This window comes from Varanus komodoensis, unplaced genomic scaffold, assembly GCF_004798865.1.
Source record: "Varanus komodoensis strain SLA01 unplaced genomic scaffold, ASM479886v1 scaffold5, whole genome shotgun sequence".
Taxonomy (NCBI): Eukaryota; Metazoa; Chordata; class Lepidosauria; order Squamata; family Varanidae; genus Varanus; species Varanus komodoensis.
In genome coordinates this window covers 49,499,924-49,638,629 of record NW_025336087.1, presented here as the reverse complement: position 1 = coordinate 49,638,629, position 138,706 = coordinate 49,499,924, and the positions used below count along the sequence as shown (strand labels likewise).

Below are 138,706 nucleotides of genomic sequence, written 5' to 3'. Positions count from 1 at the left end.
CTCTGCCCGGTGGGAGAGGACGCTTAGGAGCGATCGTGTCTACAGCCCTGGTCATCTCCCCATTCCACAGTTCAACCAGAGCCTCAACAGGAGCACCCGTCTTGTCAGCCGGAAACCCCCCCAGGGCCTTCAGGAATCCTTCCGGATCCATCCGGCTCCAGGGGCGGACCCACACAATCGGGTCCACACCCTTACAGAGGGAAAGGTCGCTCTCGAGCACAAAACTCACTAGGAAGTGATCTGACCATGACAGGGGAGTCAAGCATAAATTCCTCACCCTTAGACCACCCTCTTCCTGCCCCGTCGAGAAAACCAGGTCCAGAGTGTGTCCACGTTCATGGGTCGGGCCGGTGACATGTTGAGACAGCCCCATGGCTGTCATGGAGGCCATGAAGTCATGAACCGCCCCGGTCAGACTAGCCTCGGCATGGAGATCGAAGTCCCCCAGGACCAACATCCTGGGGGTCCTCAACACCAGGTCCGAGACAGTTTCCGTCAGCTCAGGCAGGGAGACTGTTGGGCAGAAGGGTGCACAATACACCAACAGAATCCCCAATCTGTCTCGGTCGCCCAACACCAAGTAGAGACACTCCAGCCCTGGTCTCGAAGGGACAGGAAGTCCCGTGAGAGAGATGGAGGCTCGGTAAACCAAAGCGACCCCCCCCTCCCCTCCGGCCGTGAACAGTGCTGGACCAGATACCTGGGCGGGCACAATTGGGAGAGGGCAACATCCCCCCTCTCTCCCGCCCAGGTCTCCGTTATACAGGCCAGGTCGGCCCCCTCATCCACAATCAAGTCATGGATGAGGGCAGATTTGTTATTGGCCAACCTGGCATTAAACAACAGCACCGTCAGGCCCGAGGGGTGACTGACAAGACTCCCTGGCACCTTCTGGCTGGGAGCAAAACCAGAAGTAGGGACAGGTGTCAGCCATCTGTCCCTCCTTCTTCTATGCGGACACGTTAAGCTCCCACCGCTGTTACGTCCATTGCCCATCACCACACCAATGGCGGCGCCAGTGCGCTCCCCAGGAAACTCAAGCGGCAACATGGCCAGGGACGACTCCATAAAAACAGATTAAAACGCTTTAAAATTATAAAAACATTTAAAATTTGCCGCGCAACAGGAGGGCCTAACACAACAAAAATGCAAGTCCCCTGGCCAGCCCAGCCCCCCCCAAGCGGCGGCGACCGCCCTTTGGCTGACGCCCTTCGGCCGCCGGCCCCGGCCGGCGCTTTCTAGCCGCCGGCTGCCCGACGCCCCGCCCCGTCCGGGCACGCCTGCCACGTGTGCAGGGGGGTGGCAGGGCAGTCAGGTAGCGGCGGAATCGGCGGCGCGGCACGGTCTTTCGGTGCGGTCTTCTGGCGCGGGCGCGGTCTCTCGCAGCGCTGTCTGCCAGGTGATGTTCCAAATCATTTCCAAGCTAGTTTCTACTGTCAAATTAACAGCTGTTTTCCAGCACTGTGCTAGAACCTGGCTGGCTACAGTCATAAAGATTAGTAACTCTTTAAACAGTGGATCTTTTAAATACTCTAGAAACAAGTTTAGCAATGCTAATTTGGAATCATAGGGTACCATTTGACCTGTGATAACAGATACTTTATAATTAATTCTCCAAAGGATTAGTTCTTGCAGTTCCACCACATATGGAAATAAAACTCTATTTGCAGACATCCACTCCAACTAAGTGGACTAGGTGGAGGATTTATTTTGTGACATTTATAGGCACATAATGCCAGCTATGTATTATTTTTATGAGTTTTTCTTGTATTTTTGCTGATACTGATTTGAATGGCTGTTTTTCCCATATTTTTGCCATGTTTTGTAAAGTTTGTGTGATTCAATTTAGGTCAGTTTCACATACTGATTTTAAAGCATTCTGGTGACTCATCACTGAATCACATGACATCTTATAAATGTTTGACAAGATTTTCTTGGAGAAATATCTTGTATTTAAAATCAGAGGTTGTGTAGGATTTAGGATTTAAGTGACATAAGATAAAACTGTGGAACTAGAAGTAAAATGGATCACCTGATGCATAGTCAGCCAGTCAACTTCAACATTTCTCTTTCAGTTATGTTTCATATCTTTATAAAGCACGTTAAGTACTCTCTGTTTCCAATCCTTGCATTGTTGTTGAGGACAGCAGGTGTGATTCAGCTCTTCCACTTGTCTGGTTAATTTGTGAATCTTTGGTATGGTGTCCTGGGATGATGCAGTTGTTCAAGAAGGCTGTTTAAACCACCTGCTCCTGCTCACACTGCTAAAAATTGCATATAACTACCACAGTTCAACAACAATCCACATTTAGCCCTTGAGTGTGGGTTATGGTATCCAAACCCAGTCAGTAAGACACTGTAAACAAAGCTCTAAAAATAAATGTTTTACTTGTTTTCCAATTGCAAAGTGAGGCTAAAATGAGGTTTGTCTAGTTTACATGCATGCAGTAATTAAAATACTCTAGAAACAAGAATATGTCAGAATATCAGAGCAATAGAAAGAGCTGAAGCACTCTAAATATTGGATAAACTCAATAAAGTATGGAAAAGACCTGGAAAATTGCAGCTACAATTGTATGCAAGTATACCTAGGATGAGAATGGATCCCAATGTGCTCACCCCATATTCACATTGAATAAATATGAATAAGTTTAGTAAAAGTATGCACATTTATGTGAAAATAATTTTTTGAACACAATTGTATTATTAGGTAAATGTGGATAGTATGAGGCTGTAATTGTGGTACGTAAGTGATTAATGGTAGCTCCATTCAAAAAAGACAATTCCTGGAAATCTTTCCCAGTCAGGGCAGGTTACTTCAAGACAAGACCATTTTGCATTGTTGTTGTTAAATTTCTCTTTTTACCATTCTATACTATTCTATTTGGCTCTTCTTTCTTCCAGAAACTCAAAGGTATTACATGAACAGTAAGGAGAGAAAAGATAAAATTCCTGGTATATCACTTTAGGCAAAATAATACTGTCCTACCCTGACAATGAATTAAATGAAAAGACTGACATGTGTGACCACAAAAGTGTGGTAAGATTCAGCATTTCCAAGCATCAAAGTAATTGTGGAAATGTCAAATTAATAGCAACCTCTCATTCTGTTGGTACAATAAGCATTAGCTCCCTGCTTCAAGGATGCACACTAATAAGGATCTCTGTAGTTTGCCGATATGGATTGTTTTTGAACTTCCCTGTCAGCAACACAAATTCTAAAGCCCATTGTCTGGAAACTTCCCCAGTGCCAAGGATGCTCATCAGGAACAGAAGCAGTTCTCTCATGAGCACTCTTTGGCAAATGCTTGTGCCTTTCCAGTGAATATAACCACTGTGGAATCTGAGGGAGTGCTCTTCTTCCTCTAAAAATAGCATAAATCTTCACTGCAGCCAGTGGATCATAATTGTGAGCACTACTGAGGGCAGAACAACCTCAATCTGATATATGAAGCCAGCACCATAATGACACATCATGCCAGATTCATAAACCTCAACAGTTTTAGCGAGGCTTGGAAGTCATGGCTCCCAAATATTTGTTAAGGATTTCCACATAATGTATAGGCACATACATTTGCTATTTTTGCTGTTTTTGATCTTAGCAACAAAAGGCAGTGTCAAACTTTTGAAGTAAAACCCCTATCTGGATTTTCACAATTCCCTTACGACTTTTGTAGCATATTTTGAACTATTTTAGACTTTCTTAGAACTGTACTTTCCTCAATGTATACTTCCTAGAATGTTCTCTGTCAATTGTTTGTGCAGATATGAAAATATGCTTGGGAAGGGGTTGTCAAAGATACTTGTCATTTGGGTGTCATTTCGTCTAGGGCCATGCACCCATGCTTTTCTGAGTCAGCCGAAAAGTACAAAAATAGAGTATAGATAATTGGAGCTAGGGTTACCAATGGAACAACAAAAAGGTTGTGGACTTTTCTTGTATCTTTTACAGGAACATGTGCAGAAATCAGCAGGTGAATTTTTCTCCCCATCTAATAGAGGGTACCCTCCTCTTTGCCTCAGTATTTCACATCAAATGTTAAAGGCACAGCTAGAGTCATCAACATCTGGGAAGTTACAGTGCTTGACTGTTCTGCTTAGGGGCTACATGTTGTGCATGCCTCATGTACAAATGCATGTCCAAATTATAATTTCTCATTTCCTATCTTAAGTTCTGGTGACAGATAGTGTAGAGCCTCTTTAAATAACTCTTACTATTAAGGGTTTTGTGTAAATTTTATTATGCTACAGCTGGAAACACAAGAAAAGCACTACTCTTTTAGAACCAGATCCTGCAATTTGAAGATGGGTGAGCAGGTGCTTAACTAGGAGTCTTAGGAGGCTGGTAGACAGAGCAGGCAAAAGCTGATAAAACATCCAGCAACGGGGCTACGGAAAGTATAGAGTGTGGATTTATATGATGGCACTGGTTTTAATCAGGACAGTATGTTAGTATTATACTAAACAGTCTATAGAGTCTTATTATTGTTTAACCTAAAAGGCTTTGGTGCTTCATCTGTACCATCATTCAGATAATTGTGGTTATGCCACAATTAAGACTTCATTGAGGCTAAGCCAGTCCTTGGGTGGGTTAAAGGTTCCATCACAAGAAGTGGATTTGAAATACAATTTAGGAATGTTAAATTTAATCTTATGCTATGCTTGAAATTATGCATGCATAATAAAACAAATATTTAACTTTTATTTTGATACATTTATTTATTTAAAGTTTTTGTATGCCATCCAACTGCTACTGTCTGTCATTGTTATTTTTATACCCTTAAAAGTAAATATTATTGTACAATAGACAGTACTTTTTCAAAACAGTACCATTGCTCTGCTCACTGTTCACTTAAGTGTAAGGGAAAAATGGACAGCAAAATCCTATACATATCTTCTCAGAAGTCTGTCATTAGGCAAATTGTGATTAATCTTAAATATGCTTTATGAGAACAAGTAACTTCAAACCATGTTTTCTGATCCTGTTTATTTCCATAAACCATAGTTAAGATGAGCCACAATTCTCAGTTCAGCCAACACAACAAACCATGTTGTGCCCTCTGCATATAATAGTAAACCATAGATTAATATTACATCTAAGCCTAGTCATTCTGTCTTTAACTAGTAAATTAGTCTTAAATCTTCCTAAATTGCAGTTTGGGCTTTTTTGCCTTCATCTTCCATTCAGAAAAACTTTACAATTATGTGAACTCATACATAAATCATCAGTTCTTGCATATACTAGCTATGAGCTTTTAACAATACGGAAAATGAAATGAGGTTATCATCGTCTCAGTGTGATAGTATGGCATTTGGTATTAACATGTTAGCACTCTGAAGAGCTTGTCTGGGACATTCAAAATGTGTTAATGCAGGCACATGGAAGTTTCTCAAACATGTCCAATGATTTGTAAAATAAACACTGTTAAATAAAAGAACTGTATATTTACTGAAGTTCAGAATAATGTTAGTGTGGTCCAAAGTTTTCTTCACTCAGTGGTGGAAAAAACCTCAGATGAAGTCTGTTTGGCTCAGAATTACAAAAAATAAAATGTGCTGTGAATCAAGTCCTATAAATCAATCTTACACTGGAATAAGTCCATGAGAAAGGAAATGAACTGGGAATTAATCTGGAGCTTTGAATTTAGTATACAACTTCCACTTCTCCCCAGGGAAGAAAGATATAAGATTACACCATTTGAGCATTAAAATAGCATCTTCATGATCATCAAGCTTCAATTCAGGAAATTCCTCAGAGAATTATTTACTTCTCTGGACTTCTGATTCCTTTTAATCCTGCAGAACAACTCAACTTTCCAAAACTTAGAAAGTCAGCCATCCCAGCTGCACAGAATGCTATCCTAAAAATATTTAATTAAGTCTGAGGTCTTCCTGCTCATATGAGAGTGCAAAAATAGATCTGAGATCATCATAATGGCCTCTCTTAAAATATGCAGACTGATCCTAAGAAAATTTATGCAGAATTTATGCAGATCCTAAGAAAATTTATGCAGTGAGACATCAGGAAGCAAAGTACCCGGAGGAGGGCTTTCTCTGCGGTGGCGCCCCATCTGTGGAATGTGCTCACCAGAGAGGTCCGCCTGGTGCTGTTGTTATTTGTTTTTTGGTGCCAGGCTAAGACCTTTTTATTCAAACAATATTTTAACAATGTTTAATATTTATTGGGTTTTAATTGTGCAGCCAGGGTGTTTTCGGGTTTTTAACTATATTTTTATGATATTTATTTCTGTGAGCCGTCCCGAGGCTATATAGCAAGGGGATGGGATACAAAAACTTTAAACAAATAAACAAACAAACAAATACAGTAAACTGTGTTCAGTGTGGCCTATCCCCTAGTAAATGTACATAGAATTTCAGCCTTAATATTATGATCTTATTAAGGACTGCCCTGTAGAAACAAGCTGCTTATGTAATGGTGTCTGGACCAGCAAGTGAGCATCATCTGAAACTGGGGAGTTTCCAAGGCTTGAGCTTGAAACCTGATTTCTGGATCACTTGTTTGAAAACCACAGATCACCTGGGCCCTAAGCAGCACCTCTGGCTTGCTCCATACCTCCCCATGTGCATTTTCTGCTCTTGCATAGACATTCTCTTCTGGCCTGAATTTATTGATTGATTGATTGATTGATTGCAATGAAGCACCTCTTGTGTGCAGCTGAGTCCAGAACTGTTGCTGCTTTCCTTTCTTTTTCAACTGACATCAGCTTGGCTTTTTGACAAAGCATCTGCTTCATTCCTTTGCTTGGAAAGATACACTCAGGCAATACTAACTCCCCTGCTGCTTGACCAGCAGAAGCCCTTCTCTTGCCCCTCCCAAGTATAACAATACAGTTGTGACAAAGAACATTTGTTTCTTATTTGTCAAATACAACAAAACCTTCCTTGCAGTTGTGTTTTGCTTTAGTACTGCTGAGATTGTACTTTCCTAGCCCAGACTGCAAGATTTTTTTGGTTGTCCCTTAAGTTTTAGAAGAAAAATTATATCTTACTTTTCTTCAAAAAGTGGAGCTCAAGGTGCTTAATAAAATGCTAATTAAAAGCATAATTGTAATTAAAAGCTAACATAAAAACAATACAATTAAAAAACAGACATGAAACTCACAGAGAACAGTTTACCCATATAGTTGCATGGCTGTTGGAAGTATAATGGAAATAGCTTTCGATCAACAAGCACACACAGTGTACTAGGAAATTATCCAATGCAGGATCCACAGAAATGTGATGACAGAACAATCCCCCACTCCCCCGCACACCAGTTTCCTTAATGAACAAAGTATGTCTCAACTTTTCAATTAAGAGAATGCCAATAGTCTGGAGCAAATATCACCAGAATAATTAAACAGAGATATGTAATTGAAATAAATATTGCTGTATTGAATCAGTTTTCTTTTGTTGCCTGCTTGCCAGAGCTGCAATCTTGGCTGCATCCAATTACAGAATATTTAGAATCCCACCAATGATTTCAGTGGGCTTCTCTATTTGGAAGTTAACAGCTCTCCATCTGTTGCTTTGCTGTTTAGGCTTTCATTTGCAACCTATTCAGTTCTGGCATTGTTGCATGTTAGATCATACTTGAATTTATACCAAGGCTACATGGGAGATGAAGTAGCCTGTTTGATTATTTGCGGAAAGGTGCTAGGTTCCAAAGAGCTTTCACTAATTTTGGTCCAGCACATATTTCTGTGGTATTCTGTTGAAGCCTTGTGCAACCTTGAGTGTCTTTATGTAATCTGTGCATGTTTATCCATAGCAGATGGAGAACAGAGCCACACCCCTATAAAAGCCACATAAGATGTGGCCCAACCCAGTTATAGAACACTAGAAAAGAGAACTAGGAGGTAATTCCTGTCTTTTGCAGCATTCTATGCGGTTTGGTGGCTGAAAAGTAAAGCATGAGATAGAGGTTTTCCAAAAGCAGGGCTGTCAGCTTGCTGTGGGCCATTTTGAAAGAATACAAAGGTACTGATTGGCAGGTCACTATTCACACCATTCTGGGTCTAAATTCCTACTACTGTTACTCTGCTACTTACTGCTGCCCATAAAAGTACATAAAGCATTTGACTGAATGATAGTCATCCACTAAAAGAATGCAAATACTAGCAGAACAGATTTCCTCTCCCCCTGCAGTCACTCAAATGGCCTGCAAAGAGTGGGGGAACATTCAGAACAGATTTGGGGCATTTGATATTGGTGGTGCAGTAGGCAGAAGCAGACAAGGAAGTCCCATTGCAACAGAGAAGTTGTGTTGTGCCAGCAGACATTAGCTCCCTTCCAATCCAAAGTTGTTAATTTTTCATTAGCAGCCAATTGCATTTTTCATAATAATTCATCTGAATTATATAAGAATATTCTGCTGTTTTCCTTTCCTGAAAAGTCTGTCACTGGATTTTTCATCTTCTACTAATCTAGACTGAAGTGGGAGGGCTCTCTGATCATCCTTTAGGGAATGACATATGCACATGCTCAAAAAATCCATTTTACAGGCCATCTGGCATCCTATTTGAAAAGTCTGGAAAGTGTTGCTATCTCAGATATATTTGAAACCTGTTAATACAAAGATTTGCTGAGTATGATCTTCCTTTTCTCAGGCAATTTGTGACTCAACAGTTAAACTACAGGTATATTTGCATAGTTTATAGTTCAATCTTTTAGAGACAACTTTATTGCAGAGGAAGATTGATTTAGTTTATCCAAAACAGGAAGAAATGCAGTACTGCAATATTAACTTTTCACTCAGCCTTCACTGAAGTTGCATGTCACTATCAGCACACAGAAGGAAGAGGGAGATCCAGGCACATTTATCAAAAGGCCTGGCACAAGACCTCCTGCTGTGAGCAGGGGGAGCATGAGCCACCATCATGGGCCACTGCCATGTACCATGTCCTGGTGGGGGTGGGGAGCGAGTCACTGAAGTGGCAGGGTTTGCATGAGCTGCCATTGTATTCCATGACTGTATAGCACTGGCAGTATTAGCACTTATGTGAATTTCTGGGGTCCACCACTGTTAGAGGAGGGGCATGTATAATCCACTACCACTGACACGTGCTGCTGAGGCAAGGGGTGAGCTACCACTCCTGTTACCCTCAGTACCTCACTCTGTGGAAACCTTTTTCAGAGTGACGTGTTGGCAGAGAGGTGTCCCCAGCAACTGCCTGAGCCACTGCAGCATACATGATCTCTGGGGTCATCTCCCTGCCGATAACGTGCACTAAGGAAAGACCCATCAGAGCAAGGGATCTGCCCTGAGGAGGCTCTGTGGAGAGCCACACTGGGCATTCTCTCACACCACTGAGCCACCACGCCTTCCTCACAGTGAGGCATAGAGTAGATGACCTTCTGGCTTGTGCCCCACCTTATGCTTCATATGTATGTATTGGACTGATTGATTGATTGATTTGATCTGATTTGTGCCCCAACTTTTTACCAAAATATGGCCCTCAAGGCAGCCTACAGGCACAATTAAAATTAAATCAAATAATAAAACAATACACTAACAGTAACATATAATTGTTAGGCACGACTCTCCAGGCTATAGATTAGCATGACAGGACTAGCGTATCAGAATGTCTATCAGCTGTCTCAAGGCATTCCCTCAGAAAATGGAAAAAGCTTGCCAAAGGTGTAATGGGCAAAAGCTTGTCTAAAAGGTGTAAATTAAAAAGATAGACTTACTGCTAACCAATCTGCTTCTGTATCTCACTTGCTTAACTGCTGCCTACGTGACTTTGTAATTTTCTATTGTTCGCTCACTTGACTGTAAGTTGATTGCAAAGGTATAAAACCACCATTGTTCTTCTGCCAGGGACCGCATTCTTACTAGAATGTTGGTCCCTGCAGGTAATAAACTCCTCTTAAAAATACCAACTGGTCTCCGGTCTCATCTGCAAAACCGCGGGATACAACAATAATAAACTGTAACAATAACAGTTCAAATTAAAAACAGCACTTAACACAACAGACCTACTAAGAGACCAAAGTCTTTCTTAAAGAGAACAATCATTGTTTGGACATAGAAGACCAACTTAGAGGGAGCAAACCTATGGCCTGGAAAAAGGTTCTGTCTCAGGTCATCCCTTTAGTTTATTTAAGATATGCAGATGTTTCAGTGAATTGAACAGTAAATTGAAATAACTCCTAATTAAAATGAAAGTGCAAAACCAGGACTGAAGCTAAACATCAGGAAAACAAAACGCATGACTATTGAAGAATTATATGACTTCACAGTTAACAATGAAGACATTAAACTGAAAAGATTTGGCTCATTCATGAATTCACATAGAGACTACAGCCAAGAAATTAGAATAAGTCTGAAAACTGGAAGGGTAACAATTAAGAAAAAATCAAGGAAAGAAAAATTGTCCAATGAAAGGACATTTCACCAGTGGCCAAGGCCAAGATCATACGATTGTATTCCCACTCACAATGTATGGGTGTGAAAGCTGGACAGTGAAGAAAGCAGAAAGCAGAAAGCTAACACACTGGAAACAGGGTGCTGGAGGAAAGCTTTGGAAATAGCTTGGACCCACAGAAAGATGAACCTAGATCAGATGGAACCTAGATCAAATCAAGTTAGAACTTGAAAGTTAGCCTTGGAAGCTGAAATGACAAAACTGATAGTCAGTATGTTCCCTTGTTTGTCTTTCAACACTCCTACTCAAGGTTTGAATTTCCATTTGATTTCCTGGATCTTCAGGAAGAGGTCTCTTCTTTTCTCTTTTCTGTTGCTTTCCCTTTCTGATCATTGTAATTGTTCTTTTTGTCTGTCTGTGATAATGGCAGAAAAGTTGCATGCAGGATTCTGTCTCTGTTACACTGCTTTTGCTTCTTGCCTGTGCTGTGGAAATTCAGATAAATCCTGGTAGAAAAAGGTTGCTTATATGTGCCTTTGTGTTATAAATTCAAATCTACAACTTCTCTGTACCTCTTTCTCAGAAAGTATCATAATTCCAAGATAGGCTTCTGTTTAGTGTTATTTTCAAGCTGTTTCTTTAAGAGATGGCTGCTACCTTTGGTTGGAAAAGCCTTTGCAGAATGGGACTGCCAAGGAAAGTTAACCCCTGCCTATTCTTGTGCTAACAACTAACAAAACGGATAAGGTGGCCAGACAAGTTTTTCTAGCAGTATTGCAATCACCCTGAGTTTGCATGCCAAGACCCACAATAATCCCTGTGCCTCAGTGGCTATCATGTTACTCTCTTGTAATTAAGGCTATTGTATTAAATCTCCTCTGCAAATCCCTCAGATTCTTTTTCACTGTCTTCCTCTTATTTTGTCATCACCTAATCAGCTGCTATGTCCTGTGTCTCAGAATCTATAACACACTCTGTGTATGTTCTGAAAGCTTGTAGTTGATGGTGAGGACCATTACCAAGTAGCATGCTGTCTTAAGTAAACTGCAGGGGGCTGGATGATCTCCACAATAAAAATGCTGGGGTTCAAGGCAATTTAAATCTTCCCTATGGGTCTGAGGGCTCATGCTTGCCATTGGTAAGGACACTCTGACAAATGCCAATGAGGATGGGATGGCATAGGTTCTTTACACCTTTATCCTGGGTGAGCAGGATGGTGAGATTGAGTCTCCCTTTTTTGGGTGGCACAGACACTGGCCGCCTGGATTGTTTCTCAGGTAGGCAAATGGTAATAGATTTGGGCCTTAGAAAGCCATTGCACATGGCATTATTGCAGACAACCAGAGGCATGGGGGTTTCAGAGTCTCAGGTTCCCCCATGCTCACTGCCACATGAGGTGGCGGGCTGGAATGGACATCCAGGGTCAATGCATAGGGTTGTGTCATGGAAGCGCCTGTTTATGTGAGTTATCCCGCTTGGCCCAGATTAACTGCAGCAGGACCCAATCCTAGGGCCCTCTGATCCAGAATTGACTGCTCCTTTTGTGTAGGAGGCTGGTGGACAGTTTTTCTGGGCATTTGGGTATTTATTAAGCTGGGCTGACCAGGGGAAAAGGATTAGGAACAAAAGCTAGCTAACAAGTTGTACATCTGCATGCAAGATCTTGTAACTGATGCACCAGGAACCACTGTTAGGCCTGAATCCCCAGGTTCCAGATTAACATAACAACTGGCATTAGAATATCTATCAGCTGTTTCAGGGCATTCATAATAGGCATGGCTCCCCTAGGCTCTAGCTCAATCGAAATGTCTAGCAGCTGTCTCAGAGAATTCCCTCAGAAAATGGAAAAAGCTTACCAAAGATGTAATGGGCAAAGATTACCTAAAAGGTGTAAATTAAAAGATAAAACTTACTGCTAACCAAATCTGCTTCTGTATATCGCTTGCTCAACTGCTGCTTATGTGATTCTGTAACTCCCCATTGTCGCCATTGTTCTCACTCTTGTCAAAGACTGATTGTATTGTTCCCCATTTTGCCGAAAGCTGATTGTAAAAGTATAAAAATCTCATTCCAACTCTGTTCAGGGCCGCATTCTTACTAGAATGTTGGTCCCTGCAGGTAATCCTGCAGGTAATAAAACTCCTCTTTAAATTTACCAACTGGTCTCTGGTCTCATCTGCAAAACTGCGGGATACAACAACCACAAAAGGAGGGATTTGTTTAAAGATCTACACATGTGAGTGTAGGACATGTTTGCTCTGGGGATCTATGTAAAGTTTTGTGTTCATTGTTGCTTCTGTGTGTGTTCTGTCTTGTCTGCATTTTAAAGTGTTTCCCTTTCTGGGAGGTAGACATAACCCAGAGTGGAGTTTTTGGGGGAAGGTTCCCCAGGAAATAGAGGCTCCCCATGCAGCTGTCCCAACCTGTCCTGCTAGGTTGATTGCTGATGACCAGGGCAAGGTTGAAAGCACCAGGGTGTTAGATGAGTATTCTTGTCCCTGAGATGGGGATGTGTGATTGATAAACAGATTCATGAGGTCATTTGCCTGAAAAGGGTGGTGACCAGGGCATGTGAATTCTTTCCTTCTCTCATCCCACAAAAATGAGCCAGAGAGGAGAGGAAATGTGTGGCCCTTTAAAACTGGGCTTGCAAACAGGTCCTACCCTGTTCTCTGGACATCCTCAATAAGCCTATCCTGTGTGAGACCCCCTGTTAGCAAGGGGGAGTTATAGAGGAAAAAATTTGATGCAGATCCCTTCCTTCTCAGAAAGTGGGAACAGCAGTTTTCTTTCCTGTTTAATGTCTTGCAAGTTTTTGAGCCACCTCCATCTGCTTAAGTCTTCTCCCCTAGGTAGAAAGCTTTCCTTTTTGTTAGACTAAATGATTGCATTTGCAATTGCAGAAGAGGAGGCAGATGTATAGTGGCTAGAAAAAGAGAAAAAATGCCAAAAGAAAAAAACGTTGAGAATTTTCAGGTTAGGGATTCTGAAAGGAATTCCAGGGAAAAATAATGAAGCGGGGAGAGGCAAAGATACAGAGGGAAAGGTTTTATATTTTTGAGAAACTGGTTGGTAAAGTCCTGGAAATTTGAATTGTTGTGTTAAGCAAATACCTGAGCAGTAGCAGGCTGGAGTTCACAAGGGAAATTGTAAAATCAACGGGAAGACTGATTGTAGTAATCCTTAGATGGCCCAGAGGCAGTGAAGGGTGGGGGTTGCAAGCCCTGTGAACACAGAATAGCTCTGAGCACATATCTTGCCCTCCTTCTCACATGAGGGCTGCTGTTAGAAATCCACCGTATCAGGCAGGTAATAAAAACATTTTTGTTTCCCTGGCTGTTTTTTTCCCTCTGTTGAACATGCAATTGTTTGGGATGTGGGGTAAGACTGAGACGCAATAAGAATGTTGTGTGTGTGGCGGGGGGTAGGGTTCAACAAGAAGTTGGTTTTCCCTTTTTGCAATGTTGCCAAGTATCTCTTATCAGACCCCAAAATTCACAAGGAAAGAAATCTGTAGGGTGTGTTTTACACCAGCATTAGAGGGGGAAAGTGTTTAATGATGACACTAAAAGAAAATTTCCCTTACAGTAGCCTAATGTTTGCTGGGGGCTGAGCCCATTTGCTAGCCCAGGGATGCAGGTGAGCTAGAAGACAAGGGGCAAAACACAACAACCCAGAGATTTGAGACTGCGCTAAAAAGATTTGTGCGGGAGCAAGGCTTAAAAAAAACACACAGACTTTTCACCTTCTTTCCCAGCCTTCTTACTCAACTAACGTGCATCTTTCTGCTCCTGCCTACAACTAGCTTCTGTGAAGTAATGTAAAAGCCTTTTTCTTTAATTCACCTGCTTTTGAGCTGTACTCTTTCATACACCAGATGAACTGTGCCACTTATTACAGCTGAGTGACTGAACCTGTGAAGAGACACGTCAGAGAAAAGACACTATCTCTCAAAGTCCTCCACATCCTGAAAAGTCCTCCACATCCTCAGGCTATGCTCTGGCTCCAGGAACTACAGTGTCTGTGATAGACACTACTGGAATCCATTTCTGTGTTCTGTCTTGCTCCTTGCATCCTCCACAAGGAAACAAAGGACAGCCAAGTCCACAGCAGAAGAAACTGAGTGAAGCATAGACAACAAAATCTCTAAGAATTGCCTCATACACAAGCCAAATAACTGACTTGGGTGCCAGGAAATTGCCTCACCTGATACTGAACCCCATTTGCAATGCAGGGAAACCCAGGTTTGCTGACCAGAACAGATAGTGGCCTCAGACAGAACAGTCATCATTATAAGGGCCTTAGCCCAGATGAGGATGAAATTCTTAAGCCACAATGATCAAGAGAGGCCTAGGAAGTCAGAAACCAGGCCTCAGTAAAGATTGGGTGGCATTACTGTGAGGAAGTAGGGTGGCGGCGGCGGCGGCGGCGGCGGGGGGGGGGGGCAAAAGGGCCAAGGGGCTTCCTAAGAGGGCTAGTAGCATTGGCATTGCATTTTTCTCTTTCCCTGATACTTTTCCATCTGTTTCCCTTTTCTCTGCCCTTTCAACTCTCAGCAAACATGTGCTCCCCATCAAGTGGAATAATTCACACCTTACACCAATTTAGCCTTGGATTAATTATTCCTCCTGGGAATGGGAGTTGCCTTCTGGGAGAAAGGAAGGTATATAACAGGATTTATTTGGATTGACTCACTTGCTTGTATCCTATACCTGTGCTAAGAGGCAAAGGAGGGCTTGTTGTATTAAGCCTCCTCTGCAGCTCCCTCAGATTCTCTTTTACTGTGTTCCTCTTATCTTGTCATCACCTGATCAGCTGCTATGTTCTGTGACTCAGAATCTATAAAGCACTCTGTGTATGTTCTAAAAGTTTGTAGTTGGTGGTGAAGACCACTACCCAGTAGCATCCTGTCTTAAGTAAACTGCAGGGGGCCTGGGTGATCTCACCAATAAAAATGCTGGCAAGTTAAATCTTCCCTATGGATCTGAATGTTCATTCCTGCCATTGGTAAGGAGACTTGGACACCTGTCTTGGCAATTGTATCTTCTCTCATCTAGCTAAGGTTTTTTCTTTTTGCTATATGATAGTTTGCTGACTGCCTGGCAATGGCTCATCCCTAGCTTTGAGATGGATTGGAGAAGGTTTTTATTGATCAGGCACCTGGTGACCTTGAATCCATTGTGTTGCTAAGTGATGCTCTCAGGCAGGTAACCTGTATTGCAACGCTAGTGTCTGGTGACCCAGCTTTTTGTTTAGCAGAAACCTGCAACTGATTGCCTCTTGGCCTGGGTAAGATGGAGACAGTATTGTCTGGCTGATTAGGCCACTCAAGGCTGGCCGTAACAGCACCAGATTAGGGGCTGGGAAAAAGTAGATCTCCATTCATTTGAGAGCTCTGCTTCCAACAATCTTGACCATTAGGCATACTTAGCAAGGGGCTTCTGGGAGTTGAAATCCAAAACACCTAGAGAGCTGATTTCTGCTAACTCTGCACTAAATTGCCACCAGGGACAATAAAATACTGTATTCAGATACTGTATATTACACAGTGCTTTTTTTGTCATAGAATGCACTGGAACGGAGTTCTGGCACCTTTTTTTCGACAGATTTTCCAAGTTTTAAAAGTAACTTTTGAAAATTTGATGATTGGTCCACATGGATTTGAATCGCCCTGTCGAGCATAGCAGGTTGGCGGCAAAATCATTAAAATGGTGCATGCGGGCTGCTTGTGTGTCGAGTCCAATGCATGTGTACTTTGTCTGTGCTGGTTGCGATGGCGCTGCTCAGCTTGTGATTGGTCGTGCACCGAGTGTTTACTGAGGGTGGCGACCATTATGTTTCATTACACAACTGATGTGTGTGGAGGTGTGTAGAGTGACTGACTACGTGCGAAAGGTAAATAATTTCATGAGTTCCAGCACCTTTTTTCTTACAAAAAAAGCACTGTTATTACATGATAGGAAAGTATGAAGTTTCTTTGAAAGGAGGTACAGAGGCATATCATATGACAAACATCTGCAAATTTGCAAAATATTTAATCTCAAAAAGCACTTCTTTCTTATTCATGTATTAACCTAAACCACTGTTAGTTATCTGCATCATCCAGTCATAATGGATGAGAGCAGACTTGCACCAGGGAAACAGAAATTGAACCCAGAAACCCTTACTTACTTTTTAAAAATGGAAGGGAGGGGTATGTGCTCCACCGTTGAAGAGAAGGCAACAAACCAAGAAAATAGTAACGACAGCAGGTTCAAAGTACTACACGACTATTGCATTGGTACCGTTAAGTAACTAAATTGAATAGCGTGTGTGGGGGACAGGGAGGGAGGGAGACAGACATCGTGAGTACAAATCAGTGAGTCAATGATTCTTAAGCCAATCATGTTCCACACTGGAATCACAACAGCAATAACGTTTTTGATGGATGGTGAAGGGAAAATTACACTCACCCACACACCCCTCCCTGCAGAATACTGAGCATTAAGGGAAATGCAATGTATGCATCCTGACAGCAAACGAAAGTCGTCTGGAACTGAGAACTTGTCGCCTTCGTTGGCTTATGTTCAGGCATACAGACCCTTAGAGGTTTTGTCCTCGGCTTCCATCACCACAGGCTGCTTGTCGACTGTCTTAGCAACAACTTCTGCTCTTTGAACAGTGAGAGAAATCCCAGCCCTTCTCTTCTCTCCCCCCCCCCCCCGCCCCGGCAGGAGCAACTATGGGACGACGGATTGTGCAGCTGTTGCCAGTACCGGTTAAAGAGGAAGGGGGAAGAGAAGGAGCCCCGCGTAGAGGTTGCACGGCTCTCCGCACAACTCGCAGAGTGTCCGCTTGGTCAAGCAAGACCTCCGAGCAGTCCCTCTCTCCACCCACCCGAGCCTGAGACCAGCTGGCGGGCGGGCGGGCGCGCTCCCCTCAGCCTATCCAGGCTCAACCCTCCCCCAACCATACCCTGTTTAACTGCTGCTACTGCTGGTCCCTTTTCAGTGTCCTGCCTCTCTAAGTCCTTCATTGGCATGGCAAGCGCGCGCTTCATTTTGTAATTAGCCTTATTTTGGGGCTAGCAGCCTCGTTCAACCGAGGCGGCCGCTCTCCGCCCCCCCCCCCTTGCATTACCTCAGTAGCACCAGAGAGAGCTCCGCTGCTTTTTCCTCCTTGCGAGGGCCACAATGATCCTCCTCTGTCTCCTCAGCGTGCAAGGTAAGGGGAGAGAAAGAGGGAGGGATGGGGCAGAAGCCGAGTTCCCCCGTCTCCTGCAGATGTGGATTGGTGCGGGTTCCCCCAGCCGCCCGCCTACCCACCCACCCTGCTTGGCTTTCAATGCAAGCTGTGGACAGTGCCTTCCTCTCGGCCCTTTCTCAGAAATAGCCAAAGAAGGCAAGTGAATGCAACAGGTTGCATCCTTGTAGCGTTGTGCTTGCACTCGGGCGTTAATCCAAGAGCTGCAGCGCCTGCTTTCCTGAAGAGCAGACTTTCTACGCCGCTGTTTTCATTCCCCGTTCGCCTTGCACTGGAACTGAGCTCGCATTGTCTCTCCAGTTCTGCAGTTAGCTGGGGCCGTTGAACTCTCTGCCGGCTCCTGTGCCTTTGAGGACAGCACTTGCGGCTACCAAGCAGATCCCGCATCCCTCCCGTGGCGTTTGAACGTGGAAGGTGAGGATGATGTTTTTCCTGCATGACAAAGATGGCCTTTGTTTCATGAATTTGACGGTCAAAGTTTAATCTGCTAGTGGGTTAATCTGCAAGTGTTTTCTTAAAACCATGTGTTTCCATGGCAACTAAAATCTTTGCCTTGACTGAGTTTACAAGTAGGAAGCAAGCTGCGAGCCAATTTTTTTTAAACTCGTCAATGGCATTTTGCCCAATCCCATGTGTAGTTACTTGGAATGAAATCCCACAAGAAATTCTGTAAGGTCTGTTCCCAAGTATTTATGTACAGAGGGACTACAGGGGAGATGCTTAAAGAATGGCATTATGCCAGTATTGCAGGCAGATAAGTTGAAGAGGCTCAGAGCACATGCTTTGCACGTAGAAAATCCTTGCTAACTCAAGTTCAAAGGGTGTTGTGACAGGTGATACAAAAGACTTCTGCTGCCTGCGACCTTGGAAAGTGTCTACCAGTGAAAGCATACAGTGCTAGGTTTGATGAACAAATTCTTTGATGTAAGAAATTTGAGAATACTCTTGTTGGATCAGATCAGAGCGTCCTTTCTCCCTCACTGGCCAGTCAAATGCCTCTAAGAAGCCTACAAGCAAAGCATGAAGGCAAGAGCCTGTTATAAAACAACTATTTATGTTCATATGTTTAGAACTCAGATATCAATATATAGTGTTGTTATCACAATGCTTTTATATCCCACTTTTTTCCTCTTGTGAGGAACTCAAAGCAGCTTACAGAGCTCCATTTTATCCTCAAAACAACCCAATGAAGTAGATTAGGCAGAGAGTGAGTGGCTGACCCAAAGTCACACTGAGCTTCATGGCCTAGTGGGGACTTGAACCCAGATCTCTCAGGTCCCCAGTCCATCACTCTAACCAGCACAGCACACTGGCTCTTTATTTAGTTAGTTTACCCTATTTATATTTGGTCTTTTAAAAAGTTATAACAGCATCTGATGTGCGGTCTGGCTTCAGCGAGCCAGTCCCACAAATTTACATGTACACAGTTCACATCCATTTAGTAAGTATGACTTGCACTCAAAGTTGTGCACACTCTCTGTGTCATTGAAAGCTGTCATGCAAAGAAGAGAATAAGAGCCTACAGCTTTTATAGTGGCAAAGTCAATATGCTCTGTTCTGTTTGAGGAGGAGGAAGAAAGGAAAGCATCATAAAGTATCAACATCCCCCTGCAGTCAAGTGATATAGTCCACTTTTCTCCCTCAGTAGCGTGGCCCTCCTGTGAAACAGGATGATGTGCCCACCTCAGACAATAGAGTGGAACAAGCAGTGAACTGTGCCACTTTTCCCACCTCTGCCAGGAGGGCTTGTTGCTGCTGTCCTATTGCCTCCAGTGGGTGCCCTACCTACCACCATGGCATTTTCTGCACACACACAGAGAGAGCATCTAGTGGAGCTCTCCAGAAGAGCCAGTTGTGCCCTCTGTCTGTTGTCATAGCCCTTATTTTTGTTGCTGCTACATCAGCTCTATGAAGAATCACATGGTTGGAAGAAACAGCTGCAGAGATCTCATGAGACAGCTTTCACAGCCACTCATTCCATCCACATGATTTTACATAGCGCTGATGCAGTTGTGGCAAATGGAAGGGGCAGGGGAATGTGCAGTGGGGGGGGGGGGGAAAGCGGGCATGATGTGCAAGCAGAGACAAGGGGACCAGTGTGGCAGCAAAGGGCAAGATGAAGTGGTAGCAGAGAGCATCCACCAGTGCTGTGCTTCGGGACTCTAGCATTCTTATAAATCTGTTGTGTGTGTAGACCAGCACCCAGATGATGTGAAATTGAAGTTAGGCAGCTCTCTGGAGGACAGATGTGTCAGTGACTATTGGTGGCCATGACAAGTAAATGGGAAGGTTCAGGTTAACAGATGACAAAACATGGATCGGAATTCCTCTGGTGCAAGTTTATTAATTTATTTCAAGCCTTTCTAGATTGTTGCAATAGCCACATGACTCTCTGGACAGTTTACAGCAAACAAAATACAATAAAACCAAACATACAAATCTATAAAGATTAAAAACCAAATTCATTAAATAAAACATCAGTTATATCAGGTAAGTAAGTTAACAGTGAGAACAAACTGTGTTTTTTCTGGCAGCATATGGCTGATCTATTTTAGAAATATATATTATAGGGTGCAGGACCCTTGGCCAGTCCCTCTCTCTGCTTTGAGAGAGGCACAGTCTTCAGCATGGAGAAAGTGAAAATGAGCAGAGGTGGGATAATGGTATCAGTGGGCATGGCCATGCCTGTGGGGGGGGGGGAGCAATTTGTCCTGCCACCAAAGATTTGTTCTGTACTCCTATTGAATCAGATGGAGACTTGGTCTGATTGAACAGAACTCTTTTAATGTTATTAAATAGGTTGCATTGAGTGCAAATAAACTTTTATGTTGACCAACCTGTTGATCAATGATGATGATTTCACACCTGGAAAATTGTACTTGATGATGTTAACATATACAAAGGCTGCGTAATTAGTGACCTGCCAAGTCAAGTAAGAAGTAATGTGATATAATAGCCTTAAGTTTGAGATGGTACATCCATGGTTCAAATCTTGCTATGGGCAAAGATTGTGTGATCCTAGGCACTCTGCTTGGTCATCCATTTGCAGTTGGAGGATAATACTACATCATTACCACCAGAAATGTATCAAAGGATAGGTCCAAGGCCAAGGTGAAAAACATTTTCAGCCTGAGGGCTGGATGCCAATCTGGAAAAGGTTCTGTGGCCTGCATTCCATCTTGGGGTGAGACCAAAGACAAACTGACAGAACCAAAGGCAAAATGGATGGGGACAACAAAGCGGATTAGGGCACAATCTTATGTGCCCTTAAGAGATTTGCCTGATGCTGACACATGCTTTTCAGTGCCAAGCCAAAACCTTTTTACTTTCCCAGTGTGTTAAGGTTTAGATTGAGGTTTTCAGTGGGTTTTTATTGGATAGAATGGATGCTGTGCTCCACTTTGTTTTATTGTAAGACCATCCTGAGATCATTTGGTAGTGTATTGTATACAAAAGTTTTAACTCAAAGAAATAAAAATAAATGCGTGTTTAGATAAATTCCTACAATGTCTAAAATTCCTGTCATGAGCTGGGGTCCCTCCTTCATGCATTCATAAGTTACAGTCCTTTTTCCTTGCAAAGCATTCTTTATTGACCATAAAGCACAAAGCACCGAGAATGCATCTCTGAGCATGCACAGAGCAGTTTGTTGAATCCAATCTAGTACACCTCCAGGAACTCTTCATATCAGCATGCCTGGGCCCCATCTTTTTAGGAAGGGCCTTCTGAAAATGAGCATAGCTCCTCTATGCACTCTGATTCTCTAATTGGGTCACCTTCCTCTGCTGATATCACATCAGTGGGTGAAGAGCTGGGGCTGCCTGATCTTTGTCTGAGAAACTCCATTGCTCCAAGTCTCTTCCTGCGAGCTGTACATCTTGGTTATTCCCAGGGACAGCCTGCCCACCTGGGCAGCCTGGCCTTGAGATAAGGAGCTCCTCTTCTCTCATCATAGTGTCTCGGCTTGGCCCACATCACCAGACTTCCCTCGGTTCTGCTTCACATTCCGATTCTGATTCTTCTGAAACACAGCCAGCAGTCCTTGAGAATGAGTGCCAAAGCAGCCATCTTTCTCACTCCCAACAATTCCCTAGTTAACATTCATCTATTTGTAGAATTCGTTTTGTCTAAACATGCATAGGATTGTGCCTGATTGATTTTAAGTAAGTAGGACAAGGCCTTTGCATATCTACCGAGTCACAAATAAGATTTCTCTTCATGTCTACTGTCAAGCAAGACAAACTTTGCTCAGAAAAAGTAGTTTCTTATGATGACTCTGCTCAGAGATGTGCTTTGCCCTGTTAAGCACTGAAAAAAGGAGGGGAAATTGCTGCTTTCAGATCAGCTGCTGATAGGAGACATGATCTTTTCCCTCCATGGCAGAGAGGGAAGGCTCAAGGGAAGAAGCCACTAGAATTAGTGTTGGGGAGAGGGGCTTTTATCAGGTCTTTTACCCAAAGGTTTATCTTCCTGGTCTAAAGGTTGCAGCAAGGACACCACAACTCTGAACCAAAGATCATGAAAAACCTTTCTTGCTTTGACTGCTAATAGTGAGGCCCTTTAGCCAAATGGGGGGAGAATTTGCCTGCCTGGCTGGCATTCAGCCATGGCACTAAAACCAACAGGTGCATTCCTGGCCACCTTTTCCTGCTTTGAAACAGGAAAGGATGGAGGACAAGCTTGCTGGTTTTGTCCTGCATAGGCGATGGAGTCCCAATTGCCTTGGCACTACAGTGTTAGATAGGCAAGACTAATAAAATACATGCCAGAGGTGTCCATAGAAGGAAAACACTTCAGAAAATACAGTAAGTTAGTGATTCAATCTGTACCTTTTTCAAATAAAAATCTTTAGGACATGGTAACAAACTATTATTACCTGTTTGGATTTTTCTCTTGGAAATATTGCATTATGCCTTTAGTTTAGTAACATCTTTGGCTGCCATGCTTGATTCATCTTTTTGAAAAAAAAGTGATTGACATGAAGCCATGTAAACTGAATTAATCCTACACTACCTGTACACCATTGGGTACAGCCTCTATGTGGCCACAAGCAAAATGGTGTATCTAAGTCAACATGATGCAGTATTAGATATATTGATTTCTGCTTGTAGAAAAGAAAGTAATCAATTTTTTTTGCTGTTGATTTTTTTTTGTGTGTGTGCTACAATATTTTGTTTTATCTGGAAACAGATTGCCTTCTAGACTTGGTACAGTTAAGCTTCTGTCATTGCAGCATTTCTTTGGAAACTCTCCCAAGCTAACATTATCTGCATTTTGATAGGACAGTTGGCTGTGAGTATTTCAATTATAACCACTCCAGCACTTACTAATTCACTTAATAGGTAGCACTTTTGTAACCATGAAATAAATTGTTCCTAAGCAAAATATCACTTAAAAAATATTCCATTGTGGGATAATGTTGAATTTGGTCTAACCAGCTTTAGATTTCAGGCATGTGAAATTGATTTGACATGGATGTTAATCTGCTGTTGATTATATAATCAAAATTTTGGGAAATGGTATTTTCCAGGTCAATGAAGGTGTCTTGTTCAGTTGGGACATATACTGGAATTCATTGGCAAAACAAAGCCACTTATGACTTAAATAAAAGAATAAGAAAATGAGGGCTAGGTGGTGTAGTAGTTAGAATATTGGACTGGGACAGGGGAATCCCAGGAAGGTTGGTGTTATAAGATCTGAAGCACAGTGCTATTGGACAAAAAAAGGTATGCGATAATTTACATATGCAGATATGTGCATAATTAGAAATAATTACTAAATTATAAATTAAAGTTTATAGATTCTTAATTCTTGCTTGCTTTCAGGTCAGAACTGTGCAATATCCTAAATTATGCTTGCTTAAAAATTACCATCCATGTACCCAAGTACCCTTGGTCTTTCAGATGTGGGGGATGGAATGCCTTGGAAGAGCAAAGAGCTGTGTTAGCCACAATGATGGGGTTCTTCCTTGGCATGCCAGCCCAATCATACACAACAAGGGAGTAATATATATATGAGGTTCTTTGTACCTCATCGTTGCAGAGAGCCCTGCTTTAAACTTTTCACATCATTTATATGCCTTCCCTCACAAAGGATGTCAGAAGGTATATACTTGGATGTCTATAATTTGCCGTAGTGTAGATCTTCTTAATATGCCTGTTCACATCTGTTACCACCAATTAAAATTTGCTGAAGTGCCTATCTTTATCAGTTAAAACTATGCTTGTTATTTGGAGTTTCTCATTACCTCAGCCCCCCCCCCCCCTTATCGCTTCATACGTGTCTTGAAGGTTATAGCTGCCTAGACCTATCCAGGAATCAACCTGTCTCCTTCTGCAGTGCACCCTTTAAACACGTATTAAGTGCAAACTGTACATGTCAGACAGGCAAGGGAGATTGTGGGAATGTAGTGTAGATTATAATGACCTGTGTTCTTAGATAGGAAATTTATACAATATCTGGGGAATAACTACTATTAAACTTAGTGGGGTTTACTTCTGAGCAATTCCTCATTCATTCGTTCTTCTTCTCCCCCTATCACCAATAAGCACAATAACACTGGGCAAAGACCTCAAGACCAAAAACTGTGTTGACCTACCACCAACACCATTCATTCATTCATTCATTCATTCATTCATTCATTCATGGTAGCTTCTGGGATTCTAGAACATATTTTTTTCAGTTCTTGGATTTTAACTTCCTGAAATCTTCACCTGTTACTTGCAACAACAAATTTATATAACCTTATCATAATAAAGTACCAAAATGCAAAGTTGTGTACATTTATTAGGGCTGGCTGAAAACTGTAATAATGGCATTACCTAGTTTTGGATTTGGGGTTTTTATTTTTCATGAATCAGTTTTTGCTTTTGTCTTTTCCCCTCCTTAAATTACCAGTTAGCAGCCCCAAGTTTTCACTCGAGAAAAGTTTTCACATGTTTAAGATTACATAGTAAATTTGATATAATCCTGACCATTTTCCCCGCCCACAGTTATCTTTCTATACCCAGTTGTTTTCTTAACCCACATAATTTTCTTTACCATCTGAGCCACTATAGCCATGTCCAGGACTGTCCCCAAGACATTTTGCTACCTGTGTCGGAGCAGTAAATAGTACCTGTTTGCCCCAGTCCCAGGGAAGAGCACTGTAGAATTCAAAGCCAGTCAAATTACCTTGGCCTCTGAGACAGAAAATCTACTTCCCTGTGAGTGGCAATGCAACAATTAATAAATTAAATCAATATTTTGCTATTTTTTCATGATGTCTCAAAACAGCTCTCTGTGGCAGCTGCTTTCAGGTTTTAAATGTATTCTCTGTGTGTGGTTTTAAAGGCCCTATCTCTCTATCTTGTAAGGATTCCCTTTTGCTTTTAACAGACACAAAAGGATTATGGACAGGAGAAAAGAGGGCATTACATTTCAGAAAAAAATCCTCAGGCAGAAAGATTCAAGGGAGGCAGTAGGAAAGGGAGAATATATGCCTGCCCGCCCCCTACGATCGGCAGCGGATGCCCTTCTCCGGGAACCCTCCGTGAAGGATATTAGGAGGGTGAATACCTGGAGGAGGGCCTTTTCTGCGGTGGTGCCCCACCTATGGAATGTGCTCCCCAGAGAGGTCCGCCTGGTGCCATCATTATTTGCTTTTCGGCGCCAGGCGAAGACTTTTTATTTAAAAGTTATTTTAACTGTTAATTTATTATTATTGTATTTATAGATTTTAATATATAGCCGAGATGGTACCAGTTTTTAAATTATTGATTGTATTTTTATGTTTTATGGATGTTGTGAGCCGCCTCGAGGCTTTGTTGCAATGGGGGCAGCATAGAAATGTTTTAAATAAATAAATAAATAAATAAATAAATATGTGGGCAAAAGTCCTGTTAGTCCAGGGGGGTTAGAGATCATCAGGAAACCTGCACCTTTATTTCAGCAAGTGCTATTTTGCTTCAGTTATATGAAAAGCAACATCTTTCAAAGTAAATTTCTATACAATGGATTCCACTTCATAAAATATTACTATGCAAGTCTTTAACATACCACAAAGCATTGTTGCCTTTAAGCACAAGAGATCAGGAAACCCCTTTCTTCCTCTCACATCTATTTACCTTTCTCTAACCTAGTATAAACTCCTCATGCTAAGAAGGACCCATGCACACACCAGAATCTGGGCACATGGATCATGGAAAAAGCAGGAGCACTTTAAACAACCAAAGAGTTCAGGCAAGCATTGTTCAGGACAAGGCATGCCTTACCTTGCCCCAAATCCAGACATTGCTGCTCATTTAAACCCCTCTTTGCACACAAGTCCACTATTGTTTCCACATACTGCTATAGTAAGGGGCCTGGGCCATCTTGGAAGAAATAATGAAAAAAGCTTCCAGCAGATGTGTCAGTGGTCAACATGCCTGCTCTTCCTTTTGTCAGGGCATTGCTACCTACTGTAGCCCAGAGCACAAATGTAATGCCTGCTGGCAATTGGTTGGAGAGGTCTCTGCAGAGTCAGATACAGTCTAAGAAAGCTTTGTGACTGTAGTGCTCTTAGTTAATTTTTGGACTCTGGACTTAATGCAAATAAAAAAGAGTTTGTGGAAGGAAAGGTGGCATTCTCTAATTTAGGAGGCTGATGCCTTTATGTTACGCTCCCTATTAGTTTGCCAAGGAAATGAGTCCTAAGGTTTCCTTGAAACTGGAAGTCTACTGTATTCAGAGGAGGAATTGTATTAAGTGGTTAATCCATCAGCTGTGTCCCTACCTGGGGGACGACTGCCTAGCGACAGTGACACATGCATTGGTTACTTTCCTGATTGGACTACTGTAACACGGTCTACGTGGGGCTGCCCTTGAAGACAGTCCGGATACTTCAGATGGTGCAAAATAGAGCAGCCAGGTTACTGATGGGGACGGGGCGTTATGCTCACATAACCCCAGTCCTCTACCAGCTTCACTGGCTTCCCATCAAAGTCCGGGCTCAGTTCAGGGTGCTGGTTATCACCTACAAAGCCCTTAACAGCTTGGGACCTGGATACCTGAAGGAACGCCTGCTTCCTTATTTGCCCTCCGTCCCCTTGGGATCGGCAGCAGAGGCCCTCCTCCGGGAGCCTTCTGTGAGAGACATCAGGAAGCAAAGTACCCAGAGGAGGGCTTTCTCTGCGGTGGCACCCCCTCTGTGGAATGCGCTCCCCAGAGAGGTCCGCCTTGCGCTGTCCTTATTTGTTTTTCGGCGCCAGGCTAAGACCTTTTTATTCAAACAATATTTTAACAACATATAATTATAGGTTTTAATTGTGCAGCCAGGGCGTTTCCGGGTTTTATCTGTATCTGTATTATATTTATTTGTGTGAGCCGTCCCAAGGCTATATAGCAAGGGACGGCATACAAAAACCTTTAAATAAATAACAAATACATAAATGGTGACAGTGAGATAGCTCTGAAGATCTGGGGCTCATCGCAAAGATTCTGGGGCCCATGCCCATGTAAGACATAATGCTGCCTATAAGTCCCAGTTCTACTCCCCACTTGATCACTGGGTGGTCTTGGGCCAGTCACTGACTCACAGCCTAACCTTTACCTCACAGGGTTGTTGCTAGGATAGAATGAAAAAGAAAAGAGGAGGATCATGGCCTGGTCTTCATAGAGGACAGGAGTGATGTGCATCTAGCAAATCAATCACAAGAAAGTCACTCTTGCAAGTTTCTGAAGCATTTCTAGGGCTAATAAATTGATATAGCAGGTTCACTTTCAAATACGAAATCAAAACCTATTGTGGGGCAGAAGCTTGACTTGCATGTTAATAGGATGTTACCAGGATGCTATTATACCAAACTGTATGGAATCTGTACAAGTGCCTCTTATTTTACTATAAACACACCCATACGGGATGCTTTCTACTTATACAGAAAGACCTGGATACAGTCCTCATGACTGACAAATGAATATTGGGCATGTTGGTTTCTTATATAAAATTAGGCAGGAAACTTTCATTGTACATTTAAAGTGGTTATAGAAACCAACAGTTGCCGAAATGTGTTCAGGTACTTGATGGAGATGACATAATCCTCTGGATCATGCTTTAACCTCCATTGCCCTAAATAGATAATTGAAATCACATGGGTGGATAGGTAATTTGGCTCCATTTTTAAAATTAGATTGATTTGGTTTTGTTTCTTTTTTCAATTTGATTGGTGTCTGCTAAAAAAAAAGATCAGCTAAAGGAGCAAGAGCAATTCTATACATGTTTAGACAAAAGAAAGAAAGAAACCCCTTATTATTCCCAGCATGCCCCATGCAGGTTGGGGGATTGCTGGGAGTTATATTTTTCTCTGTCTGAACATGGATAGGATTGCACCCTAAGTCAGCCTTCCCTAACCCGTTGTCCTCAAGATGTTTTAGACTTCAGGACCCATCAGCCCCAGCCTGGCTAATGATTAGGAATTCTGGAAAGTGTAGTCCAAAGCATTGTAAGGGTACTAGAATGGAAAAGGTTGGCCTAAATAATTGTTAAAAACAGAACTTAGGCATTATATCCTACTTATTTCTCAAGAATTTCATGATTACTTTATTGTATTTTTTTATTCCAACCAATAATCAGCATTTTCTGGCTGGATTATGGTTAGAACACTAAAATGCTAGACAGAAACAGCAAATATTTAAAAAGGCTGCAATACCATTATGTATGCAGTATGGGAATTTACAACTTTGAGCCTCTCCTCTCACCACTAATTTACAGCAAAACACTTTATGAAATGTGGAACAATAACTAACATAACCAACACACTAAGAATAAAAAATATTATTTAGAGTTCTAGCTTTTAAGTGTTTCTAAGATAAAAAGATACGTTCAGCTCTGCTAAAATAGATATTAATACTGAGTCAGCATTTATACAGAACTATTTGTGTGGGTCTGACAAATGACCTTGCTGCTTAGTTGTGAGTTATAGATGTTATATCTATAAATGTTTCCAGGCTAAGGGCTGGTCAAGTATCATGTTTGCTGAACCAGTGCTGCCAGTCCATACTCAAGCTGTGACAATCATGACACTAGTAACTTTTAAGCTGGAATATTGTTTTCTCTGCTTTAAAATAGATTTGCATCCTTTAATATTGTTTAACTGAGTTAAAGTCTGTGCTTTTAAACTGATTTTATGTTTCAAAGTAATCCACACTGGGAACTGTATTTGGTTGAAAGGCAAGTAGAAATAAAATAAATGCACAATCCCAGATATTAGACAAAGGATATTTCCAGATGGAGAGCCCCTAGAGCTGGAAATCAAAAGATATTGTACACTTATTCTATCTTTTTCTCCCTAATGCAAAGAAAAAGAATGAAAGAGATGGTGGGTAAACATGGGAAGGTTTCAAATAGAAGGCAACATCAGCAAGGCCTAAAATGATTTGAATTGGACTATGCAATTACACAAGAAAAATATCACCTGGAAGCACTCCAGGAATTGTGGGTCAGTGCATATGGCACACTCTAAAGCAGAAAGAATAGCTCAAACCACCCAGAGGCATCTTTTCCTTAATTTCCAATTGAGTATTGCATCATCAACTCTATTTGGAGTCTGGCAGAAGGAAAGAAAGAAGCCACAGAGCAGCCAGAGAGGCAAATGAGGCTCAGAAATGGCTGTGCCTGTTGCAGTAGGCTGGGATTGCTGGTGGGAAGGAAACCTGACTACCTCAGCTTTACAGATACGTGCCAACTTCCCAAGACAAGCTGCCTCTGCAACATTTTGCTGCTTCTCGTAAGATCTAATGGTGGAAATTTGTGAGACATACCCCAGACAAACCCAATCATACTGTCTCCACAACTGTGAAACCCACTTTGTGGTCAACATGGTTTTTGTCATCTCACTGTAAACTTGCAGTGTGGAACCTCAAAGGAGCTGTTCTTTAGACAAAAACCTCTAACCTAGCTGAAAGGGCAATTTCTCCAACCATCTTAGTTAGAATCAGTGCTTGTATAAAAATATCGCCCCTGGAATTCCCTGTTACTATCTCTTGACTTCTTACTATGTGTGTATATATAATGTAGTATTTTTTAAAAAAAGCTTGTTTTTCTTCTGGAGTATGTTGCTATTTTATGACATGTTTATTTTGGCAAATATGCTTTGACTGAATTCAGCTCAGCTGTTGCCTTACTTTGATTAATATCTGCATTCAAAATGTGATCTTAATCAAGAGAGTCTTTGCCCCCAAAATGAGAGCACTAAGGAATAGGCAAACCTGAATATCAGAAGATCCATGAGCCATAGTAATTAAATTTCCATAGTAATTAAATTTCTAAATAAACAGCTTTAAAGGAACAAGTTCCTCAGCAACTACTTAAAACTATAAAGGCAACTGTCAGAATCCTGGAATCTCAATTTGAGAAGAGGGAATAAAACTCGGGTTCGTGGGAAAGACCAAGCGTCCAGACCATCTGAGGCTTTATTGGATTTACCCCAAGGTTCCCGCGGTACACTCACAATAATGCATGAACTCTGCTGCAAAGCTTCAGTACCATTACAGGGCATTTATAGGTACACAGGTACAGGGCAATTGGTGACAGAATGCAGAGATTACAATAAGATTCTGAGGTCATCACATACAGGACAGATAAAGAAATGTCAGTCAATCACACTGTAGCAATGAGATTAAAATATTTCTAATTGCCTGTATTGACACTTGAACCCATCTCCAGGTCTGCTCAGACAGGCAAATTCAAGCTAGTAGAAACTGTTCATGATAAGCTCAGACCCTTATCTCGGCTCTAAACATTCTGCATGATCAGGGCACATGAGGCCCTCTGGGCTATCAAAAGATTATTGCAAGCTGAATTCCAACAATGACTATTTACAATGGATATTTGGGCTACAATGGCCTGTCTGCTGTAGCCTACAGCTAAAGGTGAGAGAAAGGAGCAGGGGAATGCCATTTTAAACAGTGACAGCTTGGTTTTGAGAAGGAAGGCAGGATTTGATCTCACAATGCAAAGGCACACAGCAGTAATGCTTTTCAGACAGGATTTGTCCAAATTTTCCCAACACAACCCAGAGTTTTCTTCATGGTATCCTCTGGGAAACAACGCCCCAAACAACAACAACTAATAAGAATAATGAAAAATCCTTAATTGTGCCTTCGCATGATTTTCACAAGATGCTTCTGTGGGGGAAGAGATGAGGATACACAAAGACCCAGCTTATTGCTTCTCTTGTTTGAACCCAGACCCCTTTTCTCAGGATGGTTTGTTTTTCCCCTGAACAAACATTGTTGAGAACCCATGGTCTGTAGTAGGACTTGGTGCATCACCCAAACTCAGATGTCTCTCTCCACTGTGGCTTGCGGGCAACAATCAGCAAGCTGCTCAGCAAGAATGACAAAAACCCCTTGCTGTTCTTGCCAAGCTCAGCTGAGTCACAGCCAGTGGTCAATTCAAAGCAAAGATCTGAGTAATCTTTTTTTGTGAAAAGTATGCAGATGAATGTATCTCTCTTTGAACCAGTGACACTCCAGTTTTTTTGATAGGTCCCAGTGCCCCTAACTTCTCCACCCATTTCTGAGACTGAAAATGCTAAGGATGAAGAAAAAGTACAGTCTTCTAGTGATGTGTTTGGCCTTTACTCCAAGTCTTCAGTCAATTCTCAAGTCACTGCAAGAAATTTTTGAGTCACATCTCAAGTCTCAAGATGCAGTTTTAACAGAAAAAAGGGAGGTGGTGGTAGGGTGTGTGTGGGCAGTGGGAGAGTTGTAAACACTCTCCAGTATTTTCATCTGCACTTCTCTCAGTGATGTATTGAAGTCCTTTACTTCAACCATGATTTGTTTAAAGAAATAAGTAAAACTCCTGTCCTGCCCCAGCCCCCTTGAAACTCCCTCCCCCCTACTGCCTCTGCTGTGTTTGTACCTACTGTCCAGGATACCCTGAAGGCTATTTAGAGTTCATACTATTCTGTAATCTCTTAAATTTTAATAAAAGAAATTTACCTCAGAGGATTTTGATGGGTTTTATAGCCAGAAAGAAAGAGGAAAGGGACCAGCTCATGGCACCCAGATTGAAATCTAAATTAAGATTTTTTAATTGATTCAGCCATTTCTTACTTATTTCTAGTAAATATCATTGTGGGATTCTACTGCAAGGTCAGGGCAAGAATGGCAAGTAACATATTTTAAGGAGCAGAACGTTTCCTTGGAAACTCTAGAGTCATTTGAAGAGTGTTTAAAAAAGACAAGCTCATTCTTTGTACAAGCAGTTCAGGATTTTTACAAATACAAAAAAAGCTATTCTGTGTGGAGTTTTGTTCATTCTTCTATGGAGCTAGTGTGCCTCTCCAGAAGAAGTGTGATTAATTTAAACATGGAATCCATCATAGCAACTTTCATGATTTCATTTCTTGAATGGGAGGCATAACTGGCTCTCGTGCTGGATTTTCCTACAGTTGTAACATTGAATTTCCAGGATAACATAAATAACTCTATGACTTCCCCTTTGCTCTTTCTGCATTGGTTTTCACCGCACACATATAGAAGGTGGTTTCAATAGTGCATTAACTTTTAAAGAAACGTTCTGATGTTCTTGTTGTGACTGGAGATTATTAGCTTTTGGTTTGCCTAGAATTACATAATTAACTGTGGAGTATTATTCTTACCAATTTAAGTGATGATATCGGATTGTTCTACGGAATCTCAAACAGATTGAGAATACTGCATTGCCTTATTTATTCCAAATTATTTATTCTAAGTATGTATAAGCTGCACTCTATAACAAAGCGCTTGTGGGATGTTTGGTTCTATAAACTAAAATGATCAGATCCTTGCTAGCATTGTAAGCCCTTCATATAAGACGCCTGTTTTGATGTACTGGTGGAAACTCCTAGTTGGGCAATGAGCTATGGGAACTAGATGTTGGACTGATTTTGATAATGGAACAACAAACACAATTCTAGATCACAGAGGAAGAAACATTATCTTCATTGTTTGTTGAGAGGCTTGATAGAATATATTGGGATAGTTGCTGTTGCCCCTAGCCAAATGTTTGGGAACAAGATAATATTTACAAATATTAAATCATGTTGAAAGATGCTTTTCCCTTTCCAGTACTTAGAGTGCTTACATCTATGACCTTTTGGAATAATGTAGTGGAGTTTTACCAGGAACAAAGCTGGTCAGGCTGGATTAATCATCTGGTTTTTAATGGAATATATATATATATATATATTCAAATTGCCAGCCTGTCCATATAGGTACTGTTACCCAATACTATTAGGTAAGTATGCTCTTTGATATGGTTCACATGTAATAACAACTCAGATTATGAATTGAATATAGTTGTTGTGGAATTTTGGGTTGTCATTAGGTGTGAACCCTGTATTATGGCCTAACTACGATTGTTAACCATGAACAACTCAAACTTCACAACCCAACAGCAAACCATGAGTTTTCTTCCTGAGTTGTTTGTTGTTAATAACCCATAGTTAAGCCACTGTGTAGGGTTTTCATGTAATGAAACAACCCATGATTCACTGAGAACTCATGCTCAGCCCGTATTTCAGGCCTTTCATTTGTAGCCTTTTCGTGGTTGGAAGAGCTGTGCATTACAGAGTTCTCTTCCATGGGCAAGCATTATTTCAGGACATGGTTTTTTAACTGTGAAGATTTGTGAACAAATGAATAGAATTTACCAATATTTTTCATATCCATTGATACACACATGCACATTATAACTGGCTATGCTGACTGACTATACTTATGGAAATCAAAAACATCTGAAGGGCATTAGTTTGTGAAAGGATGTGCTAAAAGAATATGAATTAGCAATTAGAAAATTCAATTTTATTTCTTTCTATTTAGCATGGATAGTATTTCATTATTAATACTGTTATTTGTCTCATTTCATGTATAATTTCTGACTGTTAATACATTGGCTTAGCGATTGTGTGTAAAATCATAAGGAAAATGATTGCAAGAGAAAGCAAGTTTTGACACTGACACTTTTTTTTCTATTTTCAGCCTTCTCTGTCATCATAACTTTCTAAGTAAATTGTAGTGAAAATCCCTTGTTAAAATAGAAGTGACTATTATAACAATCCTGGCTTAACATTTAGTTTAAAATAAGCTCAAAAATAACTATATTTAGGGAACACTCTGTTACTAATTTTTAAAAGACAGCCTCATGTTTCCACTTAGCTGCTTAGGAGAAGCAGTGAACCTGCAATATTATACAAGAATAAACTCCAACATTCCCATTAACTTTGCTGTGACCTGACTATTATTTGCAATCCACATACCTTTTAAATGCCACATGTCAACTGGTTTTGCTGTAGTTAAATAAATAGAACCAACCTGGTTTGCAGAAAAGTGTGCCAAGTTAAGTGGAAAATTCACATGACCATAATTTTGACATGAAATGTTTAGAAAAAACATTTGTACCGTTTTGTCATGAATAGTGTTTCAAAAATGTGAACATTTAATAATGTGAAGCATTTAATAATGATTTTATCTATTCCCTCTATAACCATGTGCAGATAGAAAAATAGTCCTATTCTACAGATGGGACCTGATGAGGATAAACCCAGGGTCATAAACAGATTTGAAACTGCATTTGACATAGAACTATTATGAATGCAGGCCTGCCATTCTACCCCCTACTTCCAGTATATGCATTCAATGAAATTTAAGCAATAAAACAGTCAAATACTGTTGCTGGGTTATACTGATTCACTTAGGACTGGCATATACTTTACAGTGATCATATACAAACCCAATTCTAATGACTCTGTAGTAGGCTTAACATTTTCAGTTTGATTGGTTTCTAGGATTCTTCTTTGCATTTTCAGGCTATATATGGATGTGTGGTGATGTGTCCTACATTAAAGAGGACATTCTTTAAGGTCTGTTAAAGGACAATTCTGTATTCAAAGATACCTTTTATTGGAAGGTTTGCCAGTCCAAATTTGGGTTAAAGATAAACAATCATAAGAAGGAACAACAGGGAGGGGACTTGAAGTTGGCTATTCATAGTTAGCCGCTGGACAGCGGACTGAACAAGGAACACAGGTTAGCTGCCTTCCTCATTATGATCAGATCTGTTGTATTTCTATTTAAATTATAATAATGATTTCTAAATGTGCAGCTATACTTATAAATTTGCATATGAATTTTTTGTTGCACTTCTTGGTACTTTTTTGGCAATGCATGTCATACTATTTGGTCTGTACCTTGTTCCCAAGAAAAAGTGGAAACAATATATAGAAGAATTATACAGAAGAGATGAAATGATGACAGATGCCTTTTAAGAGGACCCCTACGAGGGAAGAGCCTGCCTTAGTAGAAAGTGAATGTTCTGAAAGCACTTGGAAGGAATAAAGGAATAGCTTTTGCCCTAAGAATCTGTCCCAGAAATAGATTGCTACAAACTGCTTTCACTGAAAGACCACACAAACACTGGCATTTAGGAATAAGCTGTAACTTAGTCATGCTTTCATGTGTTTGTGAAATTGGATTTCCAGAATCAGTCAAAATTCTAGTTACTGTTTGAAGCTAACATGCTAGATAATTTGCACAGTTAGAGGGTCACCATGATATTTAAAAAGTATCAGCTCTGTATAGTTACCCTGCTTCCAAAACCAAGCTGTTCATAGGAATGTTGTGAATATATTAAAATCTTTAGCTAAGAAGATTCAAGTACTCTTTTCCCCTCCTGGATGAACAGCTCTGTCACTTTAGGACTGCTTGATACAGCCTTAAAAACCCATATTGTGGCCATAAGATCTGGCAGTTACTGCACAGAGCTGATATTTCTTGCAGTTTCCTTTCATGACTTTTCGAGGCAGCTGCAACCAGAAAGAAGACTCTGGCAGCCAGAAGCACACAATCCTATAATTTCTGGAAAATTCAAGCCACTATTCAAGAAATCAACTGAGGTAATGTGGTGAAATTTGGTAATGCTGAGTCTTTGCACAATATGAAAGGATACATTTCTATAGGCTTCAAGATATGGTATCACATGTATTATTTTTTTCCTAGAGAAATTACTGATATTATATGGTTGGTCATCTTTAGGATCCAATTCTTGCAAATCATACATTTTGTTAAATCATTTCTTCCTTATAGAATTATGTCTGTACCACATACTTATGAAATGTTAAAACTAAAATGGTTTGTACCACATTATAATTTATTTTTTAAAATATCCATAACATATAAAATAGGCTAGAAATGTGGAATCATCTATTGTACAGAAGTTGTATAGATTATCTATACATACTTACCTGGAAATAAGACGCATGAAACAGTGACACTTACTTCTGAGTAAATGTGCACAGAATTCTAGTGTTAGACAATTTTCAGTTTGTTCCAAGTGGCCCAATAGAAGCTTAGTACTGACTCTACAGAGTAGGTACTGTAGGTTAGATGGTTAAAATGTTATTCAGAATGGAGAGGCTTTTTTACCATATATGGTGCTCATCCTCCAGGTCCAAAACTATTTGTAGCACAGGACTTAGGGAATTTCTCAGATGAAAGGTAGTACTGAATGCCTTAATAATTATCTGAAATCATTCACCAATTTATGCTAATAAACAACAGGACTACATCAAGCAACCATTGCTAAATCTATACCTACCTAGAAGACTGACTCTTAAAGGCCCTTGAAGTTTATAAATTCACTTAGTTTATTGAAGAACTGGACAATCAGGGCAATGCAATTATTTCCAGAAACAGCAGCTTTTAATGATTTTTGAGAACTAAATTTATGGCCTTTTGAGAATGAAGTTTTCTTCTCCTTCCCTTGTATTTTTTAACAGTAATTGTATTAGGACATTGCTAGCCACAGCTGTCATTTATTTTATTTTTTGTTTACAAAACACTTTCCTGTTGCATGTTTAGTGATGGGGCCAGCTCAATTTGCTGCTGCTGAAAAGCTGTTAGTTTGTTCCTTTCTCTCACAATATTGTTCCTTCCCAGTGTAGAAGGGAGAATTTGGGTCTTACTAAGGCATGAGAGAGACTTAAGTGCATGAGCTTAATAGTATGCATGATCAAGTGAAAGGATAAAACAGCAGCAGTTGGCTCTTAATTTGCTTTAGCTGAATGACTGGAGAAAGGTAGAATAGTTTTAACTTTTTCTTTTCCTTTCTGTAATACATAAATTGAGGTATTGGAGTTTGAGAAATAAAATAGCAATGCTTTAATGCCACTAAAACCAGTGCATCTTAGAGTGGATTTGGACATGTACTTACTTTCAGCAAAAACTTATATATTGAGTTCTTGCAGAAATATATCTACATGTATATGGTGGGGAAGTGGGCAGCTGTGTACACATGAGAAAAACTGATTTGTGAACTGGCTAGTAACTCCTGTTGATTTCAAAGTTGTTTTGAATCTCTTTCTCACTCCTTTTTATTATTTAAATATTATTTATTTACTTATTAAATTTCTATCCCTCTGTCTTTCCTTCCAAGGAACTGAAAATGGCTTACATAATGCTCCACATCCTTTCAGTCTCATTCTCACAAAACAATCCTGTGAGGTAGGTTGGGCTTAGTCTGTGACTGGTCAATGTCACCTAGTTTGGCTCATGGTGAGAGGAGACTAAAACCTAGATCTCGTGAGTCCCAGTCTCACACTCTTAACCACTACACCACATTGGCTCTCTTTTATTACTCTCCTCCTCGTTTGCTAATAGCATTGCTTTTTGCTGAACAGAACAGCTTGCCTATTCAGGTTACAAAAAATTGGAATATGTTGGTGGTTATAGTTCTAGGAATGTACCTTTGGGAGTTTGCAGGCAATTTTAATTTTCTTACATGATTTGTGTAGTCTTTTTATTTTTGTGACAGCCAATAAACAAAAGCAATGATAGTTAGCACTTTTCTCTTCTTGGTGGTCGTAGATTTGTGGTTTTCTTCTTACTATGATGTTTAAAAATTCAGAGTTGGGGTGCTTCCAAAGGAGGCATTACTACATTATTGCCTTGCCTGATTTATGGAATTTTACAGGTGAGCCAAATGTCATCACCTTCCATTTGTATTCTTTGCATGTTTCCTTCCATTTCTCCCCCACACCTTTTTATTTTCTTACCTCAGAAAAGATGTTCAGGAGAGAATGACAGAATAGCTGCACATTGTCTTTTGACTGGTAGCCTTAGGGGCTGTGTGTCTGAAAGGACTGTGTTTCATGACTGATTGAATTTCTGGATTTTAAAACACTGAGGATAGGAGTGAGATGGACATTGATAGAATGGATGTCTGCATGTTACAGTAATCCATTGGAATATTTGAGCAAATTTAAAAGCTGGGAGGTAAATGTAGGGAAATAGGAACAAAGTAGAAGCTTGGCAAAAAACAGAATTCAAAAAGAAGCTGCAAAAAAGGAGGGTAACCAATAGCTTCACTTTCAGGACTTGCTGGACACTCAGATAAGTATTGAAAGGGGCATTACACTGACAGTGGGTTATTTATTCACCGATGACTGGGCTTGCTGTGAATTGTTCACCTAGCCAGAAGTGCCTGATCCTGGCTAATTTTGGAAGCTAAGCAGGATTGGTCCTGGTTGAAATTTGGATTGGTGGCTTAAATGTTGTGAACTGCCCAGAGAGCATTGCTTAAGGGCAGTATACAAATATAATGTAATAATAATAGTAATTATTATTATTATTATTCCCATTGGCTTCAGACCACATCACAGGTCCTTTTGCTACACAATCCAGCTTGTTTCCTCATCATAGTTCCTTCCTTGCTCTATTTGTGACACTTACTTTGTTCACCACCTTTAAACATAATGTTGCTTTGGGAGTATTTTCCCCTCTTATTCTTTAGCAAATGTGCAGATTTACAACAGTCCAGAGAACTTTGACTATTGCCTAAACAGCCAGTGGTTTGTCCATTCATTAAAAGAATTAATGCATTACTAATGATGGTGGTGGTGGTGAATAATTACCTTTGTATCCCACTCATCCAGCACACAGATTACAGTGGCATATATGGAGGTACTTAGTTTCTCATCCAGGTACTCCAGACAGGTCTGCACCAGCTTTACTTTGACGAATGAACTATGTCTGTGGTACTCAGGCCATTCCATAGACACATTGAATATGTCTGGTTTCAGACAGAGGTGGGGCTGATCAGAATTGGAACTGTGGCATGAAGGGAAAGTCTTTTCTAACTTTTTCCCAAACCAGCACAGCCATTCAAAACATTATCCTCCACTCTCAACTGCTCTTAGTCCCCCAATGGAAGCTTCCCCTGCTGCCACCTATCTTGACATGTGTTTCTATTCTACTACTTTTAGTAAGAGGTCTAGTATTTTGACAAGTTATCACATTTTATTTGATTGTTCTATGAAGACCACACAGATCTACTTTTATCCAGAGCAAAGTATTATAATCCAATGAAACAATTTTTGTTCTGTTAGTTCAGTTACAGTTAGCAAATACACTCAACTCCATTGATGCATGATAATGATCACTCAAGCACTGTAGATCTTACATAGTACAGTGGTACTTCAGCTCATGAACGCCTCAGTTCACGACCAAATCGGATCGCAAACAAAAATTTCATAAAAGTTTTGACTCAGGTCGCGAACTCTGCATTGGGTGGTGACCGCGATCACGGCCATCTCCACCCCCCACCAGCACTATTGCGCCCGTCTCTCCCCGCTCAGCGTGCCCGCATTCATGCCCGTCTCTCCCCCTGCAGCGCACTGGGATGACGGGTACATGCAGGGATGACGGCCTCAATCATGGCCGTGCTGGGGTGGGTTGGGAAGATGACCACACTCGGGGTGGGGTGGGGAGATGGCTGCAATCTTTGTTGTTGCTTGTCACTTTGCTTCACATTTTTTGATAAAAAAAATAGTAACAGAACGGATTAACCTTAATTACATTGAACCTTATGGGGAAATTTAACTTGGCTCATGACCAATTTGTGTCACGACCAGAGTCCTGGAATGGATTAAGTTCGTGAGCCAAGGTACCACTGTATTTGCCAGTATTCCAGCATAAAGATAGGTAAGAGTTAAAGGAGGGCAGTATTCTATGGTGTCATATTGCTAAAACAAATTACATTTTGTGTCAAGGACCTCCTGTGCAATGCCAATAATATTAATCTGTATGACATCTTTTTGCGGAAAACCCAGGGTACAACCTAACTCTACTGAGCCTTTTTGCAAATATGGATTAGCAGGAAGGTACTATAGGATAGGGGATGCGATGGTGCAGTGGATTAAACCGCTGAGCCGCTGGGCTGGTCGATCGAAAGGTTGACAGTTTGAATCCGCAGACGGGGTGAGCTCCCGTACTCTGTCCCAGCTCCTGCCAACCTTGCAGTTCAAAAGCATACAAATGCAAGTAGATAAAAAGGTACCACTTCAGTGGGAAGGTAACAGCGTTCTGTGCACTTCGGTGTTTAGTCATGCTGGCCACATGACCATGGAAACTGTCTGCGGACAAATGCTGGCTCCCTTGGCTAGGAAACGGAGATGAGCATCACCCCCAAGAGTCAGGCATGACTGGACTTTAATGTCATGGGGAAACCTTTATGTTTACCTTTACTATAGGATACAGTGTATGTAGCAACAGAGTTCAACTCTATTGAACAGAGTTCTTGTCTATCTAGCATAAGTATAAAGCATCCAAAATCACTTTTATTCATACTGACTTGGGATTTAGAAGGAATTGCTTGGTTTTTCCGTTGAGAACCAGTACATATTGCATTTTAGGGAGGGAAAGTTAACTCTATAATGGCTTTAATTTTTAGATAGGAGAAAACCTCGGCTGTCATTTTGAAACAAATGGCCTTATATGCAAGGAAAGGAAGAAAGGGAGGGAGAGAGAGGATAGATGGATACTAGGCTGCTCATAATACACAACACATTTAAACCCTCTATTTGCTTATTTGAGGTCTCCGCTTATTTGAGGTTATTATCCAGCCTGTAGTGCTGCTGTGAATGTACCAAAAATGTGGAATGCCAGGGTTTCCATTTAGGGAAGCATTTCTCATACGTCCAAAACAAAAATAGGACTAATTCTAACCTACAGTTGCAGTATGTTCTTTGAAGTACTTTGATAATCATATGTTGATCTTGGGTAAAAGTAAGATTATTTTGGAAGACTCGTTTTGTTTTAAATGTTAACTGATTATACACATAAAGCCATTAGAATGTTCTTTTAAACTTATTTTTATGAATAAAAAAGAACTTTTCCAATTTATCTTTTTCAGTCTTTGGGCCCCGAATCTCACCCTTTAGAAGTAATAACCTGAATATATTCCATAAAAATCGCACTGATTTCAGTGGAGTTTATATACCCAAATTAGTTTCAGGGGTATTTGGAAGTGCATTTCACAAAAACTGTGATATCAAAGATTAATTCTGATGTTATAGTCTTCCACGTGGAAGCTCCTGAAAAATATTTGCACATGATAAGCTCCCCACCAACAGGCAAAGTGAGGTGGCTACTTCAGGTGGCAGGTAGGTGATGACAAGGTCTTGGAAGATACAGCTGTGTATGCCAATTCACCTGCTTTGCCCTCCACAAGTTAGCCAGCTGCCTCAAGGTATGGTGGAAGATGTAGTTGCATTACAAATATCGATTCATCAGCTAGACCAGCTGGCTTTTTTACAAGGAGTTGCAAAGGGAACTGTCCTGTAAATTGCCTCAGGCAGCAAAATGCATTGGGCTGATTGAGTTTGCGGAAAAGCTTTCCTTTTACCAGTCTAACAGTGGACAGTTCCATTCTGACAAACTGCATTCTCAAATACTTATTTTGAGACTGGTCAAATGGAAAATGTTTTGATAGGTAGCTTTCAAAGTTCTGTACTACTAACCAGATTCCTTGTTGTGCTATGTATTAGAGCTAGTATATTGGTTCTTGGATGCTTTGCTTGACTTTGGCAACCTCCACAACAGCCTGGGGGAAGTTCTAAAATGAAGTGTGTTAGCTGGCGGCTGTCTTGAAAAGGGCTTTCTGCCAGCAAATGATATAGCATGTTGCCCTTTGTTGTCGGACATACCTTCTCTTCAGTGATGCACTGCCGTAATTGTATTGGAAAGAGAACACAGTGAGTGCAGAAATCATTTTAGATGTATAGTTTATTTATCAGACTATTGGGCTTCTGCTGGTGTTACTAATGCAGTGTAATCTTTAGTGTGTTTACTTAGAAGGAATACCCAGTAAACTCAGTGGGTCTCAATGCTTACATGGATGCTTAGTATTGCAGTCATAAATATGGTAAATGCATTTGTGTCTTAAGGTGTATATAAGCTTCATGTGTGAAAGGTGTATGCAGCTGTTTCCTGCATTCATTTCTAAAAAATTCCAAACATACAAAATTGCTGTTCGTGTTGTGTTATCATTCTGAATGACACTTTTATTCATCCTTAAAATTTTATATGCGTTCCTTTTCTGAAGTGTGTGTTTGGGGAGTGGGGGGATTGCAGTTCATATTCTAATCCAGGTTTCTCTAGCATGGTGCCCTCTGGATGTCTTATCAGTTGTGGTTCCTCGTTTTTGAATGCTTCCCAGTGGACATATACGTACTTAGTACCTAGTTTTGGTGCAAAGTGAAGGCATTTATTTATTTATTTATTACATGTTTATATTGTCCAATAGCTGAAATTCTCTGGGTAATTCACAACAATTCATTCCAGACATTTTAAATTCTTCCATTTTAAAAATTCAAATTTTATTATATTTTTAGAACTTTACTCTGTGCCTAGTTTTTACCCTGGTTTTATACTGTAATTTTAAACATTTAAGTTTTATATTATGTTTTAACATGCTGTGCATTTTATAATTAGAATTGTAACGGGCCACCCAGAGAGATTTGACATAGAAATGTAATAAATAAATTACAGTTTTCATATCCTTGACCACTGATAATGCTTCCTGGGGCTGATAAGAGTTGTAGACCAAAACAACTGGAGGACACCACATTAGGGCAGGCTATATGGTGAACGCAACGTTGTTTTCTGGTTATCAATCCAATTTTATCTGTGTCTTTTCAGGTCATTATATTTCTGTGGACACCTCACAGGGAACACATGGGGACACAGCTGCATTGCTCAGTCCTGAACTCTATTCAGAGGAGTGGAGCTGTATTAGACTTATATACCAGATTGCAGCCATCTCAGAACCACCAATAAATCCTACTGCTTTAAATCTATACCTAAGGATAGAAGGTGAAAGTTTTGATCAGTTGCTTTGGACAAGCACAGAATACTCAGAGAGCTGGCTCATAGCCAGTCTAGATATAAGAAACAGTACAAACAAATACAGGGTAAGTATAATGTTGGAAGAAGTTCTGCATCCACTTCTGTAGGCTTTCAATCATGTAGACAGGCTTTCCTCCTCCTGGTGCCTTTTGGACTTCATCATCCAAGATTCCTGGCTATTGGCCATGCTGGCTGAGGCTGATTGGAGAAGTCCAAAACATCTGGAGGGCATCAGACTGGGGAAGGCTGATGTAAATTATTCCCAAACCTATCAATAAGATTAAGGTTTGTTAGGCACTTCTTTAGAATGAAATTTTCAGTTACCCTTATAAGAACATGATAATTGTTGACATATAGATAAAGAACTGTAGGGAAACGCATCCATACCTTAACTTTTTGCTTGTGTTTTATTGCTTATCCCATGAAAACATAGAGACTTAAAAGACCCAAAAGAACTGTAGTCATTTCTGGCATTTAGGGCTTTACATACGCATTAGCTCATGTGGGGAGCCACAGTGTACACAGATGTTTTTGGGGGGAATAGCTAGAGGTGCTCTAATTTTGGTGAGTTTATAAGGGTAAAACTTTCCATCCCTGTCCTGCATTCATTATATCCCAATTTTAAAAAATCACTGCATTGCATCTTGTTTTTCTTTGCAAAACCAGTCAGAAAGGTAACCATCAAGGAAAAACTAATGAAAATTCAAAGATTATTCACTGGAATTTAAATAAGGTTCTTTTCCACATGGGTCTTTGTTTACAGAATTCTATATATACTGCAAATGTCTCCATAACTGATTACATATGGAATTCTCTGTAAACAAGATTTCCAATGTTTTTGACCACTTTCAAATCTTCCTGTAACTTCAGCAGGTTGTGATTGCAGGCATGAGATATTAATGTGTGAAACAATGAACACAGAGCTCTACAGTGACCTCTCCCCCCCCGCCCCCCAGACAAATATTCAGGGTAAAGATGGACAATGGGCAGCAAGTACTGCCCCATGGCACCTTCCAAAATTGGGAATGCATACATACATATAAATAAGACACCCATAGTTGCTACCAACTAGCTTATTTGTGAGCTAATTTTTACTCTTAGTGCTTGGAGGTGGCTACAGAGCATCCACTAAGGAATGACCCATAGCCACAATGTATGTTATGTTTTAAAACTGGCAATCACAAAGGGAGAAGCAGTGTGTCCCATGGGTGGGGGGAGTCTGCCCCCATTCAGCCAAGAAGGGGAATCATAACAATCTGTCATAAAACTAAGTTATCCCCCTTCTCAAGTAATTTAGGTATTTTCAGTGTAACAGATCTGTGTAAATATTGGTACTTACATTATCCTGGTTTTGGCTTATTTTGTAGATTGTACTAGAAGGTGTACTGGGAAGAGATATTTTTGCCAGCATAGCAATTTTTGAAATTAAAGTAACTACTGGCTACTGTTTAGGTAGGTGGCTTTTGTAATCATAACCTCTAGTTTGATTTTGAATTGTGGAACTACTTGTAATATGAACAACAGTCCATATCATACTATATTAACATATTACTTAAGTGTTTTGATTGTACTTTGTTGTAGCAAAATCCACAACAAAGTCAAGGTACTAGAACTAACTTTCAATCTGAGGAAGTGATGAATATTACATAGTAGCGAGATTATGGTGTCCTAATTCATAGCACTCTCCATAATTGAAGACAATGACAGTTCAGGCGAGAGCCCAAGTGAGACAGGTAAAAGGGTGATGCATTAGAATGCTGAACAAGCGAGTCAGGACCATCAGGAGCAGTCCAGCAGCAGCCCAAAACAGAAGGAGCATGTTGCTTCAGTGTTGGATTGCTGCGACTGCCAGATCTGTATAGTCTTGCTCAGCTTTTGCAGCAGAACATAGCAGATGCTCCAGGACAGTGGTCAGTTTTATCAGATATCTAAACAAACAACGGCCATGCTGGAGCAGACCCAAAGTATATCTCGTCTAGCATACTGCTCATACAGTGGTCAATCAGCTGCCTGTGGGGAGCCCACAAACAGAACATGTGTGCAGTTGCACACTCCTGCTTGTGACTGAAGCAAGTCAGCTTATTGCTTGACCACACTGTTTTGACATAGTGGAATAGAAGATTCCCAGTGCAGTTTTACACATGTGCATGCATGCATGCACAGACAATGGGGGGCGGGGAGAGTCTCATTTGAGTTCAGTGGAATTAGCTCCCAAGGCTAATTCATTCTAGGCATGTATTATATTGTACTGTCAGAGTCTTATTCCACTTTCTAGAGCACAATTTTATGTATGTTTACACAGAAAGAAGTCCCACAGCTTCCACCATTCTCCAGTCAGCATGGGTGGGATCTGGGAAAGTTTGGGTTCAATCCCTTGGTCTACATACAATATACCAAAGTTCAGAACTTAAATACATGCAGATAACTAAATGTTAACTTCTGTTCATTATTGATGTGATTTGTAGCTGTGTTTAAACTTAAAAATCCAAATCCATTATTGGTAGTCAAACAAACACTGCAGAGCACTAAACCTCTTCTACATAGAGGAATTGGGTTAGAGGAACTCCTGAGAGAGAGGTCTTGGAGCATTTGGTACTTAGCAGCTTAGGAGATGAAATAGTATTAAATGTGATAGCATTTGTGTTGCTTCCTCTTTTCTATTATATATGTTGATTGACAGCTTGGTTGAAAGTTTAATGAAAGAGCCTGTTTGGATTATGATAATAGGTGGGAGGAGGGTGTGGTTGAAACTGTGGAATATCTTTGAATAAAAATAGAGCTGTTTTTAAACCACTACAATGACTTGATGGTAGCTGGTGTACCAGTTGTTTAGGCATTCCATGGAATGAATCCTTGTTTCATGCTGTCAAACTTTCAGTGGTATTTTTTTTTTTTTTGCAACTACAGAATGTAATTTTGAAGAAAATCATCTGTGTGGTTATCTGAACCGTTGGAACCCCAATGTGAACTGGTTTGTTGGTGGAGGAAACACTGGAAATTCACAATCCATCCTTCCAAGAGATCACACTCTTAAAAATGAATATGGTAAGCAAGTGAAATCATTAACATGGAAAAGGGTTGGGAGTAAATCTGGAACTATTAATCCAAAAGTATTCCGTTAAAAAGTACTTTCATATATTACTTCATCTGCCCAAAGACTTTTGCTTCAGATTCCTGCACTGAAATATGAGATTGCTATGACTGAAAATTTTGAAATCATGTTTTTCTAAAGTTTAAAGCTTTAGAAAACACACTTGAAGATAGAGAGAATGGGAGTGTAAATGGCAAACTGAATTAGCTAATGACATTTGTGACAAAGTGGGCACTCAGCTGGGAAAATAATCTGAAAACATGGAAGGTCCAGCATTCCACAGAAGGCCTTCTTCCCCAGTATTGACATACATGATAATGGCACACATGAGCACTGCTGTGCTTTTGCATGGATTCCACATATATTGTGAACTATATTGCTTCTGTAAATATTTTTAGGCTTGATTCCCTAGTTATAACTTTTTAAAGCTTCATTCATTGTGTTCATGTTTGAGTAACTTCACATCCAGACACTGTTCCATAAATATTTTCTCAAGAATCATGTCAGCTATTTACATATGCTCTACAGATTAATGAACATACTTAAAAATTGCCTTATAACATATTCTTGATCAAGAATCATGATTCCTTTATTACCTTGTGTGCTATTTTGAAGTAAATATATTTTATAACCATTCCACAGTGTGTGAACTGAAATACAGAGTGTAAGAAACATTCCTACAAAGGATATAAAAGTGTCCTTTTTATTTCTGTGAATAGTTTTGGTTTTCTGTTCTGTGGTATCAGATATCAATGGAAACGCCATGGAATTTAGGAACTGTAAGCATAAATCAGATACAGAATGGGATGTTCATTCAAAGCTGATGTCCTTTGTGTTCAATCAGATGTTTATGCACATCTCATTTCAGATGCATGACATTAAATATGCATTTGCATTGAATGTGCACATAATGAACAAATGCAATGAAAGAAGAAATAGAACCAATTAGAAGGGGGTCGTAATTACTGGGAACACAGGAGAAAGGGGCTTTCTAAAATAAAATGCTTTCTATCCCTGCTGCAGTCTTGCTATTGGCATCGGAAGGAAATAGACATGAGAACAAGGTTCACACTACCTAAATCACAACATCTACTTTGGAATTTGAAACTGATGGATTATTGGGCATCTTTTCATAACATCCAATTAGTTACGGATGCTCACTAATCTAGTACAGTCAAATTAATATCTAAGCAAAGGCTTAGTATATATTATCTATCAATTTAAAACTATTTCTGTGCTGCCTAAAGGATCAAGTGTTTAAATATATTTCTTCAGTGGAAGTCATTTGGACATATTTTTGTTTTTGTTGAATACTTTCAAGGCTGGCTGTGGTTGGTCCTTTCCGCCAGGGGCCCAAATATCAGCTCCCATTGGAGGCCTTGGAGATGCTGCTCCTCTTTTCTACTGTACCATGTTTCTTCACGTGCTTGTTTTAGTCCAGACAATGGTAATGGTGTGAGAGAGGATCAGCTCAATTCATGAAACGAGTTTCTCAGATGTAGACTATCCCCTCCCCCTTTGGATACTCAGAAGAGGAAAGATAAATATTGCTGCAAGATGCAATCATATGGATGTTTGGACAATAAAACAGCCAACAACTCCCAGCATGCCCCAGCTAGTTGTTTTTCTGTCTAAATGTGTATAGGATTGCACGCTTAATTTATGAAAAGTGCTGAAAGCATAAAAAGATATAATTATATATAAGACATGGGTCTTCTAAACACAGGTCAGACCATTTTTATAATAAGCTGATGCAAGCAACATGAAACTTGTGTCCAGAATTTTAGAGAGCATGAGAATATTCTGCTATATTGTGGTACAAAACAGAAATGCAACATTGCTAGAGGAAAATCAGAGAGATATGTATGTCATTTTTTCTTTTACAAAAGGCTACACTGCTGGTGAAATTTGTGTCCTAGCTGTTTTTGTAAACTAAGTATGAGGTGGATTCTCAAACTATGAATTAGAGATCTCTTCAGAGATGTTAAACCACAAAGTGTTATATTTGTTCATTGGAAAGATTGAGTACAACAGATGCATTTGGCTCTAAAACTAGAGCGGATGTCAAATCCAGTGGCACTTGTGCTCATTCAGCAGACTCTGCTCATTTTCATGTGGTCTTTTGATGAAAAATGCAGACCCACAGCTATGTTTGGAGAACCCATTTTGACTAAGGATATGTCAAACCTTATGTGAGGATTTTTCATTCAGTTTGTTTGTTTTCTTTTGCAAGGTCAGACAGCTAGAATCCAGAGAGCCCCTTTAGGTTTCTGCATGGTGTGACTCTAAGTAATTTTTGTTTTAAATAGCAAAATTCCAGGATTTTAAGCTTTGTTAGTTTAAAAAAACCCCTTGTTATCAGTGACAGGGATGAATGAGAAGAGCTCATTAAAATACATATAAGTATATTAACATATTTCTAGAGATATTAAGTTAACTTACTGAGAACACTTTACAAAGAGATGGTAACCTATGCAGATTATTCCAGTTTTGTCTCCTGCTGACCCAAGAAAGAGGAGTCCAGGTTCAAGGTCTTTATAGTTCCAAAAATATCTTCTAAACATCAGACATGAGCCCAAATGTTTGCCTGGTTAACAACGGTAGTCATTGCCTAGGTCATAGGAAGGTCACCACTCTCTGAACTATCCATAGTAAGAATGATTAACTGAACACATTGGAAAGAAAGGTTTCACAACCATTCTCTTAATTTGGGAAGTTCCATCTGGGACACTATGAAACATCATGAGATTTGCTATGCTACCACCTCCTCAAGTTATGTTTTTGGAACCTTATTGGAGCCATTTTGTTATGTCACCGAGATTTATCAGTTATCCCACAGATCTCAGGCAGTTCCATGCTGCTCCATCTTTGAGACAGGGAATGGTTTTTGCTTCCTAAGATGGCTTGTTCGTGCTAAAATGGCTGCTTCTAGTTGCTGTAACTAGACACTGTTCCTCATTTACAAGATACTTAAGTTGTAAAATACGAAGTGTGTGTGTGGGGGGGTGGGGTGTTATTCTCCCTATGTAAGTAACTGAAATGTTCCAAGATAAACAGAAGATCAGGTGAAGTAATAAAAGTAATAATATCTGTTCTACAGTAGGACACTGATTATGATCTCTTAGGATACAATCCTATGCATGCTTAAACAGAAATAAATCCTACAACTCCCAGCAACTCTCCTCCTCAATCAGGCAAGATGTTACCCACACCCCTGACTTAATGCTGAAGTCATGAAATTATTAAAATTCTGATGTGTGCAACAGGCCTGAGTTTTTAACAAGATGCTGTCGGACTGCATGTAATACTGGAAACAAATTTAGAAAACCAGCTCAAATGTTCTGCTGTAGGCACAGAACTAGATGGATAATATTCTATATAGCAGACATAGGTATGCAAAGAGGAAAAATTGTTATAGATATCATGTCTTGTAGTAACAGCTATTGTTGTATCTCATGCAATGCAGCCATTTTACAATGAAACAATACATTTTAAAATTATAGATTTAATGAAGTATCACAAACTGAACACAGCTTTTAACTAATTCTACACTTCTCAACCTTCCAAACTGCAAAGGCTTTGCTTGATATTGCACAACAATAGCAGGAAATAAAGAAATTAACATTCTGATGACATTGGAAGCTGAGGGGGATGATTTACTGAATGAGATCATAAGAACAGACAGCATTTCCAGACACTGTGCCCACATAGAACATTAGTGTATTGGGAGTTGTTTTCTGCCATTTGCACCTAAAAGAATATCTTTTGACTGTAAAAAACTCAAGAGCTGAGGGATTTCTGAGAGCTTTAGTTTGAAAAGATTTTATGCTCCATTTCAAATAACTTAATAGAAAATATCCATGTAGTACATCAGTGATAAAGGATGCATGTTTCTTTAAACAGTAATGTTTTCCCCTTCTTAAATACCAGGTGTGATTGTATTTGGTGTGCAGAAGGTATTGATACTTGAATATAAAATAATGTATAAGAAACAGCACAATAAAGGAGAAATATGAAGAATGCATATTGGGAACATTTTTGCAAGGTGGAGAATAAATAGATTAAATAAATACATAAAGTTGACTCAGTAGTTATCCGGGAAACAAGGAAATTTAAACTGGGTATGTCGTCTTTAACTCATGGTGCTCTGTCTACTATGTACTCAGTCTTTTGTGTTGAGTACCCGAAGTGCAACCTTTCTAATCCCAAGGGCCATGTCCTGTGTTGGTGGGAATGTCACATGTAGGCAAGAGAAATAAACCACTCCTCACCTAGCTGCTGTACAGTCCTACAAAAGCATTTGGATACTGAGAGAGACCAAGTGAAGGAGAAAGGAATAAACAACCCAGGCACTGAGTAAGCAAAACACAGTTTGATTGATTGTCTCTCAGACAAATCTTGGGTAAGACAACAAACCAGGAGCTAACCATAGGTTAAATAAGCCATGGGTTAGCATTATGCGCAAACATGGCCATTTTCCACTTTAGTACATTTCTTTTCAATCTGTGTGTATTTCTTGTAAGCTTCAACAATTATTATGATAAATTAACCACAGGGAAGGAGGGAATGGAAGATGACTGAATCATAGAAGAGTTAGATGGGGGCTAAAAGGCCCTCAGCTCAGCACAGGACTCCAGTTAAAGCATCCCTGAGTGTGTTGCCTTTCTAAATATTGAACAGATGTGAATGATACAAAACCATACCCAAAGCTATCCTTGAGAGATAAACTGAAAGGGGGAAGCCTAAGAATGCCAGTTTTACTAGCCCTGGTATTTCTGATGTGCTCAGTGCTGTATGTTCATTATTTATTGCTTATAAAAGTTAGGCATCCAGTATATGCCTTGCTGTTTTTGGATAGTATCCAATTGTGTAATTGTGAAAATTCAAATTACATTAGCAGAGCTTTGCTGGAACCTTCCGTAATATGAGCAGATGAGCATTATACTTGTGCAAGTTCAACAGATTGAGCAAGCATATTACAGAACTGCTTGCACAACTGGATTCTCTTCTTCAACATAGTTCAGAACCTAGTTTCCACTAGGGCAACATTTGCACTAGCAGAATGACTGTTCGATACTGTCCTTATCCTGTAGAAACCATGTTCATTATTCACAGACTGTTCTTCTTTTTAGGTCACTACATGTATGTGGACTCCCTCTATGTGAAACATTTCCAGGAAGTGGCTCAGCTGGTCTCACCTAGGACAACGACCCCTATGTCAGGCTGTTTGTCCTTCTATTACCAAGTTCAGCAGGGAAATGGCATTGCTTTCACCATCTACATGAGAGATGCAAATGGCTTTTATGAAGAGCTTTGGAAAGCAGGAAGCCTAACGAGTAATGACTGGGTTTTAGGAGAAGCTGAATTCAGTGCCCCATACCCAATGGAAGTAAGCTTACAGAGACATCTGAATCTGCAGTTTGCCTTGACCTCCTCTGTACCACTCCTGAATTTTCTCTCTTCAGTGATGCTTCAGTTTTTGCCAGATGTTGTGTTTTCCTTGACCATACAGCTAGGTATTTCAGTGTGGTTTCAAGTCTTTCCTCTCATGCATGGTATCACTTTGTGGTCAGCTGTGAGAGGAACACTGTTCCTTCTTGAAGATTTCGGAAAACGTTAAGATTTAAACTTGCACTGTGCTTAATAACTTGAAAACAAAGCATCAGGCAATGGTTTCCTGCATGAAGGTGTGTTATGCATGTTGCAATGAAATAAACCACAGGTGTAGCAATAAAGTAACTAGACTTGGACTTTGTTTGCAGGTTATTTTTGAAGTTGCTTTCAACAGTGCCAAAGGGGGATATATTGCTCTTGATGACATTTTTTTCTCTCCAGTTTTCTGCAGCAATCAGACAGGTATGGATTTTCATCTTCCTTTATTTTTTTCTGATTTCTTTTCTTAGTTTAAAAATGTAAATGTAAATGAATTGTAGTGTAGGATTATTTAGAAGTGTAGGATTATTTAAAAGCTGTGTTCATCATGGGCAGTGCAATCATGTGCAGTACAAACATGTACCTTGTTCAAAAACTTTTGATACTTTAAAAATGATTCATGTAAATCAAGGCTCTCAATGCATCAGCAGCAACAAACACTGGTAATATATCACATATTGTAGATTAGTAATAAAATACCAATGACTACTGAGTAAAAAGAACTCTGCTCATTTTTATTACTACAGTGTTACTTTTAGACCAAACCTGAAACATGGCATAATGTACTATTTTTTGCCAAGATTCCTCATAGGCTAGTCTTCCTTTTCTAAATTGAATAACCATTTCAACATTACCAGAACCATTTTTTTAGTTAATAATCCATGTATGGTAGGAAAGAGCCCACCTTTTAAAACAGGCTAAAAACCAAGCTAAGAACTAAAACATACGTCTGTTGTGAGCCTTTGACCTAGCATTTCAAATAGTCTAGTAATGTAGCAGTTGGGTCCAAAAGTAAAGCAATTCCTTCTATGATACTGATTGATATCAGTCACCTTAGTCAATTTACTTTAGGACATAACCATGCAAACATCCGGTTTTCTGAAATCTGCATCTCCAGTAACCGGTATGCTGTCACCTGATGTTTAATTTCTTTATCTGTCTCACCTCCAGAGCATGCCATTCCAGAGTCCCATTATAAAATAATGTTCAGCTAGGTCCAGGAGGTAACTTGATTTCTCTACAAGTCAGCAAAAATATCTGCGTTTTGTAACATGAAGTATTAGTGTGATGGCCTTCAGACACATGAACTGAGGACCCAATATACACTGTACTAATAAAAAATGACAATGCATGCATAAATTATACTTTATGTTTGGAAAAGTAAAAATTTAAAAAGTCTTCAGTGTTAAGGGCATAACCTATTGTGATGTCCCAAACCTTTTGAACTTGTAGAGTGGGAGGAGCACAAGGGTGGAACTGTTTTGACTGTCCTGTGAAGTGGCTGAAATGGCCAGTTTGAGTGGTCTAACTGGTGCTTCAGAGGGGGAAGAAAATGAGAATGATTCACCACCTGGGTACATTGTACCTTGGCAGCACAGGACTCCTTCCCTTCTGTGGGCTGTTTTCTGTTTTTAAAAAAATGTTGGTATTTTGAAAAGATTTTACGATACTTTGTTGCATTTTTATAAACTGTTTTAAACTGCTCAGGGAACTGCAGATACTGGGAGGCACAGAAATGAATTAAAAACCAAAAATATTTGCACACATTCAGTTATGCCAATAAAAAGATATCAATAAATGTGGCAAATTATTGATGGTCCTCCAGTGTGCAGCTTGGGTACTCGGGGTGGGGGGGGGCTGTTAGTGGTTGTCCATTCAGAGATCACAAAACACATTCTCCCCTGTCCCTTCCCCTGCAAAAGGGAAGCTGTGCTGAGTGCCAAAGGAGCTGTAATTGTGGTAGGGGAGAGTGAGCCAGAGATGGGCCCTCCAAAGTGCTGCTTGGGCACTTGGTGGAGCACCTGTGCAGGCAGTGGCTTGGGTGAATCTTGCAAAAATGGCAAAGTGGCTTGTCTCCGGCATCCCTGGATGCACAAAAGGGGGTTGTTGGGGGGACCCAACAATCCAATGTGGGCCAGACAAATCCAAGAAGCGTGGTTTGGCCAGGTAGCTTGTTGCCCAGAACAAGCCACCCTGGAGGAAATGGTCTAGGTTGATACAACATTACAACCACCCACGGATGGATTGCTGGCTTGTGTGAGGCTGCTTATATAAAGTAAGTTTAGTCTAAAGAAAGAGTCACTATTTTTAGTAGTGCTTTCTCCAAGTTTTGTTATCATAGGTTAGTTTTTTTAAATTTAATAAACTTAGCATTCCTTTAATATTTCCAAAAGACTCATAATGAAGTCTTAATTAACAGATACTTATAATTAAGTATAATTATATCATATTATTATACTTAATTATAATTATCTGTGTTTTAAGTAATGAATAAACTAACAGTACTTTGATCAGTTGATACAGCCCTTAAAATCTTTATTTAAAAATCTTTAAAGCTGCTGAAAAGGTTTGCTCTTTGAGAAATGATAGGATATGATTATGAAATAAGATGTGATTTTAATGTTAAGGAAGCAAAATAGCAGATGTCATTTATCATAGAAAAACTTGAGGCAGGGCAAACAGTTTTCTTGGAATTCTCTGTTTAATATCTCATATATAAATCTCATATGTTTTTCTTCTCTTGCTCTGGTTTTTTTAATTACCTTTCAGAAATTTCCTTTGATCCCACGAAGGCAAGTTGCAATTTTGAGGAGGGTTTTTGCACTTTTTATCAAGATCACAAGGATGGCCCTGGATGGAGTAGGGTGAAAGTAAAGCCTAATGCATACAGGCCGGGAGACCATACTACTGGCATGGGTAAAGTGCGAAATCTTCTGGAAGAGCATGCTAATGAAATTCCTGAAATTTTGAATCAAATACCAGTTTATCACACAAGCTTTGTTGAAAATCTGGAACTCTCAAGACTAACATAATGATTGATCAGATTCCAGTGGCCCATAAAGGAACCCTGATAGTTACCATCAGTGTTTATGCAGTTGCCTTACATGTCCATGAGAAATAAGATTCAAATTTCACCAAAACAGGCAATCTTCTCTGTGGTCTCTGCACATCACACATATGGGCTTCTGTGCCTGCGCAAGGCCTAGATTGGGAATAGGTTAGGCTGAGAGTCAGTGACTGGCCTAAAGTCAACCTGTGAGCTTCATGACTGAACAGGGACTTGACCCAGGTCTCTCAACTCCCAGTCCAGTATTTTAATCAGTAAGCCATACTGGCTCTTGACTTTAAATCTCAGTCTATAAGCAATGTCTTCCCGCCACCCTATTTTTACTGTACAGTAAGTACCTGGTGGTCATCCAAGGATAGAAACTGGGCGATTGTGTCTGCTGTAAGGTACCAGTGGAACAAAAGGTATAGCTGCTAAATACAGATTTAGAGTAAATTCTGCTTTGGCCCTCTCAGAGATTTTGGGAAGTTTAAACCCAAAGAATGACAAAGCTGGCAAAATGCATAAATCGCTTATGATGCTGTGACAGTTTGATTGGTCCTAATAAAGGTATCATGATACTGTGGCTTTGGATTTTTCCCTCTCCTTACAGACCAATACACCTACCTTCTATTTTTATGATTGTTTTGATCAGGCATTGCCAAAAGGCAAAAAATAAGAACAGTGATTTACTAGGGACAGACACTAGAAAACGGACTGTTCCCAGTAAATAGGGGCAGTTGAAGCACATGGAATGATTCTCTTCTAGGTATGATATATGTGATCGTTCTGCTTTCAGGCTTCAGCACTTTCCTGAGGGTAATAAAAAGCAATGCTTATTTGATACTAACCAAAGTGAGACTATCAAGTGACATTACTCTTAAGCAGAAACGGCAACCAGATCAAAATCACCTGTTGCCAGCCAGGCTAACTTATCACTGACATAGTAAATGAACAGCTGTTTCAGATCTGTCAGAACAGAAACAGAAAGATCTTGGTCTAGGGAGCATTTGCACAACCGAGGTTTGACGGAGACTTGCTTCACTAGTTAGGTAACTACACTGGCTGATTCTGTCTTTTATTATGAATCTCTCTTTCTCAATTTCCTTTCCACTTTAGCAGTGATCATATGTTGACAAAATATTGAGAAAGGCCCAAAGGTGATGAAATCACAATAGGAATATGACTGCTGCCCTGGCTTCAGAGCCTGAACATGGACAGCCTCAGAACAGCTTTTCTGGAAAAACAAATTAGGGCTAAGATCCAGGCATAGCTACATTAACCTTTAGTCAATGATGTTGCAATAAGATAAGTCAGACCCAAATCTCTCTGTTTCTGGTTCATTTGTATATAATAATTCATTATGCTGTACTGCTTTCTGCGCTTCAAGATCCAACAATGTGTTCCAGACAAGCTTCCTAATGTGTGTTATCCACTGATGATATGGTGGTGACTGGAAAACCATGTACTATGTGACCCTAGCATCAATCCCATAATCAGGGAGTGGTGGCTTTTGAACTGAGCCAGCCTGCCAGCTGAGCTGTTGAAGCCAGGCTGCAGGAAAATAAGTATTTTAATTGTAAAATAGAAATTAGTTAATCCCCAGTGACAACTGGAACTGACTAGGTGCAACTGAAAACATACTAATGACAGAAAGCTTATTTAGGAGCCTTTGTTTAAACAAATCTTAAGAAATTGTGATATTTTATTATCTTCATGTGACAGTCGTAACTTGCAAATTTGCCAGTGGAAATTTTTTGTAACACCAAAACCTGATGAAACGCCTAGAAGTGTTCTAAAATAAGTAAATCCAAGGACTGTTAGAAATGTTTTAAACACTGTATTGTTTTGCAGGTTACTACTTGCTGGCAAACACAAAGTTTACATCACAGCCTGGGTACATTGGCCGTTTATACAGCATTACTCTGCCAGGAAATTTACAGTATTGTCTGCGTTTTTATTATGCCTTATATGGCTTTTTCAAAATGCGTGATACCCTGGCTGTTTACATCTTTGAGGAGAACCATGTGGTTCAAGAAAAAATCTGGTCTGTCTTGGATACTCCCAGAGGTGTCTGGACTCAAACTGAAATCACCTTCAAAAAGCCCATGCCTTGCAAGGTAACTGCCAGTGTTTTCTGCTTGGGTGATGGTTGTTTTGTTTGTCCTAAATGAGTTGTGGTGATCTGACTATAAAGCAAGAGGGCGACATTTTTCTTCCATACTTTCCAGTGAAATTTTCCACACTGATTGGAGTGTGAATGTGAGCAAGGATACTATTTGATGGTACAGCTACTTAACTGGTTTGAACTGCTTGCTGGTGCTTCTAAAAGAGGCAAATTCCTAATCAATCAAACCAAAATGGAGACTTTTATTTGAACAGAATGGAATATGCCCAACTCTTCCTGGAAAGAGACGCTCCAGCCATTGTCTTTTTGCTTAAATGTGTGTATTTGGATTTGAAATCACTCATTGCTGTCAACCCTGTAGCTGGGTCTAGTAAGGAAAGACCCCAACAATGGACCAGGTCAGTTGTGTAGCAATCATACTATAATTGATTTCTGAAAATACTGAGAAAATAAGGTCACAATTCAGCATTATAGAAATATTTGTCTTTGTAGAATCTCCATCAAACAAGCCTTTCTGGGTGGTTGTTAGTAATGTAGGCAATAGTTGTAAATCATTTGCCTTTTACATGAAAGAAAGACAAGGGATACCTATACCAGTGTGCACACTTGTAAAGTCCTCATTATTAGGTTCCTTCAGCATTTTTAGTTCAAGGTCAACTCAGAGTATATGTGTGTGTGTGTGTGTGGCTTTTTATGCAAAGCATGTATTTGTCATTCCCTACTCACCATTGTTTACAGGTTCTTTAGATGATGCTTTGACCTCCAGTTTTGCACCAGCATGTTCAGTGGGCATTTTTATTTATTTTATTTTGCAGTATTAAATTGCAAAAGCTAAGGAAAGTACTATTTCCTCTGGTGTATTTCAGCTATTCCATTACAACACAGTGTCACCTTGAGGTTATGAGGTGGAAAAACAGGAAAGGAATTACTCCTTGTGTAGTTTTGGGATCTCAGTTTTATGATGAAATGGAAAGTAGATACAGTATATTAACAGCCTGTGTAGAAAAGCTCACAGTAGCTGAAACATTAATCTTTTAGACATATGATAGTAATTACTGCCAATGATCAGAGGAGTGAGGGCTATGTTACCTCCAGTGCTCAGGCATATTGCAGGACAGATGTGAGGGAGATACTCCCTCTGTGTAACTTTGCCTGTGCTTTTGTGTGTGTATTGACATTTATTCATGAAATTCCGCAAAGGTCATGACTTGCATGTCAAAAACTGGTAGAATGTCCAAGATATGATTCAGTGCAGGGCCATCATGTCCCTGCATTCTGCTTGTGCTCATTTTTTAATTTCGTACCTACTTGGATTTGTTCAAGTTCTAGTCTCCTAAGAAATATTTCTGTAGAGCCATCATATTGATTCCTTCAGTTTATATTACAAAAAGCTGTGAAAATGAGCAAGTAGCACAACGGCATGCCATACTATGAAAAAGGCTGCTTTCTTAGGGAACAATCTTATGCACGTTTAGGCAGTAAGCAGTCCTACAGCTGCCAGCAACTATGTAAACATGCATAAGATTGTGTCCTTCGAAACATTTTCTTTTGGAAAAATGGCAAAATATTATGTGCAAGAAAAAAGAAAGAAACATATATGCATTAGATGATAACTTGCAAGACAGAAGCATTTGTTGGAAGGATTCAGGGTTTATAGTAGATGATGGCAAAGTGATAATAACCTCCTGTGTGCAGACTGTTAAAGTGGTATTATCCCATGTTCCAATGTCAGCTCTGTTCATAAATCTCATGCAGGAAAATATCCTGGTGGTACATGGCTAGCACTTGTTTGATCTGGCCTGTAGTTAATTTATGCAACTTTGGTTTTTTGGCTGTCTATGGAAATAGTAAACAGTCTTTGGCAGCCAAATTTGACTCTTGGCTATCCCTGAATGTCAAATAGAATGAGAGCATTAGATCTTTCTGTTGTTTCTTCCTATTGAGCCTTCCTAGTTACAAAACTTGGAAGAAACATTAACACTTTTTAACAACATATTTTACTCTACATTTGTCCTCAATGTATGGAATTATACATAATACAAATTTTGAATTGAATCTATACTTTAGTTTTTGATTATGCATTTCATGAACACATTTATTCTTTGCTTTGGGAAAGTTGCATAGCAGACGAATGAAAGAACTCTGTGTTTAAGGATGTGCATTTTTTTGTAGGATCTGTTTGAATTAGCCCTCTGAAGCAATTGCTGGCTGGAGCAATATACAGCAAACTAACAACTAGGCTGATACTAGTATGATATTTTGAAAAACATCATCTTAGAAAACTCGGTGGGTGTTATTTATCCAAATAAGCAATAAATCAAGAAAGATGCAGCTGCTTAATTTAACCCAAAAAACAAATAATTTACAATTCTTCTTCATACTGGAGTGAGATGTTAGTGTTCCAAATAACAGCAATAAACAAAGAAAACTAATCATCATGTGCAATTGCTATGCAACATTTATGAGAAAAGGCCATCAAATGTGCAATCCTATGCATATTCAAACAGAAAACTCCTACAACTGACTTAACCAAGTGTACCACCTAAAATTAATGTCCAGCTTAGTTAAAAAAGACTACTGTGTTTCTGTACGTTCTGTTATTTATTTATTTATTTATTTATTTATTAAAACATTTTTATGCCGCCCCATTCGCCGAAGCCTCGGGGCGGCTTACAACAATAAATTACAAGAAATATAAACATTAAAAACATTAAAAATACAAAAAATACAATATAAAATAAGCCGCCCTGGCCAGATAAGATCAAATAATATTCTCAGGAACCTGCATGATTCAGCTAAGGCAAAAGCCACATCAGAGTTACAGCTGGCTTTTGTCTTTTCAGAAGGGGAGACAAGCCAGTGCTTCTCTATTGAAAAATGCTTTACTCAGTGTAATCTGATGTTTCTACACTTACCATGGACTAATTAATTCAGGTTGCAAATCTTCATTTTGAGATTGAATCTATCTAAACTCGAGACCACATTACTAGAACAGTCAGTCAAAGTTTTGGACTTTTCTGTTCTTATCCTCTGCTTTTTGTATCACTGAGCCTGATGAAAAGTTCTGGAGAACTTGAAAGCTTGCAAATTTTGGGGCATTTTGCTTGGTTTTAATAAAAGTATTGCCCAATTGTGGTTTTGGTTTTTTTCTCCCCTTCTCATGAACCAGCACAGCTATCTTTGGTTTTGTTGTTGTTTTTCTCTTTTTAAGGAAAGGCAGTACATCTTTCTGGACACACAAACACACCAGGATCTAGCATAGCATCGATACTTCTTTATTTGAAGCAGAACACCCATATAGTTCTGTGCCTAACTCCTCAGTTTCAAAACTCATCTTCAAATCCCCACTCTTTTTTTCTCAAAAGCACTGCACTTTCCTAGCACCCTCTTTGGTAGAGAGGCTCAGAGTAGATTCTGTTAAAATTTTTGATTCACCATTCTGCAGCCACAGGAAGCTACAAATGTATGTACTAAGTTCATTTACAAATGCTATCTATATATCATAATATAAACTCCATGCACATTAGTGTTTGAGGGAAATATGCATGAGGGAAATAGCAGATAAGGAAAGCCTGTAGTTTGTAGTCCAAGTTTGGGTTTGAATTGGTTTACTTGTAAAAAAAAAAAAGTGTGTTTTATGCTTCAAATTGTGGTGCTCTATGTCATGCCCAGTGAGTTCAATAGTACAGAACATAATCAATTAGAAACTAACTTTATTTTGTGTTCACTGCAGATTTTTTTTAAAAAAATCAGCTGAGCAGAGATATAAATCACATGCTTTCAGATATTGAGGCAAAATTTTTAATGGTCAGTGTCAGTTCTGAAGCAGCAAGTAGTGGAAAATCAAAGCACTATTTACCATCCATAATGATAGCTATGACTGCTTGTAGTAATTGTTTCTGGCTGAATGCTGAAGTCATGACAGAAAGTTAGATTGCTTATTTTACATGGTCTGATAAAATGTAATATGTATTTCAGCTGTCATATTAACAGAAGACTATAACGATTCAGACTGCAGAGGAATTTGTTATCTAATTAGATTCCATCACCAATAATTATTAGAAGGGGGATGGTGGGGTGGTGGTGTCAATCTATTCCTAGTTTCTATTAAATCACAACTAGTCATCATTTTGTGCACTTTCCAGGAAGCCACTGGATGTCACTCAAAAGACATGACATATAAAAATCCACCAAGAGGGCTTACTTACCCATCTCATATTTGACAGGTTATCTGCAAATTATTTAACCAGTTTAAACTGCAAATAGGACTGTGTGGATTAATTAACATATCTGAATGGCCTCGTGTGGATCTGGAGTGCTGACAAAGTATATGGGGATTTCATTTCTATCTTTTTACAGCTTAATTGGTAGAGTGACTGAAAATACTTTCCAGAAACTGTCCAGAACTCAACATGTTTATAATTGCGTTTGCTGCCTCTTGCAAAAGGGCTTTTTACTTTGAACATAATCCAGACAAATAGCGTTGGAAAAATTATAGCTCACAGTGAAATCTGAGTCTGCTGCAAGACACTTAGCAGATTTTGGCCTTTATACATTGATTCTTCTATTAATTATACTAAAATCGAAAAGAAAAAAATCATCTTTAGGTATAAAACAAAAGCCAACAAATGACCTTTTCCTTAAAGTCAGACATGCAATGTACATTATTCACCTGCTCACTACATCTGAATAATAATTCTACATGGAAGCATTTTGTTTTCATATAAATATATTAACCCAGTCTTGGAAACTATGGCAACCAAGTATTACATGATTGTGCTTGTTCTTATGCTTGCTTTCAATTATTCCCAGTGCTGACCATGTGCAGCAGGCCACTTATATGCAGTGGCTTACCACAGTTTCAGGACTTGATTTACAGAGGGATGGAGTCCCTTATTACTGTTGCTGTGTACTGATGGTCTTCTGCATAAATAAGCCACTATGAAGAGCAACAAAAACTGGCAACTGTGTAACAAATGCTGGCTGGGGTTTGCACAACACAGCCCACATTCAGGGTTCAGTATGAGTTATCATTGGACTATGGATTGTAGTAAAAACTGAGAGTCGTTGTTTGGCATAAACCCAGACATAGTAAAAAAAACCAGGGTTTGTTAACCATTAGCAACCCATGAAGAAAACAATCCACACTTGCTGGGCTGTGAACTATGGGTTAATGGCTTACCAACCAGTTTGTTAACATGGATGGGTCCACACAACCTATAGTTTAACAATCCACATTCAACCTTGTGGTGTGACTTCAGTCACTGAATGGTGTTAGATATGATAGCCCTCATTTAAGGACTGCGTATGGGTAGAATCTTAATTTTTGATATATTCATGCTAGGCTTCCTCATTAGCAACAATGCTGCAGTCTGTACTGTAAGGCTATGCCCTGTAGTAGTGAAAAAGTGAAGGTTAAAGTATTTAATCTTTCCAAGCAAGCCCACACCTTATGAAAAATATTTCTGCTTCAAGTGTTCGTTGGTTTAAGCATGGGAAACAGTTCTTAAATAACTCTCCCAGATATGAACCTGCCTATTGATTTATGTGTCCCATTTATTTCTTTTCAGATGCTCTAATGATGAAGACTGATCCACTTACCCATTCATGTGTATTACTATCTCTTGTATTAGTCCTTGATGGAAATTTATCAGATTTGTTAATTAGAAATTCAGATATATAGATGTGCTATTTTGTGCTAAGATGGGAGTATCCTGGAAATACAGAGAATTAGAAACTTCTAGCTTAAAAGCTTCATTAGAGAAACCTGGAAAAAATTGCAGAGGAGTCCCCTTACCAATAAAAGTATTTTTCAGCTGGAATGGCTTGCAGATCAATGAAGACAGGATAGTTTCTGCCATCAGGCTTATAATCTAAAATAACATGACACACAAGGAAAAAGGAGTGTGGAGGGGAAAGGAAGGGAAGAAAATTTGGGCTCTAATTGTTATAATTAAGTGGATGACTCAGATGCTTAAAATGGTCACTAAGACATTTGTGTGTGTCTCCCCCCTCCCCAAATCAAATTTCAGGTGGTGTTTGTGAGCTGGTGCAGAAGCTTTTGGGACTGTGGACTTGTGGCACTAGATGATGTATCAATGAGTTTAGGAAGTTGTCATGCTACTGGTAAGCTAAATGTGCTTATGTTTTTATTAAACCCACCAAAGTGTTTTCTCCAGCAAGAATATTTTGGTGTATGGAACTTATGAGAAAACTGAGTGAAGTAGTTACCGTTATGACACTGCTTCTGTCAGGGGAACTGGGAAAGGGATGATTCCCCTTCAGCTATAAATCTGTTCTGGAGAGTTAATGAAATCTTCACAGCAGATTTTTGTGAGGCACAGAAATATGATTGCTGTCCTTGTTTTCCTCTTGATATCACATTCAGTACCATATTTATTCTTCTGTAGTTAGTTGTAAGGCTCAAAATCAAAGCCAGGCGACCACACCTTTCTCCTGCTCAGTGGTTTGAATGTGGAAAATGTTCAAATATAACAAATATAATAAAAGATGGAATAATTGTTTCAAAATATACAACATTTAGAAACAATTTAGCAGCTAAAACAATTTTAGTACAAACTGGACCTGTTAAAAACAGCAAGCATAAATACTCCATCATGCCATCAAATACCATGCCATGAGAGCTTAACCTGGTATCAAAAAGATGGCAGAGCTAGTGCCAGGTGGGGCCCAGTGAGAAGACCACTCCATAAGTGGCAGGGGGTGGAAGTGAGAATGCCCCTTCTCTCACTGACACCCTACAAGCTTTGCTTGGATTGTGGCACTTGAGGAAAGCTTCAAATGTTGACAGTAGTATCTGGGTCATTAGGGTCTAATTCGCATTTCTGTTCTACCAAGGTAATAGAGTCTGTACCTGATCAAGTACAGATTTAGCCTCTAAGCCTAGAATCAGGTCTATTTTGTTTACTGTGGTCTAATCTATCTTATATTTAGGAATCCTAAACTGTTTGGCTTGGTATTTCAGAGTATGGAAAATATAATATGACATTAATGTGTAGCTTTTAACTGACCAGACCCCCCCTCCCCAAGATATCATATTGACAAATCCAGATAGGAGAAAGTTCAGGCCGTCCATCAGATCTATGTATGTAATAGGTAAAGCTGATGATATGTTCTGTCCATCATCATATTTATATGATCTGTATTTGTATCTACATCTATAAAATCATACACACATACATGCAGGTTCAATTATAAAAGATCAGTTTAAACACACTTAACACTGCAAATACCATTGCAGATATATTGCCTGCTTTTCCTGGAGAATGTACTTTTGAACAAAATGAATGTGCATTTACTCAGCAAAAGCGAAACAGGAGTGGTTGGCATAGGAGAAGAGGTCAGACTCCTACATCTTACACTGGACCAAAAGGAGACCACACTACTGGGGTAGGTGAGTTACAGTTTAAATGCTGACTTTTCAGCTAGATGGCATTTGCTTTTATATGAAAGGCCATAGAAGGGTCTAACAAGAGGCAGGATGCTAGAGGTAAGTCAGAAGCAACCTGACTCCTTTGAGTTGATGTTCTTTTCTGTTATGTATATTTTTTCATTATGTGCAAAATGCTAAAAATGTTAGGCAATCAGGAAGATTTCCCAAGTTTGGGAGGAGCTGATAGTTTGAGGAGTTCCTACTTAGAAGGGAAGAAAGTTCCCATTGCTGAATTAAATACAGTACTAAAACTAAATGCAGCCAACACCATCTTTTTATCACTAACACTACTTTTGAACAAGGGCTCACAATGTTATACATGGTATAAATGGAATAACATCACCATTAAAAGTCAGATTGATTACATATTAACAAGTGTTAAAAGAAGATCCAGAAAACCTGATACCAGTGCAATCCCCAATGGACTCTGTGACATCGATCATAAGATTGTAGAGTTAACAGCAAGAAAAGATAAATATTAACAGAAGACCAAAGAAAACAATGAATTAGTGAAGCCAGCAAAACTTAAACAAGAACAAATAGTAGATCAAACTACAACAAAAGTGAAGACAGCATTTAACCATCTGTCACCAGAGGTGGGGAACGTGGAAGATGAATGGAAGGAATACAAAATTAGCCTGTTTAACATTGCAGAAGAATTATGTGGAAAAAAGAAAAGTGGAAAAGGATGGAATGGTACCAAAAATACTGCATGGTGGTGTGAAGAAGTTAAAGAAGCAGTAAAGCTGAAAAAAGAATTTTATAAATGTTGGATAAAATCACGGAAAGATGATTATTTAAACTATAGATTATAACACAGAGATACCAACAGGATAATCAAGAAAGCAAAACAAGAATCCTGGGAGTGCCTTGGAAAACCATTAGTAGATTATGAGAGTACAGCCAGCAGAAAGTTTTTCAAAGTAATCAAATGTATACAGAAGAGAGAGGAGAATTATAATTCCACTGATTATAATAAATGACAAGAATGAAAGACCACTAATAGAACCATCAGAAGTAATAGGTAGAGAGAATACTTCAAAGAACTCCTCAACCCCCTAGGGGAATATCACAAGGAGGAAACATAAGACTACAAAACAATAGTGCTAGAACCCAAAATATTGATTGAAGAAGTAGCAAGGGATGTTAAACAGTCACCTAAATGCAAAACATCAGGAATAGCTAGGTTACCAACAGAAATAATTCAAGTAGCAGGGGAAAGCAGTATCAAAATTGAACGGCCAATTTTAAATGTTTTATAATTTTAAAGTGTTTTAACTTGTTTTTATGGAGTCGTCCCTGGCCATGTTGCCGCCTGAGTTTCCTGGGGAGCGCACTGGCGCCGCCATTGGTGTGGTGATGGGCAATGGACGTAATAGCGGTGGGGGCTTAACGTGTCCGCATAGAAGAAGGAGGGACAGATGGCTGACACCTGTCCCTACTTCTGGTTTCGCTCCCAGCCAGAAGGTGCCAGGGAGTCTCGTCAGTCGCCCCTCGGGCCTGACGGTGCTGTTGTTTAATGCCAGGTCGGCCAATAACAAATCTGCCCTCATCCATGACTTGATTGTGGATGAGGGGGCCGACCTGGCCTGTATAACGGAGACCTGGGCGAGGGGGGGGGGGATGTTGCCCTCTCCCAATTGTGCCCGCCCGGGTATATGGTCCAGCACTGTTCACGGCCGGAGGGGAGGGGAGGGGGGGTCGCTTTGGTTTACCAAGCCTCCATCACTCTCACGGGACTTCCTGTCCCTTCGAGACCAGGGCTGGAGTGTCTCTACTTGGTGTTGGGCGACCGAGACAGATTGGGGATTCTGTTGGTGTACCGTGCACCCTTCTGCCCAACAGTCTCCCTGCCTGAGCTGACGGAAACTGTCTCGGACCTGGTGTTGAGGACCCCCAGGATGCTGGTCCTGGGAGACTTAAATATCCATGCCGAGGCTAGTCTGACCGGGGCGGCTCAGGACTTCATGGCTTCCATGACGGCCATGGGGCTGTCTCAACATGTCACCGGCCCGACCCATGAACGTGGACACACTCTGGACCTGGTTTTCTCGACGGGGCAGGAAGAGGGTGGTCTGAGGGTGAGGAATTTATGCTTGACTCCCCTGTCATGGTCAGATCACTTCCTAGTGAGGTTTGTGCTCGAGAGTGACATCTCCCTCTGTAAGGGTGCAGACCCGATTGTGTGGGTCCGCCCCCGGAGCCAGATGGATCCGGAAGGATTCCTGAAGGCTCTGGGGGAGTTTCCGGCTGACAAGACGGGTGCTCCTGTCGAGGCTCTGGTTGAACTGTGGAATGGGGAGATGACCAGGGCTGTAGACACGATCGCTCCTAAGCGTCCTCTCCCACCAGGCAGAGCCCGCTCTTCCCCTTGGTACACTCCAGAATTGAGGGCAATGAAGCAGGTTGGGAGACGGCTAGAGCGTAGGTGGAGGAAATCACGGGATGAATCTGACCGAACACACTTAAGAGCCCACTATCGGGCCTATGCTGTGGCGGTGAGGGCGGCGAAAAAGAGACACTTCTCCGCTTCCATTGCCTCCTCACAATGCCGTCCGGCGGTGCTCTTTTGAGTGGTGCAAGGCCTGGTTCACCCAGGGCCAAAGGAAGAGCTGATTCCATCCTCAAAGGCCCGCTGTGACGACTTTGCCGAGCATTTTAGGGAGAAAATCGCTCAGATTCGTCACGAGCTGGATTCCACTATTGATTCAGAGGTTTTAAGGGAGACACCAACGCTGCCGTCTGGTCCAGAATTATTGGATGAATTCCAGTTATTGCGGCCCGATGATGTGGACAAGGTGCTTGGACGAGTACGTCCTACCACTTGCCTTTTGGACCCTTGCCCGTCTTGGTTAATAAAGGATTCCAAGCACGGGATTGGAACCTGGATCTTGGAAGTGGTTAACGCTTCTCTGAGGGAGGGTCGGGTGCCTGCCCCTTTAAAGGAGGCGGTAGTCCGACCGGTCCTGAAGAAGGCGTCACTGGATCCAGGGATGGCCGCTAACTATAGACCAGTGGCCAACATCCCGTTTTTGGGCAAGGTGTTAGAGCAAGTGGTGGCGGGACAACTCCAAGCACTCTTGGATGAAACTGATTATCTGGACCCATTTCAGTCCGGCTTCAGACCCGGGTACGGTACTGAATCTGCCTTGGTCGCCCTGTACGATGACCTGTGCAGGGAGAAGGACAGGGGGAGTGCGTCCCTGTTGGTTCTCCTGGACCTCTCAGCGGCTTTCGATACCATCGACCATGGTATCCTTCTGGATAGGCTGGCGGGATTGGGGGTCGGAGGCACCGCTTTGCGGTGGTTCCGCTCCTATCTCAACGACCGATTCCAGAAGGTGGTGTTGGGGGACTATGGCTCTGCGCCATGGCAGCTTTGCCATGGGGTACCGCAGGGTTCCATTTTGTCCCCTTTACTGTTCAATATCTACATGAAACCGCTGGGAGAGGTCATCAGGAGGTGTGGGCTGCGGACCCATCAGTATGCTGATGATACCCAGCTCTACCTCTCGTTTTCCACCAATCCAGGTGAGGCAGTGGCTGTACTGAACCGGTGCCTGGCCGAGGTAATGGGCTGGATGAGGGCCAATAAACTGAAGCTCAATCCAGACAAGACGGAGGTCCTGTTGGTTGGCGGTTTGGGCTTCGGAGAAGGTGACCTGAACCTTGTCCTGAATGGGGTTGCACTCCCTCCTAGGGACAAGGTCCGCAACTTGGGAGTGCTCCTCGACCCGGAGCTTTCACTCGAAGCTCAGGTGACAACAGCGGCGAGGAGCGCTTTCCTCCAGCTTCGGCTGATTCATCAGCTGCGTCCCTACCTGGAGTACAACTGCCTTGCAACAGTGACTCATGCGCTGGTGACTTCCCGTCTTGACTTCTGTAACGCACTCTACGTGGGGCTACCCTTGAAGACGGTCCGGATACTTCAATTGGTTCAGAATAGAGCTGCCAGGCTGCTGACGGGGACTGGACGTTATGTTCACATGATTCCAGTTCTCCGTCAGCTTCACTGGCTCCCCATTGAAGTCCGGGCCCAATTCAAGGTGTTGGTAATGACCTATAAAGCCCTAAACGGCTTGGGTCCTGGTTACCTGAAGGAGCGCTTACATCCATATTTGCCCAGTCGCCCCCTGAGATCGGCGGGAGAGGCCCTTCTCCGGGAGCCCTCCGTGAGAGAAATTAGGAGGGTGGCTACTCGGAGAAGGGCTTTCTCAGCGGTGGCGCCTAAGTTATGGAATGCGCTCCCCAGAGAGGTCCGACTGGCGCCGTCGTTATTTGTTTTTCGGCGCCAGGCTAAGACCTTTTTATTTAAGCAACATTTTAAATGCTAAATACAATTGAATTTTATCTGGCCAGGGCGGCTTATTTTATAATGTGTGTTTTAATTAAGATTATTTTATATGGATTTTAACTTATTGTTTTATCTATGTTGTAAGCCGCCCCGAGGCTTCGGCGAATGGGGCGGCATAAAAAATGTTTTAATAATAAATAAATAATAAAAGGGCTGCATAGACTCTTTAAAGCAGCATGGACACAACTAATTGCACCTACTTATTGGCAACAAGCAATAATAATAGCACTGTGGAAAAACCAAGGGAGCAAATGAGAATACACACAATATCAAGGCATCTCACTCCTGAGCCATTCAGGGAAAATGTACTCCAAGATAGTTGAAAAGAGGTTGAGACCTGTCACGAACCACAACTTGCAGAAGAACCGATGGGTTTTAGAAGAAATAGAAGCTGCACAGATGCACTATTAGTTCATCTGTTTAAGAACTAATAGAAAAGAATATGGACTACAATAAGAATCTCTTTGTAGCATTTGAAGACCAAGAGAAAACATTCAATAGATTTGATAGGATATTGCTATGGCAAACAATGACCCAATACAGAGTAAGTGAACATCTTATTAGAGTATACAAAAGCTTTTATAGCAATTGCAGAAGTTAGAACAAACCAAGGAATATTGGAACCCTTCACAATAACATCCGAAGTAAAACAAGGATATGTACTATCACCATTTTTATTTATCACCTACATAGATAGCATAAGCAAAAAAGCCAAGCCCAAGAATGGAATAACATCAACAAATTACTCTTTGCGGATGATCAGGCATTGATAGCAAGTATAGATAAGGAGCTGCAGCAATATCTTATGTCCATGAACCAGGAATGCAAGGGAAACAATATGAGAATCGGCAAAGAGAAGACTGAAGTAATGGCAATTGGAAGGAAAAAGCATACCATAAATAAAGAAATAATGGGAACAAACATAAAACAAGTGTCTGATTTCAAATATCTAGGAACAACATTCATAGAAGATGGAAAAATGGATGAAGAGATGAACATATGATGCAGTGAGGCAAACCAACTATTGGGACAGCTTACCCCACTTACTCCACACAAAGAAGCACCTCATACAAAGCATATTCACCACCACCCTATGCTACCAGTGTCAAACATGGACACTTACAACAAAACATAAATGAAAGTCACCACAGAAACTAGATATTTGAGGAAAGCTGCTGGTGTGACCATAAGGGATAAAATCAGGAATGAGATTATAAAGGAAAGAACTGGAATAGAACTAATCTTAACTATATACAAAAACAGCAAATAAAGTGGTTTGCTCGTCTGGAGAGAATGTCTTGGGAGTCCATACCATTCAAGGCATGCCCAAAAAGAGAAGGCCAAAGAGTGCTAGGCAGACCCAGAGGAAGATGGGGAGACAACATCAAAGACATACTACAATGGTTGATGTTGCCATAAGTCAGGGGTGTCCAAACTTTTTGCAAGGAGGGCCAGATTTGGTGAAGTGAAAATGTGTGGGGGCCGACCATTCAGCCTGACATTCTTTGAGCCATTAACATTAAATGCAAATGAACTATTTTATGAAAGACTAAACAAATAACTTAACTGCACTAATGTGAAGGGTGATACTGAGATCTCGACTGCATTATATAGGCCAGGACTGGCTCAAAAACAGTGGTTTTGATGCGCAAGATGTCACGCAGGTGAAAGTCACTTAGTCTCATCCTCACGCAGTTCTTGTTAACGTTCATAACCGAGAATGTCTTCTCGCACAAGTATGTCGAACCAAACAAGCTCAGCATTTTCTTAGCAAATGTTCGAATCTCTTGGAACCTGTCTTTATCCAGCTGGCGGTAAAAGTTGACAAGAGGGAGCTGTTCGTGCCAACTGCGACACTCGGCGTCACACTGCAGCTCAATGAGCTCCAGCTGCAGGTGGTCTGGAGCATCATCAGGGTCCACGCAGAAAGGAGATGAAAAAAGCGTGATCTCCTTTTCAATAGCTGCAAAATCCCGAAAGCGCTGTTGAAACTCCTCAGCCAGAGATGAGATGTCTACTTCATACCTCCTTATTTGCGCACTCATATTGTTCTGTGGAAAACTGGTCATTATTTCCTGCAGCGATGGGAAATGTGTGGTTTTGGGCTGCATTTGTGACAGGTGCCTTTAGAAAAGTAGCAGCTTGGTCCCAAAGGCTTTGATATGTGAATACAGTTGGCTTACCACTGCATTTTGCCCCTGAAGGCTCATGTTCAGCATGTTCAGATGTCATGTTATGTCAACTAAAAATCCAAAATCAGCCAGCCAAACAGGATCAGATAGATCTGGCATCGGTTGTCCCTTTTTTGCCAAGAATTGTCCGATTTCCTCCCTAAGAGAGTAGAAGCGCTGCAGTGCAGACCCCCAACTGAGCCATCTTACCTTGTTGTGATACACAACATCTCCGTATTCAGCCTGGATGTCGAGTAGAAACTGTTGAAACTGGCGGTGGCACAGGGCTTTGGAGCGAATATAATTAATAGCCTTCATCACCGGTTTCATAACATGATCATATTTCAGATGTTGGCACAGAGAACTTGTGGTGAATAATACAGTGGAGTTTTATAGCTTTGCCTCCTTCTTCGCTTTGTTACAGACTAGGGTTGATAATCCACTTCGCTCGCCAGCCATGGCAGGTGCGCCATCCGTAATAATCCCAGTGACTTTATTCCACGGTAGTGTCATGTCATCTATGGCGGAACAAACAGAAACAAATCTGTTCCTCTTGTTTGGTCCTTAAGGCTCTGGAGGTCAAGTAGCTCTTGACTCACGTTCATGTCATTGTCCACTCCTCTCAAAAAAATCAATAACTGAGCGGTGTCAGATGCATCCGTGCTTTCGTTGCAGGATAACGAAAAAAAGTCAAACTCCACTCCTTTTGCCTCTAACGGTCCCTTAATATCAGATAAAACGTCTTCAATTCTCCGTACCACAGTGTTACGAGCCAGGCAAACATTGGCAAACTCTTGCTTCTGCTCAGGACAAATTTTCTCCACCATTTTCATCACGCAGTCTTTAATAAATTCACCCTCAGTAAAAGGTTTGCAGTGCTTGGCAATCAGCGTTGCCACCTCGTAGCTCGCCTTTGTGGCATTTTCATTTGATTCACGGGCTATTGTGAAAAAGCGCTGCTGTGCCATTAAAGCAGCTTCCAGTTCCTTCAATTTTTCGCCGCGTTCATTCCCAGTTAGCTTGTTGTAGTAAGCATGTTTTGTCTGGTAGTGCCTCTTGATATTGAATTCCTTGAAAACAGCCACAGTCTCTTGGCAAATTAGGCAGACACAGTTGTTTTGTATTTCAGTGAAAAAATACTCCAATTTCCACTTGTCCTGGAAGTGGCGGCCCTCGCTGTCAACTTTCCTTTTTTTTAGTTACAGTCGCCATTTTAGAAATGGGCACACAAGCCTTGTGTCACAAGGGTCACAAGGCGAGAGTGCTGACTCAGGTCTACTGCCATCTTCTGGTGAAATATAACCACCAGCCTTGAAGGAGCAGGAGGCAGCAGGGGACAGCTGCGGGAACCACTGTGCGGTGAAGGGAAAAACGCCGGCCGGCGGGGATGAGTAACAGGCTGAGCTGGCGGGGAGAAGAGGCTGCGAGCTGCTCGAAATTTGAAAACGGGCCGCAATTGGCCCCCGGGCCGGACTTTGGATATGCCTGCCATAAGTGCAAGATCCAGAACTTTGTATTTCCCTCGACACCTGAAGTGGTAAGAGAAGATGAAGACTAAATGGCTTTATTCGGATTATTAAATGTTTGTGACTCACATGAGGAAAAAGCTATAGCAGAACTATTCACATTAGGACATGAAATAAAAGAAGATGGGGAATTTGCTCAGAGAAAAGCAGGGTGTCTGGCAACAGGGAGGGACAAAAGCTGTCATTTTCTAAAAGTAATGGGGTGAGAGGCATGATGGGTGACTATAAGATATATAATGAGAGCATAAGATAACAGAAGATTACTGTATACAATAATACTATACTTTAGCAATTTCCCATATTTAACATTTTACAGAAAATTTGGTATTTGACAGATGCCTAATTTAATCTGATTAGAATTAAAAATACAATTGGGTTTGTTTTTTTAAAGTTAGTTTCTGGCTTTTAAACTTTGAAAACTTGTATGGAATAAATGTTTCAGTGTACCAGCAAGGGAAGTCTGCATCCTGCAGTGATCTCACTCTTTCTCTCTCCTTATGGCCTCTTGCAATGTCCTACTCCTTGTAGATTCATTTCCGTGTTTATTCTGCTTTTGTCAGTATACCTTTACTCATTGTGTGTAAGTTATATATGTGCTTTTCTACCTCTTACATATCATCCTTCTCCCATAATTTTACCACTTGTTCTTTAGAAAGGGGGGAATAGGGGGAAAGTGTTCTATTTATAGAGGGAAAGGCCGGATGAGCAACTGTATGGAAACAAAGCATGTTGTCACAATTGCTATTCGTTTTCATAATTAATACCAGGTAAATAATGCAGGCTTTTTTGGAACAGAATATTTTTTTTATTTTTTGGCTGAGGCTATAAGGATCTCTGAGCTGTTCAGAAAGCATAGACAAAAGTAAATCATTCTATACATATTCATGGATGGATGTAAGCTGCCTAGGAAGGCCTTGGCAGTTATAGGCAGCCTATAAAAATGTGTGTGTGTATAAATGAATGAATGAATTTTTCCTCAGAGTTGTGTATTATATGCAGGGGGTGGAATCCAATGGTACTACTCCATTTCTGGACCAGCTTATGATCTAGGAAAAGGGGATTTTGCTGATAGCCTCTTTCCCCTGCAGCCTATCCCTCGAATTTGTTTAAGGATTACATTTATTTTTTTAAGATAATGTCACTGCTGTTGGCAATCTCTTTGAAGTATAAGTATTATCACCACCTCTGTAGTTGCTTCCACCCTAGCCCCCAACCCTAGTCCTTTTCTCTGAAATGTCCATTCTTTGTTTACTCTATTTCTTAAAGAATCTAGACATCACCACTGACAAACTGTTGCCTATCAGGGATTTCCATGCAGTCCTTTTGTGATTTGCACTGGGTGGTGGAGAGGATGATACAGTGCAATCCGGACCTGTAAGGACAGACCGAGTGCTGTTGAGACTTTTAAGAACTCCTTGATCTTTAATCCTGTTTGTAGTTTAACCTAAATTATTTGTTCCTGTACATCATAGTTGAAGGATTAAGAATGAATTGCCCATTGATGTCACTTTTCATTCAGGATTTTCTAAACTCTTATCAGCACCCCCTTCCCTGTCCCCCTTCATTCTATAGAAAAAATAGTGCTGTTTCTTTATAAAGGAAGCCGCATTTATGCGACTTCCAGCAAATGCGACAGCAAATGACTAAGTCGGGGAAATTTATCAATAATCCTTCAGCAGTGCTCAGTAGGATTCAAAGGGAACCTCTGCTGAATGGCACATATGAGTAAACACTGGATTTATAGATGCATCTGCGCATTGCTGGATTATATGGCATTACACTGAGTCCTGTGTAAACCCAATTCAGTTCTACTTCCAGCCTACTGCAGAAAAGCAATGCCTTGACAGCATTACATTGTTTTTCTGTGGAAGCAACTAGTGCCTTGTCTTTGAACTGAACTGTGAACAATGTAGTTCCTAGGACAACCTAGGCTACCAATAACAAAACCTTATCCAGATTAATGCCTTCACTTTTTCATAGGGTATTATATGTATATAGAAGCATCTCACATGATCTATGGACAGAAAGCACGGCTTATTTCGAGGTTACTTCGGCGGACCTTTGGCCATCAGTGTCTTAAATTTTTTTATCACATGTATGGTGCTGGGACTGGGCTATTAAATATTTATGTGAAGAAGCACGATGCTAAGGATGAGATCCTCATCTGGAAGAGGCGAGGCGAACAAAGCATCACATGGTTAAGAGGTCTAATACAATATACTTGTGATAAATCTCATCAGGTAAGCTACCAGTGATTAATCCCATCAGAGGGAATATTTGTGATGTGTAATCCATTAGTTCACTTCAAACTCTGTGTGTTTATAGATATCGCAGAGTCTGAAGTGAGATCTAGGCAAGGAAAAGAACCTCTGGTAGAATTGATTCACCCTCATAAATTATAATCAACAAGGTTATTACTTATTTGAAGATAGCGATGCAAAGCCCCCTTAACCCATTGTTGTGCTAGAAATCCACACTGCGTGCTTTTATCCCACAGCCTCACAACTATATGCTCTTTGTAGATTTAGGTTCAGATAATGGACTGACATAGGGTCAGTCATGAATTCATAAATTTATTTATAGCCATGAATTCATAAACTGTAGTTCCATGCCTGTGTCAGTAAGGATGTGCAGCAATAGGGGACTGCTGGTGGAGGGATGGGCACCCACTGTGAGTTGAGCTGCCTCTACTCAATGTTGGGTGATTCCTCCCTCCCATAGCTCCCCCTTGCTCCTCAGCCCCCACCACTGAAGGACCATTCAGAAGGGTCCTTCAATACCCCAGAGGGGGTTTTGGGGTCTAGAAGCCTGGAAGGGATGAGAAAACCCATTTGCAAGACCTAGATTCCATTCCCATTAGTTATGATCCAAACCATAACAGTTAAGGAATCTTTTAGGAGGCACAGCAGAGCATTTTAAAAATAGTTATTTAACTTCGGTCTCAAAACCATTTATAACATTGTTCTTTAAAATACAGATTATATTCGAAGCAGTTCGTGGAATATCAGTGAGAAGTGATATTGCTATAGATGACATTTTGTTTCAGCCGGGACCTTGTAAAGGTAAATTTGTTTAAAGTTCTATTTTTTCTGCTTCATTTCTAAACATGAGTTCAGAATGTCAGACAATGAATAGTATCCAAACCACAGATATAAAAACAATAAAATGAGACATTCATTAGTGACAACTGTAAATTTGTAGCCTGTAGATCTAAATAGTTTTGACTGTAGTAGTTCTTATTCATAATAAACTATTAAATTTTCTTACCAAATGTAATACATTGCTTAAATTCCACCAGATCACTTCTGGAACAAAAGCAGTTTAGATAGAAGGAAGTCCTACAATTTCCAACATGCTGCAGTCAGCTATATTGGCTATGGCAAGCTGAGAGTTGTAGGGCTTTCTTCTGTCTAAACATGCAAAGGATTGTACTCTTAATTATTTGTCTGCAATGCCTGAAAAAGACCTGCAAGGCTAGAAATAAATTTACCCATACAGAAACAGATGCTTCAAATATTTTTTCTCTCCCCCTTCTAGAAATAGAAGAAACCACACTACAGTCATCTGGATATTCTGCTGATTTTAATGAAATTGAATACTGAGCTCTGCAGAAGCATCACATTGCTTATCTACCAGGGAAACTGCACAGCCTCGTCCATGCCTTTAATTTGTAAAGTAATAAGTATTGGACTATTTTATTATGGCATGGGAAGAATTCAACAAGGACTGAACTTTGGTCTGGCAAATAGAGTTACTGACTCAGGGCTTCCCTCACTTTGTGCTGTATTTTGCATGTGACATCAGTTAATCTAAGGGGCTATTCATTTTGCACATTGTGCAGCAATAGATATATATTGCTAAGATAAGTATTTTTATGCACATAATTACAGAAAGTAAAATGGACACAATCTGTTATTGTGTAACTAATTCTGCATTCAGTGAATGTTTTTTCTTGGGCAAATAAAAGATTTAAGGCACAACCCTTTAGACAGAAAAAGGGCTTACCATTCCCAACATATCTAAACTTTCATAAGATTGTGCTTTAGTTTGATTATGAAATAATGAAGGAACTATTCTTGAGCACTAGTAATGTTCTGATAACTGACTGGAGCTGTTTCCACCGCTGTTTAGGAAAATCAATCTTTTCAGAACATGTTGTAACACATTAAGGGTGTAATCCTATCGAAGTTTCTTATTCCTTGGCCACAATTATTGAAATGAATAAATTTATCATCTCTGCAATTAAGCAATAAATGTGTATAAATGTCCTGATAGAGATGTAAATATATCAAGGCTGATCAGCATAGCCTACAATAAACCCAGTTTGCGGGGGTGGGGGGGTTGGGAATCGGTCTTGCACAAAATAGTCTTTTTTATATATATATATATATATATATATATATATATATATTTAGCCACAGTTTGCATCCTTGTTAGAGGTAGATGCCACACATTTGATTGAATAATTTTATAAAAAGTATGGATGTCTATTTTGTATGTGTATGTGTGCACATGTATATATTGTTTCTATCATTCTGAAACACAATAAAATGTGATTCTACGTAACTTCCAATTACATGATACCAGAAATGGCTTTCATCCGTGTTGAAGTATGTTTACTTTCTTCCTCAGGAGCAGTTGATCGTGTCATCATTATGTATGCAGTGGTGACTTGGAAATCTGAATTGGTTTGCTGTGTTTTGAAAAAAATTAGGGGGAAAAAAGATGATCCAGAATGTGGCAGCATCAATATTCTTTTCTTTCTTTCTGGCTTGCTTGCAAAAATGCTTTAATGGAAATCCAAAAACTTAAATCACAATGCAATAAATCAGCCTTCCCCAACCCAGCCCATTGAGATTTTTTAAAATATATCTTTATTTTCACAAAAAAGAAATAAGATACAAATAAATGATACATGCATTTCATATATATATATATATATATATATATATGAATATGAGAAAGCAAAAGGCTACCAAGGGATATTATGGAAATATAGCATATAATTTCAACATCTAACCTGTTCATCTGAAAGCAAAAATTTCTGTCTCCCCCTCTATTCTCAATTAAAGTTCAACAACAGATTAATCTATCGAAGCAATGAAATGATGTCATAGCTTTAGCATGAAGTAAAAACCTCTGTTGATATTTTTACAAATTTTGTTTTCTTAAATATTAAATTGCTCATAATAAGCTTCCCATTTTTATTAAATTCTTTGGCAGGTCTTCTATTTATATAATTGGTTAATTTTGCCATTGTTGCATATTCAGCTAGCTTATTTTTCCAATCTTTGGTAGTTGGATAGTTTTCTGCTTTCCGCTTGGATGCAATTGTATCTCTTGCTGCTGCTATCGTATATCTAAATAACACTAGAATATTCTTTGGAAGAGTTTCTGGTATAATACTCAGTAAGGTATTCTTTGCATTCATAGGAAAATTGATTTGAGAACTATCTGCATTTCCACATGTATCTGATTCCAAACACTTTTATCACATGTCCACCACATATGGTAAAAAAAAAAAATCCCATCCATTTCTTTGAATTTCCAACATTTTCCATTCTAATTCTTATTCATTTTCTGTATATCTTTCAGGACAATATACCACCACAAATACTTCTTATACTAATTTTCTCTTAATGCTTGACCGAGGGTATCAATATTCGTGTCCACCTTTGAAGACCAAAACTCAAGAGGGCAGTGATGTGATGGGTTTAGGGCTGACCACTAAAGCCTCATGGCATTGTTGCTGCTTCAACTCCTGCTGCCACTTGCTTGTCTAGTTGTTTTCCTTCAGGCCGAAGACAACAATTGAAATGTGTAGAAGGAAGAGCCACCTCACTTGTCTGCCCTATCTTTCTGGGCAGTTAAAGGGATTGGGCCTAGGGGAAGAACGAGTGGGCAAATGCAGGGAACTAAGAACATTTTGTACAGCTGTACTCAATTACTTGAGAGCAGCAATGCTTAGCTGGAGAACGGGGTCCAGGAATTGACACTTGAATCATTGTTGGAATAAAGTTTTATAGGGTTGCCCTCTTGTTCCATTTATGCACTACAGTCATCAGTTCAGAAGTAAACAGGATGAAACAAGCTGTCATTCTTTGGGCACCTCATGAGAAGCCAAGAATCACTGAAAAGAGAATAATGCTAGAGAAGGTGAAAGGCAGAAGAAGATGAAGAACAACTGTGGAAAGGATCCATTAAGGAATCCACAGACTTGAATTTGTAAGATCTGAGCAGGGCTGTTGGGAACAGGAATTTTGAAGAGCATTAATTCATAGCATCACTCTAAGTCAGGGATGATTTGGCAGCATGTAACAACAACAAAATTAATCAATTGGCCTTTAATTCCTTGTAACATTTTTCAACCAGTTTTGCTACCATCGTAAACTATAATATTGCCAAATAATTCTTTCTTAACAAAATATATTTAAATTGATTTACATACCCCACTATAAGAAATCATCGTGGAAGAACAATACATTCCTCTGTACCTTCTTCAAAATGTTTTTTTCACTAAATGTCTCATAAATATACTTGTAAAATTTTGTCACTTCTATAACATTTGAATGCCATCTGGTGGAGACTTGAAAACTATTATCCACCCAGACAACAAGTGTGTAACTCCAGTAAGCCTTTTTTTTTTTCTCCATTTTGAAACATCGTAAGAAGTGCCTACTGCCTGCCGTCAGGTAAGGATGCAGGGGTAGTAAAGAGATGGAGTACAAATTGTAAGGAAACAACAATTAAAAACAAAATGCTGGTTGATGGCAAGACACCTAATGAATACAAAAAAAAACAACAATAAAGAGACACACTAGAAAACAGAACTGATAGGATTTTCCTAGGAGAGACTTTACTATCATGTTAGTGATGGATAATTGACACAGATGTTACATAGTAGTAATTTAGGGTTGGTTTTGTATTTTTAATTAATTGGTTGTATTAACTATTTAAAGCTATTCATATCTTTAAATACCACCTAAGCACCCAGTTGTGTAAATATTGCCAGTCTGCCTCTCATCTGTAATTGAATACTGTGAATATAATAGCTGAACTATTTTCATCCGTGCTTGCAGCAGAGGATATGAGAAAAATACCCATTCCTAAAGTTACATATTCAAGAAGGGAATAAGACAGGTAGTAGTGACAAAATATTTATTACATTTATAAACTTGTTCCCAATAATTCCACATGGGACTCTCTGGGCAGTAAAAAGTATTCAATTCTCAGTTAATAAATCACTAGGCTCAAATAGTATCCATCCTGAAGTTCCTAAAAAGCCCAAATATGAAATTGCTGACCTTCTTATAAAATTGTGTAATATGTTCCTTAGATCAGCCTCTGCAGCAAAGAAATGGAGAATGACCAATGTAATATCAATTTTTTAAAAGGGATTGGGAGATTTGGGAAATTATAGGCTGGTTAACATAATGTCTGTTCCAGGTAAATTGGCAGAAAGTATTATTAAAGATGAAATTGGTAAGTACATGGAGGGCAAGCCCTGCTGGAAAAAACAAAACAAAAAACAAGGCTCCTGCAAAGTAATTCTGTCTAATCAGCTAGAATTCTTTGAGAATGTCAATATGTTGACATGAGGATCCAAGGGATATTACTTACTTGGATTTCTAAAAGACTCTTGACAAAATCTCACACCAAAGGAATTGACAATGAAACTGCCAAGTTGGTACTTCCCTTGTACTAAACTTTGATGTGACTGTACTTAGAATACTGCATACAGTTGTGGTTGCTGCATCTGAAAAAGGACATTATTGAGCCAGAAAAGGGCAGAGAAGGGCAACTAAAATGGTCAAGAGATTGGAGCAACTCCTCTATGAGGAACAGCTGTAACAACTGGGATTGTTTAGCTTAGAAAAAAAGGCAAGTAAGGTAGGGCATGATAAAGGTGTTAAGAATTATACCTGGTGCAGAAAAAGATGGGTATGCTTTTTTGCCCCTCCCATAATAATACAATTCAAGGTCATTCCAAGAAACTGATTGGTGGGCAATTCAAGATGGATAAAAGGAAGTACATCTTCATACAATGCATAGTTAAGTTATGGAATTCTCTTTCCTAGAAAGTAAAGATGTCTATTAATGTAAAAGGGGATTAGACAAATTAATGGAAGAGAAGGCTATCTATTTCTGCCAGTCTTAATGGCATTAGCTCTCAAAATAGTAGTTGGATATTCTGTAGAAAATTGGTTTATTGCAATACCAGCCTTCACAAGTAACGGACACCAACACACATATTACCTGTGAATGAAACAACCCTGGGAAAAAGGAGAGAAGTGGTGATCTAAAAACAGATCTGAGTACAAGCAAAGTATGTTTTACTCTAGTAAATGTATAATCCACTTTTACTACTGATACAGGAAGGTCAATATTTGTTTTAGTGCATAATGTATACTTGCTCTTATGTTCCCTTTTGTATCATGAACTAAAAGATGGATGATAATGCTTCCCTTTAGAAGGCTTAATTTGAGCAACAGTTCACCACTAAATTTAAACTGTTGCTGTTCATTACTGGCATAAGTGGAGCAATAAAAGACAAGTAACCATATTCACCATCTACGTGTGGGCCTAATATTGTGCACATCCTCTCCAAGTTTACAGGAAGGATTGGCAAAATAATGGCACTAAATCCAGCTGACGCTAGTTGCTTCTGTAAAGCCTGAAGTGCTTGATCCTGCCTAATCTTGGAAGCAAAGCAGTGTCAGGCCTGGTTGAGATCTGGATGCATGCCTTGAATCCTGCATTGAGCAGACAGTTGGACCTGATGGCCTGCTAGGCCCATTCCAACTGTATGATTCTGTCAGTGTCCACGGAAAGAAACTTCTGGGACTTGTGCTGTCTGACTAATTTGTTCCATTGATGTCAATGGAACTTAACAGCCTAGTCTGAGGCATACCATGGTATAATTAGGGGTGTTTCTAAATGACACTTATGCCATGATCATGCCTCATTCACTCATTTTATGGGTGTGTATGCCCAGATGACATCTTGCACTCATAAATATCCTATTTTCCCCATCATTTCTTCCATCTTTTTTCTTACTGCAGAAAACCTATTAAGCAACAACTGAATATCTGCACAATTCCTTCTGACTTGAAGTGCTAGCAGTCCTATTTGGAAATACTCAAGGCCTGTGGTGCAACAGATTCGAATTTCCATTCACCTGTGAAGATCATTAGGTGACTATGAGTCAACTACTATCTCCCAGGTCTCCCAGGTCTATGTCACATGGTTGCTGTGAGGATATGTAGGGAGGCACAATTATGAATGGCTCTGACCTCCCTCGAAAGTGAAATAACAATTTGATTAAATATATAATCCCTTTGAATTTAATGGCATTTACTTCTAGGTAAGTGTGTTCTTGCTACCTGCTCTCAAGTCATCTCCAGCTCATGACTGACCTTATGACTGAGCGCCCTCCACAACGTCCTGCCCTTGACAGCCCTGCTCAGCCCTTTGCAAACTGAAGGCTCTGGCTTCCTTTATAAAATCAATCTGCATAGGACTGCATCATTAGATTGCACTAACCTTCTCTGGACTGGAGTAAGCATAGAGATTTAGACATTCTATGTACGTAGAAAGTTTCATCAAAAGAGAATATTTCTGCTCACGTGACAAGTTCTCACTAAACAAGCCAACCACTGGACAGACCTCTGCGGTTGGAAGCGTTACCCTCCTATTGTCTCCAGGATCACAGGGATTTTCCCGCTAGCTCAGGCCAAACCAAAACCCGTCCCACCTCCGATTCTGCAATATTGCACACTGGGAATTGTGGTTCCTCGCCGTTCTGGAAAAGCAGATGGGGAAAGAGACAGAAAAGCACAAGTCTCAGGCCAGATCTTGTGGCCATGAGAGTCTTCGCTTCAATTCAAGATGGAGCTCGCACCAGAAATTGTCACTGGCAGGTGTTCAGCGTTGTTGCTCAGGTATAAATATCCGTTTTCTTTCCTCATGGGCACTCACTGTCCTTATTGGAGCACCCTTTCCTTTTCCAACAACCAGTGGCACATTAACAACTGCATCACGTGCGCCAGGAGCCCCCTCCTATTGGCCACCCCTACTGTCTACAACGACTTCTACCAAAGCCTGCCCCTCGAAGGAACGCTTCTTTCCAGCTCCCACCCAGCGAAAATGCCGCTTCTCGCCTTAGCCAATAGGAAGGGTTTTGTTGAACTCGCTTCCCTAACGGATTGCGTAACAGTAAGACGAAATGGTCTCCTACTTTTCTCCAACGGAAATACTCTCGAGCCCCACGGCTGCCCTAACCAATGAGATACACGCGCAGCCTTACGTCCCGCTCCGACAACCAATGGGAGACGGGCGCGCATAATAGGCTTTCTAAACACACCTTAGCGTACTAGTCGCCGTGGGAGTTGGTAAGATGGCGTCTTCCTCCAAGCGCAAACTTGCGGGCACCGAGGCGGAAGAAAGCGGTGGTAGGAAGGCTCGCAGCAAGCGAAGTGCTGGAATCTGTACGCCAGAAGAGGCCGGCCAGCGGCCAGCTGAAACGTTGTTCGTGGAGGGTGCTATCGTGAGGATTTATATGGAGAACTTCCTGTGAGTGCGCGGGATGCATAAAGGGCCGCCCCGCGACCGTCAGTAGTGAGGCGGGGCGTGAGGAGAAGCGCGACTGAAGAGGGTGGCCCTCCGGGCGTGGGGCGGATTCTTCCGTCTCCCCAGCGAGGGCGCTTTCCGTCAGGAACGTGGTGTGGCCGAGTGGCAGCCTGCTGTGCTCTTGGATCGTTTCCATGAAGTGCCTGCCCTGAATGCCTTCGGGCTAGACGCTGGCGTGAGGAGCCCAAAGACTAAGCAGGCCGCAGGCATTTCTGGAACTTAACGGTCAATCTCTACCACTAACTGTTCTCCACGTCAGAATCATGTTGTTTAATAAAGGCATAATCTATGCAGGTTTAGACAGAAAAAGGCCCAGCATGGGAGTTATAGGGCTTTTGTTTTTCCTGTCCGAACATGTATAGGATTGTACCCTTTTGAAGATGTTTTCCATCTGCCTTCCTGGCTTTACTGCCCTCACAAGGTGGTTTACTGTAGTAGAAAAACTTGCGCACACGTGGATAGTAATATAAATAAGCTGAAGGAAACCTATGGAAGCTAACATAGAGGTTTAGAATGTAGGGAAGAATCACCACGAATAGGAGAGGTGCCTGCCGAGGCTGGTCGGCCTCTGGTGATTCCCCCCCCCCCCCTCTTTGTGAGCTTACCCAAGATCTGTTACTCTGCAGGGAATTCAGATCCTCTGGGGAGGCTTTTGGGTATATGGAGATGAAAAGAGTAGAAGAAACATCTGTGAACTTCCTTCCATTAACTTATCTTTGCATCCAAATTTACTCTTGCCAACTTAAAAGTAAGTTGCGTTGAATTTAGTGTGGCTTACTTTTCGGTAAGTGGATATATGTTACAGCCTTAGGTTATATTTTTATTATTTGTTTCATCTATATACAGCCCCACATCCAAAGCTCTTTGTGTAGGCTTACTTGACTGTGGACAGTGGCACTCGCTTCTGAGTAAACATGTATGTCGTTTAGGTGCAGGGCCTGAATACAGTGAACCTTTCTATGGGAGTAAATTCTGCTGAATAGAGGTTTAATGGAGTAGGTTTGTGAAGAGATGTGGCTGCACATTTGCTGTCTTTATGGCTATGTCATGGTCACAGCTACCTTTTCAAACATTTATATGAACAGTGATTGATTGCTTTCCAGAAAGTGTAGAATTCTATATTGGGTTGATAAAGACTTTCGCTTGAATCTCATTTTAGTGCTACTTAAAGTAGAGTAGGAGATGAATAGGACTTAGCTTAGAATTAACATTAAATGCAGTCTTTGCTCTTAAGAAATTGGCTAGGTGGCCATTCTATTCCCTAGGCACAGGCTATGTTACAGTTGATGCAAAATCCCAATTGCTCCAGTGTCAACTCAGAGCTCTTATGCAGCTTTTAATATATACAATCTATTGGCATGTAGCATATGGGAATTGTAGGGCAATCCTCATTACATGTCAGCATGGAAATAAGTCCTATGAATTTGGTGGAACCTACTCCCCGGTAGGTAGGTACAGAATTGGTGTTGTAGTAGGCAAAGTAAGTAGTTCTGTAAAGTAGTGCATGACTTAAATATCATGAATTTTAGCAATTAGTTTAAATTTTGATTTATTTTCATCTTCATATGCTTCTTACTTTATAAACAATGTTTTAATAATATCGCCTTACAGAACTTATGATAACTGTGAGATATATCCAGGACCTCATTTAAATATGATAGTGGGAGCTAATGGAACAGGTAAATCAAGCATTGTTTGTGCTATATGCCTGGGACTTGCAGGAAAACCTTGCTTCATAGGTCGTGCAGACAAGGTGAGAATAATTATTTGCAGTCTAATATTGGATTATAGTAATTAAATCTCCCAAGATTGTTTCTATATGATGGATGGAAAATAGATGCCAAAATAGGATAATGTTGTTATTATTATTAATTATTATTATTAATAATAATAATACAGAGTGTTCTGTTTTTCAGTGTTCTGACTTTCATACCTTTTTCATGCTTTCAGTTCTTTACCAAATGACCACCTACGCAAGATTGATATGCTTGGCTATCTTTTATGTACTGTAGTGCTCTTGGGCATGGGTATAAATTTGCATGTTAATCTTATGTACAACACACAGGGTGCACTATCTGTCTGGACAGAGCTCAGAAGAAAGACTGCTCATGATTTTCTTTGAGCTCTCAGTTGCTTTCACTGTACTCACAATAGTGCAACTAAATAGGAATAACCACTGAGCTAGGCGATATGGTCTAATTTTAGAACATAGACTGCATTAGAGCTCACATTTTCTTTAAACAAAAGCATGTTCAGATGTTTAAGAAGGTCATGTAATATTATTACTAATAAGGTCATGTATTACTTGGCAAGTATGTTGAGATCATACATTTTATGTTGCAATTTGTATTGACCTGCTTTGGTAGCTCAGCAGGAAACAACTAACTTGTGCTGTATTCTGAGGTTATAGTTCCATGAGGACAAAGCAACATGCTTTCCCTTTGAATTAGGTCTAAGACATTCAAAGAATTCAGGATTATGATTATGCAAATGTTGCTCAGTGATGTATTGCCCTTCTATTTGACTTACCGTAGCAGTGAAATTATTCACTTCACCTGCTTTCTCTGTTTATGACAGTATTGCAGCTAAAAAGATCATTCCTGGCTTTAAAGCAGTTTGCACTACCTATGCCATTGCTTTTACTTTTAAATTGCTTACTTCTCTCGACTCCCTTAAAATAAGATACCTCTGTAACTGCCAGTGTCCCTGAAACTGGCTGAAAGAATGTTCATTCTGGCCTTTGCCCTTGGCTGGGGGGGGCAAGGGCTTCTGGCTTGAGTGTTGATGTCCTGTAACATCGAGTATTTGTACCAAATATTTTTTTCTTTCCCTCCCATTTCTTTTTCCTTTTGTATGCATTTCTATTTGATTATATTATGTCCAGAACCAAGAGAAATAATTGTACTTCAATTTTCTTAGAGTGATAAGCAAATGAGAAACACATTATAATAATAGTAAGATGATGATGATGGCAAATTAGGCTTGTGTTGAGGTTTACATGCTAATTTTTCCCCCCAGATTGGTCACTATGTGAAGCGGGGTTGTGCTAAAGGAGTAATTGAAATCGAGCTGTGAGTAATCAGACTTGTTCTTGTTTCTGTTCTGTGTAAATGTGTATAATAAATTTTATCTGTAAAAATATTGAGAAAGTGTAGCATTGAGGTATTAGATGAGCATGCAACATCATTTTATTACTGATCATTTTATTTATTATTTTTCATAGTTATGGGTAAAAAATGACAATTATTTTCTGTTTATTAGGTTTAAGAATCCAGCCAATCTTATTATCACACGAGAAATGTCTGTGGCAAACAACCAGTCATCTTGGTTTCTTAATAGAAAATCTTCTACTCTGAAAATGGTAGAGGACCAAATTTCAACCTTAAATATTCAAGTAGGCAACCTGTGCCAGTTTCTTCCACAGGTATGAAGGAATTATTTTTAAGACATTGTAAATCCCAGCAGTGCATGTTAAGTTCTAAAGCAACAGTGGATAAAATGCAGCTTTCCAGCAACTTAAGGCCCCCCAGGACTGTTTTCCTGGCCCCAGCATGTTTCACCTTGCCATTATCACCCTGGTGAGGGCAAACGTTAAAGCCTCCTCCCTACTGCATCAGTCTAGCATTCTACCCTACTCTAGTGGTACTGTGGTGTGGAGGCAGGTTTAATTTCTCTCTCATTTCAGCAGTTCTCCAGGGAAAGAGATGTGCATGGAGTCATCCTTGTGTGCCCGGCCTCCCTGGAGAACTGTGATAAGAGCAGGGATAGAGCCTTTTCATTCCAGCAATCTTGAGCATAATTGGTAAGACTGGTCTGGGAAGGTTTTAAGCTTATTCTCATCCCAGCATACTGCTCAGTTTCAATGGGATAGAAGGAGAAGGGATAACTCCCATTTTTGGACTTCAAGACTTGAAAATGTGTTGAAAGTGAGAAGAACACTGACAAGTATGAGTTCAAGGCTTAGCAGTGAGACAGGGATATTGTCAAGTGGGAATTAATCCCTCACCATTCTTGGTGCTCCTTTTGTTTCCATTTTTAGTGCTTCTGAACTGCCCAAATGGGTTCATAGTATTATTTTTTCCTGTTCCTTTTGAGTTGAATGTGTATGCAGTATCTCCTTGTTGATTTCCTAGTACATTGCCACGTCTATGTTTTCTTTGATGGCTGTAACCTACAAGGAAATTAACCTGGTGAGATTACACATAGTGGACAGGAATTTCTGCACTCTTATACTGAAAAACTGGAGGAAAACGTTGTTTAAAAAGATTATGGTGCCATTTGTGTACTTCCAGAGCCCTGGAAAAAGGAGTTGGGGTCCTTCCAAAGTGCCATTTTGGCATTGGTGGTGGTGCAGATGTGTTTTTCTGGACATCGCCCTAACAAGAAAATGGCAATTAAGGCTGCTTCTGTACTGGCTGCATCTTGGTGACAGCTTTTCTCTAGGTTCTAGTATAACAATTATTCTCAGTGGAAGAAGGTTGGCAGCAGGATGCTTGCTGCTGGTAAGATGCGGAAGGTATTTGTCTACCGTTGAAAGGCCCTGCCAGAGTCACTGCTCACACATGGACGCATCTGGTGAAAGAGGAGAAGGTTATCTTAGCCTCTGGAAGCTGCTTCACAAGCTGTGCTCCATGTAAAATAGAAAGCTTTAGAAATAGTCTGCTGGATCTTTTTATTAGTTTAAAGTCTAGATAATTCCTATAAAGAATATAGCTTGATTTTTTGGTGCACAGAATACTGGTTGTATTTTGTCTTACTTTGCAGGACAAAGTTGGAGAATTTGCAAAATTATCTAAGATTGAGTTACTTGAAGCCACAGAGAAATCAATTGGCCCTCCAGAAATGTACAAATTTCATTGTGACCTAAAAAACCTAAGGCACAGAGAGAGAGAGCTTGAGGTAAGTAGGTGATGTGCATGAGAAAGATTTTCTCAGTCCTTTATTTTTAAAATAAATACATAAGTATTTATAAGTTTTCTTTTTGAATCATCAGCCCAGTCTAAGGCTAAAAAATATGACCTTTCTGAATTTCATTTCTTGTTTCCCTCATCTATTCTGTGTGTACCATGGCTCTTGTATCTCCCCATTTTCTCTCTTTGGTTTTCACATATCTACACTCCTTCCTGACATGTAAGCATTTTTCTTTCTCCCAAGAAAAAGTGCACTCAAGTGCATATAACCACCAATAAACCTCCAAACCCTTCAATTAAGACAGCAATAAATCATATACATTAAAACAAATTTAAAAGCACAACAAAAGCCTGCTTGAATTAAAAGTTGTTTACCCACCAGCAGTAGGACACCAAAAATGGGGCTTTGTAACTTCCTTGTAAATGAAGTTTTAACATTTTTAGCAGGCATGTTTTGGGGTTTCTATTTTGGTTTTATATCCTCAATATGGCTACAAATCCAAGTGACTCGGAAAAGACAGTTTTAAGCTCAGAACAGCTGGGAAAAGAAAAATGCATTTTGGATTTTAACACACAGTCATCTTTCCCTCTTACTGATGCTTCACTGAGAGAACTACTTTTGCCTTTAATGCATTATTTTGTTGCTGCTCTGAATTTGAACTTTTTCACCTATCATTTACAAAGCACCTAACATTTTCTAATCATTGTATAGGTCCTAACAGCAGGGTAGCAATCTAACAGACATAAAACAAGCGGAAAAAATTGGGAAGTAGAAGGACAGAAATAACCATTGCAGCAGCTTCAACTTCCCTGGCAGATGAATGGGTCCGAGTTATTTTCCACTTTGCCATGGTGTTCTGGGAGGCAGGGGGTGCAGCTTCCTGGTGACCCCAGTTCTCCTGGCTGGTGGCAGAGGTGTATTACTTGCTGAATTACTTAGACATAATATTTGTTAATTATGTTTCTGAAATACTGTTTTATATTAGATTTGTCATCCTGAATTTGGTAATGGTATTGAATTGTGGTACTGTTCACATATTTATTTCATTGTGTATAAAACAATTTGTTATGCTTATCCTTACCTGCTCTGGGCTTCCTCTCATAAGGAAAAGTAGGTTCACCACATTTCATGTAATAATATTACATGTTAGGATTAACTTTGGTTACATTGTTAATCATTGGCCAGATTCTTTTAGTTTCAAATCATGGTCGAGTGGACCCTTAAGTATGTTTGTGTAAGTATTCATATATTTATTTTACTTATTTTTTGATTTATAGCCTGCCTTTTTCCTACAAAGGGCTCAAGGCAGCTTACATCATTCTCCTCCTCCATCTTATCCCCACAACAACAACCCTGTGAGGTAGGTTGGGCTGAGAGTCTGTGACTGGCCCAAGGTCACCCAGTTGGTTCCATGGCTAAGCAGTGACTAGAGCCCAGATTGTCTGAGTCCCAGTCCCATGCTCTTAACCACTACACCACACTGGCTCTCTCTATTGTTACTTTACTTAAGATGGTGGGGGGATTTGAACCAAAGGGAAAGGAAACACATGGTCTTGTGAATCATTTCTTAACTGTTCTTAAACATTTCTTACATTTGTGCTGCCTCTTTATCTATTTGCATACTATATAGCAGCAGTGTGGAACCTTCTTTCTGTCAAGGGCTGTGTTCACATATACTCCCTTTTTTCTCTCCCTCTCTCATTTCTTTTCTGCTCAGTGGGTTACCAGAAAATGGGACAGCTGGCTCTTGCCAGAGGTTTCCAATGATCTCATATATGGGGTTTTTGAAATTAAATTGATGGCTGTATGATGTCCACTTCCACTATATTATGTATAGGGAAAAGGAAATGTGTGATTTAAAAATTCAACAATAATGAGAGGACTTCCCTAATACAGACTATTATTGGTTAAATGTTTCTATATAATATTTGTTTGTTATTTCATTTGCAAGTTTTGGGAGGATTTGAAGCAAAAGTGCAGAATTTCTCATCGTGAGGAAGTTTCTTGGCTAAGTGAAATTGTATAATGATACCAAACCTTCAGTTCCTTTTTTCTACTTGCACTCTATAGAATAACATCCATTAGAAGTTTGAGGAGATTCTACTACTTTTCATGTGCTCATTTGAATTGAAAATAGGGCATGGAGCAATTATAAAATAAAACTTATGCTTAATTAATAATTCTTAATTCTGTTTATTCTGTCAAGTAATATCTTAAAATATGCATTCTAACAGAATTCATGGATAGAGGAAAATAACAGCCTAGAGAAAATGAAGCAAAAGAATGAACGATACAAGCAAGATGTAGAGCGGTATCATGAACACAAGCGCCATCTAGATTTAATTGCAATGCTTGAGAGAAAAAGACCCTGGCTGGTAAGTGGTTAATTTTTTTTAAAGACTTTTGGAAATGTGCCTTTAAAAACAAAATACAACAAGTATGCTTGGTGAAATATAGACACTTTAAAAACCCGTAAAATGATATAATAATGAAAGTAAATATTAAAAAGGAAATATTATTTGCCAGGCCATACAAAGTGTGTGATTTTGCAATTACTTAACATGTATTTAGTCTTGCCTATATATTTTGTTTCAATGTTTGCATTGAATGAAGAAAAAGTACAGAATGTGGTACTGGGTTCAGAATTGATACTGTGCAGAATTTCAACTTTTTAAAAAGCAACTCTGTAAAATGAGGTAAATAACTTTAGAAGGAGGGGCAACCGTACACCGATGCCTCTGCAAGGGCCTGCTCTCCTTGAATTCCAGTGAAACTGTTGGGAATAAGTTGTGTGGGCCATGTATCCTTTGTTTGCCAGCACAATGGGGCTCCACACAGCTTACCAAATGACTTCTCTGGCCGCCTGTACGGAATCTCATTATGCAGGTAAACAGGTTATATAGTTTCCCTGTGCCCTGCTTCTCTGGATAAACAGAAATTCAGCTTGGAAACCAGTTGCATGTGGAGCATGCTCTTTTCTGCAGTAGAATTGTGCTCTAGACTGTTTGCCAAACACACTGGGATTCCGCTAAGAAAGAAGATGGCACAGCAGTGGCAATGTGGTTCAAGCTAGCAACTGTCCTGTTCATGGGAACACTTTGGTGGGCCCCTTACTGCCTAATCCCCTACAGATCTTAGTAGAGTAAAGATACTGTTGAAGATTTGTGAACAATATATTCTAAAGTTTCAGTAGCTGAACAGATGGTTGAATAATACCTTAAGTGGCAGGACTTTTTGCTTGTCCTCATGACTTCAAACCCAGAATAATATATTTTTTATATATTTTGTATTATTTTGGAATAAAATATACTTTAAGAAAAAGGAGAAATTTATACAGGCCCAGGTTAAGAATGAGTTTCGTTCTTGAGAACATCCTTAAGTTGAATTTGTATGTAAGTCACATCGCATGAGGAAGCCAAATGTTTGTCTTAGTCTATGTATATATTTTTACTTTTCTATTCATATAAAACAGTTAAGAAGCACTTCCATATTTGCTAAAACATCTTAAACACAATATAGCATTGTAATATTAATATACTAATAAGTAACTACAGGTACTGAAGAGAGAGAGAAACTGTGTGTATGTGTGTAGGTATACAGTAATGTATACACAAATAAAAGAGACAGTTCTTAAAACAGTTTAGAAGATTCTTGAGGTAACATTAAGCCTAACATTAACTGGTGATGATGGTGATGGATGGCAATAGGCCCCTTCACAAAGGCAGGGAGAATAGTGGTGGGGGTCTACTTTCTGGACTTTTTACTTAATTTGGTATAATTAGTTACCATACTTATCATAGAGATAAAGAAATAAAGTTGACAACGGTTTGTTATCTGTTTTGTATTTTTGGTTTCACAGTCACACACAACTAATACACTAACTAGATCATTCAGAAGAAAAGCATATAACCATATAAGCAAGACCGAGACCTTGGTTGTGGTTGGTAATAAAAAAGTCCTAAATAAAATAACCAAACAATCTCATCATAGATTTCTTTTCATATCCTTCATGTGCTGGAATGTTTCCTATGTCCCATTACTATAGTGTGAAATGCATACCTCGTGATTCTGAATGAAGCAGTATAGACTTAAGCCAAAAACAAGACCAGAGCATTTTATTTTGGTCATGTGTTTTTATAAATCTTGCAATCTTCTTTAAGTTCTAGTAAAAACCAGAATAGAAGGTCAAATAAATCTACCTTTAATGTTGTCTTGGGTTTTTTTGTTGAATAATATCTAGTTAGGGCATCCCTTCTCAAACTTTATATGTCTGACATCACATCTATTGCCTTTCATCTAAAAATGACCTTTTCTATTCAGATTTAATATAAATGAACAGTGTGATGTGGCTGCAAAAGAGACAAATGCAATTTTCGGTTACATCATAGAAAAAAATGATTTTGGAACTATTATATTTTGACTCTGTTTCTGCACTTCTCAAATACTTTGCCCAGTTCTGGGCACCACACTTCAGAAAGGATTCAGATAAATTAGAATGCCAGAGAAAGGCTGCAAAGGTGATCCGGGGCTAGAAACACTAATATCGGGAAATATTGAAGGCACTTGTTATATTTAGCCTTGAGAAGAGAACTGAGTTGTGGGAGCAATATATCAGCATTTTTCAAGTATCTAAATGGTTTTTATGGGGCATGTAGGACACTGTAATGGACTTAATTTACAGCAAGGTGGATCATTGTTAACATCAAGAAAAACATCCTGATGGTCAGAGTGGTCAGACAATAGAATCAACCGCCTAGGGAAGTGGTGGGTTCTCTGTTGTTTAGGTATTCAAGGATAAGCTGCCTAGGAACGCCTTGGCAGTTATAGGTGGCCTATAAATATGTGTATAAATAAATAATTCAGGTAGAGATGGGGCAGCTGTCAGAGATGGTTTAAATTGGATTCCTTCTCTGAACAGGGGGTTGGATTCCAGGGCCCTATCTGTCGCTTGCTATGCTGTTGAGACTTTAGAATTGTAACAGCAAACAACCACTTAGGCCTGTTGAACAAAGTGACATAATGCCAGTCATACCTTTGTGTTGTTTGTTAGGTATATGAAGAAGTTCGTAAGCAATATGAAACAGTGAAACAAAGTCGAGATCATCAGAAAGTGGAATTAAGAGCATTAAAAGAAAAACAGTCTCCCATGGCAGAACGGATCCAAGAGGCTGAGAACCAGTGTGTGAATTTGGATGCCAAAATCAAAGATAAAGTATGTATTTTAGGTTCATGTTGCCACTTTGCTCTCATAGAAGTCAATATAATAAATATACAGACAAGAGGTTTTGAACCATAGCCTGAGATATAGAAAAACTAAAATGTAAGCTGCTTTAATAAACAAAGACTAAAAAAGGCATCGGCTAATAGAATTCTAGAGGGAAACATTTGTCTTAACATCTTGGCCATCAGCCTGAAAAGCTCAATTTCATTCCACACAGTCAAAATCATAGTGTAGAGCACTATGGAAGGAAGCCCTGACTAATGTCACATGAAGACAATTTGTAGGAGCTAAATTCAAATCTTGGCAGGAATATAGGTCAGAGAATGAGTTCTCCAGTTTATGTTCTTGGTTCAACCCCCAGAACTCCTCCACATATGAGTAAACTTCATTGACCCATTCTTTCTTGAAAGTGTTTTTGTTTTATTGGCCCACTTTCAACATCTTGACATGGTTCAAATAATGCAACAGCCCATTAAGAGCTCATTCATCCTCAAGCTGCAGTATATGCTGCATTCCATTATGAGTATGCTTCTGACCGGGGATTGTCATGTTGTTCGACAGGTAGAATTGCTAAAAAGTTGGAGAAGTAGTAAAAAAGTAGCATTTCTTTGCATCCTCTGGGTCTTTAAAACATTTTGCTGGGAAAATATATAATTAGAGCTAATTTCTTTTTAACAAATTCTCTTGAATATAGACTGCTGCTATCAAAGAAGTATCTCAGAAATGTAAACAGCAACAGGATGCTTTGGAAAGAAAAAACAAACAAGTAAGACTTTTTGCCATAACAACCTTAACCTTAAATCTCGGCAATGCCAATCTATTACTTTGTCCCCCTAGTGTTGATTTAGTGGGCTTATGTATTAATTTTCTAGGAATCATATTTGGTTTAGTCACAAATTTTGTAAATGCAAACATTGAGGGTTTCAAAATCCCTTGTTCTTGGTACAGTAAAACCTTGGATTGCGAGTAACTTGGTCTGTGAGTGTTTTGCAAGATGAGCAAAAAGTTTTTCTAAATTTTAACTTGATGAACAAGTGATGTCTTGCAGTACAAGCAGTACGCGCACTTTGCCCGCCGAGCGTCACGTCACAACTGAGCACCGGTTCTTCTCTCTCTGGCTGCGGGTGTGAGTACAGCCCCATGAGCGCGCCCATGATCACACCTGCCTCCCCACCGAGTGCACCCGCAATCGTGCCCATCTCCCTCCCCAAGCGCGCCCGCTTCAAATTTTTGTGATTAAAAAAAAAAGTTACAGAACGGATTAACCTTATTTACATTGAACCTTATGGGGAAATTTGCTTTGATATACAAGTGCTTTGAATTACAAGCATGTTTCCGGAACAAATTATTCTCGCAATCCAAGGTTTTACTGTATATATTTCAGGTAGTTATTTATAATTAGTAGGATAATTTGCTTCTACAAAGACTTACATGCCTGAAAACTGTATAGGCAAACCTGCAAGAACCTCAGTACAGCTAGCATTTCCTTTGACAGTTTGGTTATACCAGTTCACAGAATTGATGATGCAAGCCTTTTAAAATTGGACACTGAATCATCCAAGTTTGATAATAGAGGGAATTATGACGATTGTATTTTGATAAGCATAATCTTTTATTTATGTTTATATCTTAGCTAGTATATCAACAAGTTTCTGTTGTTGTTTGTCCTTGCTGCTTTGTAGTGGAAATATTTCTATGTTTATTCTTAGATTGAGGACCTTGAACTAGCATTGAGAACGAAGATAAACTCAGAAAAAGATCGGCAGACACGAATACAGAACACCCGTAAAATGATAGAAGATTGGACTAATGAGCTAAAAAATACAGACAGTCCTGAAAATTTTCAGCCTCAGATTAATTCTATTAATGCTGAGCTCAGACAGTTGGTGGAAGAGAAGGCAAATATAGATAGTGAATTAAATGAGCTGCACAGGGAGAAGGAGAAGTTGCTGAATGATGGAAAAGGCAAATAGCTTTAATTGTTTAATGTCTGTTAATGCTGTTTTCAATTACACAGTAAAACATTGGCTTGATAATTGACAACCAACTAGAAGGTATAGAGTCCATTTCAGCTTATGTATTATACATGGCAAAGAAGGTGATGTGAGCAGTTTAGCTCATATTGGGCTATTTTGTTCTTTGTAGCTGGTGTGGCAAATCACTTATCAGAATTTGCCTAATATTTTTTCAGGTCATAGCTGCTCATGCTATAGTCTCACTATAGTTGATCTTGAAGTTCTTCCATATTTGGGGAATGGTCATGGGAAGATGGGTTTGGAGAATCATGTAAGTCCCTCTAAGTCAGTGAATCTTTATGTAAAAACCCTTTGAATTCTGGCCTAAGTTTCTCGTTAAAATTCCAGCTAGCACAGAGGTTGGTGTGGAAGAACAGGATGGCTATTGCTATAAGATCTAGCTACAAAGAATAACAATGGTTAAAAAAAAACCCGAACTTGTCTTAGAGCTAGACTTTCTCCCAGAGAGCCAGTATAGTATGGTGGAGTGGGTCTGAGGAGATTCAACTTCTCATCTTCACTCAACCATGAAAGTCACTGGGTAACTTCGGGCCAGCCATGGTGAGCCTAACTTTTTCACAGGATTGTTGTGAGGATAACAGTGAAGCTATGTAAGCTATCTTGGGATCCCCATGAAAGGAAAAAATGTGAGGTATTAATGTAATTTATTAGTAGTGGTAGTCATATTGGGTGATACAGGGCCCAAACTAATACTGGACCCTTTTAGAAAAAGTATATGTAAATCTGTCAGTCAGCTACTTGCTAAGATCAGCTACTGGTTGAAGAGAGTGAAAAGTGTATGGTTCTTTCATAGGCATTCCTGTGAGATATCTCAGCATTCGAGAAACTAAACGGTGCCTGTAGCTGTAATAATGAAATACAGTAAACATGACTTTTAAAGATTTTTTAAAAAAATTATAGGAGTGGCTGATCGCATTGTGCAAATTGAAAATATGATGAATATGAAAGAAGAGAAGCTCAAAGGGAGATTCCAAGACACATATAATGCTCTTCTGTGGCTCAGACAGAACAGAGACCGGTTTAAAAGAAGTGTCTGTGACCCTGTGATGCTTTCAGTAAGCTGATTTGCTTCAATATTGTATTACTTAATCATAACTAAGATTTAAATGACACTTATGTTATAACCCTTTTTAAAAGCTTTCCTGCATAATCCATTGTTTTATCATGTGCAGTCAAACTTGGCATGCATGTATCTTGATTTGTACTTAAAGTTGCTTCCTGTAAATTTAAGTACAAATAGTACAGAATAGAGAATCTGAAGCCTTTGTTTTGAAAATGATAGATTACATAGATACTGTGAAGTATCAAAGATATGTTTGCTAACCCTCTTCTTAGTAGGCTATTCTAGTAGGAGGTTTGTTTTCCTACCATCCTATATCCTGGACATTATTGAGGTTTAGGAGCCTTCCAAAAAGGTGTTCCCTCCTGAGATTAAATGAAGCCTGCCATATAGCATTAAAATCATAAAATGTGAAGCTGTGTTCATTTCAGTTGATAATTCAGATAATAATGTATTCATAAAATCATAGTGTAGTAGAATTGGAAGGGAACAGAGAGCCATCAGTTCCAACCCCCCTGCTCAGTGCGGAATTCAAGTTAAACCATCATGGGGTACTTAGTCAAAAGTTTTCCTGAAGTCAAGATATGTTATGGCCACAGCATTCCCACAGTCTACCAGGGAGGTTATGCAATCAAAAAACAAAATCAGATTAGTCTAGCAGGATTTGTTCTTGAAAAATCCACGTTGGCTTCTAATAATCACTGCATTGTTTTTAAGGTGTTTGCAGATTGACTGCTTTATAATCTCCTCCAGAATTTTCTCAGGGATTGATATCAGACTGACTGGTCTATAGTTCCCGGGTTTTTCTTTTTTCCCTTTCTTGAAGATAGTGACAACATTAGCCCTTCTCTAGTCATCTGGCACTTCCCAAATGTAATTTTTTCAGTAGGTTGTTTTATCCTATTTTTGAGATTATAAAAAATGATGTTACAATGAAATTAAAATTTTAGATGTATTTATCTTTTTGAGGCCAATTCTTTTTGAGATTACACAATGATAATTAGACCAACTTAATCATAAACTTATCCTGCCCAAGGGAACTGTAGGTGACCCCTTCTGTTAATTCATGGCAATTCATGGTTGGATTATTATTATGTAAATTTAACAAGATGACTATAGTATTTGTTTGATATGTTTGTATATTCATAAACTCAGACCCCATTCTGATATGACTTTTGCATCATGGGAACTGTTCCTAATGTGTCTTGTTCGTGTATTGCTCTGGTGATGTGAGAAGCTCCACACTGTGGCTCATATGCCACTTTCAGAATCTGGGTTGACAGTGCTCTGGGGAAAACTCTTTGTTCTGACTCCCTTCCACATTATCTGGGACTTTTCACGTAAGCTGAGTGTTCGAGAAAGAAGTTGCACTGACACTAAAATAATCCGTCCCATGACACAAAGGTGTACATAACAGGGCTGCAGTGCAGCTCCCAAACTATGAATCAAGGTGCCTTGACACTAGTAAGCCTAATACCATTTTAAACAATGGGTGAAATTAAGTTTTGTTTCTTTATAAATATGCAACATAATCTAGATTTTTAAGTTTTATTTGTATTAATAAAATTACATTGCATTATATCTTGCCAAAATGAAATTGGATTCAAACATTAACTTGATATGCTGACATGTTAAGTCTGAATGCTTTCAGTCAGTTTAATGTCCATGAAAATAGTCCTCACTTTTCTTTTAAAAGCCTAGTGTTTTCTAACAATATGTGAACACAATTCCTTAACTGTTAGCTAAATTTTATTGTTACTTTTCTATAAATGTCAGCTTCTTTTTATGTTCTTTCTGTACAGATCAATATGAAAGATCACAAGCATGCTAAATACGTAGAAAATCACATTTCGTCCAATGACATGAGGTCATTTGTTTTTGAAATCAGAGAGGACATGGAAACCTTTCTCAGAGAGGCAAGCACTTCTAAGATTAAAAATAGTTGGTACAGGGGTCTTCTAATAAACAGTCTTTTCTGTCAACATTGGCTGTGATTACACACTGTGTTAAGCCACTCTGTGAATAAGCTACACAGTGTGAGTTGTTCATGGAACAACCCACAGTGCACCCAAAAGACAATTTGGCTCTCTGTCACGTGTTCTCACCCTCCTTCCCACTCAGACCACCAGCCAGTATCCCATTGTCATTTGCAGTGGAGCTGGTCTTGTCTCCAGCACCCTACTCCAATTGCTTCCCCTTTTCATTTGCTGCTTTTTATATTCCATTTTTTGTGCCTCAGAAATATGTAATTGGGTTTTTTTTGTCTCAGAAAATTGCTGTTTTTTTAGTTCAGTTTTATTACTGTCATAGACCACCATAAGCCAGCATAATTAAAAGTTAAAGTTAAAAATACTATTCTGTCATCACAATTAAAATGAATTAAAAACAGGAAGGTGAATAACAAAGATTTATAAAACCTCAATCCCAATATATATAAGGTCATATATCTAAAACACTTAATGCTATAAGCATGAATCAGTAATCATATAACTTTTGCTAAAATCTCCTGTCTCTAATTTGTCATCAACTTCCTACAGTTGATAGCAGAGACACAAAAGTGAATTATCTTGTAAAGTAATTTGGGAATTACTCTGTGATAGTATCTTAGTTAAAATGCTTCAGACCTTCCTGTTTTTGTTTAATAAATCACAGTAAAAAGGACAATTATGAGCAATTATGTATGTAATTTTTTAAATTGTCAGGCAATTTTTAAAATTGTCTTAGACCTATCTGATATATGCACTCTTGCTTGGCCACTTCCTGTGCCTGTTTCAGCTGCCAGAGGGAGCAGAAAGTAGAATAGGTAACATGCGTGCTAACATTACTGCGTATAGATTAATTTGTACAGTTTCTACAGACCTATTGTCAATTGAGAAGCCCCAGTAAAGGGGATAAAAAGTAGCAAAACAGGATGTACTCAGAGGAGGGGAGATGATATTTCCCACTTAACAATGTAATCCTCTTGATTTGAAGTATTGAACTAACACGTTTCAGTGTCTTCCACCATTTCAACAGTTCCCTGTGTCTTTAGCTCATGCAGTAAGAGAAGATAACAGCTTCCCTCCTTTTCTTTCCTCTTTTTTGGAATATTTACTGTAGCAGCAAAAGACCAACAAAAGTAACCACAATAAAATCTTTCCGAACACGGTTGCATAATTTTCTGAGGCTAAAATGGTGGCAAACCATTCCAATATGCCACTTGAGCATCAGTGGTGAGGCTGTCATGCATAGTGGTAAGGCTGAGTGGGTGTTTTGCTGTTCTTGTTGCTTTTCTTGTTTAGTGGCTCAGTACCTGGTTCCTGTAACCTACAATGAATTTGCTGTTGTGGGTTCAACACTTAGAACAAGTCATTTGTTATTAGGGTGGCTTGTAGCCAAAACATAATCCATCCTGCAAAAAACAGTCTGGGTTGTTATATCATGCGCACCTACTCTGTTTATCATTATCATAGAATGAAACAGTGGTGGAGAACTATTCATTTTTCTTAGATGCATAACTAAATGGCATTACCACCCATCAGCCCCAAATATAAGAGAAGTGCCTGAAATATTATATCTTTTAGAAATTACCTTGTTGGAGAAGAGAGAAGGGGAAAATGTGAATATATGGTTATTCAAACTGTGATCTATTCACATCGGTCTGGGTGTCAGTCTCACAAAATTCAAGGGAGCTTGCTTCTGAAGACAAAACAGGATTGTAATGTCAGTTTCCTTATTCTTCTGATATTAAATTAAGAGTTGCTAGTCTCCTATTTCCATGTCAGAAAATTTATTTTGTTTTAAGATAAACAGGGTGTAGATAACTCAAAAAGGGTAAGGGTAAGTGGGACATATCTTTGACCATGTCTGTACATAAACACAGGTGCAGAGACAGTGATAGTTCTAAAAATGCCCTCTTTTGTTACTCCTGTTACTATTTGAGAAAGCTGTGAAAGGAATCACAGCGTCTAGATTTCTGTTTTTATGTAAGCATTGCCTTTGTTTACAACCAGTCTCTTTAGTGATTTATGAACAATCAAAAACCACTTCTACCATGCAGTGTAATAATGGCAATATCATTTTAATGTAACCAAAAGCATTATCTTTCTAAAATTTGTGTAATCTTGTTCAGATGCGTGATAAACAAAAACTAAAAGTGAATGCTGTGTGTGCACCTAATGAGCCATGGGCTGAAAACCGACCTTCAAAACCAATTGAAGAGCTATAGTAAGTAAGCTATAGTAAGATAAACTACTGTTCTTAAAACATCACATAATTTTAATGGGCAAAAGTGCCTGTATGAAAGTGATTGTACAGTGGATCACCTGGCTGCTTTTGCCTGGTTGACAACCAGATACTTAAAAAGCCTAGATTTTTATCTCTAGATTCTGAATTTCCTAGTAAGTTATACCAGTAAACAGGTGAAAGTGGTGTTTACTAAAGATTTTAAGACTAGACATCGTTCAAGGAGGGAAGAGAGGTATATCAGCTAACAGTTCATTTCCTCACTGCCTGGTAATGTTTCAAGAATTCTATTCCTCCTTCCTTTTGCTGTTGCGTTGTGCTGAAGTTAGGGAAGAACAGCAAATGTCTGTTCTTCTGTTTGATGAACAGAGCTACTAGGCAGTACATCAAATTTAAGGTGCAGTCCTATGCATGTTTAGACAGCAAAAAGGCTGGCTGGAGCAGGCTGGGACCCATAAGACTTTTTTTCTGTCTAAATATGCATAGAATTTTGTCCTTAGCTGATTAAATAATCATTTACTATTTGCATAATTCTGTGTGTGGCAAGCTTGTGACATTGGGCTTTTGGTGTTGCATGAATTTAACTTTGAACCTCAGTTAAAGTGAGATCTTTGATTCTATATTTATGTATTTTTCTTCCTTGACACTTTGTTTTGAGAACTGATGGATTATTTTCATGATGAGAGGGAAAGTATCTAACTGTCTCTTTCTTCCTCCAGCCGATATGGATTTTTTTCTTACTTGCGAGAATTATTTGATGCTCCCCTCCCTGTGATGAGTTACCTGTGCTGTCAGTATCATATTCATGAGGTCCCTGTGGGAACAGAGAAAACCAAAACTATGATTGAAAGGGTGAGACATGTCAAACTTACGAAAAGAACTGTAGTGTCTAGGAAGTCTGCTGATGTAATTCTGAAAATAATTGATGTTTGATGCCTGGATATTCATAACTTCTGCTTGTTATTTGCTATATTTAAATATATAACTTATACCTTGGGGGCTTTCAGAATGATTTACAACAAAATGTCAAAAAAAGACAAAGCTGCCTAAAAAGCACTTTATTTATTTATAAAGCCATATAAAAATGTCTACACACAGAGAGAAAACAAAAGGCAAACTTAAAACAGCAGCAGTGAAACCTCTACTTCATTTACAACTTTCACGATATTCAATTCACTGTAACTGAGAAGGTTAGCAGAGCTTTTCCTTATCAGTGAGGTTGCAACTCTGTGTAAGTTTAGACAGTAAAAATTACCACAACTCCTAGCAATCCCCAGGTATCAATGCTGGCTGGTGAATGCTGAAAGTTATATGACCCTCTTCTGTCTAAACATGCATGAGATCTAAAGGAGTACAGAACCTTGCACCTCAGGCCAGGGTTCTGTGGATGGTCATGTTGCCTCTTTTCCAGTCACTTAACGGCTTGGTAGTTTCCAGCTTGTGCACATTTTCTTACCATTTAGAAAGTTTGAGATGTATCTCCTGAGGCTATTTACTGGCAGTAATTGTGTCAAGCTATTATACTATGCTAGTATAGCTGGTATTTTGGCTTCACTACTTTTGCCTCATGTCCCTCCCACCACCTGAATGTGGCCTTCAAGAGTCTCTCTGAAATTGATTTGATCCTTGAGCTCAAAGAGGTTCACCACCCCTGGCCTTAAGGCTTTAAAAGGCAGGCCTGGAAATCCTTTTTTGAGGGGAGGGATTTGAATGGAGGAAAGAATGAAAGGAGTATTGTTCCTTTCTTACAGTGTTAGACATTGCATGGGCAATTTCTATTTCCCCTTCCTTAGCTTACTGCGTGGTGTAAGGTGGTGGTGGGAATCTGTGTTACAGCTACTAAAAATATGACCTATTGCCTAATTTTCTACTCACAGAATCACTTGATGTAATTGTATTGTTGATTTTCTTTCATGTCCAGGTTATAAAGGAAACCAAACTTCAACAAATCTATACAGCAGAAGAAAGATATATGATAAAAGTATCCCCATACACAAATCAAAGTGTTTCTAGTAACTCAGCACTGAGGCCAGCACAGTTCCTTACTGTCACAGTGGATGCAGAAGAAAGAAGGCATTTGGAAAATCAAAATGAAGTATGTTGAGTTGTTGATGTTTTTATTTGTGAGTTGTCATATGTCTGGAGATCTTGGGAAAACATGGATAATTAAACCAGTGGTAAAAATGCTTAAGCAGGATAATCCTATGATGCCCTGAACAATATCTAGGGCTTCACAGGGCCTCTTTCATGCCTATAGATATAGATCTTCTTCCTTTCTCTTTCATTTCCCCTCCCCATTCCAAATTCTGTCCCCAGCAGGGTAAGCAAGCTAGGTAGACTTGGGGCCCATTTAGCTAAAATACTGTAAAAAGAGGATGATGAGGTTTCAAATGCCTCTGTTGTTCTTCCTGCCCCAGAAAGCCCTTACTGGGAGGGCTCTACAGTCTTGCAGCAATTCTTTAGGACTACAGTCTAAAATAATGCAAAAGTAGCAAGAATAATATAATTTTAAAAAGAGAGATAGATATCAAAACAACTCAGATATGGAAAAGGATGGTTTTAAAATGCAGCTTTCAACATACTATTAAAACAAGCAGTTAACAAATTTTATTTCAGAACAATGTTGGAAGTTATTAATGCTGTAATGTCTTTGGCCTCAGCAATTTGAATGGCATTTTATATTCATTTTTCACTGTATTTACCATTTTGTAATGCTGTAATTCTAAGCATGCCCCTTGCAATTCAACACCAAATAAATAGGATTAAGTCCTATTGAACTCATTGGACTTTATTTCTAAGCAAATATACAGAGAATAGAGAAGCATCCAGCAAAATGTTAGTAGCAAAGAATACAGTAAACAAATTTCTCAAAATTGCTGCTTTACATGGGAGTAGCATGAGGTGATGGATTGGTTTAATACAGTAAGTTCTCACCCAGCCTTAGCAAAATTGTACTGAGAACATTGTAAAACAGTATTTTATTCTTTGCTCGTTACTTCAGGAAATTAACAGGCAGCTGCAATCTCTGAATTCTCATATGGCTACACTATACGAGAGACAGAAGTGGTTGGAACGCAAAGACAATGAATTGAGAAAACAGAAAAAGGACCTTCTGGACCGAAATAACAAAAGGAAGCAGTTGGAATCAAAAATTAGCTTGAAATATGAAAGGTATACCTATTTAATTATTTTAATTGTAAATATATAAAATTAAATATAATTTAATTTTAAGAAACAGGAGTGACTCAGAAGTTTTGTTTTATTGAGTTGGGACCATTTCAAAGTGGTTATTCTGAGGAGAAATGTGAACTTTTGATTGTGTTAAAGCTGACACAAGATCTAGTTTGAAACTGAGGATTAAGGATCAACTTGTTTGGTTTTAACCACTGACTTTTCTTCCCTTTAATCTAGGATTTCAGTTAAGCAGATACTTTGTAGTTGTGCTAATAATGTGTGCACTGTGATACTTGACTACCACATTTGGTCAGCACTCTTGTGATAACAGCAGTAATATATTCATTCAAACCCCTCCCTAGAGTGGAAGTCTCATCTTTACAAGAAGACTTTAAAAGTGAATACAAACATCATTAGATTTAGATCATAGTCAGACATGTTCGCCCTTTAATTTGGCAGCTCCTTTCATTTTTAACTCCTTAGGTTCTTCATCTTCAGTAGGCTCAAGTGGTTTGAGCTGTTTTGCATCCCATTGCCTTTAACTTCAGCCCCTTTGCAACAGCATTTCCTTTCATCCCCAACTTCAGCTTGACTTCAGCTTCATTGGCAAGCTATAAAGTCTAAAGTCACTTTAGAATTTTACAAATATCAGCCCCTTCATTAGGGCAGGAGGGGTGATGGGGAGAAGAAGCATGGCTTGGAAATATGACTGAAATGTATATTCTCACACACATTTTTAAGGCATAGAGAAAAAAAATTGCCACCTGGGAATAACCAGAGAATGATATTTTCACGTCCATTACATGGTACATTATAAATCAAAAAGAAACAAGCAGTGTGGGCAATTTAATTAAATTACAGTGCTTACAAAAGCTTATAAATTATGCAAAACAACAGGAATGGTATGTGTAGAAACCTAAGACCAATTTGTATATCTTAAAATGCTTTAACTTGTAGAAAGCCACCCTTGTGGTTGCCATATTGCATATGTGTTGGTATTTAAATACCTGGAAGAAAAATACTTAGCACACTATCCAATTTGGCTGTTCCACCTTTTTGGTTCTGTTACAGTCAGAGAATCCAACTCCTTTGCATTTCTAAAAATGACCTTGGAAATGAGCAGGCCTTCCCCAATCTAGAAATGAGTGTTTATGCTTCTCTCTGATTATTTTCAGGAGTACAAAAACCCTGTTACACAATTGGTGGCCCTGCAAATACATGGACACAATAGGATGCTACATGTGGGCAATATCCAATCAGGGTTAAACACGTTCAAAGTCTCATTGATTTGAGATAACACTTGCTCAAATCTTCCCCATTGAAATAATTTGTATTATTCCAAAGGTATTCCAGTGTAGGGTGAAGGTATTTTTGTTCATGCAAATTTTCACCAGTTTATCATTCATGGCATCCCATGCTTTTTCAGAAGTTTTCATGACCTTCAGGAGGAGCTTTCTAGGGTCTCTTTTGGTGTGGTGTAGAGGAAGCTCCATTGTACAGACAAAATTCTACTTGCATGTATTTGTTTCCAGGATTTTGAGACTAAAGAGCTTAACTTAGGCTACATAATTAACGTCTTTGATGTTAATAGAACATGCTTATTGGAGAGTGTGGGCCAGTCTCACACACTGTGGATCATTCAGTGGGAGTTGCTGGAGAATTCTGACGAGGACAAGGTGAGGGAGGAGCAGGGTAGAGGGCAAAGTCTTCGAAGCTTCTTCAGTTGTGCCTAGTGGAGTTTCTGAAGCCATTTGTGAAAATCCGCCTGTTTTGAAAGGGAAGAAGGGTTTTCAGGTGGGAAAGGTTGGGCTGAGAGACCCAGTTCTTGACCCAGTAGGGAGGTGTTGGGAGAAATGAGTTGATCAATTGGAGGGGCCTTGCTTTTTGTGGCATCTTGCCCTCAATCTGTGAGAGCCACCCTGAGGGAGGAGCCGGAAACTTTACTGAAAGGGAGGGATCAAGGGAAAGTTGGATTCAAATCTTTACATAAGCAGGGGCTTCTCTTATCAGTTTTGATAGAAGGCTATTTAAAGTTCAAAGTGTTCTGTAATTTGTGCAGTCTAAATGAAAGAACTGCATTTTCAGAGGATTGTCTGATTTTCTGAAACCAGAAGGAAGGGACCAACTCTTGACATTAATTTTCCTTTTTAAAAAGGTTGTGTATGTGATTACATAGTCTAACAGTGGACTGTTAATTGAGTCAATTGAATTCAGTTTGGAGACTTGAGATGATGAAAATATTATTGTATTATCTAGAGGGATAGCCTATGCTTAGTTGTTTCAAACAAAATGCAAGTTGCTAATGCAATGGTGATAGGACCTCTATATGCATTACTGAAAATTAGAGTTTTGCTAATGGTAACAAGCTCGGTAGAGTCTTCTGTGGCCTCTAAGATGGTTGCACAGCATATTCTGGTTTTCTATATTTGAAAAGAAGCTATTTTGCCTTCCAGTTCTCAGAAATACTCATTAATCCTGCCTCTGTAATGTTGAAATAGAAATTTTGTAATAGTCACAAAGCATTGCTCATTTTTTGCACAGTTTAAGACAAATGGAACAAGATGCCATCAACCTAGAAGAAGAGACTGAACAAGTAAATGTTAAAATAAAAAGAATCAACACTGAGAAAGTAAAACTTGTAACAGAATTTATGGAATTAATAAAGGTAAACACAAATTTCTTACGCATTCAAATTATAATGAGTTACTGTTTTGCATTCCTTCCTTTCCCTCTTGTAAAAGGCATTGATTAAAGTATTGATCAGTATGTGCATTAGTTATTAATTTCAGTTTTTAATTACTTCCCATTCAGTTACCTGCTCCATTTTAGAAGTATGGTGCTAGATGATATGAATGTTGTTGACCAGTGACATGCAAGTTAGCACTTGGTGTTAGTTATAATGTGCTGAGCAGTATATGAACTCAAATCAGTGGAGTATCCACATCATTAGCATACAATTGCTCTCCAAAATGTACTAGTTTATGAACAATATTGCCTGTTCAGACCTGTGGTGTTGCAAGTTGGTTTGAGATGTGGGCAAGCTTGGCAAGGGGATTTTGCTAAGCTGTTTGCTAACCTTTTTCCTATTTTCACCCATGATGGGGTCAGTCACACAGGTTGTGGGTGAAAGAAGCCTTAGAACCAGACCATGGCTGTTCATTGTGGCACAGTATACTAACCCACTGTGCCTTAGAAGCCATGATGGGGTTTCAGGTAATGTGAACCAATTCATTCCGATAATTCCCAGACATAGAATATTTGCTCAGTCATAAAAGTCATAGCTTCTGGATTTGTAGCGCTTTGAAGAATGACAAATACTCATACTCTTCTCTTCCTCAACCTCTTCTGAATAATGTTTATTTTCTGTAGAACTGCAAGACCCTGAACATACACAAGACAAAATTGGTTCTCCAACATACAACAGCAGTTTTTCACAAGAGCAAACTTGAGACTGAATATAAGACTGCAACTGTACAATTACAAGCTGTAAAGGTAAGTCTTTTAAACTTGTTGAATGGACTTGTAAACAGATATATGTGAAGCTGTTTAGAGCAAGCGCTATAGCTGTGTGCTTTGCTTGCTACCAAAGATCCCAGATCCAGTCGTTGGCCTCTCCAGGTAGGGCTACAAAAGTTCCCTAGCTGAATTTTCAGAGAACTGCCAGGTGCAACAAAAATCAGCCTAATGGATCAATAATTTGATTCAGTATAAGGTAGCTTCCTATGAACATACATATTTTCCAACAACATCAGCAAAATAACGTGAAGAGGCATAGTGGTTACATAGATTACATTGCCTCTGTAGGAGTAAGTCAGCACTTAACTTGTTTTTTACACACATTACTGGACAAGAAGATGAGGGCCAGAAACCATTGTGATGGTTTCTCTTGTCTCCTTTAAAAAAAAGTGTTTGTACTTAATGGTGGATTCAGACAATCAGAACAGTAGCAGTTAAAGACATTAGCTTTAATGAGTAGGCTGAATAATCAAATAAAATTCCACTGCCTCTCATGTGCCAATATTAATGAACTGTGCCGATAGTCTATATAAAAACGTTTTGTACAAGTTGTGTCAGACAGGCAAAATCCAACTCAGTTTTATGTGTATGCGTGCATGCATGTGTGTGGGAGACAAATGCTGCTTATGTGCTTTCTGTAAGCTTGTCAGCACAGGCATTCAGTACAAAAATTAAAACATTGGCATAGAATATGTTTTTCTTGTTGATATGCATGCACATTTAAAAATGCCGCATGAGCATTAGCAAATTTTGTGCATTTCAGTGTTCAGCATGGCACCTTAGGTCAAGAACTCTAATATTATCTTAAGCAATTTTGGCTGTTTAGTTTCTTAATGAATGTGAGTGACAAATGTGTGTTTATGACCCATATGGAACAGTAGGGAGGATTGTTAGCCCCATCTGCTCATCAGATAATTGGCACAGCCACCTTTGTGTTTGACAACTGTTTTGAGAGAGTCTTGTTAATTGTCTGGCTTTTGTTGATTTTCAGTACTTTGGTACATGTACCAGTGCACATTTGGGGAGAAAAGTCCTCCAAGTACTATTGTGAACATGGATTACAGTACATATTTTAAAACCTGTTTAAGAACACTAAAATCTTCTGTTTTCATTGCTGATCTGTAATAATTTACAAGTACTTTCCATACACACCTCTTTAGCTCATTTTTATTGGAAAATATTGTTTATGCGCCCTCAAATTCTCTTAATGCTGGAGGAATAAGTGGACAAAATAATGTGGAGAATTCTAGTTCTTTAGTGAATAACTATCTCCTCATGAAGTAAGAAGGCATACTAATTCTGGTGTGCAGAACAACAGAGTTCATTACTGTTCTTGAGAAGTCCAAAGAAGCTTTTGCTCCTGTGCATTACCTTTTTGACTGATAAGAGATAAATTTTCTCTGTTCAGCACCTGATTTCCTTTCTGAAATGAATGGAGTAGTCATGTCTTGTAGATTCCATTCAGTGTTATCAGCTGATTTCTAACCTTTAAAGCTTTTTGATATTTTCCTTATATGGGCTTTCTAAAATGACTGCTGTGGATGAATCTAAATGCATAATTATTATTTTATTATTCATTTATAAAGCTCTATTAAAAGAATTGCAAAAAATCTCCTTAGAGGAAAGTTTTAATGTCAGAACTAACTTCATGATCTGATTCAGACAGCTATTTTTAGATAGTGAGATGGTATGTTAGGGATTGAGTAATATTTTCAAATATTGAAAAAATTATGCATGCAAATTATAAGGCTGCCTTTGTATTGGGTGATATCCATAGCAGTAAGGGCAGTATGCTGTCTTACCTGTCTGCAGCTAGTCCAAAGGGGAATTAACATTTATTAGAGGAACTGGTAACAAGTGAAAGCATTGTGGGCAGATTAGTGGAGCTCACAGAAGGGAGATTTGGTGACTTGTCTTGATCCAGAAATGAGTGCTAATGCTTTATTTGGGACATGCTTTATGAAAATTAACTCCCTATTACAATAGCTATGGGTCCAACTAGTATAATGGAAAGTACAGCAGCTCTATTAGTAGCATTATTAGCTTTATTAACAATGTATAAAATTACCTCAAACTTCTGTAAATAGATGTTAGACACAGAAAATATGATGGCTTGGCAGTATGTTTACATTTTCTATTTTTTATGTTGCCATAATTTGCAAAGAATATGACCCAATTCCAACTATGGTTTCCTGCTATACCATAGAGCCAAGGTGAGCCTTGCACCTGTTCACTGCTGCTTCCTCTTTTCTTCTTTTTGAATCCATGAGGAGGTGATCAAAAGTTTTTGTTTCTAGTTTTAAATAAATGAAGGTTCCATGTGCTATCCTGACTCAGAGGAATTTGTCTAAATGCTGTTTAGTGAGAACAGAGCATGTGTGGTGTAGTGGTTAAGCATATGGGTCTGGGATTCAGGTAGTCTTGGTTCTAGTCCATGGAGTAAACTGGGTGACTTTGGGCTGGTCACAGACTTTCAGCCCAAACTACCTCACAGGATGCTTTTTATGGGGATGAGATTGAGAGCAGGAGGAGAATAATGATGTAAGCTGCTTACAGGTAGGATAGAAATCTGATAAATAAAATAAGCAGTCACCAGATCAGATACCTTAGGGGACAGTGGTTAGTTGAAACTGGAAATAGAAACTTTTACTCTCCTTGGTTGGCACATGGAAAAGATGGGAAGGGAGCATTGCCTGGGGCGTGTCACAGCTTAGTTGATCATTAGAAGAAACTCCTAATAAGCAGTTCAAAAATGAAACCAACTACATAGAAGGTTGGTCTTTGAGCTGCTCTGTCTCCTGACCACTTGGATCACACAGTGAATTAACCCTCTCCAGCACTGCTTTAGTATTTTAAGTGCAATATTCTTTCAGACCTTCACTGAACAGAACAGTGAGGGAGCCCTCCAGTGGCAGTTTTAAAAATAATTTTACTGAAAACAGTGTAACTTAGTTTAGCAGTTACAAATCCTAAATTCTTTGGGATCTCAACAGTCCAGTATGAAAAGTTTCTAATAAGATTGATTTCAGAATTTTTAAAAAAATATAAGCTAGCTAACATTTGAAGCGAGAAGAACATAATAAACTGTGTATATAAGGATGCCAAAGAGTTGATTACCAAGGAGGGATATCCCTAATCTCTTACTTCATTATGGGGTCTGCCAATTGCAGACAATTGGTGTCTCTAGAGAATGTTAAAATGGGCGGGATCCCTCTGACAGGTGCTCCTTTTATGAGGCACAAATTTAAATTGTGATATTGGACTGTGAACAGGTTCCCACACCCTGTGTTTGAAATTTGGGTCAGGAAGTCTGCAGTTCTTGCCCCAGCAAATGCACCTTTGCTTCCCCTTTACTTTTATCCAGTTTTCCTGAAAAATATATGTGACTTAAAAGGATGGAAAGAGAGGGCATCATACAGATTTTTAAAGATTTTTTTATCAGAATAAGACTCCATTCTCATTTTCAGTTTCCAAGCAACAAGTAGTAAATTCTGATATCACATGGCTCATAGGATATTGACTGCATTTTTTCCTTTTTAGCAATGGCGGAAAAGACTAAGCAGTTTGAAGCATAACTAATTTTGAGAAATTAATAATGATAGGGCTTTTGTTAAAAGGATGGGTTCAACTATATATAAGATACTTTTGAACTCAGATGAGAGCCAAAGAAGTAGTCTGAAGCAATAGTGGGAGTTAAACTTACCTAGTTTTATTGATGATGCAACTTGGAAGAGTATCTGGGGGACATCACCCCCCGCAATATTAATCTATCTGCTAATACCAGAGAAACCTCTCTGAAGATAATACATGGGTGGTATCTGATTCATAGAAACCTGTCATTTGTTAAGTTTGGTTCCTCCCTATTTCCATTTTCAGTTTTTAAAATAATTAATGAATTTTAAAATAATATTTTAGGATAAATCAATTTTTACCCAAACGCTTTGCACAGGGCTACCATGTTCTCATTCTTAAACGTCTGTGCAGTGCACACATTTTGTACATAAAATGTTTTTTGAACAAGTTATATCCTTTAGTTGCTACATTTCAGTCATGTGAGTTGTGTCACTGAGGCTCAATTATACCTGCCGAGTCATACTTACCTTTCCATACTTGGAGAACAGTTCATCTTTGTTTATTTCCTGCTCTCTGTGTACTATTATATAGACATCCAAAGCCATGGGTACATCTGCTATTTTAATGTTTGGGCTTGCTAGGCACTCCCAGAATCCCACCAGCTTCTCTTGTAGCACCTTGATCCCTGTCTTTAGTGCTCATCTTTGGGCTTTTGTTTTGATCCCCTACAGGATTTAGTGTAAAGCCCTCTTGATTAGGTTCTGCATGCTTACAGAAAACATATTTCCCCCAGACCTTGTGAGGTGCAATTCATTTAAATTATGCAAAGTTCATTGCAGTTTACTATGTGATCAATGTACGTGCAGGTTCAGGAAAGTCCTCAACACACGTAAGTAATTTCAAGAAAAAAGAAGAAACAAAATGGGATGTGAATGCTCTTGTATGGCCAGATCAATACAAAACCAATAAGACAAAAAAAGAGAAACTCTAGTTTTTTTAAAAAAAATGTTGACCACTGGATAAGTTTCAGTTGACATATCACAAGATCTGAAGACTCACTAACCTTTCTGAGTGTTGACTTAAAAGCCAGTAATGTTTTCATTAAAATAGCTATGGCCTTTTATTTTCATGGCTTCTGTTTAATCTAGCAACAGTTTTTGGAGCTGGAAAAAAAGAGACATCATCTTCTGGAGAAATGTAAGGATTTAATGAGGAAAGCTAGACAAGCTTGTAACCTTGAGCCAAATCAAGACATTCCAGAGGACTTCTACCAGGTAAGTATCACAGTGGAGGAATCATGAGCACGCACAAACATCATACACTGCCACCATCCTTTTCACCATATGTCCAGGATGATCTACAGAAACAATGAAATATAATCAAAACTATTATTACTAGTAACATTTGTATACCACTTCATGTAGTACAGTTTCTGAACAGATATAGTAAAATCACAGTTAAAATACATACCCAATACAATATAACCAAATTCAATTACAGCAAGAAAACTAAGATAAAAAGACAAGAAAATGAAGTAGAATCATGATGATCAGTTACGAACTAGGGAAAGCTTGTGTGAATAACTACATGTCTAGAAGTGTCTGAAGCACACCACATTTCCTGCTTTCTCAGCTGAATGGAGAAGGGGTGTTTCAGAAGGTGGAAATCCTTGACTTCACCTAGGTTCACCTTACCTAGGTTCAGTAGGTATCCTGATCCTGAGTTTTTAAGGACTTTTTAGGTGGTGCAGCGGTTTAAACTGCTGTGCTGCTGGGCTGGTTGATAGAAAGGTCGCCAGTTCGAATCTGCACAACGGGGTGAGTTCCCGTTGCTCCGTCCCAGCTCCTGCCAACCTTGCAGTTCGAAAGCATGCAAATGCAAGTAGATAAAAAGGTACCACTTCGGAGGGAAGGTAACAGCGTTCTGTGCACTTCGGTGTTTAGTCATGCTGGCCACATGACCACGGAGACTATCTGTGGACAAACGCTGGCTCCCTTGGCTAGGAAACAGAGATGAGCACCACCCCCTAGAGTCAGGCATGACTGGACTTAACGTCAAGGGGAAACCTTTACCTTTTATGTCAGCAACATGAGCTAGAAAATTGCATGCTAGCTACAACAGCCTTTACATTTCTTTTAAAATAGTAATATGTACATGGCTAGGAGCCCCACAATGCACTTTAGATGCTGTGTTCTGCACTTGCTACAGCTTCTGAACTAAGCACAAAGGCAGCCCCACAATAGAGTGCAGTATAATTATCTATTTGTAGGTTACTAGGGTATGAACCACAGTGGTTAGTCTATTCCTATTCTGAAAGGGGACATAGATAGTTCTTGAATCGGTTGAAGTTGCTTATGGATTCTCTGAGCCACTGAGTTCACCTGGGTCTCCAATGACAAAGATAAATCTAAAGGGACCTCCAAATAATGGATCTTTTACTTCAGAAGAGTGCAATCCCATTTAGAACGTGTGTACCAACTAGGTCTTGGACCTGGGATTTGTTACTGGCTCTCGTCCAGTCCCTAAAGCATCTAGGAACTGATTCAGAATATGAATGGCCCTTCCTGACTCAGATGTTGCAGAGAAATAGAGTTGGGTATCATGAGCATACTGATGCCACCTTGCCTCAAATCTCATAACAACCACTTTGAATGGTTTCATTTCCATATTAAACAGTATTGCAGACAAGATAGTGTCCTTTGGCTCCCTACAGTTCAATTGATTAGGCTGAAGCAGAGTCACGAAATGTTATTCTTTGGAAACAGCCCTGTAAGAGAGAGACAAACTATTGTAAAATAATGCTTCCATCTCTTGGAGGAAATCTAAGATACTGTAGTCAGCAGTACTAAAAACTGCTGATTGATCAGGGAATAAGAGGGTCACATTCTCCCCACTCTTTTCCCAAAGAAGTTCATCCAGCAGGGCCAGTTCTGTCCAAAACCCAGATCTGAATTCAGGCTGAATGGGTCACAGTAATCAGTTGCATCCAGGAGTGCCTGCAGGAGCACCATCACTCTTTTGAGCACCTTGCCAGAATAATGGGATATTTGTGATTGGAAAATAATATACAACTGTGGAAGAAGATAGGATTTTTTTCAGAAGTGGATGCATCACTGCCTCCTCCATGTCTTGTATGGCTTCATGGTATAACCTGGACCTGAAAGTGATGAAATAGGAAAGATCTTGAGTACAAATGTTACCTGAAGGAGCATCTCTTTCCATATGTGCCTGCCCGCCCCTTAAGATCTGGGGCAGAGGCACTTCTCCAGGAGCCCTCCTTGAAGGAGATTAGGAGGGTTACTATCCAGAGAAGGGCCTTTTCTTCAGTGGGGCCCTGATTGTGGAATATACTCCCCAGAGAGGTTCCCCTTTACACCATCACTTTGTCTTTTTTTGGCCCTGGGCTAAACCTTTTTTATTTTTCCAGTGTTTTAAAGTTTGACTGTTTTTAATATGGGCTTTATTGTTGACTGGTTAAGAATTTGATTAGTATGCTGTGTTGTATTTTATTTTGTCTTATTGTTAAACCTTCCCGAGACTATGGTAAGAGACTGTCTTAAAAAGTGTTAAATAAAATAAATAAATGGAGGAAAATTTCAAGTGGAGGCAGTTGAGGTAGACTTAGGGGCCCTGAGAGTGGCAAAGAAACCACATCTTACTGCCTCTAATTCAATCTTCTACTTACTGCCCAGAGAAGCTTTTTAGGGTTACCTGGAGCATATTACATACAGAACATTGTAGATCCATTTGAGGCCTACTGCAACATACTTGCTTGGCATTTGCAAGAAAAAAACATATTTTATATGCACCAGAACTTAGCATCCAGTGTTACAGTACTTGAACCTGATAAGAGCACAGCCTGGTCTACTTTAATTGGATGAATTTCAGCTGGTACAACTTGAAGATGTTGACACGGTTCTTGAACAGGTTTGTGCAACCCATCTATTTTGGATCCTTGCCCCTCTTCGCTAATAAAATCCAGTAGAGAAGAACAGCAGGCTGGCCCAAAAAGATGACTGATGCTTCCTTACAAGGAGGAGTGGGCCCATGCCACCTGAAAGAGGCAGTAGTGAGTCCACTCCTTGAGAAACCATCCCTGGGTCTGAAAGGTCCTATGCTGGTGGCAAATGTTCCAGCATAGAACAAATGGCTAAAGTTTTTGAGTAGATGCGAGCCACCAAGCTCTAGGCAGTCTTTGATAAGACTGATTAGCTGGATCCATTTAAGTTGGGATTTAGGCTTGGTTTTGGCATGGAAACTACCTTGGTTGGGGAATGCAACCCTATTGATATTCCTGGATCTCTCAGTCACTTTTGATATCACCAACCCTGGTATCTTTCTAGGGTGACTGTCTGAGTGGGTTGTAAGGCACTGTAGTAATTCTACTGCTATTTGGATGGATGGCTGTGTAGAGTGATGCTTGAGTAATATATCTTCAAAGGAGGCCCAAGAAGAGGTGACAAAGAGGAAGTCCTTGGCAGTGGTAGCCCCCCCAATTGTGGAATCATCTCTCCACTGAGGACCACCTGGCATCAGCATTGTCATCTTTTCAGTGTCAGATTAAAACTACACTCTGTTCTCAGACATTTAATGGCATCTAATGACATATGATACGTTAAGTCAGCTGTTTTAATTAGGACTAATTTTATTGAAACAGTAGGTAACTTTTATATTTATATATATTGCAAATGTAAACTACTTTAAACTTGTATACTAAAATTTAATACTGTGTCTTGTTCTGTCCGTGTTTTTACTGTGTCTCTTTTGTATTTTTGAGAAATGGTTGTGAACTGTTTAGAGAACTTCAACTATTGTGCAGTATAGAAATAAATAATTTTAATGAATAATAATAATCCAGATAACATTAATAGAGTGACTTAGCAGCAACTCATCTCACTACTTCCAAGGCTCAGTTCAAGGTGTGGGAGGCTCCAGAGAAGGGCAGGGTCTCTTGCCATTGTCATAACCGTAGCAGCAGTATTAATAATACACTTCTGGAGGTGAATTGCAAAGCATATATTTGGATTCCTGACAATCTGAGTAGGAAAGTGAATTTGAGGCCAGTTTGAAATATGTTATATTAGACCAATTTATTAATACAAAGATCATTTTCTTATAGGCATTCCGGGATCTTCCACAAACACTGGATGAAATTGATGCTTTACTGAATGAGGAGAAATTAAGAGCTTCCTGCTTCACAGGTCTCAGTGCTTCAGTATGTACTCCCAATATATGACTCCCACACTGTTCTAGGTTGCTTGGTGGTGGTGGTGATAATCAGAGCAGCAGGGACGTGTTGTGAATGCCAGTTTCTGATTCTCTTAAAATTCTGAATAATTTTTCCCTCAAGGATCAGTATGTTCCATGCTACTTCTGCTCTCAATAAACAAAAGAAAGAAAAGCATGGCAAAAAAATATCTCTGGCTAATACATGGTATACAGTACATGGTGAAATACAGGACAGCTAGTGTGGCATAGTAGTTAGAGTACTGGTGTGTGACTCAGGAAAATGGTTAGGAAAATAAGCTACCTTGCATTCCTTGCAGAAAGAAGTTGTATATAAATATAATTAATAGTGGCGGATTTGCTTGTGTAATAACCGTTTTTAGCTTAATCTTGCATAAAGTGGGGGATAAATTGTATGGTACATTAAATATCTTTATTTTATTTTATTTGTTTTATTTTATTTAAAAGAAGACTATGGGGCCCAGAGCTGGATCAGGACTGCCACATGTGGCCAGAGCATATTTAGACCTTCTCCCAGCTTTTTCTTGACTAAATCCCCCTGCCACCCTCTGTTCAGGGGTAAAAGAGTCTCCATCAGTGTCATTGGAGGCTTTTTCTCTTGGGGAGAGTTTAGGACAACAAGGAGCTGGGAAGAAGGTGCTTAAACCTTCCATGAACGCATGTGGTATTCCTGATTCAAAATAGGTCCTCTGGTGAGCTTACTTGTAAGTAAAGAGTGAGAGGGAGGAAACTGCATGCAATCTAATGTTTAGTATAGCTTAGGTTTGGGCAACCTCTTTCTAGTCCCCCCGCCCCAAGTCATTTTCTCTGTGCCAGACTCCTTTCCAGGATGGAGGAGAAAAATAAGTCCATGGTAATGTACCGTGGAGAAATAAGGGAAAAGTATTCAGTCTTCTACTTGTATGTCTTTTTTGTTCTTAAAATCAGACCCATTTAATGTTTGATCAGAAGAAATCCTGCTTGAAGCAAACAAGTCAGTTATTATTACTTATAGCTTGAATTTCTGTCTGCAGTAGTACCTTGGATTCTCTGCACTTGAGTTAGGAATACATATTGTGTTAAGAATATCGGATATATACACAACCACATTTCATATACTTTTGTATGTGAACAAGCAACAGATATTGAGCTACTGGATGGCAGAATTTCTGTCTTTTCTATTCAGAAGAGCATGTCTTTTAAAAAGATGCAACTTCTTTCTTCCAGGTTGTAGAAGAATGTGATAAAAGGACACAAGAAATAGCACAGAAGACATTGGAGCTGGAGGAAAAGAAAAAAGAGTTGGACAATTATAAGCAAAACATTTCAGAGGTAATACGTGTTTCAGTCATTACTGCTGTTACATTCACCTGTAATGTTTTTTCTGAAATATGTATCCATTAATGCAGTGTATTGTAGAAGATCCTCTCTTGGATGCACACCTTCACTTGGTGAGGAGATTTGAGGGTGTCAGAGAAAACGAGCAGTGCTGTCAGGAGGCTAGACACACTAGCCTGGTCTCCTAGCAGGGTCACCCACAGTGGAATGGTGAGAGCTGAGACACCAGACGACAGTGTACCTCCCTCTTCAGGAGTAGCAGTCATCTCAGCAGAAAGAATGTATATCTCTAATGGTGATAGGGGCAGAGAAACTCTTGAAGGGCAGCTACTAAGCAGCAGTGATAGTTAAAAGCAATACTGGCAGAGAACTTTTCACAGACAACAGCATTAAACACAAGCAGTTCAAGTTAGTACTGCACAGACGTAAACCACTTCTGAATGATCTTACCTTGTAAATACTGTGATGAAGCAGTTCAAAATGAAAGAAGAGATAATGCCAGAAGATGAGACTCCCAGGTCAAAAAATACTGGATAAGAGCTAGGTTGTGACGATCTTGTGGAATGTGTCCTTCTTCTGTACATTGAATTTCTTGTGCTCAGTCCTGGCTTAGGAAGTGAGCCAGACAGAGAAGAAGTTTGAAAACATATGCACAACCTGGCAACCTTTCCCTGTAGCACATGCAACACAAAGCCCACAAGTCATGTACGTAGACTCCTCACACATTCCAAAGAAAAGTAGAGGACAAGTGCAAATAACACTTTTGTTACTGATGCAACTAAATCAATGCGGAAAGAAGTCTAGTGGTTGACCCAAGGAACCACTAGAACCACCAGAGGCAAAAGGAAAGTCTGATGCTGTACAACACACACAATTGGAACATGGAATGTGAAAAATACAGATCAAGGCAACGGGAAACCATTAAGTAAAAAGTGACATCTAAACATTGCAGTCCCTAGTGTGAGTGACCTAAAGTGGAGTGGCATGGGACATTTTCAGTCAGATAAACACCAGTTGTTTTACTTTGGAAATGACAAACTCAGATAAATGGAGTGGCTCTAACACTGAGACTAGATGTTGCACAGGCAGTAGGGGACTGTCATGCAAAGATTGGCTGAATAATATCAAAAATTGTGGAAAACCTATCAATGTAACCTAAATCCAACTTTTCAGCAATTATCACATAGAGAAAAAGATTAAGTATTATGATGGTTATTGTAAAGAAATAGAAGAGAACAACAAAAGAGGGAAAACAGGAGACCTTTTCCAGATGTTCCAAGAAATCAATCAGAAATTTGAATGTAAATTAGGCATCCTGAAAAACCAACAGATAAGCATACTATCTGATCAGTATAAAATAAAGAGAAGGTGGAAAGAGTGTGCAGAAAAGATGAAAGGATGGAAGAGCCTTCAAAGAGGAGTTCTATGAGGAAGAATTAGAAAGTTAAGTTGAAGCTGATCTGAAAGCAAAGTGACGCTCAAAGAATTTTACCTTATATGGTGTGAGAAATGCCTGACTTTCAAGCTGGATTTTGAAAAGGTAGAAGCACTCGAGATCATATTGCAAATATTCATTGGCTACTGGAGTGCACCAAATTTCAGAAGATCAGGCTATGCTTTTGACTGTTTGGATCACAAGAAGCTATGAATGGTTTGGGAAGAAATGGGCATGCCTCAGCATTTGATTGTCCTGATATAACCTGTATCATGGACAAGAAGCTGTTACAGCAGAATGTGGATTAACAGAAAAGTTTCCTGTAGGCAAAGGCAACAGTCAAAGGTGTGCTTTAGTTCAGTTTGTACGCAGAACATATCATAAGGAAGACTAGATTAGTATCATAGATTAATAGTATAGTAGGATTGGAAAAGGCCAAGAAGGCCATTGGGTCCAACCTCCGGCTGGTGCAAGATACCAAGTCTCACCATCCCACTCAAATGACTGTCTAGTTTTACCTTGAATATCACTACCATGGGAGAGCCCATGACCTGTCTTGGCAACTTGGTGGAAGATGCAATAGATGATACTATATTACTGGCAGAAATTAGCAACAAATTGAAATGACTCCAGATGAAATTGAAAGAAGAAAGTGCAGAAGCAGGACTGCAGCTTGAACGTTAAGGAATAAAAATCATGGCTACAGAAGAATGAACTTTAATGTCAACAATGAAGGCATTTAAATTGTGGAAGATAGTCCCATCAAGGACAGGACATTTTGGAGGGCATTTATTCGCAGGGTCACCATAAGCCAGAGCTGACTTGATGGCATCTAACAACAACTACTGTTAGCCTTATAATACATAAATAATTCTTACAGTTCTCAGACCCATTCTTGCAGATAGCTTGTGAATGGAAAGTTTAGTAAAAATGTGCACCCATAGGAATATTAAGAACATATGCACACAGCATACATATGCATGCAGCCATCACCAGGTAGAACCAGATAGCATGCAAGACCTGTGCTCCTCCACTAACACAGCCCTAGCACTCGTGCATGCTTGAAATTCTGGGGATTAAGGTATGGTTGTGCTGGAGGGCCCTGGAAATCCACTCCTTCTTAGCAGGAAACCTGAGCAAGATTGGAGTCATGCACATTACCAAGTGTGAGTGAAAAAGGTGGCAGGGTTGGCAAGAACGTACACTGTGGGTACTTCAGCTGCTCAGTAGTTTCCAGAAATCAATACAACTTGAAATCAGTCCATGCTCATTCAGACTGTCAGGAACCAATGCAAACCTATATCATCGATATAGTGCAGCTTGGTGCTCTTGTTTAGCATGTGTTGATGGCAACTGTATGTTCAGGCTGCTTGCTTCTTCATACCCCTCACTCGAACCTCAGATCATAGCTGGTGCAGGGGCGTGATGCATCTGCACTTTCCCAGCCCTGTACCTTAGGGCAGGTTGGTGATTAGGGAGACCATTAACAGGCTGGAGCCAAACAAGTCATGCTTGGGGGACACTGATTGAAATCAGTGGGGCAAGTTAATGTTCATTAATGTTTGTCCCATTGATATCAGTAATCTATTCTAAGCATAATTAAATTTGGATCCAGCCCAACATGTTTAAAATATCAAGTAACTAGTAATGATAACTAGAGTCATCAATGCAATATTCTGCTTTAAATTCACTCTTAACATGAGTCTTTTTATTTTTAGGTTAAGGAAAGGTGGTTAAACCCTTTGAAACAGCTGGTTGACAAGATTAATGAGAAATTCAGTAGCTTCTTTAGTTCCATGCAGTGTGCAGGGGAAGTGGATCTTTATACAGAAAAGGAGGTATGATTATCAGGATTATGTATTGTTTAACAGTGACAGGAAATCTCTCTCCTCGATATATATGCATTTTAACAGCTCAATTAAAGAATAAGGAATAACATGCTTTCTCATATTGCATCTTGAGAAACAGTTGTTAGCAAGTAATCACGTTTTTTCTTGAGCAAACTTTTCAGAGTGATAATTGTTCTTAATTGAAAATTGGCAACCCTATAAATAGGTTTTACTGGATGCAACAGGAACTGGAATCAGTTGCATTACCTAAAAACTCAGTAGACATACAAACCAGTTCCTAAGACTCTGTCATTGTCTACTATCAGATTAAGAAAAGGCACTCTGAGCTGGTATATGCAGGTGCAAGGAAAAGGGCTATGCAAAGATACTGTAGCTCAGTAGTTTCCATTCTGTTCTCAACACATCCAGTCTACAAGTCTATGCATGCTCACCTAGGACAAAGAGCCGGAAGTTATAGTTGGCTTACTTCTGAATAAACATACATAGGATTGCATTCACAGTGTAAGATACAGTTGAGAGGAAGGAATACAAAAATAGAGCTCAGCAGCAGTAGGCTTATCCATGAATGTAACCTATTTCTCAATATTCATGAATGACTGCCATTCACTGCAATGATGATAAATTGTGCTGCACTCTGGAATGTCATGGTGGTAAAAATAAAGCCTACCTTTCACCCTCAAGCCTTAGTGGCTAAGGCCCCACTAATGGGAATCTCATGGGAGAATCTGTCAACAGACATAGAAGTACATTGTGCTTCCATTTGTATGCACACAGAGGAATCGCAGAAAGATTTGAACACTGCATGCACTGCTTTTCATCTGTTAGCAGGCCTTTCACTTATTTATTTATGTATTAGATTTATATCCCACTTCTTTTTTTACAAACTCAAAAGTGCCTTACATCCTGCTCCTCCGATGCTTTCATTCTTATCCCCACAACAACCTTGTGAGCTAAGTTGGGCTGAGAGTCTGTGTCTGACCCAAAGCTTCTCAGTTGGCTCCATGGCCATGTGAGAACTAGAACCCAGATTGCCTTTCCCAGTCCCACCCTCTTAACCTTTACAGCACGGTGGCACTTGTCCATTGTGTGGCAGCAAGACAAAGGTACCCACTTGCCCTGGCAAATTCTCTGAATTACTACAGTAGAGCAGTGTAGGATTGTGCTGCCGGTCAAAGCTTCAGGAGCACCAGGTGGCCTGGGAAATATTTCTGCCTCTCCTCACAGCTTTTGTAAAGCCTCTTGCATGTCAAAGCAGCTGCTTAGATGCTGGGGGCAGCTGTGTTGAGCTTGCTTTTTGATACTTGTATAACAGTGCCTGTGCTTTCTTATGCTAACTTTAGGCTACTCAGGCACAATCCTACAAATTACTGTGCTTGTTAAAACAATTGGGATTGTGTTGTTAGATTTCAGGTTAAAGTCCTTATGCAATGAAGTTTTTCCACAAGAACCAGAATTAGCCATTTAAAAGTTTCTTTTCTTCATAAAGGTCTCTCAAGAATACTTATCACAGCAAAATATTTGTCAAATCTGTTGGCTGGCTTTTCATTCACCCAACAGATTTCATGGGTTGTTAAACAGGTTCCCACTTTCAAAGTACATTTTGGAGTATTTTTTACAATCCAGAAATTTATTTAATAAAGGTTTATTTATAAACCTCTTTGCTGCCAAGGTTTTCTATGCTAATATGCTGTGATCTTGTGCAGGGTAAAACAGAATAAAAATAGTTCAGTTCTGAATTCTGGACTGGTGAAAATCCTGCTCAAATGAGATACGAGATTGGTTCATTGTCATAACAGGGTCTTTGTGCAGCAGCATCCCAGTTGTGAAACTCCCTCCCCAGGAAATTTAGCCTAGCCTGTTTGTTAGAATCCTTTAGGTGACTGTTGAAGATACTGCTGTTCTGTCAAATATTTAGTAAGTAATGCTTACTAAACATGGTTTTTATTAATCTCTGGTTTTAAAAATGTTTTAGCTTTTTACATTTTATGTAAATTTTATCTTAAAATGTTTTAGCTTTTTACATTTTATGTAAATTTTATCTTAAAATGTTTTAGCTTTTTACATTTTCTTCATTGTACATTGTCTTGAGCACGCATTGAGTGGAGGGGTGATATAAAAATATTAAAATATAATTTAAATAATTTTGCTGCTGGCAATAGGGAAATGCATACTAAATCCCTAGGATTTAGTGATCTTTTATGCAACCCTCTGGAATGAGGTGTACCACCTTTAATTAACAAATGAAGAAAAAAACCTGGCTCTTCTGTTTAATTTACCACTTTAGCTTTACCATTGGCTTATGTGTATCTAGCTTTTTATGATTAATTAAACTTATAATTGATAATATTTGCATAAATCTGGATTTTATACTTTTTTCTGAAGGACAAATACTTTTTGCAATTCTATTCAGACATAACTTTCAGTGGTTTTGGTGGGACTTAGTCCAAAAGCAATCTAAAGAATAGCAGTCTTATATTTTGTTTGGATGTGCCCCATGCCTGGCCTTGATGATAAGACAGGCTATTCATCCTTTTTTCTTGCTGAATTAGCACCAACATGTGAGGAGAGATCCAGCAATAGAGTTTGCAGCCCTCGCATCTATAGGAAGGAGGTATTGAGTATAGTAATATCTAGGGATCCTTTTCCCATTAATTGGCTTTCATAATTGTTGCATGTGTACTGGCTACATTTGTTGCTTGCTTCTTCTCTGAAGGGCTTAGCAGAGAAGGCAAACTTTGGAGGGATCAGTGGCTGGGTTGCCCCAGAGCTCTCTGCAGGCTAAAAACTCTGGATGCAGAACCATGTTTGCCTAGCTTCATTCAGCTTTGGTGTGTACCAGAGAAAGCCAACACATGCTGAAGCCTCTCCCAACTGCAGTACCAGTTGAAGGAGTGCTTCTCCATCCTTTGCCTGGCTCAGGATAGCTTCACCAGGCCCATGCCTTATTCCATGAAAGAGGATGTGGGGCAGGGAAAGCACTAGGCTTGCCACTCCTGCTCCCAGTTAAGAGGGCAGTGCATTAATCAAGGGGTATTCCTCTGTTAACTCTAGTAACAGTGTGGATTCCTTTTCCTGCTCATTCGTCAAGCCCTTGGTGGGAGATTGGGGAAAGTCCCATAGAAAGGGTCCAAACCTTTGTAGGCTGGATGAAGAACCTGGCCACGAATTTCTCATCCCTGAGCTTTTGGTAGCTCACAACAACACTGTGAAGTAGTTTACTTCATGGCTCTGAAAAGATTTGAACATAGGTCTCTAGCTACTCCACTCCATTGACTGAAGTTTACCTGTAATTTAGTTGTGATGTCTGTATTAAACCATGTTTTGAAATTAGTTTGCAAATCATGGTTTGTATGTGAGTCTGTTGTGTGATGCCCAAATGGTGAATCATTTCTTTGCCTCCAGAGATAGTTGTACCATGGAAATAGTAATAAATATATGGAGCTCAGTGCCAAGATAATGGGAAATCATGGCTTGCTGTTTTACATTTGGAAGTTCAAAACATGGTTTGCATTCTAAACTATGAGCACAAACCTTGGTCTGATGTGATGTCTGAATTGAATCATTGAGGGTTTCCTGTTTCATATATTGTCAGTTACTATGTGTCTACTTATAGAATGCTAACATTGCTGGTTTTTCTGACAGGAAGAATATGACAAGTATGGGATTCGGATTAGAGTCAAATTCCGCAGCAGCACCGAACTTCATGAACTGACTCCACACCATCAGAGTGGAGGGGAGAGAAGTGTTTCAACTATGTTGTACCTAATGTCTTTGCAGGAACTCAACAGATGCCCTTTCAGAGTAGTAGATGAAATAAATCAGGTATGTGTGCAGCATTTGAAAGAAAAACTTCCTTAACTATATTCAGTCACAGGAGAGAAATAGTAATACATTTATTTCTTTTAAAGGGAATGGACCCAGTTAATGAAAGAAGAGTATTTGATGTAGTGGTAAAAACTGCCTGCAAAGCGAGCACTTCTCAGTATTTCTTTATAACACCAAAGGTGAGTGACTGAAAGCTCGTTATGTGCATACTATAGTTGGATTTGTTTGTTTAGAGAATAATTCATACTTACGGAGTCCTAAATAGTTAGGGTGCCCATAGCACATAAAACCCGCCTTAAAGTGGTCACACCAGCAGTGTAGAGGGGGGAGGAATGCAGCTGAACGCAGTTCCAAGGCCCTTTTTAAGAGGAGGAGCAATGGCATGTATTTGCCAGAGTGCTGGGATTATTCTGAGACCCTCCTTGCTTTGAGATGTGGCAGTAATGAGGCTTTCAAGGTTTACTCTTGTTTTTGACATATTGGCAGTTTAAATGATGACACCTATTTGAAATTTGTTTGCATTTTTAAAAGCTAAATGTTGAATTTCAGCTTGCTGAAAATTCTTTGTTAAAATTCTATGTGTTTCATAAATTATTCCTATGCAGTCAAAGGTAGGCACTGAATTGAAGAAGTAAACACCACTGAGTTCAGTGGTGCTTATTCCCAGATAACTCTGCACAGAGTTGTAGTTGTACCAGTAAATGTAATTGTTAATTACTGATTTGTTTTAAATGTCTACATTTTTTGATGGAGTTACCAGCTGTTCTGAGTATAAATACTAGCACTCTCTCTTTTCCTTCTTATTTTTAAAATCTGCTAATGCTATCTGTCTCTATATTTCTTTCTAAGTCTATTTGTCTTACTTTTCTTACCTGTGCATGTCCTTTTTTCATATGCATGTACAATACTGGATTCTACAAACATGCCAGCAGCAAAAATCTCTTGATGTGGTGAATTTTATGTAGTCAGTGTGATAGAAAGAGTGCTATAGAGCTTAATAACAGAAACCAGGCTTGTCTCTATTCACAATTTATGTTACATGTGTGCGTTGTCTTGCCCACCTGGCAAAATTGCTGAGTCTTGCTGAACCAAAAGGGAGAAAGTGTCATACCAGTATGTTCCTGAAAAATAGAATATGGCTGCTGTAAGAAGCACTGATGAATCTTAACTAATAAGCACATGAGCCGCCTCTAATAAAACCTTTTATTTGTTAACAGCTACTGCAGAACTTAACTTACACGGAAAAAATGACTGTGTTGCTGGTCTACAATGGATCTACTATGCTAGAATCAAGCAAGTGGGACTTAAAGGCTTTTCATAGGAGACGGCGACGATTTCAGACTTCAGTCAGTAACTAACTTCCTGATGTCTAGTGCAAACTACAGAAGTCCAAAGAACTAATTTTCTTTGTCTACTTAATGACACATCTCTTGAAGGGGCCATTGATAGCCTTTGTTTTATGTAACTATAGTATGTACATCACTTTTTAAATAGTTGTTTTCCTTTGGAGGGCTGCAACACCAGTTCTGGGGGAAGAGATTGGAAGAACTTACTCATACCAGTTGTCACTGGGCTGGTGGGGGGGGGGGAGCGTGACTGTAATGTTTCACAACCTTGGCACTTTGATATTTTAAAATACTTTTTATATGTTTTGCAAAAGTTCCAATGTGCTTTTTGTTTTCTTGGTGAACTGGTACAAGTTTCACCATATCTGTTCAGCAAAGAAGTTTTAACAGTTGTCATTCCCCATAGTTGTTAATTGAAAAGGTTATATGCTGTTTAAATATCTGAAATGTAATTAATATGGGATTGTGGATTATTGAAAAGTATCCTCCCCAACTGCTGCTAAAGTACAATTTTAATTGTAATCTAGAAGAAAATAATTTCAGACACTTGCCAAAGACATAAAAAATGCAATACCTTTTTATATTCTTAAAAGAACTTGCTTGATTAATGTTTGCTAATTTTATACATGTCATTCTTATAAGATGGGCATGTTTAAATTTTAGCATATTCAATTAACATTTTGTTTTGATTTTAGAAAAAAGATGAATCTGCTGAAAAAATCTAGCACTTTTTGTATAATAAATTTATATTGAATTTTTTCCTGCAGTTCTTACCTATGATCAGAACAGGAAACTGACTACATTTTTCCAATATAGGGAAAATGCAGACAAAAAATACTGTGAACTCAGACCATAAACTTGATGAGAAAGATGGTCAGCTCTAACTTTCTGAGCATGTTTTGGTCTACAGATTAATTCATACATGAATTTTGTATTTTCAAACTTACATACAAAGCTTGTCTGGCACAGAGATGATGATAGATGGGAGGAAGAAGTTTAGGCCACAATTGAAAAGGTGAGGGATTTGTGAAGCCTCACTGGATGCAGTAATGCTTGCTTCTGAGTAAACAGGTTTTTAAATTGAAAATTTAATACAGAAGTGCAATAAACACATAGGGGTGCATTGCTCGTGTATGTTCTACTATAAATAATTACTTGACTCAGTTGATTCTTAATCCAGTGTCTTTCTTTGCTTTCAAATATGCAGGACAGAAAGTTCCAATATTTCCCAGGCAGGCAGGCCTTTTCTTCATCTAAACTTGTATAGGATTGGGCCGTAGGTCTTGCTAGTGTATGAACAGCAAAGCCCAAATCTGAGGTTTCAGTAGTGTGGGGGACATGATTGCAAAACTCTTGTCCATCAAAAAATTTGGAGAATTTTTTTGATTTCTCAAGTTGAGGAATTTTGAATAGGGGTGAAGGAGCTGTTGCACCACAATTTGCTGAAATACATCCAAATTATCTAAAACTTGATGATTCTGCTGTGGAACAACCTTCCAGTTGACCGTTTTGTGGATTCAGGGAATTCTTTTAATTCCGCTGTACAGACAGCAACAATAAAAACACCTTGTTCATGAACACCTGAGAATACCTTAGAAAAAAAAAATCCTGCATTTTCACTGAAAACCAGAATCAAGAATTGGAGTTAACAGTTTGATATCTGCTCTGTTCCTCATTGAACAGAACATTTCACTGCAAGTCAAAGTTGCAATTTTGCATTAAGATACTAGGATCATAGATATGACCAATTGCTTGTTTACACAGTGACCACTAATGTTTCTTAGCTATTTTTGCAAAAGATGAAACTATTGTAAGGATGATTTTAGGAAGAATGATAAGATAATTGACCATTGGGGTGATAGTAAGAAAGGGGAAAGTTCTTTTATCCAATTGCGCATCACTTCACTCCACCAATGAAGGACTGAGTTAAAGATATAGCCCTTCCAGTTACTTGGTTTTCATTTTTAAAACCAGACAGTGGTCTTAAAGACTCGAGGAATGAAGGTCATACTTTTCTACACTGTCTTCTGTCAGCATGGACAGCATATGCAGCATTAACTGTTGCTTTAATTGCTGCCCTTGCCTGAAAACCTCCAACACTTGTTAGGCCCATCAGTACACAGAGACAAAGTGTCTCTTTGCAGACCACACTGTGTGCTGTTGCAACATGGGTTTACTATGTGGTTCTTTCGTCATGCAACTACAGAGCACATCTGTGGGAGGAAAGTTCTACTGAGGCTGAAACACAAGCCAAATCTGGTGCTATGTACGCCACATAACAGGTGAGCAGAAGGTATATCTGGATCTGCTGTCAGATTTCTGGGTGATTTGCAGTTGATTGATCAGGATGGATTAGTGGTGCCAAACTGTTAGAAGAAAAGCAGCAATAACAGGAAAAAAGAGACCCTCACCACCACTCAACCAAACTGTTGAGATCAAAAGACAGCCCAAAACTAGGAGTGGATTTTGTATGATAGGACTTTGAGCATCCTTTGGTTTTAGTCATTAAATATCTGGGCTCAAAATTTCTTAATAGTGTGTATATTCTTGCCCAGACTACTACCCATGGATCTAAGGGTTCTTGTAAAAACAAAAGCTGGTGGGAGCCTTAAGGCTGCTAGCTCCTGCTAAGCAGAGCATTATGCTTACCACCAGAGGCCACTGTAATACCAACTGCCAAGTGGCTGCTTTGACTTACAGGTAAGTTGTGGGAAAGGGCAAATAAACACCTTTCATTTTCATTTTGAATGAGATGCTTCTATCCCTGCTCAAAACTATTTTGGGCAGTACTATTTTCCCTCAGCCAGAAATCTCCATCAGCTGTGCAGCATGAAGGAAAGTGATGTGGGTAGAGGCCACCTGCCTGAAACAGCCGGGAAAAGCAGCAGCAGGCCTTGGAGTTGTAATGATGACAGTACTTTGATACTTTGCTAAGCTGCAGATGAGGAGGCCAGCTTCCTTCAAACTGACATGTATCAGAGAGACTGAATTATCTCTTTGGAAGAAATAATATGCTTCTTGGCTATAACTTACATACAATAGAGTTCTAAGGCAGGTATGGAGTGCATTGAATAGGACAATTTATCCTATGGGCCCAGGCAATGCCAATTGTATTCTAACAAGCCCTTCTGATGTTAGAGTATCAGACTTTATGTGATGGATCATGCTTGTGTTTTGTGGTAGCCCACTTAGTATTCTATAGGGTTAACTTCTATTGTGCAATCAATCTCTCTTTCCCGTAACAAACCTTTGGCCCCAATCTAGTATCTTTTTTGTAGAACTGCACGATAATAATGGTCCTGGCTTGCCATATCTGCTCCCAGAGTTTAAGGGGTTCTTGTTTTAGTCTAATGTCTAATTGGCACCTGAATTGTTCTCAAAGCTGCTTTGGTAGCTGCCTATAAACTATTTATAGAGCTATGGAAGTTTACCAAAGTCACAATTTGCATAATACTTCACATGCTATGTGCAGCAAGCATCTAATCTATACAAAGGGGTGAATGTACTCCCACATTAAATAAATGTGATCAGAACCAAAATTAAGTGAGGGAGTGCTAAGTGATATGTATAACTTTGCAGGTATATTTCTTCCTGCAATGTTTGGATTACTGTAACATAGCTTTTTCAGATAAAAACATTTAAAGCAGGAATTTTAATTCCACATTGTGCCAGTTCTCACCTTTGCAAAGTCTAACCTCCACTGCTGTAAATATGTGTACAAACCTAGAATGAACGTTTGAACTTATTCCGGATTTTTTTCTTCACAGGCTGGGTATACATGTCTGACAGAGCACATCCATTGTGAAAGCTTTCAGAAATATATATATGATAGAAATTAAAAATATTTAGACTGCAATCCTATACTCCTTTATCTGGGAGTAAATCCTGCTGAATTCAGTGAGACTTTTTATTTTCTTAACATATACAAATGTATAAAAATATAAAACAGAACAGCCTAAAATAAACAGCAAACTAAAATGAACAAAATAAGCAAAGTTGCCAAAGGAATTTTAAACAAATGCAACCAATACATCAATCCCCCAAAACTATCTTCCATCTTTCAATGCTCTGTGAGATTTTAACAGAAAAAAACATTAACTTATGCAACAACAAATCTTTCCATCACTTCAGACCCTCTTCTGCTTTTTCTTTTCAAATGTTCCTTATCAGTGAGACTTACTTTTGAGTAGTCATTTAGGATTGCAGTGTTTATCTGAGAAATGAAACTGAAGAAGGTGAAACTGCAGAATCATGTCTGTGGACTATAAATGAAACATTAAAACTTTGGCTGAATTATGGCCAAAAGGGGAGGATTAGCCATCAATGAAGAGAGAGAAGCTGAGATGGCCATAGAAATTGTGATACTACTTCACTCTTGTCATCTAAGATAAGCAGTCCTCAACCCACTCCTCGATAATAGAGCCCTTTTTGAAGCTCAGTAGGCTAAAGTCAAATCCAGACAAGAATAAGCAATGTTAATGCATAATCTAGTTTTGCAGTCCCCAGCTTTTTGGATCCATAGGAACATTTGGGTATATAACCACAAAATCCCTAATCAGGGAATCGCCACTTTGTCATCTGCTTGTTGCATTTCTACATCTCAAGCCATTTCTTGTTCAGCAATTTTTTTTTTTTGTTTCATGTCTGTTAGATACCACAATGTCTATCATTTATCTATTTGCTGGTGGTGCAATGCAGCTAATGCATCTTTTAAACATACAAATTGCCAATGTCAAGTAGTTGTTTCTTTTTTGGAGGAGGTTATCATTTAGATAATTTGGAGGTTATCATTTAGATAATTTTTGAACCTAAACAGTATTTAATATTCACTAATGTATGTGTACTTTTACATTATATACCTGATTCATATATAATGGAAAGTAACAAATGGAAGGTGAAATGTGCATCCTTTACACGGCTAAAGATACTACAACACTGGAATGATAAACATGGCCTATAATGCAATGCACTGAAGACCTTCCAACACTTTTGGTATATATAGCTACTAATTTCACATGGGTACTTATTTCGTATTGGGTCTGCTTTTGTTGAAGCCTATGTATAGTTGTTGGAAAATTGTATACATTTCATTTTAGAAAATTGTGCCTGTGGGTACTGTGTTGGGGAACTCTTTGTAGGTGCCATTGGAAGATCCAATAGGTGTTATGTTGGGACCATGATCTAGCTGTTCTTAGGGAGTTGTTTCTGTGGTTGATGTGTTAGTTCCTAGTCCTAATTTGTTGCTTGGGAAACTGGGGGAAGCTGTGGCCTGGTGTTCCTTTTGCTCCTGACATGCTGGATGTCCCCCATTTAGGAAAACCCATGTAACATTTAGCATTAATTCATTCAGCCAAGTCTATGTGGGGCTACTCCTTTAGATAGTTTGTAAAGTGGAGCTAGTACTGAATGCTCCAACTCCCCTCAGGGGAGTTGGTATCTCATATTAGTCTTTTTCATTTGTCCTGGGGCAAATCCATTGTCTTCTCCCAGTTCAAGAGAGACATGTTGACCTCTGAATCTGCTTGTGGCCTTCTTATCTGAAAAAGGGCCTCTCCCTCCCATTTGCCCTTTCACATTTTAATGTCTAAGGGATAAGCCCTATTGAGGGCTTTCAGTGAACCCACAGAATGCACTTTCATCTTGTCCAAATTTGTACAACTTCAGGCATTAGAAAAGCAGTCAAGCTTTATTTTTTCCAGCTCAAATATCATGATTGGGCTTAGACCAGCCATTCTGAACCTGTCACCCCTTCAGATGTCCTGGGCTACTACTATGCTAATCCCTAACTAGCATGACCATTGGTCAGGGACATGGGTCTTGCAGGCCAGCAAATGGGGAGGATATTAGGATGGGGAGGCTGGGCTGAATCTCTGCTGCAATTCTGTATAGGATTACATGGGAGTAGCACCCAGTGAGAACAACATCCTTCCGAGTGAACATGCTGAGGATGATCCTGAAATATACTGTGAGGAAGACAGGACCCTGGTCTTGACCTGTTGCAGTGCTGAAACTACTGTCCACTTTCTAGCTGCTGAGAACCAGATTCTTGTTCTTCCTATATTCATTGCAAGGATTATTCCTTGCTTTTATGGCCATCTTTATGGACTTGTCTGTAAGCCACCATGTGCTTAAGGGAAGAAGGCACCATCAGGTAGGGTTAAAGGAATCATTCTTGATGAGATTATGTTAGGAAGAGAAGGAAATGCAAGAGAAAGAAACAAGACACCTTTTCAGAAACAAATGTGAAATTAAATAAAGCATACAAATGATTTTGTTTAAAATCAGTGGCATGAAGACAGAATTTTGGCAAAGTAGCAAATATAAGGTAATGAGATATGGTCCTATTTTCCTAATGTTGATTCAATAATGTTAACTAATGCTTATTTTAACAGTATACATTTAGATTTTTTTAAAGGATGCTGGAATTTTAGCAATATATAGACCATGACTTCCCATCATCATCATTTTGTGGTATCGTCTATCTTCCTATGTGTCTACCAAGCAAACCTTCCTCTGCTGCTGATAACTCCTTTTTGTCTGGAGGCATCCAGTTACTTTGCATCTTCTCCTGATAGATGCAGATAAACGTTAATGCAATCAGAGTACAATATATTGCCATATCACTTCATAGCCAGGGCTCTGTTATTTCTTTTCAATAGAATAAACTCTCAGGGCCTACATCTACTTAATTGAACTAGATTAAATGGGGGGCGGGGGGGGGGTCAGCTATGTAACCTTCAGGCAAGAATGACAGACTAGAACTCCGTTGCAGTGGGGGAGTTTGAGCTGGAGTAAACTGTCCTGCCAGGGCTCAGAAAGTGTTTTGTTCTGTCTGATTGGCCAACGGGAGCCTATGGTAGCAGTTCTTCTGTGCCAGAAGATTGCCACTGCTCTTAAATGTGTGATGGTTTTCAAGGCTGACGCAGCGCTAGCATAAAGCAGCACTAGCGCAACTTCATTAACATTTGCTAGGCAAAGAAGGAAAGCAGTGATGTGCCACTGATTTTTGGCAATGTGGGTCACCTCCAAACTTCAGTGGCAGATCAACCCTTTGCCTAGCAACCGCTCATACCATTGTGTTAGCATTGGTTTCTGCCAGCACAATGGATGGCGTTAGCACTAGGGCTTGCCCTTGCTTGCGGGCACACCAGCTTCTAGGATTAGGGCCAGAGTTATGCCCTCTAGTTGTTTGGGACAACAACTCCAATAAACCCAGCCATCATAGCCAATTGTCAGGGATCATGAGAGTTGTAATCCAAAACATCTGATGGGTACCAGGTTGCTCACTGTAGGGTAGCCCTTCACATTATTTACTTGGCAGTTTTGATAGTGCTCTCTCTTGCAGAGTAGTATGTTTCTGTCAAAGTCAGCCATGTAATTAATTACTAATATCAAACCATGCATTAAAGGTTAATACTTGCTTAATTTATTAGGATATCTTATCTCAAAATATATCTTGTGTTTTCCATCCTATGCTGTTCTTAACAGTGGTTTGCTCCATTTCATGTTTGCTATTAGATTACTCACCAAACATACATATGAGGTAGCTTAAACTAACCAGCCTGTAATTTCCCAGACATTCCCGGATCTTTTTGAAAAAATGATGTTACATGGACATTTTGTAGTCCTCTAGTACAGAGGCTAATCTTGGAGACATGTAACATTTATTTGTAAGAAGTTCATTTAAGAACTGTAGGATGGATACCGTATGGATCTGATGATCTGTTAACTTGCATTTTGTCAATAAGGTTGAAAATGTCATATTGTGTCTCTACTACCTCCTTAAACTCTTGTTGCTGAAAACATCAGTTCAGGCCCAGATACCTATCCAGTGTTTTCTGTAGTGAAAGCAGAGGAAAAGAATTCATTCAATTTCTCTGCAATCTTATTCTTCTTTAATAGTCCTCTGACTCTATTATCATCCAGCAGTCCAACTGTCTCTCTAGCTCATTTCTTACTTCTCATATATTTAAATAATTCTTTACTTTGGCCATTGCTGATGTTAGCAATATGCTCCTCAAACAGTTTTTTAGCATTGGCTTGCATCTCCCTTTTGCTCACTTTTGTTTTCTTCACTTGGGCAAGACTTGCATTTCCTGAAGGAAGCCTTTTCTCTGATAGCTTCCTTGACACTGCTTGTTAACTGGGCTGTGACATGCATATTATTTGAGTTTCTTTTACTGTGGTTTTGAGTAATCTCCACAAATTTTGAAGGGATTTAACCCACTCTACTCCTTTCAACTTCCTTTTTACCAATGATATCATTGCAAAGGAACGTCTTTGGTAGTCACATGTGACTCCACTGGACATCTTTGGCGATTTTCCACTTAAATCTGATAGCATCGTGGTCACTGTTTCCAGCTGATTCAACAAAATTTATATCTTGTACAAGGTCCTGGATGATATCGCCCAGAACAAATTCCAAGGTTGCCTTACTTCTGGTCAGTTACACGTCCAAGTGTTCTAGAACACAGTGGTTTAGGACACTGAGAAATACATGAGAACTAGAACATGTATTTATCCAGATAGTACTGGGGTAACTGAAGCTACCCATTATTGCAGCATTTCCTTGTTTTGAGGCTTCCCTGATTTCATTTTCCATCTCAAGCTCACCCAGAGAACTCTGGTCTAGGGAATAATAGCATGTTCCAAGTACTAAATTAGTTTTGGAGCCTCATATTGTCATCCATAGTGCTTCTGTGGAGAATTCTACACCTATCGGTGTTCAGGTCTGCTGGACTCTATATCCTCTTTGACACACAGAGCAACACCACCTCTGGTACCTCCTTCTTTGTCCTTCCCGTAGTTAATATCCAGTGGTGACCTTCTCACACTGGTTTTGTCCATTCTACCAGGTTTCCATAATGCCCACTACATCTAGTCTCTCCTTTTATAGTAGGCACTCCAGCGCTCCTGTTCTGTCCTGGAGGCTTCTTACATTTGCACAGAAACACCTTTACACACCATCCTTCTTCAAACATCTCTGGCATGTTCAGTTTCTACTCTGGCACTTCAGCTTGTTTGACTGGCTATCATGTTTCACTGTGCACTCATGGCCTTCTTTCTCCCCATCTATATTTGGGCAATCAGGAATATTTTCATCTTCACTCCCAAGGAATGATTTAACCTGAACTGGATGCTTCCCAGCTCCTGTTGGCCTTCTCCCAAGTGCAGTTTAAAAGCTGCTCAAGCATCTTTTTTACTTTCTACACCAGCAGTCTGGTTCCATTTTGGTTCAAGGGGAGCCTGTCCCTCTTTTACAGGTACAGCTTGCCCCAGGTGTTCCCCAGTGCCTAATGTGACTCCTTCCTCTCAATACTAACATCTCACCTGCACATTTAGGCTCCTCAGCTTTGTCGAACTCATCCTTCACCTGGAATGGGCAGTATTTCAAAAAAGCCAGTCATCCTGGATTTCAACCTGCTACCTAACAACCTGTGGATTTCACATACCATTCAAATGGTAGCCAGTGCTCCAGTGGAATCAGTTTGTGGTTCATGCTGGTACCAATGAAGTGGGGAAATGAAGTCATGAGGTCCTGGAAGCCAAATTTAGGATTTGCACCTGGCAGGCAGTTTACCATGCAGTCAGCATCACAAACTCAGCTGTCTTATGTTTGTGCAATGATTGAATCTCCCACTACCACAAGTCCCCCTCTCCCGATCTCTTGGTTCATCCTCACTGCAAGAAGATATTTGTTAATCTTCCTTGGAATAGGCTCCTTCTAAGTGATCATTTGCCTCTTTCTTAGAATGACAACCTCCTTCCCAGAGATCCCCATTTTCCATGACAGCAGAGGAGCTGTCACTGAAGAATTGTAATCCTGCTATGTGGTCTCTGAAGGCCTCTTTGGCCAACCCCTCTGCCTTGCTTAGCTTCTCCAGACCAGCAACCTTTGCTTCAAGGAAACAAGTTTGTTCCCTGAGAGACAAGAGCTTCTAACTCCAAGCACACACCCACAGTTTCCATCCAACTGGCAGAAATGTTAAACATATTGCACTCTGCGTTATATACCAGACATCTCCCACACCCCTGCTTGCTTCTTACCTCCATAACAGGGTGGTGGTGGTTGCTTAATAGTTATTGGGTATGATTACTTGGAAAACAAAGTTTACAGTTACATATTATGAGAAGGGAAGAAAGAGTTCTCTGCCCTAGCCTTCTCTCTGTTGCCAAACTCACACAGTTGCTTAGCTTGCTTGTGGACCGGCATTTTTGTCACTGAGACTGAGACACTTCATCTACCAGGTATCTTGTGCTTGGAGACCTCGCTTTCTCACCCAAATGTGGCCACAGTCCAATCTGATTAGAGGCCTTTGCTTGAAAAGTAAGGGAGGCTGTGGCTGACCTCCTGTTCTGTGTTAGCTTTCAGTGAAAGAGAATATGGATTAATTGTTCCACTTGGGGTGGAGCTTTTCTACTCGAGGGAGAGTATGATATATTACATGAGTTATTGGAGGGGACAATGAACAAAGGATAGGGAATGTGTGGAAGTGATGTAGTTTGGAAGGGCTGAGTTCCTTTCTGCAATTTTTTGAAACTAAGTGTTTTTTGACTTTCAAACATGGGATGGTTCTATTTCTGAACTTTCGTTTGTGAGCTGATCACTGCCCTGCAACCGTTTTCCCTTTCCCTTTCCAGCAGCTCACAATGATAGGCTTCTAATTATATTCCTATGTGAAATCTGGCCAGCCAGGACTGGCTTTGTGATACAAAGAGGGCAAAAGGTCATTAGCAAGAAACATCCATCAAGTTACTGAGCCTGCTAATTTTGGCTTGAGATCTGTCTATGCTAGAAGTTGATTCCAAATTGAATCCACCTCCTTCCTACGCTACCAAATGGAGTTGGCTCCACCCTCAGGGAGATTCACATTGCTCAAGGGCAAGGTAGCCTGGATATGAGATGTTCCTTCAACTTCATTGAACTGGTGTCAGACAACTGTATCTATCAAACTAAATCCCTCTTCCTCTGACTCTGTTCTGTAGGTCTTGCCCCCAGCCAGAGGTGGTCTGCTTCTTACCAGTGGTTTGGCTGGCCTTGAAGCTTGCTGGTTTTGGCATTTTCGCTAAGCATTCTGACCCCACCTTTTCTTCCAGTTGAGATTCAGAGTTTGAAGTCTCCATCTTAGAATTTTGGGAGAAGCAGACCCAATTTTGGCAGTCTCCTATTGCAGCCGCCCAGACAGCTGCAGCTATAGGACAAAATAGAAATAAATTTTATAAAGCACTAAAACCCTGAATCTACAGGAGCCCAAACTGAAGCTAGCTTTTACTTTATATTTATCAGCAGAATCTTCTACTAGCTAGGCCTGTGCATTTGCTCTTGTCACTATAGTTCGATGCATTGCTTTCCTTTCCCTCTTCTCCACTTAGGTTTAGTTTAAATATGGACTCCCTGCTGGGTTTTAGTTCCCCACTATATGTTTGTAAAAAGCTCCTCTTCTGAGATTTTGCTTGCTTTCCTGTGTCTTTGTTTTGGCTTCAGCTTATAGTCTATGAGCTTCAGATGACAGAGTAATATATATTCTATGTAGGTCACTTAGCAGCAGTTACTTTCTCCTTGCACAGTTGCTGAACTCACTTGTGTGCTGAAGCTTTTCCACTGGGGCTCCTGGCAGAGAGCTAGCTCCTTTGCAAGCCTGCCTCCTTGTATAGGGCTAGGCAGGTTGCTCCAACTGCTGCTGAAGCCAATCTGATCAGAGAGCATTGTTGGGCAAGTTAATATTATATGCCCCATTAAGCAAGTAATCAGAACTACACTGCATCAAGCAACTTCAAGGATCAGTCTATACTACAGCTGTCTGAAACATTAATTTGTGTGCCTGGTCCAAAAGCTTGCATCCATTTGTATTACACTGTCCAATCAATTAACTACATCCAAGGTAGAGGTGAACTGTGAATTTGCAGTGGTTTATTCCATGTGACCCTCAACAGACAGTTGGTGCTCTGGCTTGCTGAATGTTTGAAAGCAGGGGTGAGCAGAGGGGAAATGAGGCTCTATTGGTACATCTGTAGGACATCTGCAGTAGATTGGTAAGGGTTTCTAACTCCTAGCTGTCTAAGCAGACTGCAGAAGCACCACACTTGCTGAATCAGGGAGCTGAAAACAAATGTTGGATTTAGAAGGAAAAACCAGGAGTAGATTTTTGTGTGAAAGGACTTCAGAGTTAGATTCTAATGCTTGCAGCTACATATACTAATTTCCAAGCTAAATTTGTTTGTTTGCACTGTGACAGTGCCCTCTCAGCTTCCCAAAGTTGCCCTCCTTTGACCTAAACCATCTTAGGCAAATGTCTATTGTTGTTTGCAGTAGTTAACAATAATCCAAGCTAAAGTTTATGCAGTCACATGCTGCCCTGAATCATCCATGCAACAAGTTTCTTTTTCTTTTTTATTTTTTAATTATTTGGACAACTTATATACATATGTACAAAAACACCTATGCCTACTTTTTTCTTTTTTTCTTTTTTTACAATTTCATGTGATTTACAAAACAGGACAGCAAAATAACTTAGAAAGAATACGAATACTGTACAAAAATAAAATGGATTAAACTTGTAAAGGTTGGTATTTTACAGTGTTACAGATTTGTTAATCTGTAGTAAAACAGCATTTGAAGAGTATGTCCAATCTGGTGCATACTTGGGCTAAGTCCATCAGCAAACAGAAATGAGACCTGTATAGAAGTCATCAAAAATGTTCACAAAAGATGTTACATAGCAATAGTTTAAAGCCATGGCTTCTCTAGGGAGGTCTTTCTGAACTGAGGAGAGGAGCCGCCTTCATATCAGCACTCTTAAGAATTTCCAGAGTAATGTGGCAAATATGTTCACAGAGAGCTTGATTTTTTTTCTTTCTTCTCAACACCTGTGATAGTCTCTTTCCAAACTCCCTTTTGTTAAAAGAGATCCCATCTGATTTTTACTGCATTGTAAAGTTTGCACATGAAATTCACTGTTTGCTTTTACACCAAACGAGACAACTTGTCCTATTTTATTTCACTCATTAGTGGTTAATAAACTTTGGGTAGCTTCTGATGTTACTTTTGGAAGACTCCTAAGAAGCATGACTTACACCTCAATGCTAACCATACATATCTGGAAACAAGCCCCATTCACTTCAATGAAACTTGCTTTCAAGTTAAATGTGTTGAGAATTACAGCCAAAGATACAGTCAGAGACGTCTGAGAGTAGACCTGAGACCCTCTTGGAGGCTTGGCCTACACACAACTTTTCTGGGGCGCAGGCATATAAGTCACCTTTCCCACAACAGTTTCATAAATAGGTGGGCTTATAGACATGTTTGTCAGCAATCATGGGTGTCGCCATCCTTGCCACTGCTG

The 138,706-nt window shown here is 39.6% G+C and overlaps 3 protein-coding genes across 7 annotated transcripts in view; 2 read left to right on the top strand and 1 right to left on the bottom strand.

Annotated features, from left to right (window-relative positions):
- Positions 1-17,534: 17,534 nt before the first annotated feature.
- MAMDC2 (MAM domain containing 2) lies at positions 17,535-76,005 on the top strand. The gene is made up of 14 exons (XM_044446871.1): positions 17,535-17,573; positions 17,913-18,026; positions 42,591-42,862; positions 44,165-44,249; positions 45,705-45,842; positions 51,021-51,277; positions 51,651-51,744; positions 54,091-54,237; positions 56,222-56,487; positions 62,528-62,621; positions 63,757-63,909; positions 73,980-74,239; positions 74,977-75,061; positions 75,537-76,005. Exons 1-14 carry the CDS (start codon positions 17,543-17,545, stop codon positions 75,599-75,601), a joined length of 2,061 nt encoding a protein of 686 aa, XP_044302806.1. The 5' UTR covers positions 17,535-17,542; the 3' UTR covers positions 75,602-76,005.
- A 6,349-nt stretch (positions 76,006-82,354) lies between these two features.
- Positions 82,355-126,526, top strand: SMC5 (structural maintenance of chromosomes 5). Of its 5 annotated transcripts, XM_044446379.1 has the most exons (25): positions 82,496-82,571; positions 83,255-83,376; positions 84,240-84,381; positions 85,647-85,699; positions 85,890-86,052; positions 87,393-87,527; positions 89,774-89,914; positions 92,590-92,751; positions 93,455-93,526; positions 94,470-94,725; positions 95,697-95,851; positions 97,659-97,772; positions 99,968-100,062; positions 100,800-100,932; positions 102,002-102,175; positions 103,082-103,251; positions 105,796-105,919; positions 106,624-106,746; positions 111,492-111,617; positions 115,463-115,558; positions 116,797-116,901; positions 120,061-120,180; positions 123,835-124,014; positions 124,101-124,196; positions 125,235-126,526. In XM_044446379.1, the coding sequence occupies exons 3-25, from the start codon at positions 84,283-84,285 to the stop codon at positions 125,373-125,375; spliced, it is 3,033 nt and encodes a 1,010-aa protein (XP_044302314.1). In that variant the 5' UTR covers positions 82,496-82,571; positions 83,255-83,376; positions 84,240-84,282; the 3' UTR covers positions 125,376-126,526. The 5 variants fall into 5 exon arrangements, with proteins under 5 accessions (XP_044302318.1, XP_044302313.1, XP_044302316.1 ...); XM_044446378.1 differs by lacking the exon at positions 83,255-83,376 and having other exon boundaries at positions 82,357-82,571; XM_044446380.1 differs by having other exon boundaries at positions 82,497-82,571; positions 83,255-84,307.
- An 11,214-nt stretch (positions 126,527-137,740) lies between these two features.
- KLF9 (Kruppel like factor 9) overlaps positions 137,741-138,706 on the bottom strand; it is a 24,480-nt gene continuing 23,514 nt past the window's right edge. Inside the window, exon 2 of the mRNA XM_044446384.1 lies at positions 137,741-138,706. This exon is cut by the window's right edge and continues 3,892 nt beyond it. The gene's annotated coding sequence lies outside the window, so the exon portion shown is untranslated.

Coding starts and splice junctions, on each gene's coding strand:
- MAMDC2 (XM_044446871.1), top strand. CDS start 17,543: ATGATCCTCCTCTGTCTCCTCAGCGTGCAAG. Junction 51,278..51,650: donor GTGCCCCATACCCAATGGAA/GTAAGCTTACAG, acceptor CTTTGTTTGCAG/GTTATTTTTGAAGTTGCTTT. Junction 74,240..74,976: donor CTTGTGATAAATCTCATCAG/GTAAGCTACCAG, acceptor TTTAAAATACAG/ATTATATTCGAAGCAGTTCG.
- SMC5 (XM_044446378.1), top strand. CDS start 82,396: ATGGCGTCTTCCTCCAAGCGCAAACTTGCGGGCACCGAGGCGGAAGAA. Junction 100,063..100,799: donor AAACCAATTGAAGAGCTATA/GTAAGTAAGCTA, acceptor TTCTTCCTCCAG/CCGATATGGATTTTTTTCTT. Junction 100,933..102,001: donor CCAAAACTATGATTGAAAGG/GTGAGACATGTC, acceptor TTTCATGTCCAG/GTTATAAAGGAAACCAAACT.